Genomic DNA, 135665 nt, shown 5'->3' on the forward strand with positions numbered 1-135665 from the left:
TACACAGCGCTATGGAGACAAGCTTCAGCTTCACACAGCTGAATGTTTCTGTGTTGGCTCAAATGTTTCTCCTAAGCTATGTCATTGTTAAAGACACAGGGTTATTCATGTGGAGGCCAAGGACTTTTTTCCCACATAGCTAATGGCCAGAAAAGTGATGAATCAGGGCTTTGGGGTGATTTATCTGTTTCAGTCTCTTCTCAACTGTATTTTCTATTTCTAGCATCCACTGTCATTCAGGAAAATCTTGTAGGTATCATCAGCAACCATGACTCACTCTCTGGCTCTCCCAGCTGTCATGAACAATTTTCACTATGATACAGATTTTGGCATATTAGCTTGCAGCAAGTCGCTATCTGGGACCAGTACCACTACTGTGGAGAGGGAAAATGCTTGACTTCTTATGAGTCAGCCCAGACACTGTGGCCTTGTTTGTATTGTCATTATTAACACGTCTATTTAGTTGGAGGCATTTTAACAAACTTGATGATGACAGTAGTTTTAATAATGGTTTTAGCTGTTAATAGTCCTATTACCTGTCCATGCTTCCTGTCCTCCAAGGAGTCTCTTCCTTTTATTTGTGAAGGCTGAGTGAAACCCAGACCCCTAGAAGCCAAGAGTAAGATCTCTTTTGAGGAGGAGCCAATGTTTCACATCACACATGCTCTTTCTTTCCTGAGATGCTTATTCCTGCATCTTGCACATCTGTGTTAAGAAGGCTGATGGTCAGGTCTGGGAGAGTCACCAAATACACCAGAGAAACCCAGAACAGCAGAGTAACCCCAGATCCACACTGGAATGAAACTACATGGCTGGAAAGTGGAGCTGGACATTTGGTCTATTTTACCCTCTTCAAGGACACCTTCATCCTCATGCACTGCAAGGTGCTCCTGAATTCAGGGCTCTAGGTCAGATCCCTGCACGTGCCCCCACTGCCAAGTCCCTCACCTCTGCTCATGACTCCACGTCACCAGTCAGGTCCCTCCAGCCCCCATTCCTGGATGGAAGGAGATACCTCACAAAAAAAAGACCCAGACATCTCAGAGGTTGGTACCCAGAAATCCACTCCCAAATCATGGTCTTTAATTCACAAATCTTCCCCTCCATCCAAGCGTATGATAGCCTGCTGCTCCTGACTTCGTGGATTAAAAAGACCCACTTTCTCTCAGCCTTCATCGCACCCACAGGTTTATACTGGTGATAGATTTGCTGCAGAGGACAGATTCTGTCCCACAACCCTGAGACAGGTTTCTTGCTGTTTTGGGGAAGATTCAAGCACTGAGGAAAACAGTCATAAATATCTCTTTGTGTAGCTGATCTTCAATGGAGCACAGATTGCTTGAGCCAGGAAACTCATCATAAACAGATCCTGGGGAAAAAAAGTCAAATTCATCCTGGCACCAGCTCCCAGTTTGCAGAGTCGGGAAACTGCAACATGGCAGAGGTTGTCTCTTTCCATGCTGGACACCTTGACAGATTGTTTCTGATCCCATCTTCTCCATGTCCAGGCTCAGGCAGTCTTGCCCAGCACCTGCTCAGATTCATGTAGCTGAGGCCAGAAAGGGGCTGTGGCCTCCAAACTGCATCCTGGGAGCTGCTGGCTGGAGAATGAAGTCCATCTCTCAGTTCAGATGGTCTAGACCCAAGGGTCTGGGTCTGGCCAGGGATGATGCCTTGGCCCCATGGCTGGTCCTCCTCCCTACAGTCCTATCTGCACCCCACAGGAGCACTTGGGCAGATGTCATCATGCCTGCTAACATGGCATGAGGGAGGTAAAGGCTGCAATACCCACTTTGTGCAGTGTGAGACTGAGGAAACAGCTGCTTTCTACAGCCACCCTGCTCTGCTGCAGTCTTCCTTCAGCACTGGAAAAAAAACATTTATTCTTATTCTTATTCTTATTCTTATTCCTGCTTGAGCTGTACTAAATCCTTAATCTGCTGCTCTGCAGAGGTATGGCAGCACACCTGTGTAGCCATCATGGTAAACATCCAGCATGCACAAGGGGATGAGTCCACTGGGAATGGATGCACGACATGTTCCGCTGACCACTCACAGCCTGCAGCAGCTGTAAATAAACTGCACAGTGGTCAGAATCAAAATAACAGTTTCATGTCTGCAAGAAACCTTTCATGCCAGCTTTGGCACTTTCTTGTGTTTTCTTTACTGTAACTTGCAGCCAGATATGTCATCCTGAGCGTGGAAATATAACCAGAGGGGTGACCTTGAGAACACAGGCACAAATCTCCCAAGGTCTTTTCTCCCTTGGAGGCTCAGGTGGATGAAATTCCTCAGCAGGCATGCAACAACAAGCTCAACAAACACAGCAGAGTTCAGTGCAAGACTGCTTAGACAGACAGGGGGATTTTATTTTAAATCCGGCTGATCTCACTCATTCTCTCATCCCCACAAACTCACCAGCACCAGGACACAAGTGCCCCACTGGTCTGCCCAGGATCACTTGCAGTGACACAGAGGACAAGGGACATCAACAAAGCCTTGTCACATCTTCTGTTTCTTTTAGGCTGGCAGTCACATGCTGGTTTTGGATGTGCCTCTCATAGCCTTTAGGAGCTAACAGTGACTGTGATCATTTGGGTCTCCATCCTGTCCCACCTCACTGAGCCAGGAGGTGACATTGCTAGTTCACTCGCAGCCTTTTCCATCCTTATCTGGGTGTGTTATTGCTCTGGTGCTGTGAATAAGGTGGTTGAGCAAGTGGTAAAGAGAAGTCGACACATGGTCACCGTCATGATGGGTTCAAGGGCGCTACACAGCAGGGTTACCAATGTTATAATATTCAAACATTCAGTTAATGGCTAACGTCCTGGTATTCCCAGATTTCCTCTGATGCCTTCTGCACACAAACAGCATCACTCTCCCTCAGATGGAGTGAATCAGCACATGGAGAAGTCCAGCTTGGACAGGAGAACCAGCCATGGTGAGGGCTGGGCAAGCAGAGCTAAATGCCAGGAAGGAGCAGGGGGGACTCCTGCCAGCCCAGAGAAAGCCTCAATTAGAGGATCTGGTTTCCACATAAATAACCAGTTGGCACTGAGTGTGGAAGAGTCATGGACAGGGCCAGGGGAGAGCTGTGGGCACCAAAAATGTTTTCAGAGATGGGGAAAAAACAGATTTATGGCATTCAGAGCAGCCACTAGTATTCATGTGGTTGGGGAAAGCAGCTCTGGAAGCAGGACTTCCCTGGTCTCCCACGGCCTGCTCCACCCTGAGGGCTTGTCTTAGGGACACACACTAAGAGGAGCAGTCATGTCCAAGACCCTGAACAAGGGTGATGGGATGAACCGGGCCCACCCGGATGCAGCACTGGGGAAGAGGCCAAGACTCAGAGCTGGCTTCAGACTAGATGGTGAGACCTGGCTCCCATCAGCGCTGCCTGCTTCACTTTGACTCGACGAAGGTCATCCCAGGAGGCACTCACCAGCTCAAGAGCAGCCTTCCTCCTGCCCTGAGCAGAGGACTATGGGGCAGCCCATGGTTTCAAGACAGGACCGGAGACCACTGGAGTCCCTGTGGCTTAGCAAAGTCATGACAGTGGTGTTAGGTGTCTGTGGGTGCATCCTGGTAACCATGAAGTGAATCCCACCAGCCTCCCCTGCTGCAAGGTCAAACTTTGCCCTCTATGCCGATGCAAGAAGTTTTCCTGGGAACTGGTTGCCTGTGTCAGAGGGAATGGTTGTAGCCCTGTGTGTGCATGGAGAGCAGCAGGAAAGTTGGAGGTCTTCCTGTGTGGGGCAGTCAGAGGATGGCTTTGGAGGGCACAGCACTTTCTGGAGAGGCAGCCTGGGACTTCTACACATGGAAATGTCTCTTCCTGTTTGATTCAGTTTTTCCCAGGGACATGCAATTTTGTGCCCTCTGCCAATAGCTAATGAGACAGCACAAAACAAGCAGAACAAAACAGATAAAAATTCAAAACGGGGAAGCACTGCTGACTTGGGTGATTATTTATTCTTCTGATGGAAGCAATAGCAAGGTCCCACCAGCAGACAATCTGTTCAGGCTGAAAAGAAGCAACGTTCTCCCACTCAAATTAGGCTGACTTGTCATATTAACTCCAGATACTGTCTTGGCAGTGATATTGCTGTATGTAGTTTAAACATTTGCAGCACTGATGGGATTTTGTAGAAACTACTCTCCCAGATTGCACCAAGGCTTCATCCCACTCAGGACTTTGTGCCCATCCTTGATCCATAATGGGTGTCCAGGAGACTGTTCAGGACTGTGGGTCCAATCTTCAACAGTACCTCCAATCTCTCCACCACCTTGCTGCTTCTGGGGAGCTGCTTACAGATGGGCAGAAAAGGACTCAGCTGCAACTACGGGTCTCTCCCTACCCTTTGGCCATTCCTGCCTGTAGAGCTGGATGGTGCCTTCTCAGGTCTCTTAGGCCAGCCAGGCACGTTGGCACAGTGCAGGCCAGGAAGGGGCTGCCAGTGTGACCGTGGGTCTAAACCCCATGAAAGGGACTGGAACTGTTTCCTCTGCCTCACTGCAGAAATGGGCAAATTAAGGTAGAAACCAGTAGTGAACCAGGATTTAGTGCAAACAGTCTTTTTAAGAATAAAGAGTGGGCAAGAGCATGGCTCGGACCTACGGAGTCCCTTCTGAAAGGATGACCCAGAACAAAGATGGTCCACATGCAGTGAGGCCATTTCTTCCTTTATGAGCTGGGAAGAAGCTCAGTGCAGAATGATGGGTGTTCTTGGAGATACTCTACTGAAGCTCGTTGTCCTTCCACAGTGGGATTAAGCCGCTAGGTTGCCAGCAGCAAATCACCTCCAAGAGTCCACCATGGTGCCTCAAGGCCAATGCACAGCCTGCAAGCTCTTACATCCTTGGCCAGTTCTGCTTTTACATGTGGAAAGTTTCACTAACACAGGGAAATGGAAGAAGGCAAAGAGCTCTTTCCAGTTATCATTGGGGCAGGAAGAAAGGAGGTCACACCAGCCAGCTTGCCATCACAGTATCCCCTACAGCACTTACCTGCTCACAACACAGTTATAATTAGAACACTTGGTGGGAGCAGGAGGGATGGAGCAGGTCCCCAAGCAGATAGGGACATGACTGATGCATCACACTCCCTGTGATGCTGCAGTGGAGGGACAGCTGGAGGACGACGTGTAGGGGGAAGTGTTCTGGTGAAGAACTTGTAAGAAACTAGGTCACACCTTAATACTTTTCAAGGAGTTTTGGGAAGGAGTTTGACTTTCAACTTCCTTTTTAAAAATAAGAAGTGGCCTACATAGGACTGAGTAAAAATTATACAAGCATCCCATGGTAATGTATAGAGCAGCAGTAAACTCCAGAATAGCATCAGTGAGGGATTTGTGCCCTCAGCAGAGAGCCAGCAGAGCCCATCTGCAGACAAGAAACCACAGCTTCTTTGGAAAGTCAGTGTTGGGTCACTGTAAAAGGAGAGACTTTTGCCACCTTGTCAAGGCAGCTGGGATGACTGCACAAAGAACTGGGGTGTGTGCTTGAGTTAAGAGATCTCCTGTTGAGCAGGCCCTTGGCCACACTGAGGTACAGCTGAAGTCCCAAAGGAGAAGTACCTGCTGTCAGCCACTTACTCCTGCAGTAGGACCAAGTAGTCTTTGCTCAAACTCTGTAGCACCAGAGATGTGGAGCACACCCAAGGAAGTGTATAGTGTCCAACAACCCTGGTGCAAGGGGAGCTGGCTGAGTGTGGCTGGAAGGATGTCTCACCCCACCAGCCAAGTGGGGGGTTGAGTGGAGGAGCTGACCAGAGGCTAATGACTGTCCGGGCAGGATTAGGGAGAGAGCCCACCCAGCACCTGCAGCTGGAGGCAGCAGGGTCAAGAGCTGCCCACTGGCAGAGCATCCTGGAGGAGCATCCTTGGCCCAGCAGGAGCCTGTCTGAGCACCATCACCAAGCTGTGAGCTTGCCCTCTGTCCAGGCATCAAGGCAATGGGGCAGAAATTGCTGTGGGCTTGGAGTCTCTGGCCTCCCCTCCATTTTTACTGCCCTGGGACAGGGAGAGTCCCACCACTGGACAATCCAGGCACTGACTACAAGTTTCTCTCTACCCCTATAAGCACCTCTCTGCACTGCCCTGGGAAGGACTTGCTTCTGGGCACTGTTCCTACATTTCCCGGAGCTGTGTGGGAGGCAGCCAAAGTATATAGGTGACACAGGCCTGTGAAGATAAATGATATCCCTTATTTGGGATGTTTAGGAAAAAAACAAAGCAGCTCTCAGGCACACCTGCTCTTCCTTAAAACAAATTCTCCTGTTACTTCTGCCCCAAACACAAACCCTGATTCATTTACCTCATGGCACATAGAAACCAGAGCTCGGGTCTCCTTGGGCTGGTTACCATTTAGGAAGATAAATCTGTGCAGGGAAATTGAGTTGGCCACTGCAGAATCCATCTAGTGCTGTGTACTGCACTGTTGCAGTTACACAACATTCACCAGAACCATGGGGCTGTCCAAGCCAGTGTGTGACCAAAGGATGCTGAAGAAATTTTGGAGCCAGTGCTTTATCAAAAGTCAAAATGTTCTATCCACTGTATTTGTAACTTCCATGACTTTTGTCATTGTATATAAAAAAGTGTTTTATGTTTGTGTAGTAGGAAATATCACTTTTGTATTTGTCTCAGGCACTCATCATCCTTGAATTGCCTCCCTACCTCTCATTTGGAAAAAATCATGAACTCCTGCAGAAATGACCTGTTTTGTTTGAGCACAGTCCTGGACCCCAGTGACAAGGACAGGACAGGGTACCATAATTCTGGAGCCACAGATTTCAGTAATATTCCTGTCAGTTTGGCACAACTCCACCTTGGTCAGCAACTCTGCATGTCAGCCAGCCCGGCCAAGAGCTGGACAGGCACCAAGACCCTAGCAGGTGGCTGAATATGACGCTCAAGAGGCTAAATACAGATGTCCAGGCTTGAAAAGTCCAAGGAGGATTTTTTGCTCACTGCCTTTTTCCAGTGGAGGGAAGGGAGGGTGAGGATGAAGAGGAAGCCAAAGGAGGACCACAAGCATCATCAAAGACAAGCTCACAGCATTTCAGCCACTCTTTCAGACTCGGTCTGGATTAGTGCTCAGATCTGCCTGAATGCTGGTCAGCTGCTTAGGGCAGAGCTGGGTGGTCTGTGCTGCAAATTGGGAAACTTAACCAAGGTAGATGTGAGAGGTACCAGACCACGATGATAAGCTTTGCCCAGTGACACCCAGGAAGGGACACAGTTGTCCAGACATAAGCCTCTGCTGGTATCTGGAGATAACCTGGAGTATCCCAAAGGGGATCCTGTGGGTCTGTGCTGGATCTTCCAGCCCCGCGCTGATGCCTCAGGTACCCTGGAGCACAAGTCACCTGCATTTAGGCAACCAAATGCCCCAGTTTAGTGCCCCTTACCTGCCAGTTCAGAAACCAGCAGCTCCCAGCTCGGGTCTGCAGCAAGTCACTTGGATGGCCATGTGCCAGACCCTGGCTCATGGCCATGTCATACAGAGAGAGGCTGAAATTTTGGCTCTGCTGCAAGCCACAGCAACATTCCCGTCGGTTTTCATGGGACCGTGATTCCCCCCAGCTCACAAATGATGCTCCCGGCACTTTGGCCACAGCCACATTTGCCCACCCGCAGCGAGTTGCCCCAGGGAGCTTCCCCACAGCCTCGGGGCAGCACTGCTCCCCACAGAGGTACCAGGCACCATTTCCAAACCACTGCCCTCCTGGGAGACCTGGGGCATGTCCAAAAGGCATTGCAGTCCTGGCTATGCCGTGTCCAACTGTCATGAGAACCAGCAGAGACCAACTCCCAGAATCTCCTGCAGCCCCTTGGACCCTCTCTCCTCCAGAAAGGAAACCAAAGGTGCATTTTTTTAACCCAGTTGCTGCATTTGTGATGCTCTCAGGTTTGAGAAGATCGCATCTTAAGGACAGGCCAAGGATACACTCTGGGAGACTGACTCAGTTGCACAGTACCCCCTCCTGCCTTGTGGCTCTTATAAAATCCACCTGGAAAAATAATCCCAGAGGCTGTGCTGACAAATGACTAACTCTTCCTGGTGCAGCAGTTTGCCGCTTCACTTTCCACGTGTGTGCTTTGGAAACCAAACAGAGAGAGAGACCCTTGGGGTGGCCAAAGAAAACACAGCTCTTTCTGGGCAAGTGCTCTGCTTATAACATATAAATAAATATATAAACTGATGTATGGACAAATTATCAAGAAGCATAAATACAAACCCTGCCATGGGCCAGACGTTTCCAGTCTGCAGAGCCAACGAGGGGCTCTTTTGGTGCTGTCAAATATTATTGCTGCTGCCAGGTTGATTTACAGCTGTTCTTTGTGCAGCGTGGCCCCTACGCCAGGCTTGCACTGGGCTGGTTCTGGTGGGGCAGAGCCATACGCAAGAGACGGTCATGATCCTTCTTCCACTAGATGCGAACCCAGCAGAGGAAATCCCAAATCTCCTCTATAAATAAATAAATAAATGAATACATTTTTAAAATCACCATCTTGGTGTGATTCCTTTGCTTAACAGTTGATTCTAGAGACTTTCTGAGGCCATGGGGAGGAGCAGCCACTGTCTGCAAAACAGATCAGGAGCAGGGCTACCTTCTGTCTCTCTGATTAAGGAATGGAGGATATTTTGGGAACATTTAGCCTAGAAAGGCAGGAAGGGAGGAGTCAGGGTGGAAACAAAGGGCTAGATTCTTCACTGACATAAAACAGCACCGGAGGCAATGGAGTGGAGCTACCTCCTGCCAGCTCCTCTGCCCCAAAATCTGTGAGCAGAAGAGTAACCCCTGGGAGGCCAATGCTCTGCTGAGGGGCACCTCAGTCCAGCGCAAAGATCTGGGTCTGGATGAGGACCCATGGGACAGGGGTTCCACATTGATCTGTGTGCAGGAAGGATCTCTCTGGAAAGAGACTCGTTGTGACCTTCACGAGCTGGAATGTGGGAGATTTACTGAGCAAACTGTTTTCCAGCCATGCATGGAAGCCCCAGAGCAGCTTCTACACATTTCTGGGAGCAACAACAGGCAGGCACGCTGGTGAGAGCACAGCAGGCATTTCAAGGGTCCTTGGAGCCAGGGGGCAGAAAAAGCTCTCAGAACAGTTTTTTCCCCAGAAAAACTAATTTTTTTATTCGAACTTTAACATGGAAAGGATCTGCTTTCAAAAACCAAACACCCCCAGAATGAAAATATTCATGATTGACGATAAGATTATCTCAAGAGTAAAGCCTGCTGCAGCACAGCGGGGAGATGGAGTGTGCCCCCCATCTCACTGTCCTCTCTGGGCCAGCTGCTCCTGTTCAATATGTGCCCCCATAGGCTCTGAGCCAGGGGACTGCCCCAAGGACAGCACTTCTACATCAACACTTAGGTGGTTTTGGTACAAAAAAAAAAGTTTCTAAATGTTTTGTCAAAAACTTCTGTTTCTTATACTGAGCCAAAGGCACAGACTAGCCCAGAAAACTAGAAATATCCAGTAGATGCACCTTGACTACTCAGTGCCCCAGCAGATACCTGAGCTACAGGACAACCCACGCCTGACCAGAAGAATGGCAACTGAAGCTGTCACAGCATTAAACCACCCAGTGTATGCTTCGGGCAGAGTAGGGGAGTGAGTCAGCTCTTCATGCAGGGCATGATAAAGGCTGCATTAAATACTGTCTGGGCACCTGTAACTGGCCAAGTGATGGTCTTGCATATATCATGATTTAGACTGTGACTGGCTACAACAGCAATTTTCAATCTTCAAATTAAGATCTTGAAAGTGATGTTGCATTTTCCATGGCAATGGGTAAAGGATTGCACAAGGGTGAGTACAGACAGTGGTAACAGTCAAAAGGCTTTTTACAGTATGAGCAAAGGAAATTTCTCAAATGCTTGTGGTACGCTGTCAAGTGTAAAAGAGGATCATAAAAACAATTCTAGTACAATTTCTAAGAAGAAAAGCTCTTCAAACTTCCTTTTGTTGCTAAGAAATAACAAAACATAAAAATAAGCAAATGACCGCTGCAGAAGACACAGATGGGTACCATAGTGCTGTTCATAATCACTCATGGAGATACTCAACTGTGACAGTGAATTAAATACAGTTGTTTTCCATGCCTAAAATGATACTTTGTGGTAGGACAAAAGTTTCATATATTACCAATAATATATTAACTACTCTTTGGAGAAAAAAAATGAAGTCTTGGCTAAAATATTCATACTTTTCTTTGTGGTTAATGAAGTCTCAAACCATGAGTATTTCAAAGCATTTCACATAGGTCATTACAACTTAGCTAAGAGGGGAATAATCTATTGTCTAATTATTTTCAAGGATGAAACAGCACTAGGAATATTTGAAAATGTGAAAAGTACTTCAATCATATGGTTTGAGTTCTGATGATGATTCATCATTTGCCACCAAAATTTTAATTTTCAAAGTCACTATTTGGTCCAGAAATTAAAGGGGGGGAAAAAAGGTCTGAATATTTGCTTCTAAGTGCTCAACTCACATATGCAAAACATAGCAAAAATTGGTGTAAATTCATTGTGTGATCTTCAGTGTTGAGTAACAGAAGTTTATTAATTCTTTCCCCTAGCAAAGGCCTTAAGAACTGCAGAGGATTTGGGATCTTTTTCATATTAAATACAAAGAAATGTTGAGGCTGCCCGTCGTAAAATGGCCCTCTCTTCCTAAGAAAGTTATCCCAGTGTGTTCAGCAGGAATAGCACAGCTGAAGTCTTTATATTCTTTAATACAATACAGATGGCAAGAGATGGAAAATGCTTGGTATGCAAGTGCTGAAGGTTTTCAATGTTAATTTTAAAATGCATAATACTACTTTCAAAATGAGACTACATCAATCTTTCTGTGCCAAAATTTATAACACGCATTCACTGAAGTGTAAATTACAGCCAAGGACTGACAACAGATTTCTTGGCCATAAACGCTGGCCTTCTCTAAAAGAAAAGCAAAAACATTGCAGAGCAGAATAAGTAGAAAAAGATTTCATTTGGCTGTATGCATTATCTTTCAAACACCTGACTTCACAGTGATTTCAGCAAATGAAATTCACTTAACCTGATTCAATCATTTTCCCTGAAATACATGCTGACTTTTCTGGAAATCATAAACATCATAGAAGTGTTGAAGTTTTAGAGCACACTTGCTGGGGACTTCTGTGTGTCAAGAGTGAGTATGCACACATTTTAGGAGGCTTGAATTATGGAAGGGTCTAATTATGAAACAGCAAATGCCAGTTCTTTCTGTTACTCAAAACCTCAGGGATCTCCTGTAGCCTTTATGGCCTTTGTGTGTGCCATGTATAAGCAAATCTGGACAGACTGCAACAACCTACTAAATACTGATTCTGCTAGAGGACAAGTCTCAAATTAACATCAATTGTCCATATAAAGTGTTTTATGGATTGATAAAAAAGAAAACCAAGAAAAAGATGAATGGAAGCCTCATTGTTGTCCTGCCCATGAACTTTTAAATAAGGTATTGATGGACAAGAGGGCATCTTAAGATGCCTGCTGTCACCAGTGAACCCTTCCAGATACCTCCTCCCTGATGTGCCCATTGCAGTTGTTCATTAAACAAACCCACCACTTCCAAACTCCTTTTTCAACCCCCAGGTCATCTTGCAGAGGGAGCAGTAATTGAAATGGGGCGAGGGGGACCCCAATACCTTGTCCCTGGCCTGAGCAGCTGCCGCCAGCAGAGACAGCCGGGGCACCTTGGGCGCATGAGCTGGACAGCCCCTTGGCTGCACCACGGAAAATAAACCTGAATTTGAGACAACCGATATGCTCCACTCCAATTTGCACCAAATTGTCCCCTTTATGCACCTGGGGTCAAAGCTCTGGCAGTGCCATTGCCCACAGGAGCTTGCGGAGCCTTGGACACTGAGCCAAATTTGCAGCTGCCATCTGGTTTTGCATCATGCCATGGAGTGACGGCGGTGTCCCGCTGCCTGGCTCTTGTTTCAGGACTGATTGGCACAAATCAGAGACAAAGGCTGCTAGGAAAGCTGGCGTGCAGGGCTCTTTCCTCCTGTTTTCTGGGTAATTTAATAACAGCCTGGGCTGGAAGGGAGCCAGGCAGCACGGTGAAGCGAGACAGTCTCCGTTTGGCTTATTAACATCTTTCTTGATCCTAGTGAGCTCTTCCTGAGAAAAAAAAATCCTTCTCTCCCATGGGCCAGCGTGGGGCAAACAGATTGGACCTGCATGTCTCGTTTCTTTTTGCTTAGCCCGGTGCCTGGACTCCTTGGCCGAGTGCCGGCGACCACCAGCTGGCCCCAAGCTCACCAGCAGGACATGCAGCTCTGGCCCCTTTCCTGCCTGCCTTTGGGGAGGGAGAATCAAGAACTACCTAAACAAAGCAAATGCTAATGGGTTAAAAGGGCTTAAATGGGTTGTTTTGCTTTGCTTTCTATTTTGGCAGTGTTTTCTTGGAGAAAACAAGGATGCAGCAGCCTGGAGCAGTCTGCTCCAGTGTACTCAGACCTCACCTCATTACAAGAGACCTGGGGAAAAGAAATAATAACTCCAGCAACTAAGGGGGAGGATGTGTGGGATCAGCTAAAAATCACAGTGAAATAAGCTTCATTTTAATCATTTGCTCAAATTCCTGTAAGTTAAGTAGATACCAGGTATCCTGTACTCAAAGATATATTCCTGCAATGTCAAGCAAAACACTGATGTTCATGACATCAATCCATGGGCATTAGCTGTCTGGGGATCTCTGGTATGCCTTGTCCAGCACATAAGACCTTTATACAAGAGGTGATGTTTGGTAGTTGTATTCTCTAGCTATTTCTGGAAGTAAATGCAATAATCCTCAACTCGGATATGACTGTTTCCAGCATAAACAAATCCAGGCCAGCTTTCAACCATAGATCTAGTGTCTGGAAATATCATCATGGAGGATGTTTATTTGAGTGTTTCCAATTTTTTTTTTATTCTTTGGTTTGTTTGCAGTCTAACTCAATGGGGTTTTTTTATACTTTTCCCAACCTAAATGTCTTTCCCCTATCATTTCAGCATCTCTTGCTTCAGAAGTTGAGGAACAGCCAAGCTACTTCACTGTAACTAGTTTCTATTTAGGACATGACATTCTTCCAAGTTGTCATAAAGCCTAAGTATGTATTCTATATACAGCAACCAGCATTGGAAGCATGTGTTATCTTTGGCGTAGGTAGTCATGCATTATAACCACTGCAACAAAAATCCATGTCCATCCTCCGCTGGAAACATTTTCTTAAACCTGTTTACACACTCAGCATCAGACTTCAGAGTCTGGTTGACCTTTCATCGCTTAGGTGATATTTCTCAGAGCATGTAGGACAGTTGGATTCTGTGGACTTGATTTCACACTGTACTGGCAGCCTCCCAGTACTGACGTGAGATTCTTGGGAGTGACAGCATGTTGTCTTTTGACAGCATAGACTCCCTTGAGGACTTGCAGGGACAGACTCATCAGTCTGACTGTAAACATCACCCATGCAAATGTCTCCATCTGAGCTATGTATCCAGGCTCCTTTTAAAGACAGTGGGGAGGAAACCAGCACTAGGCTGTAAATTTGAGGTATAAGATGAAATAGAAGTGATTGCAGGAGAAATCTGCCTTCAGCTGGAGGCTGTCTGTGGACATTGGGTGAGATAATGTCCCCAGGGCCTGAGTGTGATGGCGCTTAAAAACCCACAAGTGCTTACAGCCATTGATGACTGAAGGTGCTCTTGCTCCAAGACTGGATGCTGCTGGACCTGGTTGAGTCTGGTCTGGGAAGGGAATTTAATATGACAGGAAAAGAAGAGTGTATTTTCCAGGTAGACTAATTTATTTCTGGCCGGTTTGGACCTGCAGAGAAATGTGGGACATTGGACTCCTTTCCTGGCCACACTGCATAGGGCAGCCTGGAGATCACCACAACTGCTTCTCTATGCAGACCCATCATCAGCTCCCAGACACACAAAGAAACTCATTGCAGGGTCCATGTACCAGCAAATGGGTAAAGCATCTGCAAGGCAGCTCATCACACACAACAGCTAGAGGCATGGCTGTGCATGCCCTTTCTGTCCCCTTGTTGCCAGTAGCCTCTCACTTAAAAATTTTTGGGTTGAAATCTTGCAGGCAGGAATGGTTCAGACAAACATACACACCTCCTGGAAGGCAGCTATGGTGGAGGTGAATCACAGCTGCCATTTCATAACATCCAGCCCTGAAAACGAAGGCAGACCATCAAGAGTACCACCAGCCACCAAGATGAGTCCTCAGAAGATACTCAGCTCCCCTTGCTTAGCAAGGCTCCACTCACCACTCTGAAGAAAGCCCTGTACTATAGACACCTGAGCCAGAAGACACTGGAAATCAGAGCCGCGGGCCACCTTTGAAATACACGTGTTTTTTCCACCACCTCTCTTCCCCTGAAAAGCAACTCTCCAGAAAGTCTCTGACAAACCTCTATGTTTGTTCAGATGTTCTTTCACTAACAAATAAACCTGCAGGGAACGAAACAGCAGAAAAGGGAACACGTTAGTTTTGTGCATGCCCTCCTAGCCTAGCATTACAGCAGCGGATATGTGTATTTTTGTCCTGCTTCCTCTGAGGTATTTTTAGCTGCTCAAGTGACTTGTGGCAGTTCCCCGAGGCCAGAGTGATTCATATGGTTTGGGAGAAGGGCTGCAGAGACTCTGCTGGAGTGCTCCTTGGGAAGGGACAGTCATCCCAATAAAATCAAGAGTTGGTTTCAAAGGCGAGAGGACTTTGAAAAATGGAGTGGTATTTCCAGAATGAGGGGTTTGGCTCTGGTTAAACTGGAGCTGTTGAATTTTCTGATTATTATATCATGGGGGGGAGGGATCTATTTTCTCTGAAGTTGGTGAAAGCGAGTGATTAATATCACAGGCTGGGTGCAGTACAAGACTGCACCATGGAAACCCTCTCTCCTCAGTCATCTTTTAACCCTGCCCTGGGCACCATCTGCCATTTTTGTCCTGCCTTCCTCCCCTGCAGCCTCTTCTCCATCAGTGCACATCAGCCTTCCTCCTCCAGACCCCCAATCCATGTATCTCTGACATGTCAGATCCTATGAAGGACTTCCAGAGGCTTTTTCAAGCTCTCCTTTGCAGACAGGTGGACTTTTCTAGCATTTGTGAAGTTCAGCAACCAAAGGGAGGTGGGGAACAGGACAGGTCTCCTGATCCTCCAAATCTGGTTCCCCCCACCACAGGGACCCCCTAAGATCCTGTTCAAGAACTGCTTCCCTCTAGACTGACAAAAAATAAAGCAAGGAACCTCACATTAATCTGTGGGGAGATGAGTTGAGGTTGATTCAGAAGGTCCTTCTCATTCCTTTACTTAGGAAAGTGGCTAACCCTAGATGACCTCCCTTGAGCCCCTATGAAGTGAGCTGAATGTGGGTTTGGAAGATTATTTTGATGTTTTTCTACTACCTGGAAGACAGTTAGGAGAGAAGGTTGCCTGCCCAGCATGTCTGAGTAAGGGCAGTTGTTGGCAAGCCTGTCCAGTAACTCAGTTCCAGAGAGCAACCTATGGGACAATGAAGAATGGAAATTATCAGGGAGGGCAGAAGCAGCACAAGCACCACCAGAGCAACCTTCCACTATCACCAGTCCTCGCAGAGCAGTGAGGAGTGCTGCTGACAACTGCTGTGAGGTGTAAGAGCACGATGGGAAGAGAGAAGGAATTAGGGGCCTCCTGGCAGGCAAGATCTACAGACAGTAGAAAAGATCCTGAGGCAGAGAGAGCAAGGGAAGACAGCTGTTGGCCAACACTCTGCCTGGCATGAGGCTCTGAAAGTCATGTCTTTGGGATGTTCCTTGGGACTGAAGCAGGATCCAGGCTTCCAGCTTCAGTTCTCAATTTCCCTGGTCGTGTGGATTCTGCTGGACTCCAAACAGCCCTCAGCAGCAGTGTTTTGTGGCCAGACAATGCCTGGCTGGTCTTGTATGTACATTGTTAGAGATTGTAAGTGACTCGAATATACAGGGCAGTTCTTGATCAATGGGTCCTTCATGAGGTATTTTTGCAATGGACAGGAGCCAGTGAGATCATGTGCTTAGAAGTCAATTACCACCTTTTGCCGTCACAGGCTTGGACACGACAGTCAGGCTCCAGAAGTTATTTACAGCAAACCAGCCAAGCCCTTTGGCAAAACAGCTGGTGAACGCTACTGCCAAAGGCAAGTGCTGAGTCCAGGCTCTTTCTCCCCATGACCAGAACTGCTACAAAAAGAGCTTCTTTAAGACCTGTCTTGCCTGGGACTCAACCTTAATCTACCCTTACAGAGCAGAGAAGAGGCAGGTCTACAGTGTCCACACTTGCTTGGTCTGCTCTGCACTGAACATAGCAATGACACCTGCTGCCAGCCCACACTGCTGAATTGCCACATCTCAGCCCCAAACTGGTAGGATGGATGGTGAAAGCGTGGGGAGATAGTCCTGACCTCTGCAGCCAGAAGAAAAGTCTGCTCCTTACAACAGGAACAGAAATAAAACACTTCAAGCTTGGTACCTGATAAACATGGTTGTCATTCAGGAGCAGCAGGCAACTGCTTTATATCTTCACTGCAAATGTTCCTCCACAGATCATGGCCACATGGAAAAACTTCATTTTTCAGGTGCTACCCTAGAAAAGACATAGATAGTGAAAGGTGACCACAATATTGATTAAACCCTGAGGACATGCCAAGCTCTGCAGAAGAGGTACATGATGTTTAGCCAAGTGTTAAAGAGATGCTCAAAGTCTTTCAAATGCAGCTAAGCCAACCTGGGCTGAGGAGTCTGACCACCACTAGTAGAAATAGCTGCAGGACTAGAGAGTGAATGAACCCCCTCCTGAGACCCTCCCCAAGGTTCAGGTGAGGCCACAAAGTGAGAAAGGGAGCATGTGGGAAAATGGGGTTTAGGATAAAACCTCACCGCAGAGCAGTCAAGTTGTTCTGGGAGAAAGTTTCCCACCGAAGAGTGTGGTCATGCTGGAACCAAAACTTTTCTTAAGAGCAGGCCAAAATGAAATGACTGATTTCTAATTTCTCATTTGTGGCAGGGCAGTTTCATTTTAAGTTTATAGGCTATGCATTTCAGTGTTTTAAATTAATGGTTTAATAATAATATCCTAATCCAACAGTAATACAGCATATTAAATTTGATGCTCTGGTTATATGCTAAATAGACTTGTGATTACATTAATGTTTATGTTCTGACGTTAACAGAAGGAAACAACTCAGTGTTACTGAGTGGAAATCTGCTATTGTATCTGTTCTGGAGTAAATGCCAACATTTTGGGTTTTCCTTCAGATTTAGAACTTCACTCAGTCATAGAACAGAATAGTCCAGTTGGAAGGGACCTAGAACAATCATCTAGCCCAACTGCCTGACCACCTCAGGGCTGACCAAAAGTTAAAGCATATTATTAGGAACATTGTCCAAAGGGCTCTTAAACACTGACAGGCTTGGGGCATCAACTACCTTTCTGGGGAGCCTGTTCCAGTGTTTGACCACCCTCTTGGTAAAGAAATGTTTCCTCATGTCAAGTCTGAACTTCCTTTGATGCAGCTTTTCTCCAAACTAGACAAACGCAGTGAGTCAGCCGCTCCTCACAGGACATGTCTTCTAGCCCTTTCACCAGCTTTGTTGCCCACCTCTAGACATTCTGGCAAGGTTTTGGTAGCGGGGGGGGGGGTTACAGGGGTGGCTTCTGTAAGAAGCTGCTGGAAGCTTCCCCTATGTTCAAGAGAGAGCGAGCCCATACCAGCCGGCTCTGAGACGGACCCACCGCCGGCCAAGGCCGAGCCAATCAGTGATAGTGGTAACACCTCTGTGATAACATTTTTAAGAAGGAAAAAAAGTTGGGACGGGGAGAAACTGCTGCCGGAGTGAGGAGTGAGAACATGTAAGAGAAACAAGCCTGCGGACACCAAGGTCAGTGAAGAAGGAGGGGGAGGAGATGCTCCAGGCGCCGGAGCGAAGATTCCCCTGCAGCCCGTGGGGAAGACCCTGGTGAGGCAGGCTGTCCCCCTGCAGTCCAGGGAGGTCCACGGTGGAGCAGATCTCCACCTGCAGCCCGTGGAGGACCCCACGCCGGAGCAGTTGGGCTCCCGAAGGAGGCTGTGACCCCGTGGGAACCCCACGCTGGAGCAGGTTCCTGGCAGGACCTGCGGATCTGTGGAGAGAGGAGCCCATGGAGCAGGTTTTCTGGCAGGACTTGTGACCCCGTGGGGGACCCGCGCTGGAGCAGTGTGCTCCTGAAGGACTGCACCCCATGGAAGGGACCCATGCTGGAGCAGTTCGTGAAGAACTGCAGCCCGTGGGAATGGCCCACGTTGGAGGAGTTCGTGGAGGACTGTCTCCCGTGGGTGGGCCCCCACGCTGGAGCAGGGGAAGAGCGTGATCAGCCCTCGTCCTGAGGAGGTGAAGCGGCAGAAAATAACGTGTGATGACCATAAACCCCATCCCTGTCCCCCTGTGCCGCTGGGGGGGGCTTGGTGGTGAAATCTGGGAGTGAAGTTGTGCCCGGGAAGAAGGGAGGGGTGGTGGGAAGGTGTTCTGAGATTTCGTTTTATTTCTCATTACCTTACTCTGGTGATTTGTAATAAATTGAGTTAATTTTCCCAAATTGAGTCTGTTTTGCCCGTGACGGTAATAGTGAATGATCTCTCCTGTCCTTATCTCGACCCGCAAGCCTTTTGTTATATTTTCTCTCCCCTGTCCAGCTGAGGATGGGGGAGTGATAGAATGGCTTTGGTGGGCACCTGGTGTTCAGCCAGGGTTAACCCATCACAATGTTTGAGGACCTCAACATCCTCTTTAAATGGTGCAGTCCAGCACTGCACACAGTACTCAAGGTGAGGCTGCACCAACACTAAATACAGAGAGATAATCACCTCTTTTGACTTAAAATCATATCTTGGCCTGACAAACATAGAGACTGGGGACTTGAGCATCTACTCCCCAGCTTGGAGAAGAGCAGCTTTTCTAAACTGCATGACTTGTGTAAGGCAACAAGAAACCCAAACCACAGACCAATCTCCTGGAATAATTTGCAAAAAGGATGAAGAGTAAGGGTCATTTGGAGGAAGAGCAGAGACAGGCTGCCAATGCTTGGAATAGGGGAAAGATACCACAAATGGACCCAGAAATGCCAGTGGGACCCCCTGACTCCCAGGCTTCCTACAAAGGATTAAGCACTCACATGTGAGATGACTTGTGGTGCTGAGATGCAGCCTCAGAGCTGAAGCTGCTGGGCAGAGTGGAGGGACCATCCCCACACCTGGAAGCCAGGCCAAGGCTGATCTCAAGGGCCGTTCAAGGGCATCGTGTAGACATTTGGAGTGAACACTGTTTGGCACAGTCCACAACAGATGCAATCACAGCTGTGAGGCCAGAGTTCTTGTAGCTAGGGCTGGCAGATTTTTTAATTTATTATTATTATTATTATTATTATTATTCCTTTATTTTCAGCTCCTGTTGTTTATCAACAGTTATAATTTCTGGTCGGGTTCAGCTTCTTCCTTCTTTTCCCAACTCCCAGACCTCAGAGCTGCCCCCGTGCCTCTGCTCTAGAGACGTAAGTTATAATTTCACACATTTGCCATCTTTCTTCCTTCCCCAACTCCCTTTTTCTCCTTCATCTCAGCCTCTGTCTGATCTCAGCAGAGGAAAGAGGCTGAAACTAAAACTGTGGAAAAAAGACAGAAATTACACCCAGGAAGCCCAGGGTGAGAGACGTGCTAGGGAGCAAAGCAGCATAAAAATCTGCATTTATTGATTGGAAGTAAATGCTACCAGCAGTGTGGGACATTATGTTTCTAAATATTATATAAAGTACTGATTAAATTCCCATGCAGTGCCCTACCTTAGCTCTTGAATCATGCTCTGAGTTCAGAAAGCACCAAGCAGAAAGCATCTAGCTCCCACCCTGCGCTTTCAGCCCATTAGCAGAAAAAGCCCAGCCAGCCCAGCAGCCTGCACGCCAGCATGAGAGATGCTCATCTTTGGGACAGTTGTCTTTTTCTCTACAACTTGCTGCCCAATATTTTTGAGGAAATAACCCCCCCAGAGGTCAGGGATTGAATTTGGAGTCCTGGTGTGTTACTGCTGCTCTTATGCAACCTTCCTTGGCTCTATAATGTAGTAACTAGTTTAGGTGTTTATTATTTCAGCTTTATCAGTAGCTGCTAGACAGTCACTGTGTAAGAAATAAGACAGAAGTGCCCATCTCTATGTAGAAAGTGGAGTCAGGGGCTGTATATGAGGAGAATCATGATTTGCAATGCTATAAAGTTTAGGAAATACAAAGTACTGCTGTTGAAATACATAAACATTTAAAATCTGTGTATCAAACCAACCATAGAATTATACTTATTCATTTTCTAAAGAAATACAAAAGATTCCCACATCAAAAGCAATAATAAGTCAGAGTCATGGTAGGAAATATGCTGTGGATCGTTAGTTAGCATCATGAAAAGCAGTGTAATTGTACAAAAATTACAAGTAGTTTCACTGAGAGAGATTGATTACTTACTTACATCAAGAGGAAATGATTTCATAATTCCTCTTCTGGATGTTTCCCAGATTTTATGGCATTATGGTTTTCATTCAGTTTTAATTGGCAGAGCAACAGCAAGAGAAGGGAGACATATGAAAGGGGCTTTCTCCACGCATTAAAAGTTACATGCTTGGAAACTCAGCTCTAACCATGGTTGAGAGAGCCACACATTTGGGGCTGAACAAACTTGGATCCAAAATAACCTGACAAGAAAGGCAGGTTTATATGAAGCCTTAAAGCCTGGGACTGTTGTATAAGCTAACAAACTACATGACAAATGGATGAGAAGTGGCATCCCTGAGCCGTACCAGCTGCTGTATGGTAAGAGACACACAGTTTTTAACTGCAGAGCCTTTACCAAACCTCTAACCCAGCACAGGGACTCAGCAAAATCCCTTCCTTTGAACTCAGCCCTTGCAGTAGCTGGCTCTGTAACCCTGCCGCAGCACTGCTGGGGTGTTATCTGCCATATTGCATCCAGAAAGCCAAGTGAAAAAGTGCTTGTCATTATGATGCTCACAATTGGTTATTATTGTTAAGATATACAACATTTGCGCGCTTTTCTGAGGGTAACAGTGTTAATGTTTTATGGATATTAAAGTATCTGGGGGAATCCTTGGCATTCATGCCTTTACCTGCATTATGCCTCTATTTTTAAGCGGAGAAGGCAACACCAGTGTGAGGACAAGTTGTTGCATGGCAGTCTCAGCTTGAGCTCTCATCAGAGGTGCCGTTTTTTGGGTTTTGATGGCAGAGAGAGACTTGCTCTCATAACACAGGGGATCCACAAGGAAAATGTGAACAGGCAGAAGCATATCATAGCTGAAATTGTCTCCTTGCTCACAAAAGAAAGGTGATGCATTGGTGAAAAGTATTGGAGAGTTTGCAGTTTATCTCTTTCCCTACGCCCGTGCTGGAGTGGCACAAAACACTTAAAACAAGGATCCTGTCAAGGCCTGGCTGCCTTTGCATTATGTGTATCCCATGCTCCTGGGAGTCGTCTCCACACTCACTGCTCCCAGTCCCAATGGGACAACACTTTAGAAAACAGGGCTGTGGGAATTTGGCTGGATATTTGTCATATCCTCCTCTCTGATGCTACTTCCACCCAGCCCTATGGCCGTGGCGCTGGGTGCTGCAGCTGAGACATCCCCAGGCTATGCAGAGCTGAGAAGGTCACCCGGCGTCACATGCCTCTGCATTGCATAAGATGCTCAGTTGGAAGCGGCAACGCGGGAGTGAGAAGCCCAGGCTGTGCCAGAGACATTGCCCCACTCCATCCACACCCTCCTTTGCATCTCCAGTCTCATAGCACTGCACCCCAACAGTCATTCACGGCTCAGCTCTGGTGTGACCAGCTCCCCCACAGCTGCCAAGACCTCCATGTCCTCTGGAAAGTGCTGGGCTTTACCTCTTCTCATTCCCCCACCTCTGGGCAGCCCCTGGAAATGTTCCCCAGGGCAGGCAGGGTGAGCAAAGCCAGCAATGCGCCCTGTGCACTGCAGCAGTGACTCACGGGGACGGCGGTGGCAGCCTCAGCCCAACCTGCCTTGTCCCTGGCACCCACCAGCTTATAACTGAGCTAAAATGCTTCCAAAAGGCTTTCACAGAGGGAATCAAAGGTCCTGAGCAACACCAAAACACCCTGCCCCTGCACTGCAGCTCAGCTGCTGCACGTCAAGGAGCTCTCCCATCCCAGCACCCTTTCTGCACAGCACTGGCATTTGGGCTTTCAAAGCAGAGGTTGGGCATAGTTTGTGCCTCGCCACAATAGACAGCATTGGCCTGCCCGGGCTGCAGGAGGGGCCCAGTCCCTGATTTTAGGGATTGCTGTGCCTGGAGGGATGGAATGACTCACAGTCTGGCAGCCAGCTGAGAAGTTACCATTAACATAAGCCAGGTTTATGGTGCAAGCAAATATCTATTCTCAAGAATCAAACAGGAGCTACATATTCACAAATGGAATAAAGAGAGAGAAATGAAAGGAAACCAGGCTTGGCTCTACCAAGATGAGCCAAAGGCTTCTCTCATTCTCCGCTATCTGCTGGCCATGCAGCGCCTAAGCATGTGGCCGAGTCTCCTGCACAGGCTTTCTGCTCACAAGCTCACAGTCACTGAGCAGGACCCAGGATTAAGATCACTCCCTTGCCTTTATACAAATTCCCTTCTCTGAGATAAGTCTGAATGAAGACCCAGGAACCCTCTACCCACTTTCCCAAGGGATACCTTGTTTCCTTGATTAATTAGGAGATGCTTCTAGCATTGCTCCTTACCTCCACACATCTGGCTATCGACTGCCCTTGTGCTTCACTTGACACATTAACAAGCCAATTGGAAATGTCCCTCCCCACCTGAATGACCACGTTCATGCTCCACCTCAGACCCTTCCCCACTTTGCCCCCCCACCTTTCATAAAAAACCTATAACTCAGCAACCGCACTTTGTGCACTCTTGCAAACGGGTCTAATCCAGATGGCTCCTACAACACTGTCCTGAGACCAGCCATGACAGCAATCACCCGCTCTCTGGAGACAGTGGGGTCAGAACCTATGACACTTAACCCGACCTTGCAGGGATGCTGTGACACCAGCTGACGCGTCACTCTGCGGAGAAATGATGCTTCATTCCCCATCCGGTCATCACATGCCGTGGGGTTCCCAGAGACACCCTCTTCCCCAGTCGTGACCAGGAGATGCATTAATCCTCTGGGAGTCTGTGGGACCAGAAATGCAGTGTTAAAGGCTCCAACCTCCTTTCTAATCCAAAGACAGCATCCATCACCGGCCCCTCTCTGCAATAAATTCCTCAGGCTGTGCATGTGCTGTGTGAAGAAATATTTCCTCTCCTTTAAGTTTATTGCCCATTCATTCCAGGAGAGCCCTTCCTCTCCTGTCTGAGGCAGGACAAACTAGAGGGACCGATAACCTACAGACTCTGACTTACCTTGATTACAACCTCTACAGCTTTCCCTGTTGTCAAACCACAGACTCTCTACATGGAGAACATGCAGTCCAGCAACCTGAGGTGGGAGTCAGGTGCTTGAACATGGGCACCCACTGCTGTTTCAGACACATTAGGGTAGCTAAAGCACGCATGATGCAGCCCAGGGCTCCTGCAGATCTGATCTGAAGATGGAAGTCAGGTAGGACAACCCAGGTCATCTCTGAAGGCACTAGATGCCAATGTTTATGTGCATGAACTCTGTGCTAAGGCCCAGCGTTAGGGCCACAAGCTAAGCTCTGGCCTGGATACAGCTCCCCAGACAATCACACCCAAGGACAGTACCTAAAGTGACCATACCAGATGTAGTGTGGTCATCTGGAGCTGTAGCACCAATGTCTTTGTAATAGGCATAACCTAGCTGCTGCAAGGCAGGAGTTAATAAAGCTTCACTGTACAAGAGCCCAGCCTGTGCAACCACTGGTCCCTCCTGGCCTAGAAATCCTCAAGCCTAGAAGCTGCAGGAAAAGCAGATGATGGGTCATTTGAATCCCAGGCAAGACCCTGTCCTGTAAGGGTGTTCACCTCACACATGGGAAGTGATGCCAGAGCTATTAGACCTAACTGCAAGATGTTTGATCTCCAGTGGCTGTATCATGACCCCAGGTCTCACCTTGGACATGGATGTACAGTACACTTTCCTCTCTGCAGAGGTGGCCTCTTGCCAGGGTCTCAGAGGAAAGAGTGTATTATTCTGCTCCCCGAAGGACAGAGCAGTGGTATTTTTCCTATCCCGGTCTAATTTCCCACCTGATATTTTGCATTACACTGCACAGCTTCCTCCTCAGCCAGGGGTGAAAGTCAGCCAGCACAGTGGGAGCTGAGAGAGAAAGAACAGAAATATCCACAGGGTGAAACAGTCTGGTACAAGGGCATGGTCAAGCACAGATATCCCCAGCTGAAGGCAAAACGCAGGAAATATAGGTTGTCCTTATCCTCATGGCCATGGGTCACATTACAAAAGCCAGGAGGCAGCTCTGGACAGCCTGGCCATCAGGACTGACCCAGGAACCTCTAGGCAGGGGATCAGCCAGTCAAACTCAGATGCCCAGAGTGGAGGACAAGTCAGGCTTTGCCCAGCTCCCACCCAGCAACCTGAGAGGCTTCAGAGAGGGGACACTGGAGCCAGAACCAGGAGAAAAGACTGTCCTGGAGAAGCACATGAGCACACAAGCCACCATCCCAACTCTCTGATGGGAAACATCTGCTCTTCCAGAGATAAGTGGCCACAAGACTTGTGCCATGGGGCTGCAGTCTCACAGCCCCTTGGGCTCAGCCCCCTCACACCACCAGCCATGTTTCTGAAAGCAAAATGTTTCCCCATTTGTTACCCCTTTGGTAGAAAAACAAGAAAAACCTCCCTTCCCTCTAGAGCTAACCTAGCAGCTTTGAGTCTGATGGGGTTATTTTGTGGATTGTACCGGGAGGCTTGCATTTGGGTTGAGCTGGAACTTGAACAACGGCACGACGGTGCTGGGACCTGCTGAGCCAGTACAGCACAAAGACAGGATCTCTTTGTCTGCTGGAGCATTGCTCGAACCAAAGGATGTTTACCCAGCTTGTGGGGAATCACTTGATTGGAAATTACATCCCCAGAGCTCCAGTCATACTTGTCTGCCTGCCAGCTCTCCCCACCTCCTCCAGAGCCTGAACCACATCTAAGACTCCCAGAATAGCGCAGGACTAAGCAGATGCAAACAGATAACAATTCGGGCCCTACTTGAATTCTTTGTCGCTCTCTCTTGTTCATCCAGCCACTGTGGCAGACCCCAGCTTTCACTAGAGATGTCACACAGATGTCACGTGGAAGGAGGTCACCGCTGGAAGAGCTGTCACTCACCCAAACAGCTCATGGCAGGAGCAGCTTTACCAGCACATGGAAAATGCCTGAAGAAGTTGGGTGACACAGCTGGGGACTCTCCCGCAAGGTGGTCCTGCAGTGGCATGGGTCCCATCTGTGAGTCTGGGGTCTACCTGTTCCTCCAGAAAAGATGCCAAGCCTATGTCAAGTCAGACAACTTGACCGTGACCTCCTGCAGCCCCAAAAGCCCACTGTCCCATTTTTTACATGTAAATACAAGTAAAACCTGTTTTTATCATCCTGCCTGGCTGCTTTTCTTATTCCAAGGTGCACTCTTTCCCAGGAAACACAGCCACCTCTGGACACTGCCACTGAACTGAGATCACAAGGAAGAGGATGGATGCTGCAGTGCATCATTACTGCTGCAGAAGATTGTACATCCTTCCGACTGCAATGATCAGCTGTCAGAGCAATCAAAATGAGTTGGAAAGCTCCATGTAGCAGGGTAAATTGAGCTGTATATCACAAAAAACAGTTAACGCATCTACAAGACTATGCTTTGGACTTTAACAGCCCCTTTCATCTGCAGAGCTTAGAGCACTTGAAAATATTTATAAATAAGCCTGTCACATCTCTCCAGAGGAGACCTTATTCCTCTTTTAACACGGGCCAACTGCACAGGACGGAGTCGAGCAATTCAGCAGAGATCCGAGTTTGATGCTGGGAGCAGAGACCCCATCTTCTGCTGCTCTGGCTCCTGGGGCAAAGAGCTGATGCCCTGTGACATCTTAACACCAGATTCAGGACTGGCAAAAAGGGCATCTCCTGAGGAATTTAACAAGGACCACGCAGCCTGGTCCCAGAATTGGTGTTCCTCACTATTAAACACATTTATCAGATGTCCTCATCTTGTGTTTGCTTCACAAGCCAACCTCCCAGTGGAGCACAGAAAAGAAAACCACGGGGTATCCTAAAATCTGTAGATAACCAAGGCAAGCAAGCACAGCAATAAAGTGATTTTTGCCTGCCCTGAGCATGACTGCACTCTTGCTTTCCAGATTCCAATCTGCTTTGACAGAAGTGCCAGAAAATAAATTTTAACTGCCCCAGTGTTTAAGGGCATGACAAATGTGGGAGCTGAACAGCCCCCCATGGGAGGCAGTGGCATAGGAGGTCCTGTCCTTGGTCAGCCCTTCCCAGGCCAATGTCCCTGTGCCATCCACAGCAGCCACCCAGCCTCCTTTGGCTCCTCTTACTGCAGAGCCTAAATCTCCCCAAGTCACATCCCAGGGGCACTTCTGCAGTGCTGCACAGGAGGCAGGTTTCTGCTGCCCTATGGGAAGTCTACAGCAGCCAGCATGAGACGGTGCAGTCCCGCCTGGCAGAAAGGCTCAGGGAAGCTAGGGGTCTGTCCTCTAAGCCCTTTGGGAGACATGGGAACTGCTTTTTTTTCCCCCCTGTGCCAGCCCACAGGGTTCAAACCAGTGCATGCATGTTGGTCTGAAATCACAGATCAAGTCCCAGGCAGCAGCAAGCTGCAGAGAGCCAACCTGACACTCCTCCAGTCACATTGTCACCACCAGCTGGCATTGCAGCCACAGCTCCCGCACCTTGCTCCAGATGCGGGTCCCCAACACAGTGTGTTGTCACCAGAGGGCTGCCCCAGCTCCCTTTGCCAGCACCTGTGTGTGCCACCATGCCCTCTGCACCACACTGCAGAGCTCTGCTCAGACAATCATCTGCAAGAAAGGGACAGCCCAAGGGGTTGCAAATTCCAGCCCTCCAGCACAGACATGGTGGGGCTCTTGGTTTGGAGGGACCAAGAAAGCCCTGCCAAGTCCCACCACTCAGGTCCAGGGTGCCTGCACCTCCTGCAGCACTTGTGGGACAGCAGAGGGACTGTTTGTGCTCAGCAGTCTCCAAAAAAGCACTGTTCCCTCACTTCTGGCGCAGCCTCAGGCTTGGGAGTTGAGCCCTTCCTGCATTTTGGGTCCTTTTGCCCCCCTCCTCCCCCCCCCCCCCCCCCCCCCCCCAGGTTGCTGCAAGACATCCCAAGGGGCAAGTGTCCAGACACAGGGGCAGGAGTGACGTCCAGCCAAGCCAGGGCAGAGCTGCAGATATCAGGGGCAAGCTCTGGTTGACTCCATGGGCAGGTCAGTTATTCCCAGTCTGTAGGGTGTACTGGGGGGCCTGGGTCTGTGGGCACAGGCAGGAGGCTCCAAGGGGCTCTCCATACCAACAGCCAGCCCTGAATGAAGTGTGGGATGGCTGAGACCCTCCAGTGCAGGGAGATCCCTGCAGACCTGTATGCCCATTGGCAGCAGTGCTGGTGACCCCAGCCTCCAGCCCATGCTGTGCCAGGGTGGGGAAGAGACCCAGAGGGGCTGTACACCCCAAAACCACTTAGAGCAACAAATCAGTTTGTGTAGAGTGTGGGGGCTCCAACACACAGGCATCCGTGCCTCTGCCCTCTCCCAGCTGGCCAGGGAGGCAGCACCAGTGGATAGGAACAGACCCTGGGATGGAGAGGAAACTCAGCCTCCCATCCCAGCAGCCTTTCCTGCCCTTCCTAGAATAGCTCTGTTGTTCTGCAGCCCCTTGTCTGCTTCATCAACTGAGCTCCCATTAGCTCCTTTTCTGCAGCCTCGTTAGTGCGGGGGATAAATGGACTGATTGTTTCCCCTTTGCCTTGAATGAAGGGGTATTTTGTTTATTAAAAAGTCATGCTGTTAATAAGGATCTTCTCATAGCCAAAAATAACTGAGGCCATGATTGTTTCCTCCCTGCTTCCTTATCTGCGCTGGAGGACTCACAAGGAGAGCCACAGCCGGACCAGATGCAGCTCCATGCTAAAAATATGCCTTGGAGCAAGAAGCAATGAGACATTGCAAGAGCAGCAAAGGGCATTAGCAAAGCACTTAGACATGCAGAAGCAACAGACCACACTTCAAGAGCATCTACAGATGTTTGCTAAGGAAGTCAGGCCCGGGGTGGCGTGTCTATGGAGAAAAGCCCCCTTGGCTCTAGGGGACAGACACCCCCCCTCAGCAGCACATTTCAGCTCCCCTGAGGGTGATCACCAAATGTTTCCCTTGCGAACGCCGCAGATGGCACAGAGCAGAGGGCAAGCACTGACAGGGACAGCAGGGCTCTCTACCAGGGACCCACAAAAAGGGGCTGGGATCAGCATGGGCTCTCCTCAGAGCCTGGTTTTTAGGAGTCTCTGGGGTGGGGTCTCATTGTTTTGGGCATTGTTCATTCAGAACTCCCTGCAGATGGGGAGGACAGCCCAAGGAAACCAAGCGACATGGTAGGAACAGCCTCCAGCCAAGCAGGCTGCATCAGCCACGCTGGTTTGGTTGGCTGTCCCAGAGCACTCAGACAAAATGCTTGTGCCTTCCAAATAACCCAGATGCTTTTTCTGCTGCTCAGATGCAGGATGGGCCCTTGGAGGCTGAAGTGACCCTGTAGGACATACACAGCCACCCTCCTCGTAACCACCTCCTCCATCCACTGTAGCACCCCAATCTTGGGACCTCTCTTCTCCCCAAAGAGCCTCCCAGCATGAGGTCCAGCATTCCCTCACCACTTGCCCAGCCTCACCAGCACCAGCCCTCCCAGCACCAATGGCAGCAGGGGGAGGTGATGCCAGCCCTGCTCCACAGCCACGCTCCATACATCCCAGGAGGGAGAACAAGGAACCAGATCAGCATCAGCCATGCCCAAGCAGGTCTCAGAGGTGCCCTTCACTCCCTCTCCAAGTCCAGGGAGAGTCCTACAAATGGTGCACACAACAGTCGTGGCCTCCCATCAACTAAAGCCCTGTGAACCACTTCCCCCCCGCCCCTTTTCCCAGCTGTTCCTTTACACTATTTAATTGTCTATAATTTAAGGCCATCACTTCGCATGGCCAAAAGCCTCTGAGCTGCTCTGAACCCTGACATTGGAGGGCAGATGTTTCCCAGGACACGGTGCTGGTGATGCTCTGTCCAGGTCCATCCCCCAGAAGGGCAAGACATGAACCCTTCACAGAAATCTGGGAAGCTGAGTGTGACTCCCCCTTCCCAGGGCAGTCTCTGATGGGGTCTCCTGACTCCTCCTCTGCAAGGGAAGGGTTTCACCAGGCCTCCATGCCCCATGGCAGCCCCCAGGGAAGCAGCACATCAGAGCCAGCCTTGGGCCCTCTGGGCAGCCCTGACTCCAGACATGGCTTCCATGGTCCTGCCCACCCACCTCCCAGCTGCGCAGCTGGGACTTTATTGCAGGAGTATTGCATAGGTTGGGGTGGGGGGAACTCTTTGTTAAAGTACATGGCACCTTTGGAAACATTTTGTGTTGCTTTTCCAAGAGCTTGATTTTTGCTTTCTGGCCCAAACACACCACTCATTTTTCTGCAGCAATGAAGATAAACGTCAATAAATCTTCTGCAGTCATTTCACGAGGCCAAGAGTGATCTCAGCCCTGAAGCATTTCAGTATCCTGCAGTTTGTGTTACACCCTAAGCCCCTGATCCAGCAAACTTACATGGATCTGTAGCCTCAAACACCCAAATACCCCTGTTAAGGAGGTGCACAGTCCCTCTGAACTCAATGATACCTCTGTGCTCAAGTGTTTTACTGAGTTAGCTCCTAAATAAGCAGCCTGTGTGTAGCAGAAAGCACTGCCAGTGCCAAAGCCCCTTTTGCAACCCTCACAGGATGATTCTTGGGGACGCAGGGGGTCTGCTGCATTTTGCTCCTTGCAGTTGCATCAGCCAGAACACCGCAGGGTGGGACCCACTCTTTGTAGCCTCTCATGTGGGTGCCTGTTTGTTTAGCAGGTCAAGGCACGTATGTTCTCCTCTTGCCCCTTTAACAAACACACCAAGGGCTCTGGAATGGGGGGGGGGGGTGTGTGTGTGTGTGTGAATCCCTGTCCTCTTTTGCATAAGTTCCCACCAAATGGCCAGTCCTCTGGAGATGCAAAGACCTTTTTCAGCTGGATGGGTAGGTACAAATGGGTGGAAACCACACTTTCCAGGATGCAACAGGCCTAGCTGCTGGACAGTTATCAGCCAGTGGTATTTTTCCAACACCTTTCAATGCTACCACAGCACAGGGGGCGATGCATGACCCCGGCATGTCCTGCTGTTCCTGCCTGCTCTGGCTTCTCCCTTGTGCATCTTACAGCAGGGAGGATTTTCTCCTGACATCCAGCCCAGGCATCTCTTGCCACTCAGCATACGCCTGGAGCACACAACTTGTCCTAATATCGGGGCCATTGCACTGCTCTACACGAGCCGTCTGCCCCAAGAAATCCAACAGAGAGAGCACAGAGCGGTCAGCTCGGCTCTGCAATAGAGCTGTGTGCACAAAGGACATCTTTGAAGATGCTGTTTTAAGGAATATGTAATCGAGTCAGTTTGCTGGACTGAGCTGAATCACGCTAGCACTGATGCAGCACGCATGGGAGGCTGGAGCTGGAAATTGGGTTATTGATCTGTGGCAGAAGACATGCAGCCAGCTCTGCTCGGCCAGATAATTGCCCGTTCTTCAGCCTGCTCAGGGGAGCAGGCTTGTTCCCATTGTGAAGATGCAAATGTTGGGTTTGTTCACAAATTTTGGGGAAATGGACTGTTATTCTGCAGTTTCCAGGTTCTAATCAAGCCTAAAGCCAGCAAATATTGCTCTACGCCAGACACATGGGAGCCAATTTCTGCTGGCCAGGGTGGGTGACACTGTTTCATCCAGCAGTTTTACATCTCTGAATGCCCTTCCTTCCCTTGCTTCTCCTGGATGAGCAGGATCTGCATAGTACTTAAACTGCAAGGAGGGAACCTATTCCCTGCCATGAGTTGTAGGGTCTGCAATGTCATACCCTTGTTTCCCATCATTATTTCGGTCTGTTCAGTATAAGTGTGGGGTGGTCCTTGCTAAATGACTTGACCTTGCATAGTACCTGCAAATATAGACTGTTTCAAACCATGCTGGGGAAGGCTTTGTCAGAGCTTTTATCAGAAAATGAGGTTAGAAATTCCTCAGCTCCCAGAGATGGTGCCAGATCACAGCTCTTATCTTCTGCAGTCTCTGCAGAAGAAGGGAACATCCAGTATGTTCAGGAGAAATGCACAATTAATTGTCCTGGCTGGTTCCAGTGAATCGTCATGAGCTGGGATGGAGCCCAAAGAAATTGAGGGTAATTTTTTTTTTCCGTCCCCTGAGTTTCTGATGTTAGAAATTTATAATTGTTCCTTTGCAGTGGTTCTCCTGCTCCAGTTCAAACACAGGCTCACATCATATACAAGCACCTCTTTGAAACATAGCTGTTGTTAGAAAATTTCTACCCCTCTGAAATATCTTAGGGAATCCTCCTCTGAAAGTGACTGTGAATAACATGTTGGTTCCTCCCCATGAGCCATTGTTAGAAGTCCTTTCCTCTGCACCCCTCACAGTAAATCCAGTTTGCAGTACAGGGCATGCTGGCATAGCTGAAGACCTCTTTGCCACCAGAAATGTTGCTCTTTCAAAACCCGCACAAAGGGTGACCATATTCCAGGGAACCAACCTGACCAAATAGCACATCTCTCTGGAGTAGCTCCAGAAAGGTGGGATAGGGCAGGTGATAGAACAGGCAGCTCAGCCCTCCTCCTCGTGCCTGCAGCTCTGCAGGGTTATGATACACAGAGAGATCCAGCCCAGAGCAATTTTCTCTCCTGCCCAACAGGGATTACACATCCCTATTTGCTCTGGCAAGCCAGGAACTAGCTCCATCTCCCAGGGTGGAGGTGTATCTCACCGTACAACCAGCCTGGCCGCTGCAGTCTTGAGAAGACAGCCCAGAGCAGTGGGACCACTGGAGAGGACTCTATGTGCACGAGACAGTTGAAGCTTGGCCAGGCCAGTCCCACCCTAGCACCCCACTTTCAGGCCCTGCCATGGTCCACCTTGCCCCATACGCTGAGACTCTGCCTACCAGCTTGCACGGGCACCCATTGAGGCACAGGCAGCCCTGCCTGGATGCAGGAGCAAGGCAAGCCCCAGCTCCCACAGCAGCCAGCCTCGGCAGATGGTGGCATGTGCTTTAAATCACTTCCATACTGTTGGGAACTGAAACAACAAGAGGAATGGGGCTGTTTCCTTCCCTGCAGACACAGGACCAGACTTTATTTGGTTCCTGCATGTGCACAATGGCATGTGCTGCTTGCAGGCTCTTTTGGAAAACTGCTGTGAGTCAAGCAACTACAGGGAACTTTCCCACAAGGTCCCAGCCACAAACAGACCCAAACTCCCAGTGCTATTTCCCAGACACCTCCCTCCCCTGCATGTGCAGGGTTAGCATCAGAGGATGCTCTGGAGCCTTGTGCTGGCCTTTTGCCCAAGCGTGACTTTCATTTTGTGCCTAGCTGGAACTTAGCTGCAAAGCTCAAGGTTATTTCTTTTGGAAAGTGCTGCAAAGGGAGCTCCAAAGTCCCAAGAAAGGATTGACAAGGAAACCCAAAAGTCTGGTAAAAGTCACTGAGCTGATTGCATGTAATTTCTGGGCAGCAGCAGCTCTGCTGTGGACATTGTTTGAACCTGGCCATATGAGGCCAGCACTGTCCCACTCTCTTTGCCTGTACCTAGGTTAGTTGCATTGAGTTCAGCCGCTTTCTGTAAATTCACTTTCCAGAGCCTGGTCCAACCCTTGAGGCAGATGGGAAATCAAATGCAAGGGCCATTTGCTGGCTTCCCAGCCAGGTACCGCCCCTCTGAAGGGGACCCTGCAGAGCAGAGCCCTGTGCTTCAGCAGACACCGAGCCTGCAGGTACAGATCGCCTGGAAACAGATGTCAGACAGATGTGGCCGCAGACAGGCAAGGCTCCTTAGCCTGCCGGGGGTTGCTTTGGTAACATTCAAACACAAACCTCACCTCCAAAGGCTTTGAGACTTGCCATCAGCAGAATATGAGAACATGATGTGACGAAGAAACCCCCTGGAAGTCACCAGCCTGGCTCGCATTTCCAGAAAAAGCCAAGAAGCTGAGCAGGTCAGGAGCAGGCTGCAGGAATAGCCCTGGGACAAGAAGTCCCTAGACTGCAATAGAAATATTAGAGAGGACAGAGGCAGAAGCACCCCCAGCAGCAAGTGGAAGGTGGAGGAGAGAGCAGATGGTGGGATGGGGGTAAGAGCAGGTTGTCACCAGAGATGGGCTCAGGTCTCACTTGGGCTAATGGGTCTGAGTGGAAATTTCTCTGGAGCCATGTCTGCACCACAGCACAGGTTACAGCATTGCCATGTCCTGCTGCTTCACTGGTGTTTGGAAAGGGTCCTCTGGGATTACACCACAGGTGGATCCTAGAGCAGCTGCATTTCTCGGCAGACTCATCAGATCAGTCCAGTGCAGGTCTAACATGAGGGGACATCTGCAGCTCACAGCACTGTCTCCTGCCCACACTGCTGGGTCAAATGGCTAAGAGTCACCCATGTTTGGAGTGGTCCCTTTCAGCTGCTCCTCCTGGAGCACAGGGCCATGGAGGAGGACATGCAGTGCATTCCATTGCACAGAGCTGCGCCAGCACACTGCTAAACACTTCCCAGTGAGGGCTGCACACAAGATGCTGGAAGACCCTGGAGCAGGGACCAGAATTCACCTCTCCCTGTTCTAAACCATGAGGCTGCCTCAGACTCTCAGTGGTTTCAGATGAGAAAGCCCCATCCCCTTTTCTTCCAATCTACCAGCCAAGGTGCTGTTCTGTGCATGGTCCACAAAGCCTTCTCAATCAGTTGAGGACCTGGTCTTCCAAATCCCACCAAGTGCCCCCATGTGCTGATCAGAAGAGGCTCTCCTCAGCCATGGCCTGGGAGGAGGTGCTGCCACCAGCGCAGCAAACCCTCTTTCAGGATGCACCCAGCAGGACACTGTGTCCTCAGGCAGGCTATCAGCAAGCTCAGGAGCTGAGAATCACTCAGGACCCCTGACCTTGGCCTCAGCCCCTGCACTACCTTGCTGCCAGGCATCACCCCAATTTATAGCCTGGTTTTTTTACGAAGCAGCACCCAGTCGGTGCTTTCCATTGAAGGGTGGCCAGGAGATGACCTCCAATAGCATTCACTTGGGAGTTATCAGTATCCTCACTGGGAGTCTGGTGCAAGTCCTTGCCCTTAGCCCTGGCCAGTGCCTAGCCTACAGGCACCACCAGGTTTGTCTGGCCATCATTTTGCTGCAGGTCTTCTGCAGGTCAAGGGACACTTCTGTGTCCTGTCCCAGTACCTGGGCATGTGGCAGGAGGCAGTGCAATAGAGGCTCCTGGAAGTGAATCACCAAATCCCTGTGAACCTGGGCATGCTGTGCCACTTGTGACTCATCCCACAGTGTCACCACATAGGACCTGATAAGACTGCCGCTCCCTTCCCCGCCTAGCCCTGGATGATAGCAGCTATGCCAATATTGACCTGTGCTTTTTTCCACCTTTGGAGGAATCCTGCTGCAGGCCAGCCACCCCAAGGGCACAGTCAAAGGATGGGAACTGTTTCCGTATTTAGAGTGTCGTCACTCTTGATCCTGTTCAGGAGGAGCCTCGTCACCCCGGGGATAGGAGCGTGGGAGGCGACCCAGCAGGTTCAGCCCTTTACCCTCGTGCATTTCCGTCTAATGCCTTGTCGCTGCTGTATTCCCCCACCCACACACCAGCCCATGGTGTAGCCATTGCAGGAGCAGAAGCAATCCCAGACTGGAGAAATGAGAGTGTGCAAAATGAACACAGCCCCGGCAGCAGATGAGCTGGAAGGCAGGAGCGATGCAGCTGGGGAAATGAATAAAACAGAAGCTGGGGCGATTTCTAAGAAACATGCTGCAATGGACTGGATCCAGTCCCAAACTAGAAACTGCTCCCGGGAGGACCACAACTGCTTCAGAAGGTTCGGGGCACGAATGGAGGGGTAGGGGAGCCACGTCCTCATGCCAGGTGGGTTTGCGTGGGCGACAGAGCCACACAGGTCTCCTCCTCCCTGAGGGCACCCTCAAAAGGGCAGCAGCTCTGCTGAAAACAGCCACCCCTGCTCTCTCCACAGCTGGTTTTTCTACCCCTTACATTGAGAAACACAAGTGTCAGAGAAATGAAATCATGAGAAGCTGCTCCTACAGGTCCACAGCGAGCCCTTGGCCACATGAGCCCCAGGAGCAGCTCCAGCCCTTGGCCACACGCCTTGTTCTCCCAAACGCCTTGGCTGGAGGACAAGAAAGGACATGGGTGGCCTGCACAAAACCTGCTCACAGAGGACGTGTTCAGGGCCTCAGCACTGGCTGCGATTAGACCTCTGGGTTTGACTGACACAGGGTTGAGAACTTCCAAACTCATCACATTGGCCCACCTGGAAAGGGCCAGCCCCACCACTCCAGGACAAGATGTGAAGACTCTGCTGGTGCCCGTGGAGCAGGATGGTGGCACGTGCCACAACACAGTCCGTGGGCAGCTCTGTCCTTGGCTTTCACCTCACTCAGGAGTCAAAACCCACCATGAGAATGCATCATATCCATACATACCTTGGTCAGCCTCGAGCAAAACAGCATCTCTCCATGCCACCTCCCAGCACTTTTGTGAGTTTCCCCAGCGTTTGGAGTAGGTATGTCCATTCCTGCCCACATGATGGGTCACCTAGTTTAGCAGAAAGTGGTGGAAAAGGTGACCCATTAACCCTCGAAATAAAATGGAAACAGCCCCTACAGAAAACCCAGTGATTTGATACTCTGGGCTGATGCACCTTGCCTTTTGAAGGCCTGGGGGGGGACAATGCTTGGCCCCAACCCCTCCACCTGTGGACCATGCTTCCCCCAAAGCTTGCACTGTGCTGAGCTGCCCTCCCATCTTATGGGGAAGGGAGGCTGCGAGTCAGAGGACAGGACGAGCTGAGACGGGACGAAGAGCGAACACCAATAAGGCTGAGAGACCAGGAGGCGGCAATATGGTGAAACGCACCAGCACTCTGTGATTGATGTCAGCCTGGACTGGCCCCAGCTCCCAGCGCTGCTGATAGCTGCTGGGTCTGGTTGCAAAAGCCCTGGCAGAGCTCACTCCTTTCCTGGGAAATCAGAGCCGTGCCCTGGAGCTGCTGCAGCCCAAAACCAGGGCATCCTCCCCAGGGAGTTTGGCAAAGGCTGGTCTTGACTCGGCATTTTTGGAGGATTTCTGTAGTTTCTTGAAAAAGGAGTCTAAAATAGTCCCCCATAAACATACCTGTGCCTGTGTAAGAGAAGGCAGGAGGGCCACCCCCAGAGGAGAGGGTCAGGGCTTGAGCCATCCCATGCTCAGTGCTTGGGGGTCCCACATGGACAGGTCAGGATCTGGGATGAGAGCAGAGCCCAGACATGCTTGCTGCCACTGTGGGATGAGGCCACGGCTCCATGGGGAAAGACCCTGAAAGCCCCTGAAATGCCACAGGCAGCTGCAGGCAGGGCTCCCCCAGCCCTTCATGGTGGATCCATGCAGTGAGCTGTGCTCGGAGCAGTGCTCAGATGGAGCAGCAAGCAGAAAAAAGCTCAGATGACTGGGCACATCTCCAGAAAACAGACCGCAGGCCTGTGCCACCATGAAAAGGGCATTTCCCAGGAGGGTCAGTGCAAGGCAGGAGGGTGCTTTCACCATCCAGGACGACCCTCCCTTTCCTCTTCCCTCCTCTCTTGGGGAGGTATCTCTGCACAAATCCTGGTACCTCCACTGCGGATGGGACCTCCAAAGCTACCAGCTTTGGCTCTGCCTGCTGGAGCTGCTCCCAGTCCAACACCTGGAGGTGGGTGCATGCCCCCTCCCAGCCTCACAGCCCCCAGGCTTGCAGGTCACCTCTTTGGGGAGACAGCAGGAGGTTAGGAAAAGATTTGTGAAAAGTGATTTTTAAAAAACAACCAACAACCATCTGAGGGATTTCAAACAGATGAATGTGTGCTGTGACTGTTCATTTTCCTGACCTGGAACATGCAGACCTTCAGCACTCCCATATCCAAACAAATTAGTCTAGGCTTAACCAAGGGCTGTATTTCCCTGTGCTGCACATGGTAGGATGGGTTGTAGCCCAGCAAATACCCCGTCCCTGAGTGCACCCCCTGGGTTGCATAACGCCCCAATCAAGGCTCGGGCACTGTCATGTCCCACTGCTGACCCTGCAGACGAAGAGGTTAAATGCTGCTGGGATACACTGACAAACCCAGCCACCATTTGCCATCCTTGTGCTGCATTTGATTTATACCAGCCTTTGAAGATAAACATCTCAGGATGTCCCCTCACAAAGCCATGCTGCAATTTGAAGCAGGAACTGCCATGGCAAAGATTTGTAACCCCGTGCAGGGGTCTGCAGTGCATCAGGAGGGCTGGATGGTGAGACGGGAACGAGTGATTCTTGCAGGGCTTTATTTCCATTAGCAACTGCAGTTATTTTAGGAGCTCGGCACAATGGGGAGTGCATTTGCAGGGGCCAGTCTGATCCAGGAAAAAAGTAGATATGTTTTTCTTAAAAAAAATACAACAACGCTGTAGCTTGATTGGAAAAAGCCTGCGTTTTGTTTTTCTGTTTTTTTGTTTTTCCTTAGCTGGCCGTTCTTCTGACACTCTGGACCATTTTAAGGTTTTTCCAGAAAATGAAGAGCAGCAGCCCTGCCAGGAGCGGTTACTGAGCCGCCAGAGCTAAAAGTGGCAAACGCACCAAAGGTTTCCAAAAGCCACAGCTGGAAATAACCAAGCACAGCACTGCAGGAGAGTGCACAGGGAAGCCGAGTGGGGCTCTGTGTGATGCCTTCTCCAACCCAGGGATTTACATCGCTGTCTCCTCATGTTGGAGGAGTCTGACATTTATTAATGATTCCGTGCAGCCATGGAAAGGTGGGGAACAGGAGGAGGATTGTCTCGGAGTAGAGCAAATGGGGTCCCTGACAGCAGACGGCTTCAAATTTGGGGTGCTTGGGGAAGAGCTGGTTATGGAGATTGGCCTCAGACCAGGACCCAGGCACTTGGTGTTTTTCCTGAGCCCCACCTGAAGTTTGGCCATGATGCTGTGAAGACAAACCTCTGCAGGAGCAAAGCTTGTGGCAATGCCCAGCAGTGTCCCTGGCCGGCCCAGATGTGTCTGCCAGATGCAAAGTCACGTTGGGATGGCCATGCAGCATTGCCAGCAGAAGTCCCCACATCTCACATGGTAAGACCTGGATTCACTAGCTCTTACTTCTATCATAGGCAGCTTGGAGGCTCGGAGCCCACGTGTGTGGGCAGAGATGGAGGAGGAGGAGGGCAGGGACAACAGGGTGTGCTGGGCAGGGTGAGGAAGAGGAGGAGAAATGCTGGGGATCACATGGCAGCCAGACCCTCTGTGCAGAGCAGATGCAGACAAGGATGAGGACACTGCAGAGATGGGCTGTGGGGAGAAGCCACCAAGATGAGGGGTGGATAGGAGGAACTGGGAGCAGACCAAAGGCAGCCAGAGAAAAGAGGGACAGGAAAGGAGGGCAAGAAGAGCAGCTAGGCAAGGAGACCAAGGCTGTCCCAAAGCCTCCAGGCCAAGTCTGCCCCATCGCGATGTGTTTTGGGCTCACCTCTACAAGTGGATAACCCGTCAGCAGGGCATCTCTTCTGCACATGCCACTAATGGAGGGGAAGCAGCTCCCTTGTGCCTCCCGACAGGCAAGGATATCACTGGAGGAAAGAAAAAAGTGCTTTAAAATGACTCCTCAGGGTTGTGACATCAGGCAGGGAGCAATTACAAAGCTGCAGAATAAAGATCACCCATCTGGCTCCAGTCCAGCTCTCAGGTGGGGACTGTCCCAGCTGGCTGCATGATGTGGGAAAGGGTTATTTTTCAATAGACCCCTTTTGTTCAGCTCCCTGGGGACTGAGTTTATTGGTGGACCCAGGGTGAGAAAGCCAACTCCTGGCATGGAGCACCTTCCATGGGGGCATAAGCTGGGGGACCTCCTGTTTGGTCCATGTACAGCCAAGCCCTGGACACCAAGCAGGAAAACCTTTGACCTTCAGCTCTCCGTGTCTCAGCTCCCTGCCTCTAAACCAGAGGGAGAAGCTCCTCAGTGCTTAGCCCTCTGTCCGTCATCCAACCACAGTCCAACAGTCTGACCCACAGGCTCAGCGCTCACCCACACATGGGCAATAGGTTTGAAGAAGGAGTTATGCAGATGGACGCTGCAGAACAGCATCAGTCAACCTCACCCAGAAAGGACCAGGAGCTGCTCCATGCAGTGGAGGGCCCCCATGTGGGATGAGTTTGACTGACTTGTGCCCTGATGCCAGGGGATGGAGCAATCCAACCAAGGACTGGGCATGCCCTAGGGAGGTCTGTGCCACCAGCATGTTTGCTTCGACCCCTTTCCACCTGGTCATGACCACATAAGCATCCACCAAAGCTCCTGTTTCCATCTCGTGTGTGCTCAAGCATGAAGCAGCGGGACTGGCCAAGTCACACCAAGAAGAAATGATGACCCAATGAATATTTTCCACGCTCCTCCACACCATAGCTGAGCACTCATATTTCTGTTTGTGCTGCTATGACAGCCATGGAAGGAGTCAGTCACAGGGCTTGCATTGCTTCTCAATCCATGGGGGAAAGAACATCCTCAGGGCCTAGCCTGCTCCAGGGTGGGTGCAGTGGTGTGATCACCAGTTCAATCAAACACCTCCCAGCAGATCTGCGGACAGTATTTCCTTCTCATTTTCACCTCTGTGGCTAAAAGCAAGCCACATCTTTGCCCCTTTCCCTCTGTCTGTGGTACCCAGCCCACATTTGCCTGCTGCAATCCAGGCTTGAACTCCCCTTAGTATTGTCCCCCCCACTGTGTCCCACTGCATCCTGCAGCATCACTTCCAGTGAGATGCTACAGCAAGGTTTGGTTCAGTGCGTCTCCTCACTGAAGTCTTGAAAATTATTTGCACAGGCAGGCTGAGCCCAATTTCACCTGAGCCTGGGTGTGAGGATGCCCATCCAGAGAACCTCAACCAGAGAAACACAGCACAGAGCAGAGAGGATTTCAACTCAAGCAGTAGGACCCATATTCAATGGTTTCAAAAATCCCACCCAAGAAATGAAAGTATGTGGGGGAGACAGGACTCTGAGGGTAAAAAGACAGCTGAATTTCCCAAGCCTGTCTTTACCCAGAAAGCGCAAGCTTCAGCCATCCCCAGAAAAAGACTAGATGAACAGAGCAAGAGGCCAGACCCAGAAAACAGACCAACCATAAGTGATCTTTAAAACTAGAGGTTGGATAATACCTACAGTGTCTGACCCCCTCCACAGTGCTTAGGCTGGCTAACAGGTAACACCATCACCTCCACAAACCTGTGTGGCCAGTAACAAGCAGAAAAGTATCTTCCCACCTTCCACAGGAGGCTTTGCCTCTCCACATCCAGGAGAACCCAAAGCTGTTGTCCTGGTCTGTGGGAACAAAGCAGTATGCCAAGACACTAGTCTCCTCTTCTTATATAGGTGCCTGCAGGGGAGCAAGTAAATAACTCTCTCATGGAGTCTGTGTCTCTTTGCAGATTGCAGAGGTCTCTGGTTGACCAGCTCAGATGGAGACCTGTATGCTCCGGACAACGTGAGTGTGTCTGAACGAGGAGCCAGCAAGGGCTGCTACATTTCCCAACAAACTTTCATCCCTCTAAAATGCTCCTCTGCAGAGGGGCCAGTGCCCTTGAAGCCTTTTCAGTTGCAGTGATGGACCAGCAGGTCCAAGCTGAGAACCCTCTGGATCTTCAAGTGGTGGCCCTGAATCTGCTCCTCAGGCTTCTCGCTGCATAGGATAGAAAGAAGACAGCAAGACGGATTGCCTCCTGTGAGATCAGTCTGCAACTGCACTCAAAGTCCCCATGCTGGGTCTGCATGGCCATACCTCCCGAAACCATGCACAGAGAAACCGAACATTGTCCAGTCAGCTGTGAGCAGCCTGGCTGGACCCTCAGCCAGTGGGAAGTACACGCGAAGCAGTGGTGAGCACTCCTGGGAAATAACTTTCCCAACATGAGGACACCTGGCAGCAAATGAGTGCAGGCACAGCAGAACCCTCTATGCTCATTGCTGGAGCCAATTCCTGGGCTGTAATGAAGCTGCAGTAATGTGTGTGTCCATAATTCTCATCTAATTAATGCTGTGCCAGTGCTTCAGGAACTACAATTTTATGGCTTAGCCATAAAAGTTGACACTATGTTAAAACGTGATTTGGGAGGACGCCCATCCTACTTCCTTCCTCTCTATTTATTTTAGAAAAGGAAAGATTGGCTGTATTAACTTATCAGACTTTCTACCTGTAACAACGCTTTGGTTCCCTGAAAGATCATCTAGTTAATGAAGTCAATTGTTTGCATTGAAATGGCAAATTAAATTAAATATGTTGGGCAATAGCTGCAAGAGCCATCCAGTATCCCCGTCCCATGTATGATCCCTGCACGGTTATCAGGGTGCTGCTCAGGCCTTGGGTGGTTGGCATGTTTGTGGGGCCAAAAAAAGATTTTAAAAATTAGTTCTGGAAAACACAGTAATCTGGAGATCAAAATTTTTTAGTTATATCATTTAGGGAGATGAGCTTGCCCAATCAGGGAACAGGGCAACTGGAAACAGCAGAGACATCGTCCTGAGCAACATGTCACCATCCCACAGCCCAACCCAGACCAATTTTTGGCACTAAGCTCTCATCTTTTACCCAGAACAAAACAGCTTCAGAGCTGGTCAGAGGGCAAAAGGAAGGAGCTCTTCCCTCAGCTCAGACATTAATGCGATGGGCCCATCCCCAAGCCACAAAAATTAATTTTATTCTTGTAGAAAAACATAGGACTCATCTATCTTCATGGCTCCCATGAGGATTTTGGCCTGCTGCACCTCTGTCCCACATCTCCTGTGGGCTCAGTGCCCTTGTCCTGAAAGATGTTGCCCATGTCCACCAGCAAAGCGAGGGGCAGACTCCTCAGCATGCCATGGGTGCATCCCCTGGGGTCTCTGGTCCAACCGTCCCTCAGACCAGGAATATTGCCAGCACCCAACCAGGTCAACCATGACTTTGCCTGGCCAAGTCTTGACAAATTCCAACAATGGAGACCCTGTACTTCTCTGGGGGCCTGTTTTTCTACTGTATCAGCCTTACAATGAAAATATTTTTCCTGTTGTCCAAGCTGAAGGTCTGAAAGTTGTCACTCATTGTGGCTGTTGACCCTTATTTTGTCACCTGTTGCTACCAAGAAGAGTTTGACTCCATCACCTTTGTAGCTGTCCTTCCCGAAGTTGTAGGATGCTGTTAGACCCCATCCCTCTCCATCCCTCTAAAGAGGTCCTGTGCCCGAGGTCCATGACCACCTCAGTAGCTTCTGCAGGACCCCTTCCAATTTCTCCACATCCCTCTTGAGCTGGTTGGAGGGAACAGGGTACAAAATCAGACGCACACATCCAAACATCTAGTGTCAAGCGTGGGAGCTACATCAAAGAGCATAGTGGTGTTTGTTTGGCTTTGCAGATCAACTTTCAACACATGAGCCCATTTGCTGCAGAGCTGTTGATTTGCCCTGGACCAGGAGGTTTGTCTGGCGCTCTGTGACCGGTCACTGCTGTCCCTGGTCCCAGGAGCAGGAGGTTTCACCCACTTGTCTTTGTCTAGAAACACTGTGATTGCGTTAGGGAGAATATGGCTGCTAAACCAATGAATTGACACGCAGGCTGAGTGGAACTTTCCATGAGAAACACGTGTGTCCTTTGAAATAATTGCCCCATTAGTTCAGGAAGCGACAAGAAATTACTTGTAAATGGCTCCCATGCAAACACCCCGTCCCCAGTCCCCACCTGCTCCTGCTTGGCTCTTCTCCCTCTCCTAACCTCCCTCTTCCTCACCCTCTGCCAAGGGATGAAGGCAGGGAAGGGGGGGGAGTGTCCTGGATCTTTTCAAGATGAGAATCCAGTTCATCACCTCCATCTCTGCCTGCACCCCGTGCAAAGCTCAGCGGTACCCAAAGCAGGGTGGGGGATGCTAGCAGTGGGTCACTCTGGGGAGAGGGTCCTCCCCCTGTGTCACTGCCCCGCAGGTCTGCTCAGCAGCAAAGGAAAGTATTTTTCTCCATCCTTCTCTGCAGCCTTCCCCAGCGCCTCAAGGCTGGCAGAGAGTCGGCATTATTTGCCTTCCTTCCCCAGCACTGGGGAATGTGTGAGCTGGATGAGCGGAGTAAAAATGACCTAATGCAGAGAAGAATCAGAAAATGAGCAATGAGAGGGTCATAACAATGCTTCCCGAATGAGTTTGCGGCACCCGGGGGACTCTTACCACTGCTGGATTTCCTGTCCTGGCAGCAGCCCAGCTGAGCTTATTTTATTTCCTTGACAGACAGCATCTGAGTCTGTTTTTATTTTTACTTCAGAAGCATTTTATTTTTTCCTGCTTTGCTCCCTTGGATTGTTTAGAAGTGACATTGCTAATGCCCGCTACAGAGGTTGGTGGCACTTTTCCTTACAGCCTCAACTCAAGGATGCATCTGAAGGGCATCACTGTTTGTAGCTCCCCTGGGCAGGATGACACCCCTCACAGGGCAGTGCTGAGCTGGGTACCCCCCCATCACACTGCAGGGGTGCCCCTCAGCTGCCCCATATGGCTTTTCTGAGCCCAGCTCCAGCCCTGGGGGGTCACTGTCTGGAAGGACAAGAGCCCTCAAATACTTCCCTGCACCCCCTGGCCCTTATCAAACCCTGTGGAAGCAAAAGTCCCCAAACAAACCCAGACCAACCCCGACTTCCATCCCCACCATGCAGATGTCCAAAGACTGAGTGTTCCTGTGGCAGGTCTCCGGCTGGCGTCTGGGCATCTCAGCTACCCAAATAAGAGTTTAGTGTGCTCCTGATAAGCCTCAATAACTCTCTAAGCGGGGTTAAGTGACTTGCACAGCAAGTCAGCTGTTTCACCAGGGCAAGGGAATTTTTGTGTCTGCAGTTTCAGTATCTAGCTGTTGAGCTATGTTTAGTCTATGGCTATAAAGTAGGCTTGTTTCTATTCTGAGAATATTTGTCTAATCAGGGGTCCAAGGAATTATTTTGCTCAGTAGAAAGTTATTTGGATAAGTTTATACTCCAGGATGGGTGCCTTGGAAAAGACCAATAAAGGCTGCGCATTGCTGGAGCCTTTATTGGTTTGCCCTCTCGGGGCATGGTGCACACCTGTAAAATAGGCACACTTTTTATTTTTGCAGAAATAAGAGAAAGGCTTTACACTCACGGCTTCTAGCCAGCTCTGAAATGAGGCCCTCTTGCAACCTGAGTGCTGCTTGCTGCAAAGAGTTACACTTCCCTGGACACTGCAGATGCTCATCTGCATGCGGGTGAGGACCAGTGCTGGCCAAGGCTGGCCTCACGGGCACAGCCCTGGCATGGGATGCCCACACTGCTCATTAGCTTCCCCCAGTAAGTCTTCATCCAAGAGATACTCAGCGACTTGAACTGCATTTTCCGGTAACTTCTATTTTCAGAACTCCATTTGCTTTTGTAAATCACAGATGACCCCACTACCCATCTCTGGCTGCTGTGTTAGGAAGCTGATGAAATACTGAGCTGAGGGACACCTGAAGGGTCAAGGCCCATAACCTGGGACAGGTAAGACTGATTTACCAGCCTCCCAGAGTCCTTTTGGTTCATCCCAACCTCCTTATCCCTGAGGGTGTGATGAAACAATGATGTTAATCCCAGGAATTTAGGATGTTTTTCCCAGCAGTCTTAACCTTTTTCACCTATGGGGTCATGGCATTTTTTTGAACCTAACAAAGCATTCAGCGCTTTCTGGTGATAATTCCCTTTTTCCTATTTATAACCTCTCCCTGGGGTGCTTTGCCTCTTGGCTGCCTTCAGCTTGGTGAGCTTCCTCTCATGAATGAACCGAGAGCACCCAGGCCTTGGTGGACTTCACCCTGTTTGCACATGACAAACACAGCTAAGTTGTGACTACTTGCAACTGAGCAACCACTAAATTTTGGCCCCGAGATAAATCCTTGTTATCTGCTGAGATAAGGTCCGTTACCGCATCCTCCCCATTTTGGAAGGCATTGGTTTCCACATTGGGAAATTGCCTTCAGCCGCTGCATGAAATAGCAGCCCGGCAGCAGCGATGTCCGCAGGCAGCTGCCTGCACACACACCTGAGACAAGCAGTGACTCCGCTGTCACCACCACGTGCCACCCACCACCTTCACGGCTCCAGTGGCGGTGGCTTGGGTGCAGGTAATGGCATTTTCTCTGCAAAAGGCCACTTCTTCCTCCCCACGGCCATCCTCAACCAGGCAACCCCCTGTGATTTCAGCATTGCTCCCGTGGGAGCATCCCTCCAGCTGTCAGCAAATCTGGTTGGTTTGAGGTTGTGCATCAAATTAGGAATTAGGAAAACCTAATTCCCATTTTCATTGCTTAGGCTCGCTGCATTGGTATCAACAACTCAATAATTTCTTCTCTTCAGATCCCTTGCAGCCTGATTGGATTTTGTCCTGGACATCTTACTTTGTGCTAAACAAGGACATTTCTGTCCCCCTTCTGCTTGTGTGTAAGCTCAGTGCCCCCATAACAGCTTTAGCAGCTCCCTGTCCCCTAATCCCCCCTGCAAAAGGAGCTGCTCAGGGCAGTGGGGCTCTATCTCCATCCCAACCAATGTCCCCTCAGAACAAGCCCCCTCCATGAGCTGACGTCCCCCCATCCAGTTCCCATCCAGATGTTCCAAGTTTTTCATACCCTTCACCCTGAGGCACAAAGTCTTGGAGAAGATGGCACAGCTCCTCTTCTGCAGCACAGAGGGAACAAAGCTGTGGCTTTGGTGTCACCACAGGGTCCATAATGAGACTTGTCCTGCTGGAGAGGGCACTGGCCATCCTGGGAAAACATGGGACAAGCACCTGGCATTTCCACCTCGCACCCCAGCCCTGCCTCTCCTAGAAATCAAGCGCCTCCCAAGCACACGAGGATGGTGTTTGCAGAGTGAGTCACACTAACCTGGCAGGTCAGCAATAAATTCTGTTACAGCAATAACCAAATTTCTGTCACTCACACAGGGCTACTTCCATTTTCTCCAGGGAGACATCCCAGGTTCCCATTTCTCTGCCTTTTGCACACATAGGTGCCTCTGTCCCTTGCAGGAACTGTCTGCATCCCACACCACATGTCCCACAGCAGCTCCAGCCCTTGCTGCCCTCCCTGGCAGATCAACTCAGACAATTCACATATGTCAGGCAGGTTATAGGCTCGAAACCAGGCGTGGTTATGCAGGTTGGATGCTCCTGGGCATCACCAACAGCCACAGGAGGGGTCACTGGACCTAGCGTTCAGGGCAGAGAGAAGGTAACGGCAGGTACCGAGCTGCCCAGTACCCACAAAGCCCCCTGAGCCGAGTCCACCTGCATGCTGCCCTTGGGAGCCCAGGGACACAGAGAAGTTGGGGGGCCAACAAAGTGACCTTGTAATTACAGTTTGCTAACACTGATGGCTTGGGACTGAGTGTGGGGAGGTCAAGAGTATGTGGGTGATGGAGAGAGGGCAGGAAGGGCAAGGAAATCTGTGTCAAGGCCAGATATAAAGGGAAACCCTCCCAGCTGGGAAGGAGAGGAGATAAAGGCTCTCAGCAACACTAGAAGAAAGAGGAGGGTCTGGCTTGGAGGAAGCAGATGGGGTGACCGTGGCAGCGCTCACAGGGAGGCTGCACCAACCCGCCGGGTCCCAGCAGTTCTGGGGTTGTTCAGTGGGTCGCAGCTGGGACACCAGCCCACGGGCCTCAACCCCGGGGTGCTGGAAGCATCCCCAGGAGGGCCATGCAGGCGTCCCACCAACCCTGCTGCCTCCAGCCAACCCCTGAGGGGTCCCCTCAGCTCTGCCTCAGTTTCCCCACCTGGCCATCACCTGCTGGTTGTTCAAGGAGGGAAACACAGACAGTTGCCCAGAAGAGATCATATTGCCAGGGACAGCTGTGCCCAGGTGAGATTGCTGGGGCAGCCACACCACCTCCATCCTTGGGCATCACCAGCAGCACCCCCGTGCCGTGCCACCCCACACCCCAGCACGGCCCTGTGACACCATAAGCCTATCTCTGAGCCATCCAAGGCTGGCCACAAGCAGGTGACTGGCACAAGATATTTCAGCTACTGAATGCACCATGAACAGCCTTTACAAAACATTTTCATCACACACCAGAGCTGTCAAAGCGCTGCCTTTGCTGGGGCAGAGGCAGCCCTGCCAAGCTGTGCAGCCAGGACCTGAAATAGCACTGTTGGGCTTTTTGTTGTTTCTTTTGGTGTGTCCCCAGAGGGACCCAGAGCTACACTAGGTCACTTATGTTTCTGGGCATTTCCATGTTCAGAGGCTCATGCCCTGCTGTGTTTAAATAGTGAATGCTATCCCTGGGAACAGTCTTGTTTTGGGCAAAACTTTCTGTGTTCCTGCAGGGCTACACCCAGGCCTTGCCTCAGGAGCATCTAGCAGCTGCTCTGTCATAAAAAACTGCTCAGAAATTCATGGGACCACATTTTCCCATCTTTAGTCATGCAGTAACAGGATTTTACGCTCCTCAGTGAGGCAGGGGACACACGGCTCCGCCAGTGCTGAGAAACATGCCACGAAGAAAAGGCAGCTACAAGAAATTATATTCTCCTTTTATTTACCTATGACCATGACAATGTATTTTTGCTAGCTGCAGAGATGCTTCGCACTGTAAACTGGGTGCCTGGAGGCAGGCAGTCTATCCAGCTCTGCCAGGTTCAGCAATAACCCCCGCTTCTCAAAACACAGTATTGTTATCCAGAGTAAGGAGAGTGTCTGATTCACAGAGCTGCTTTTCTCCATCACCAAACCCTCCGTCATCAGGGCATGATATATACACTCAGGCTCCCCCAGCGGCCCGCTGCTAGGGAATGCGTTTTGTCAGATAAAACCTGCTAACTTAGAAAATGCTGTACGCACTCGGAAAAAAAGGCATCCACTCCACCGGAGAACTCCGCCGCAACACACACAAATATTGCACTTGTAATTTCAGAAAGGAAAGGACACGAGGATTTCCTATTACACAGCAACGCGTCCAGCTATAAGAGGTCAATAAATAAACCAGGGGTGGGAGCAGGAGGCGGTTAGCTTGCACACCTCCAGCGCAGGGGAAGGACACGGCTTTTGATGCTCCCGGGGGGACCCACCACGAGCGAAGGAAGCGCCGGGCTCCTGTGGGATAGCTGCTTCAGGGGAGCCAGGAGGCATCGCCAGCACAGGGAAGCACAGCAGCATCGTGGGGTTGGTCCAGTTCAGAAGTCTTTTATCCAGGGAAGATGCTCATGTTGGTGCTGTTGTCCCCTTGCTGGAGCCCTGCACAGAAGTCCTCCTCCTCCTCCTCCTCGCCGAGTCGGGATCACTCGTCGCCTTCCAGCAACACTCGCACCTTGGGCGCATGCTTCACAGTAGTCTTGTGGGAGCTTCCCTCCTGGCTAAAATCCATGCCGGAGTCACCCCGAAGGCATCGTACCAGCGATGGTGAGATGGGGCAATGGAGCAGTACCAGACTGCTTGGCTTGTTGGTCCCCTCGGCCTCATGCTCGGTGTCTTCAGCTGCCCCACACCCGTCGACTGCAGGAATATGGCTTGGGGGCACAAACAGCAGCGGGAAGGCACGCTCCTGCCATCCCCTGGGAAGGCCTCCACCACCCGATTTCATGTAAACACACAGCTCCCAGCCTGCCCCGAGAGAGTCCTTGGGTCTACAGTGGGGAGCTGGCTTTCTTCTGGTTAATTATGTCTAAGTACAAGTCAGAGCGGAGGAAGCGGGGGTACGAGTCCTTCTCCATGAGCCCGTAAATCCTCTTCTGCGCGAGGTCAAAGCAGCTGCGGGTGATATTCTGCAGGTTCTCCTTGGTGTGCTCCCGCGTGTAGGAGTCCAGGTTGACCTGCAGTCAGAGAGACCAGCACTGGTGAGCAGCTCCCCAGGCAGCTGCCGTGCCGTGGAGCCACGCGCCAGCGCGGGAGCCAGCCCTCACCTCCTTGCAGGACTGGATGGCGATGTACTCAGCAAAGATCTTCTTGGCCTTGGAGACCATCTTGGACTGGGATTTGATCTTCTTGAACTCCTCACAGGCCAGCCAGAACTCCAGGTTCTCCTCACTGAACTCGGTGCGCAGGAAGGCCCTGAAGGCAGCGAGCCCATCTGTGGGGACAGAGACACATGTCTACTCCCGGCTCACAGGCGGGGAATGGCCCTGTGAGACTCTCAGCCCAGCAACCTTGCAAAGGTGCAACCTAAACTACATCCCCTTAAAACCCTTCGTGAAGCCTTGTGAAAAGCAGGCAGCGATGGCATTGCCAGGCCAAGCATGGCAACGCGAGCCATCCATGTGCTGAATATGCAGTCCTCAGCCCAGCTGCACGCACGGAGAGCCAAGAGGGAGGCTGGGCTTGGGCCGGGAACAGCAACAGGGAGAGGACCCCCTGGCCATCCCCATGGGGGCTCTGTGTAGGACGTGACCATGATGCAGGGTGCCCCTGTGATACGTGAGAAGGATAATGATCTAAAGCAGCTCCTGCTTCACAGACCTACTGCACAGTGCCAAATTGGGCACAGACACGAATCGCTGCCTTTTCCTCCCCAAGCTGGAGGGTGGCTGCAGCCCCAAGCCATGGCTCTCCCCAGCCCCTATCACAAAATGCTCCCCCTGGGCCAGGCAGGAGCAGAAGGGGTGCAGGCAAGGGGTGGCCTCATTTCTCTTTCTCTACCCCCAAAACACCAGGAGGGATTAACAGAGGAAATCCCAGCTTTACTTATGCACGTGTCTAGATATTCCCCTGGCAGCAAACAGAGGTGGAAGAGATGGGCAAACACTTACATTTGTGCAGCAGCAGCTTCTCCAGGGAGTCCCCCCACTTGAGAGCTTCCTCAGGAGTGGGCCTGCAGGAGAAGGACAGCACGTTGGCAAAGTGAAGCTGCGAAAGCCGCATTTACTGCCTGCCGCAACGCAGCACAAGCAAAACATTTCCAGCTGATAAAGCAATGCTGTGTGTCCCAGCAGGGCTGGCCCCGGCTCCCACATGAGCGCCAGCATTGCCGGAGCATCTGCAGGCAGAGCCAGGCTCTGCACTGGGCAGTGCTGCAGTGGCTCTGCTGGAAAGAAACCTCTGCCTTTAGACTGGCAGGAAGAAAATCCGATAAAAGGAGGTCTGTGCAGGCAGCTGTGCCACTTGGGGTATCTGAGGAAGAACTCGAAAAGCTCTGGGCAATGCTCAGGAGGCTGCGGGATGGTGGGGACTTGAGCTGCCCCGTTCAAGCAGCTAGATAAGCCACCAGGCGCAAGAGTAGGGAGGGCTCGTCTCTGGCTGCTGGAGCATCTCCAGAGCAAAGTGGTTTTTCAAACCATCCTCCAGCCAGTTAAAGTTTCACGTACAGGCACTGGGAGAAAGCAGCCGTCAGGGAAATTTCCAGCCCAAGCTGCCACTATGCCGCCTCCCAGGCACAGACCTCCCACCCGCCTGGGGCGGATTTTCAGCCAACAAATGTTTTTAATGCTCCTCCGGATACAAAAACTGTTTGTCCAAAGCTTCCCCAAACAGGGTGAACCCAGCCTCCCTGGAGGTGATGCTCAGCCCGACTGCAGCTCATCCCCAAGCCCCCACGGCCCCCGATCCCCACGCCACCCGCTCACGGCACCTACTTGAGTGATTTGAGCACTTTGTCCAGCTTGCCAGAGGGGTTGGCCCCTGGGGACTCGTTTCGTCGCCGAAAAATTCCCAGCCGGTTCTTCATGTCCTTGGCTCTAGAGGGAAAAGCAAGTTTTAGCAGGTGGGTGAGGGGTAGGGGGGGACACCCAGCACCCAGGGGACCCACCAGTAGCCTCATCCCACGCATCGCCCACCACCCCGCACCGACCACCTACTCCTTCATGGTGTGCCGGCGCTGCAGGCTGCCGTTGTGTGGTCTCTGCACGCCCAGCAGCATCTCCGCGTGGAACTCCAGCGGCTGGGGCTTGGAAAGGTCGCGGAAAAAGGGCATGGCTGCTGGGAGGGCCTGTGCAGTAGCTCCCGGCGCGACCGGCGCGGCCAGACGCTCGGGCTTTCTGACGCCAGCTCTGTGCCGCGCTCCCGCCCGGTGCAGCCAGCGCGGAAGTGGGAGGGCTTAGTCCAGAGGAGCTTTAAATGCAGCGTGGGGTGAACGAGGCGCGTGTGAGTAAGGGCTGTGTCAGCCCTGCTGCTATTTCGGACGGCTCCACCGTTGCTGGGGAGACTCGAGGAAAGGTGGAAAAATCAGCGGCAAGGGTGGATAGTGGCGCCTTTCAAGAGACGGCAGGGAAAATAATCACGGCGGAGATTTACGAGGGCTATTTATAGAGCGCAGGCGTCCTGTGGAAGGCAGCGGGGCCAGCAGCGGTGCTGAGAGGGGCTAGGAGCAGAGCAGGGAGAGCAGCGCTTCACCAGGTCCCCTGTCCCCCCACATGTGACCTGCTGGTGCTCACACTTCTCTGTTACCAGCCTGGGACGGGCATGGCTGTGGGGGCATCTCCATAAGAGGGGTGGTTGGGACTGGCAGCACATAGCACCAAGGGGCACTGGGGCACAGACCCCACACACTGCCACCCCACACAGGTCCCTGCTCTGCCGTCCCTGGACAGACAGACTGAAGTACACTCAGACACAGGGCTCTCGGTTCCCCCAGAAAACTACCACCAGGACAAAGTGGAACAAAGATTTTTGGCAAGTGCCATGGGAAAATGGGACCCCAAGCCCAGCCCCAGCCTGGCCCTGCTAGGGCTTCCCAGGGGCCAAGGCAGGGGAGCAGGAGGTGGAAGAGGTGACAGGCAAGGACGGGCACGGACGATGCTGTCCCCTCGTGGCACAGCCCCTGCATGACACCACAGCACAAAGGGGCACAGGGGGACATGCAGGGTGGCATGGGATGCTCATCCTGCACCAAGACTGACAGTGCCACCAGGGTGGATGGGGCCCCAGGGTGGCATGGCCAGGCCACCCCCTGCAACCTCCCACAGGTCCCACACCAGTGGGTCTATGCAAGGATGCTCAGAGGAGCCACCTCTGCCTGGTCAAGCCATGCCCAGGTCTGGCTAGGGACACGAGGGGCATAGGAGGGGTTCAAGGCAAGGGTGTACCCCACTCTGAGTGATGCTATCTAGACCCACAGCTCTCTCCAGTCCCAGGAGGGTAAAATACAACAATACACAGGGAAAAGTAGCTGCAACAACCCCAGGGCTGAGTCCTGCAAGGTGCTTAGCACCCTGAGCCATGGAAGGATTTTAGAGGGCAATTGCCCCCCATAGTCCCCGGTGCTGTCCATGTCCTCCTGGGAGGCACGGATGGTGTTGCTGCTTTTGCATCATCTGGATTGTGGTCTCAGCAGGACATACGTCCCGCTGCTGCCAGCTGCCAGGCACCGGCTCAATGCTAACATGAGAAAAGGAGATCCAAACACAGAGCCTCACACTCCAAACACCATCTGCCTCCCATTACCACACTGCCAGCAACACCGGCAGCCGAGGACCAGCCGCCACACAGGACGGGCCATCCCACACAGCCCTGAGCAACAATTTTAGCAGTGTTCTCAGTTTAGCAAGGCACCCACTGCAGCTCAGCGCCCGGCGGGGCTTTCAAAGCACTGAAAAACCCTTGTGTGTGTCTCCAACACACGTGGGCTGCCTCCACCCACACAGCCCCCTGCACAACTCCAGCCAGCTGCAGCGCGTAGCCCTGCCGCACACCAGGCTCTGGGGCTTGCAGGTGACTGCGGCTCATGGGCAGATTTTCCAGCTGTAATACGCCAGCAAGCACCACCTAAGGAAGTTCCCCAACTTAAAACCCACTGGTCCTCTTGCACATGCTTACAAATAAATAGCAAGTGGCATGAAATCAGGCTGCGGCAGCCACGGCCACGCACAGCCCCCAGCTGCAGCCAATCTGCAGTATAAAATGCCACAGCAAAAATAATGTTTCATAAAAAATTGCTGTTTTCTGTCTGGAGTTGCCCCTATAAAGTGATCTGCCCCCGGTGCCCTGGCATGGCCATGAGGCCACGTCCAGCACAATCACCCCGCTTCCAAACCATCCCCTGCAAAGCACGTCACCCTTCCTCGCAGGATGCTGGAGTCCTACCTTTCCAGGTATTTTTCGGAAAAGTCCACCATCGCGTGGTACATTGGGGAGTGCCGGCAGGTAAGCGGGGCCGGCAGAGCGTGCCGGTGCCGGGAGGGGAGGCAAGTGCCAAACCCCAGCCACTTGCACCATAAATACTCCCCACAGACGGCTGGCAACTGGGCTGCGCAGCCAATAGCCAGCCGGTGCGATGCCAAGAGGCTCCCCAGAGCATCCGCTGCTGTCTCAAGGCGAGGAGAAAACCCTCTCTGCAACCACCCCTGACCCCACTAAGCTGGGGGTGGCTGAGCCTCCCCCTGCCAGCCCAATTCCCCCAGCTCAGCACCGCAGCAGGGACACGCGGATGGGGGGACGTCCCTGCTGCAGACTGCAAGGAATTAATTTTAATTTCAAGTGTTGGGGAGCGGGGGGGGGGGGGGGGGGGAGGGGGGGGAGGCGGTGGGAAATAATAAAAAGAGCTAAAAATAGCTAGCTGCAGCTAGGAAGCGCATGGGACAACAGTGCCGCTCGCTGGCAGGCAGCACATGCGGCGAAGCCGTCGAGCCTGCGCGCGCAGGCGGCATGCTGGGACCCCTCACGCCCCCTGAGCCGCTCAAACCATGTGCAACTTTTCCAACTGCCCTGAGCCATGTGGAGCTGGGAAAGACCCAGCCACCGGCATCCCTGCAGCCCTGACACCCGGCCGGATCCTGCCTTGCAGAACCGGAGGCAGCTCGTTCCAAAACATCCTTGCTCGACCCCGCCAGTGTGCCTGCCCCCACCCAGCTGCAGCTGTGTTCGTGGGAAGCAAAGGCCACAGCTGCCTCGTCCTTGCCCAGATCCACTTTTTGGCACCCCCAAAGCCTTACCAGGAGGGGCTGCGAGCATCCCTCGGCAGCCCCCACACTCAGAGCTCCTGCCACGCTGCCCACACGCTGCGATGTGTGCAAGGGCTGGAGCCGGCCTGGTGGTGGGAAACCTCCCCATTCCTCCTCTCCGCATGGGGCCAGCGGGAAGGAGGCCCCCCAGCTCATGTTTCACTGCTTGCATGTCCTCTCCCTGAACCCAGCACCGCAGGAGCGGAGCCCTGCCGGCACTGGGGAAGCTGTTTTCCTTGTGCCATCAGCACGAGCCAGCTCCTTCACCCCATCTGTCAAAGCAAGGTGAACAGGGGGCTGCTCCCAGCTAGGCTGTGTGATGCCCCCAGCACACGTCCCACCCTCATCCCTGAAAATCAGGACTCCCTGTCTGAAGTGAGACCTTAGTTCATGCGTGTCTTTGCTACTTTCTTCCTGGAAAAGCTTGGGGGAACAAGACAGGGATCCTAAGGGCTGCCTAGACCAGCAGGGCTCGGGGGAGGTGTTTGACCACAGCAAACAGCCCTGGTACATTCTGATGCCACCATGATGTGACACTTACAGGTTCCTACTCCGTTTCTTGCGGGAGATCTCATCCCCTTCATCACAGCTGCATTCGGGGTCGGCTCCACTCAGCTGGGGGGGGAAGAAAAAAACAGCATCTGCATCATCATGCCAGTGCATGCCCACAGTGGCACTCCAAGTGTCACCAACCAGACCAGACCTGCCAGCATCCCCCATGGTCCCCGCACCCACACAGCCCAGAGCCACGGCATCCACAGGGCTCCTTCCCCACAACCACGGCTGCCTGCCACAATGTAATGGGACAAGCTCCTTGCTGCTCTGGCATGTGAACCTGCCTCCCCCCACCCATCCTATGCCACCTTCAGTCCATGGTGTTCCTGGAGCATCCGAGGAGATGCCACAGCTGGTAGCCCAGGTACCCCTCCAGGTTCAAAATGCTGACAGTGGTACCTCCTATGGGGAGGACACCAGCATCCCCATTCCTGATGCCCCTATTCCTGCTATCTTGAGTGGACACAGGGACCCCTCCCCAGCCCCCAGAACCAGGCTGGGCACCCAAAATCAATCAGGGGTCCCTCAGCAGTCCCCAGGCAGAAAAAATCAGAGCAGTTCAGCCATAATTGAATCCTATCATGGCAGCTTAAGTCCAACGAGCACCAAGAAAGCTCCACTCCCTGACCACTGCCCCGGGGTGGCCTGGGCAAACCAAGGGGACCTTGGATGCACCTTGAGCTCAGGATAGCACCAGCACAGCCTCCGAGACATGAAGCCTGGGGCCAGGTGTGGGGACCCCCGGGACCACCATAGCTCAGGGGTTTTAGTAATTCATCCGTTACTGAATGAGACTGGAAGATGCTTGCAGCTGGCCCCACATCCACCTCAACTCCGCAACAAGCTCGGCCCCACGCTGCCAGGGACTGCAGGGCTCTTTCCAGGATCGCCGCCCTGCGGCCATGCCGTGGGAACCCGCTGCGCAGCTCCGCAGCCCCGGGCTCAAGGCTTTTGACACTTCCTTCCATTCTGCACCCGGGCTTCCGGAGTTTATCAGCCCCAAACAATGCAGCCCTTGCAAAGCACCTTCCCCAGCCAGATAGGGCCCCGGCAGGCAGGCTGGCCGGGGCGACACACAGCCGGAACACGTTTCCTGCCATTGTCTGGAGAGGCTCCACCATGCTCAGGGACAAAAGGCAGCAGCAGAGCTTGCCCCAGGAGTCCCAGTGCTCCCAGCCACAATATGCTCTTAGAACAACCACCTCCCAGCCCCGACTGCGGGAAAGAGGGGAGTGGGGAAGCACGCTGGGCATGATGGCGTTAAAAGGGCCAACAAAATGAGCCCCTCTGAAATGTTCCTTGAGGAAAAAAAACCCCAACACCTTGATGGATGCTGTGGACCTGCCGCCGAGGCCACCGGGTGCAGGTATCACCAGTGCTTGGCAGCTTCGTGCTGCCACTGGAGGGGATCCATAGGCAAGCTGTACATCAGCATCCTGCTCCAGAAACCTCAAAGGGTTTCATCAAACTAGTCAAAAGGCACAGCCCAACAAAAGTCCCTCCAAAGTGTGGGCAGGCAGATGGCAGTAGTCCAAAACCCCACGCACACAGTGGCCCAGCACCGTGCCCAGCTCCTCTGCCCACTGCAGCCCCCAGGCAACCTCAGTCCCTCCTCAGGCAGCCAGAGGGGCAGGGCACTGGGAGGAGGCAGGGGTACCCCAGGAGGGTATATGGACAGGTCGTTAAGGCACCGGCCATACAGATCTAGACAGAGCTGCTGTAGAGCTGGAAGTGGGAGCTCCAGGAGGTCCAGCAGCCACACTGCCTTCACCACTGACATGGGCTGCCCTCATCCCTGCTCCAAAAAAACCTGGTCTCATCTGCACCAGAGCAGTTTAAGCCAGGAGGAGCTCAGTTTCCCTCCACTGAAAAACATCCACCCAGATCAGCCCAGAAAGCACAGCTGGGGGCTCTCCAGGACAGGAGTGGGGGATGCTCTCCAGGTCTCTCCCCTGGCAGCAAGCATGCAGCCCGCCCAGACTCAGCCGGCACTGCAGCAGCCTCTGGCTGCAGAGCTGTGTGCTCCCAGGCTGCACGCACAGCGGCACTGTGAAACCTCTTTCCAGGAGACTCGTCACTGGCAGCCCTAGTGAGACACTCTTACCAGGCACTGACACTGCCACCACTTCCCTTGCATCTGCATGGGCAGCGCAGGTGTCCCTGCCACAAAGCTGTCCTTTCTTGATAGTGTCTGGGAAGGGGTCTGAACCCCCCAGCCCACAACTGCTGACATCAGCCTCCACTTTTGCACAGCAGCCCCATCTGACCAGCCTGTCAGACTTGTAAGGGCTCTCACCAGCTGGCCAGGGACTCTGAGCCCAAAAAGCGCTCCAGGAAACAGCATCAGAGGTGGCTTTTCAAGCAGCATGAGCCTAGCAAGAAGAGGGTTAACCCCATGACAGGTTTAACCCCATCATGCTGCCATGCTTGGTGGCATGCAGGGCTCCATACCAGCCACTCCTGCCAAGGAGCCAGCTGCTATGGAGCAGCATGCAATGTGGTCCTGCACTCTGCAAGGTGGTCCCCAAGCAGCATGACATAGTCCTGAGCTGTGCAACATGACCCAGAGCAATGCAGCATGGTCCTTAGCTAAGAAATACAGCCCCGAGTCGAGCAGTATCCACAGCCAGTGGCAGAGATCAAGCTGGCATGAGCTTGGTTGGGCAGAGCAGGGTGCTGGGCCAGCGCTGCGGGAAGGCAGGCAGCTGCTTTCCAGCACCCAGAGAGGCTTTGCCCGGGGAGAAAAGGGCAAGCAGCACTTCTCATGCACAACCTTTGCAATGGCACATTGTTTCCTGCAAAAGTACAACCAAGGCCAGCTCTGCTCTGGGGAGCACGGGGAGCACTCCAGACAGCTGGGCTTGTGAGAACAGGCCAGCCCCGTACAGAGCTCCTGCTGCACAGCCCTCTGCTGCTCCTCCTTTCTGCATGTCAGGGGCAGAAATCACTGCTGACCTCAACATTTTTCTCAGACAGGCCCTCCACGACAGTCAAAACCCTGGAAGAGGCTGGCCAGGGCAGAAAGCCACACTGCTCCTGGCATCCCTGAACACACCAGGGACTCTTTGTTATCAGAGGCTCTCTGGAGCCTGGCGTTTTCCTGTCCCCACCACTGCGAGCCACTCTTTGCAAGTGCAGACACCTGGGTGCACTTCATCCTCCACTGGTCTCAGCAGACAGCAGCTCTCCAAGACATGGGACTTTGCAGGATCTCGATGCAGTGGTGGGAGATGCCCACCCACAGCACCAGCACACTGGCTCTGGGTGACATCCCCTGGGTGCTAAGCATCTCCCAGAGCTGACTGCCAGTGGCAGGGACCTTCCTAGCCCCTCAGGTGCCAGCTTTGCCATGGCCATAGAGAGAGGGGCCACATGCTGGCACACCCCCACCCCAGGAACTCCCCCATTGCCACAGACAAGCAAGATCCAGCTGCCCCACAGAGCCAGCATTGGCTCACATACCTTCCTGTGGCCTGAAAACAGCAGGGTGAGCTGGTGGATGGAGCCACCATTTTTGGCAAGCTCTTTCTTGAGGGTCCTGGGGGAGGGCAGGGCCCAGTGGCCCTTGGTGCCCTGGCTGTCCGAGCAGTTGAGGGTAGTGTCAGAGGTGAAGCAGTGGCTCTTGGCCTCCTGCAGCAGGCTGCCCTCGCTGTGGGTCCGGCGCCGCAGGGAGCTCTGCACACTCAGCGTGTAGACAGGCTGACATCCCGACGTCTCGATCATGCTGCTGCGCTTCACTTCATTCCTCTCCAAGTAGTGCTCGTCGCTGTCCTCATCTTCATCCTCCTCATCCTCATCCTCCTCATCATCATCCTCCTCATCCTCGCCATCCGTGTTGCTGCCCACTATGCCCACCGCACTCTGGCTGAAGGTGCTGTCGAGCCGCAGCTCGGGGATGACAAAGGCTGGCAGGGAGCTGGGCTGCTCCTCTCCCTTCTCGGTGGCCCCTGGCTGCTTTTCCACCAGGAAAGGACGCTGGGTGGCTCCCAGAGCATCCCAGGACTCAGCCGGAGCTGGTGCCTCTGCAGCTGGAGGAGCATCACCCGCTGCCACCTTCCCGTCCTCTGAGTGCATCTGCCCTGGCCTCTCAGCATCCGTCTCCAGCATCTGCCCAGGAGAGAAGATAAAGAAGGATGAAGGCAGAATCACCCCACATCTCTTGCTGACCACCTTCCTGGGGAGCCTTTCCGCTCCTGACACCCCGAGCACAAGGCTGGCACCAACTTGTACAGCCCTAAAGGTGCTCTGGTGGGGTGGGACAGCATCATCCCCATGTCGTGACAGGTCGCCCACCACTCTCACAGCACCCAGTCCTGGTGCTGTTCTGGTGGCTATGGGGCAGGAGTGGGATGGGGCCACCCAGCTCCCACATCTAGCACCCGGCAGCACCTGCAGGTTTGGAGGAAACCGGAGGGCCGGTGGCAGGTGGCTCAGGCTGGCAGCGCAGCTGGCGCAGACAGGCTCGGCTTCAGCCGCAGAGGCAGAGCTAGTAACATCATCCTTACCCTGATGGCTCCACCGTCCCCCTGGGAGCTGCTGGGGGGGCTCAGCCCTGCAGAGATCTCCCTGAGGTTGGCAGGGCAGCAAAGAAAACCAGCAGCTCTCGTCTGGCAGCTCCGGCCCCTCCTGCACCGCATTATTACATGCACAAGGGAAGCACCGGGCTCTGCTCATCTGCAGATGGCCCAAGCTCTGCCCAGCCACGGCCAAGAGTGGCTCAGCCTCCCTGACAGAGTGCCCTGGCTGTGGGGCTTCCCACGGCTGCCCCACAGTGCCCTGCACAGACGTGGCCCTGCAAAACCACAACCGCTCCTACCAGTCCCTTTCATTTTCCTAAGGCTTCAGGGCTGTTTTTTGCCAGCTTTCCTCTGCAGCTGGGAAAGGCCTGCACAAGCTCTGCCCTTTCAAAGGGAAAAGCCAGGAGTAGCCTAAGGGAAAAAACCTCCAAGGTTTTTTCATGAGCAGGGGGTGCCTGCAAGGAGCTCCCCCCACCAGAGCTGGGTCCTCTCTTCCATGTGATTTTCCCTTTGCACAGAGCCCAGCTAAGCCAAAGGGGCAAAACCAGCTTAGGAGGGAAGAAAGACCAAAGCAGAGAAAAATCCTCCCTCCGGGAAGCAATTCCCACCTACACAGACCCTGTCAGGCTGGGGCAGGGGTTATTATACAGGACCAGCCCCAGGTAACAAATCACCCAGAAAAAATGTCACTGTATCCCCAGTTAAGATCCAAGCATTTTCACAAGCCCAACGGCAACCAGAAAGCTGGAGTTAACAAAGCCACCACCCCTGTATAAATTAGGTTGACTTCAGCTTCAAAAAGAGCAGCAGCCCTGAGAATCAGCCCATCCAGCCACATATCCTATTGGGAAGAGGCACCCAGGAAACAGAATGAGGCTGTATCCCCATGGTGGTCCCAGCTTGTGATAGCAGACCCCTGCAAGCCATCCCCTGAGACAGCCAACCTGCTGCTAAACACCTCCTCACCCTGCAGAGCCGGTGCACATGGATTATAACCTGCCACTGGATATCACCAGGGAGCTGTATGCAGATGTTGGGCTGCAAAAGCTGCTGTCATCCCCAGGAAATACCCTGGAGGTGTTTAAGCCCCAGCTTCAGCACCATCTGCTCTGCACAGCAGGGATGGCGCAGAGACCGCGCAGCACTCAGCAGCATCCTCAGGCATCCGTCAGAGCTAATGGGTCCAAAAAGCAGGCCAGATTTCCAAAAAGGTGCTTGAGTTCAGTGCCACAGCCAGCCTCCTCCTGAGCAGCACACAGAGGAGCTCACCCCTGTCCACCTGTGCCTTGTCCTTTTTTGTCATGCCAAAAGGGCCCCCTCTACAGCAATGAGCATGGAGAGGACCCACTCTGTCCCCTTTCAGCCTGACTCACCACAGGCAGCAATTTAGCATCACCTGAACTGCCCCAGTGAGTCTGAACTAAAATTCAGAGACCATCATGTCCTCGGTCCCATCTGTGGCATCTGCCCTGTCCCTGAAACAGCTGGATTTGGTGGGAGGCTGTCCTGGTTTCAGCTGGGATAGAATTAACTGTCTTCCTAGTACCTGGTACAGTGCTATATTTTGAGTTCAGTATGCAAAGAATGTTGGTAACACTGATGTTTTCAGTTGTTGCTAAGTAGCGTTTAGACTAAAGTCAAGGATTTTTCAGCTTCTCAAGCCCAGCCAGCAAGAAAGCTGGAGGGGCACAAGAAGTTGGCACAGGACAGAGCCAGGGCAGCTGACCCAAACTGGCCAACGGCATATTCCATACTGTGTGACGTCCCATTTAGTATAGGAATGGGGAAGTGGGTGCGGGGAATCGCCAGTGTCGGTCGGCAGGTGGTGAGCAATTGCACTGCACATCATTTGTACATTCCAATCCTTTTATTACTACTGTTGTCATTTTATTAGTGTTATCATTATCATTATTAGTTTCTTCTTTTCTGTTCTATTAAACTGTTCTTATCTCAACCCACTGGTTTTGCTTCTTTTCCCAATTTTCTCCCCCATCCCACTGGAGGTGGGGAGTGAGTGAGCGGCTGCATGGTGCTTAGTTGCTGGCTGGGGTTAAACCACGACAGAGGCACAAAGTGAATGCTCAGTTTACCCCATCCTTGTGGCTTTTTCACTCCCCCCATGGTAATTTCTTGTAAAAAGGGAGTGCTTCCAAACTTGCTGTGCAAGGATGCTATTTGCACCAGCATGTGTTTTAATTATGCTGCTTATGTCTTATTTGTATTGCAATCACTGTCATCATTATTTCGTGAAATAATTAGAGGAAAAACCCACACAGCCGTCAATTTGCTCCCTGCAAAACCCTCCCCCTCCCCAACAGCTTCCTGTCTGTCCAGTCCTTCTGCTTAATATTGCTGGTTGCCCGCATTAGATAAGGCCCTAGAAGGAAATGAACAGGGTCCTTTAAAATGAGAAATATTTGGGGATTAAATTAAATCCCTGTGCTAATTCAATCAGAGACTCTTCTGCTCTTCAGTGGCATGGAGGGTATAAGCAGGAGCCTCACTACCGAGCGAGGTTTCCATCTCGAGGGGAAAGCATCACCGGGTCTGTGAAATCCCATCCTCACAGAAAGGGCCGTGGCTGAGCTCTGCTCAACATCACTTGATAGTGGGGGAAAGAGAGGGAAGAAAAGCGGCAGTAATGCCATCACAGCCAGCCAACAAGCCTGAGCGTGGCTGGAGATACCAGGGGCTTCATCAGCACAAAGCCAAGGACCACCCTGCTGCGCAAAGCTGATTTGGGCCAGCAATGACAGGGATGTGACCAGGTTTCCTCCTCACCATTGTCATGGCCAAGAGGCTGCTGGAGGAGGCAGAAGATGGAGGCAGTGCTGATGCTGTCTGAGCAGGGAGGTGACGTCCTTCCACCTCAATGACTAATCCAAAACATCCCATCGTCTTGCTGCAGCATGGGTCCCTCTTCCTGGCCAGCAGCAGTCACTCAGGAGCCAGCAGCCAACATCTGGATCTCTCCAGCCTCAACATCTTGGTCTCACTGCTCTCAACATCTGGGTGTCCCTATCCTCAGTATGTCGGTTTCCCTGTTCTCAGCAACTACATCTTCCCATCCTCAACTTCTGGGTCCATCTGCCCTCAACATGTTGGTCTTCCCATTCTCAACATCTAGATTTCCCTGTCCCGAGCTGGGAAGGCCTAGAGGCTTTACTATATCCTCCCTGGAGGACCTCACACTTCACTGTTTTGGTTTCTATCTCAGACTAAGTGGCCAAGGCAGCATGTCCCAAGAAGGGGAAGAGAAAGTAGAAGAAAGAGCTGTCTCCAAGCCCCAAGATGACTATGAGGGGTAGTTTTAGGGAAGGAGGATGATAGGTCTGAGATCAGAGCAACAGCAGTAAAATCCCTAATATTGATTTCCCCATTGAACAAGCCTCAACACAACCCAAAAAAAAGCCAAAAAACATTGCCCCACCTGCCCCAGCATCCTCAATCTCTGCACCTGTAACCTGCTGCCTGGACTCCCTCTGCCTTTGGGCATCACTCGCTGATTCAAAAGTTTTCTCGAAACCAAGACAGGGGAGAAGTACTGCAAACCCTCTGCTCTTCAGTCTGTAATTTGATCCGGTTTTTTCTAGTAGCTGCTAGAAACTAAAACTGTTCTAGTTTGCCAGTAGAGCAAATTTTGATGAACAGATGTGGGTTTGTCAGCGCAGCCTTGACTTCTCCAGCATTTCTTTAAATAACATGCCCTTTCTGGTGGCCCACAGCCGGGACTTCCAGCCAGGAAAACACCAGCCACAGAGGTGGCACAGCTGTGAGCTGAAGCCTGCACTGGCCTTCCCCTGGTGCTGCCAGCTCTCACACTGCCAGAAGTGCTGCAATATGTGGCATTCCCTTAAATCCCCAGCTCTAGGAGGTCAGGGATTTTTTTGACACTTTGTTTCTTATTTCAAAACCTCTGCTCCTCACAGTCAAAGAGCAACTGTGCCTCAAATAACACCTGGACACAAGAAAATTGAATTCAGCCTTTCCTACCTCCTGATATGGATGCTTAGGTTTTGCAATGCACATCTTTCTGTTGTGGTAATACTGGGAAAGAGAAGGCTAAACATGCCTAGGAGAACAGCCCTGCACCCAGGCAGTTCCTCAGCCAAAAGCAGGGACTGGGAAAAGCAGGGAAGTCCCTGCAGATAACAGACTATTGGACATCGAGATGAGCAGGAGAGTGAAAGACGCTCTTCTCTGACTGTGCTCTCACCCCAGGAGGAGCTAATGGACCTCCTAAAATACTGCTAGAAGAGTTGCTTTTATGAGCTGTCCCCAGACTATGGCAGCCCCATCCTCTATGCATCCCATAGAGGAACCTCTCTGGCTCCTGCTGCTCTTAAATCTACCTTTGCTCAAAGGTGCCTCACCTGTCCCCAGAAGCATTTAACTCCATGAGAATGAGACCAAGTCCCTCTCCAGGGGGATTCTGGGGAGGACACAGCCAGCTTCGCTACTGGTAGTGCACTCCCTGTGCAGAGGTAACATCCCTCCCCAGGGCAGATGGGATGCAGGGAAAACAGCATCGACATCACCCAGGAAACATCAACATTTCTGAAGTAGGTTTTTCCTAAAGTGGAAAAAAAAGTTACAATTTCAGTTCTTAGCATGGGACAAACTGTGCCCAGATCCATCAGATCAGAAACTTCTAACTGGCCCTGTGAAGCGCTACCAAAACCATTGATGAAGAGCACCTTGAGACTTAAAAAGTGACCACTAAGAACCAGGTAAGTACACAGCTAACAGAAGTGGTATCTATTACACACCACAAGGCTGAAAAGAAGAAACCAAAGCCAGAAATGCAAAACAGAACTACCGAAACTTGAAAAAATTTTCATGGGAGTCATTTTGAAAGTGCTCACAAGGAGCATCCCCTGAGCAGCTCCACTCCTTGCCCTCCTTGAGCCACAGCAGCTCTGTGGGGCCAGCCAGAGCCCAGGGCTCATTGCACAGCAGGGTTTTCTACCCATTCCTTGCTTCATTACTGAATCAATGAATAATTGATACAGAGCAATTAGTGTAACAGCAAAAGCAAGCACAGATGGATAAACCCAAGCAGCAGGATCCAACAGCACACTGGGGCAAGGCAGTGAGGGTGAATATATGCATCTGACAAGACACCTGTGAGGGTGTAAATGTTCATACCACCCAAAAAATCCTGGGCTTGAAATGACTCAGAGCCCTGGAAGAAGTCCTCCTCCATGGGAGGAAATGATCCCGTGCCAGCAGCCTGCGCTAATCCCATTACTCCATTACTGTCATCCCCAATTTATTGATCTGCAAACGGGGCCTGACCAGGGTATCGCCCAGCCCTGATGCTGCAGTGGCCACACTCTGTGCCTCTCCCCAGAGACACTCTGCTCCCTGCAACACAGCGGTAAACAGGAGCCAATGCTTAATCGAGGTCAACAGCCTTGCCCATAGCAGAGGGCACGCAGGAGGGAGCCTGGTCTGCAGGCGCAGCTTGGACCCTGCGTTTCAGTGCAACCACCCACTGAAGCTGTCAGCAAACAACCTGAGACAAAATCTCCCCATGCCGCGTACTTCAGCCAAGCAGCTGGAGTTAACATAGACTTGCTACTGCCATAGCACCGAGCTGCCAGCCCTGAACCACAGCTGCCCTGGCAGTCCCAGCTCTGGACCCCAACCTGTCCCCTGCCCAGTGCCCTCCATCCCTGCCAAGGGTATGAGCATGCAGACTGATCTGATTTCAGTGGCAAGGGCTGAATTTGCTGTTTGGTCCCCAGTGCCAGTAAACGGAGGGTATCCAAAAGGCTGTAAAAGTCCTGGAGCAGAAAGCCCACATTGTCAGCACACTGTAACGCCGCTCCCGCAGCGAGAGCCAGCAAATCCAGATGGCACAGCCATACACAGCCCAAATTTGCAAAGGGAACCTCAAGAATTCCCCATCACTACAAACACCTCTTTGCTATTCCCCGATGCTGCTCATTACAAACCCTTCAAGCCCAGCCTAGTGGCAAATGAAGTCGGGCAGGACCCACAGGTTCCCCAAGAGACAGCAGGGACCAGCCCAGTGCAGGAGTGCAGGGGGACCAACTCGGGGAGCAGAGTATATGTCTTTGATCTAAATAAAAGGACATCAGCACTTTCCGATGGTGCTGTGATGCTTCCTCGACCTGTGGCCGGATCCTGCCCAGCAAAGGGTACAGCCCCCAGGTTGCAATCTTTGAAAGTAAAACCTACCAAATCTGGACTCTCAGTTGCATCCCAGCTGCACAGGTCGAGCGAGCAGCATCTCCCTCCGGCGGCGCCAGCCCCGACATGTGCCCGCAGCCGCGGCTCAGCAGATGCTAGTGCAGTGCTTGGCTCTGCCTCTGCAGTTATTAATGTCCATGTCAAGCGGCAGCTGAAGCCGCCCCAGCCTCTCCCAGACACGGCTCCCTCATGCCTCTGGTGCTATTTACAGCTCTGCTAGCAATCCCTGGAGGTACTATTACCTGCTGATAAAAGTGGACAACTGCTCTGCCTTGAGGAAGGTATCACCCTGAAACCCACCACATTCACTTTCGCAGCTCCCCTTCTCCTGCCCCGTCCTGCCCCCGAGAGACACCAAGAAGCAGACTGATTCCAGTGCTTCCTGCTAAATGAAACTCTGCTGCAGGTTCGCAGTTGGTTTTTTTCCTAAACTGCTTTCTATGGAAAAGGGACAGTTCTGAAGTGGGAGATGCTCTGTAGTGCGGTGCTTTGCCCTCTGCACTGCAATCCCCTAGGAGCAGCTCTACCCAAATGGGCAGGGACAGGGAGAAAAAGCATGTAGGAGGGTGTACAGTCTCCATCCAGGGGACAGCCGATGCATGACCATCTGTCCCTTCTCTTGTCTTACAAGGGCCAGTGCCCTCTCATGACGCACTCCCATACACGCCAGCCTGGGGATCCGACTGCCTTGGCTGGACGTTTCTCCTCCTGGTATTACACTTTATTGACTGAGACAGGCAAGTTGCCCTGATGGCTACAGAGAGAGAGCACAGTAGTGTGTGTGTGCATAGCTGCTGTCACAGCCATTTGCCGGTGGTTATCTGCATCATGGCCACCATTTGCTGATGGGTCCTCACTGCCACAGTGACAAGCTGTGCTTGGCTTTCCTCCAGCATGGACTTTGGGCACACACATGTCCCCCTGCTCCCAGCCAGCTGCAGGTTCATGGATGCTCCCGGAATGGAGCACGGGAAATGTACTGCCTCCTATTCCTTGCAGGTAGCCACAGCTTTGTAGTGGTACAGGAAATGTAAAAGCTCCCTCACCCGGTCTCACTGGACACAGAGCTGAGCTCAGCCTCATGATGCTGTCACCGACAGCAACAACATGGCATGGCCACCCTGGCAGATGTGGTCAGCACCTATCCTGCCTGCGCTGGCGAAGGGAGCTGGACCCAGTGGATTTTGTGCCTGATCGTTCCATGAGGCCACCTGGCTGGCTGCAGGTCTGTGGGACATAGGCACACAGCCAAGAGATGTCACCACATTGGCGGTGCCCAGCTGCCCCTGAGACTCAGAGCACCCCCAGCCCGGGGTCCCTGGCCCCTCTCAGCCAGGAACGAACCCAGCCACCATGCAAACCTGCACACACCCACTGCACTGTGTCCATCATTTCGGCAATACAGCTCTAGTTTGCTCAAGCTGGGCACCAGCTACTGCCTGCAGCCTCATCGACCCAGGTAACCTGCCTCCACAGGGTGAGCACGGTGGGACCTACTGCTGGAGGCTAGTGAAATGACATCGGGGTCATAAATATCCCTGGCAGTAGAAAAGCAGAGTGGTGGGAAAGGGGGAGGAAGGAATGGATCCTGTCATTGGCATTCAGCCCACAACCCTCAGCATCCTTTCCCTGCCTGGGGTGACACAGTGCTGATCAGCAGGGGAATCTCTCTGCAGCATTATCTGCAGGGGCAGAGCATTGTCCCCTGTGCAGGATGAGGGAAGTGACAGCAGGAGCCGGAGCTGATGCATTCAGCCACTGCAGAGCCATTGTGAAGGACTCATCCCAACATCACTTACAACAGGACAACGAGATCAGCGCTGGAAGCCGTTGCTGCTGCCAGCGCAGATCATGGTACGGAAACAGCCACTGAGAGAAGAGGACCCGGCAGAGCAGCTCTGCCTCCGACTGGCACCAACAGGGCCATGGCCAGAGCCACACACAGAACAGAGGAATCCCAAATGGTACCAAAACCAACACTGGTGCCTCCAAAGCCAAACGCATCCTTCCTACAATCGTGCTGTCAAGCCTTGCCCTGCCACTCCATCAGGAAGGCTACAGGGCAGGATGACAAACCTCACGGAAGACCAGGGGACCCCACGGGGGCAGGATGAAGCCATGCCTCCCAATCCCACACCACTCTGGGCATCACCACCCACACCCCCCCGGCACTTCGGACACGTCCTTTGGCTTTCCAGATGTATCAGGGTTCAAGTAACTTTTGCAAGGAGTTACTTGAACTTGGCTTTGGAGTCTGCCCAGCCACACGCTCACAGCCCCCCGCTATGCTCCAAGGGAAAAGCATCAGCAACTACCCAAAGCAGGAGTCATTTGGGCAGAGGAAAGGACCACTCCAGCTGAGTGGATACTGCCAGCCCTGCCTGGCACAGGCAGCACTGTGCCAAAGAACTTCCAGTGCCTTCATTAAAGCACAGCAGCGCTGGCTTAAACCACTTACTCTGTGCCTTTGACCACCCTGTGCAAAAATGATCTCAACACTGCTCACTGCACCCCCCCTGCTGCTGGCACCACTCCTGCCAGCACACTCGCTTTTACCAGCCGTTCTGGGGATTCACAAGAAACAGACCTTCAAGGGCTTAAAAATGCTTCTGGCTGTGATGAAAGTGTCGGCAGCTGCTCACACTCCTGCTACACCACTGTGCCTTCCTGCTTGGGGGCGGGGGGACACGGGAAGGATCATTGGTGCCACTGGACATGGTCGGGAGAACATCGCACAGCACCACAGAAACAGGAGCTGGTGTTTGCCGGAGGGAAGAGGTCTGCTTTCCTAATGGCTTTGGAGTCCAGCTAAGCAAACGAACAAATAAAGCTGGAGCTGCGGCTCTCAGCTGGCCCATCTGCTCCATCATCCCTCTGCTCTCACTCCCAGTGCACATGTGCCTTGGGAGCCCATAAGCCAGCAGCACTGGGGCCAAGACAGCGGCTGTCCTGGGCTGGCAGCCCCCAGCACCTCCATGACACCTGGGCCAGCACCAAGAGCCAGCAGGGCTGGAAACTGAGCTCAATGGAGCCAGGGCTTGGTACTGGGGGAGATGCTAAAAAGCCCAGTACCCCAACCAGGCATCCCATCCAGCCCCATGCGAATCCTAGCCTCCCCAGGCTTTGTGCTGTGTCCCTGTGCTTAGGACTGCAAGCCAGCTGCTGTGCAAGAAGGGAATGATGAGGTGAAAGATCAGCCCCAGGACCCGTCAGCACTCATCCAAACCCACCTGCACTGCAGGGAATAAACAGTCAGGCTACTGTTTGAGCTGGACACTTGAGACGTGCTTTGAAGCCTCACAGGGAGCTGTAAAATCCCCCCATATAGCCTTTGATGCCCTGATTGCATTTGGGTCTTGTTCCCATGAAAGAGGGCTACAAACCCAACAAGAATATGGCTCAGGATGGATCAATCCACAGTAGCTCAAACTGCATCTACTTCTTTTATGTTTGCAGCCTGCTTCACACCCGCTGCTATCTCTTCAGCTCCTGTCCCAGCTGAATTAAAGTCAACACATTGTCCTCCTCTTGGCCTGTCAGGTGCTGAGCATGAGATCCATGTGCCACCATGCATCAAGGTCATGATTGCGGATTCAAGGGTCCCATTCTGACGGCATGGAGACCCCTGGCAGCGACAGTTTCATCCAGATATTTAAGTGGACGGAGCTGAACTGAAGCCTGACTCACAGAGGGACAGTGCCTCCAGTCCCACAGCCTCCCAGATTCATGGCGTTGCTGAAGCAGCCTTTAGCTGACCTCAGTAACAAGTTTTTCCAGCCCAGGGTGAGAGCCAGGCTGTGCTCACTGTCATGGAACAACTCTTATTTGCTTTACTTTTGTAACCTGGCTCATAAGTACTGCCAGCTGATGCTTTAACCCTTATTGGGGCTGAATAAACCTCAAGGTTTTCTCCTCTGTTTGAGCACCATGACACAAGCGAGGTCAGGCTGGCCCTTTGGGTGCTGTTGTGATGTGCTTAGCCCTTCCCAGCCTCTCACATTGGCATCATGGAAGAAAAGCAGGCTCTAATGAAGCTCCAGGTTTCCTGCACCCTTGGCCATGCCCCTCCTGCTGTGGCCCACAGCAGCAGGTGAGCAGGACCCTCTGGAGCAGAGCTGGTACAGATGGGGCTGCAGGTTCCCAGCCCAAAATGGAAGGACTTTGGACCAAAAACAAAGTGAGAAGGTGCAAATTCCCTCCTTCCCCATCAAACAGCCAATTGCACTCTGACTATACTCCTGCTGAGTAAAGCACCCCGTGAATGCTGGATCAGAGAGAGAGAGGTTCACCCCACTTGTCCCCAACCGAAGTGCTTATCATGGCCACCCCAACACCAGTGACCCCTTGGCTGTGCCAGCTCAAGGGTGTACATGGCCACCATCCAAATGGGAAATTACCCACTGTAAAAAGAAAGGGTGTTGCTGAAAGCAGCGAGGTGTTGGGGAACAGGGATTGCAGAGGGACATGGGTGCACAACAGGGTGGGTGCCTGGGGCACACCAGGGTGCCCAGGGTGAGGAAGAGGAGGCAGGGCATAGGACAGAAGAGGTGTCACCCATGCTCACCCTTCCCCATGCTCCAGGCACTGGGGCCAGTGCACGGGGGAGCATGGCCACCCCTCCGCCTGCAGCTCCGCCGCGGCAGCCCTCCGCAGAGCCCTCCCCGCACCACCGCTCCGGCCCTGGTTTCCATCATCCCTCGATTACATGCTGTTTGCTCTTGTTGACAGCACATTTACTTGCACTTGTCAAGCACACTGTAAATAGTGAGAGAAAGAGCCCTGCCCTTCCTGACCTGAGGAACAGCCAGGAAGGGGCCGGACAGTCCCTCCCGGCCGTGTACCCCAGCACCAGAGCCAGTGCTGCCAGGAAGGGCCAGGGTGCAGGATCGGTCCATGCCTGCTGGCACCATCAGCAGCCACAGGAGAGAGACTGGTGGCCAGGCTTTGAAAAATGCTGAGGAACCACCACCTCCCTTGGGAAACAAGGGGAGCACCCATCCTGGACTCCCAGGCCCAAAGTCCACACTACCAAGTGTCCATAATTATTTAGCTTAAGGAAAATCTACATCTTTCAGATACAGCCAGCCATCATCTCCAAGGTAATCTCAGGTCATGGAGTCAGAAGGAAGAGTAATCAGCTGTTCTGAGTGTGGAAGACATAAAGAAACAAGCAGTGAGAATCAGATGGTCATAGCAGGTTCGTTATAAGCAGGGTGTTGTGCCATTAATCTTCTCCCTGGTAGCCAAACCAGCTGGAGCAGCTCCAGCCCCTGGCGCCTCGTCCTTGCCCCTGCTCTGCAGTTTGCCATCTCTTCAATCGTGCTAATGCAATTTGTCGCATTATGGACAAATGGGCTGGAAACAGGACCAGTGCAGCGATGCAAGATTATAAAAAGCACCATGCTCTGCACAGATGGTCATTATTCGGCCCAAGGAGGCAGCCTCGCTAACTCAATTAATTCATAAAGCTGCTTTCGCTATAATCACATTGCTGCCGCTGTGGTTCCTCACCAGCCTCAGCCCACCTCCAGGCTCCATGCTTCCCTGTTTGAGGATGTTTGTTGCCAAGCTGGGTCACCCTGGTGATGTGTTTTACAGATCCTCACTCAGCACAGCCAAGGGGCAGGGCGCAGCCTCCCAGGGCAGATCCGGACCCCAGGACAAGAGTAGGGAAGGTTCTGCAGATGGAGAAATTATCCACAGAACAACTCCTGTGACCTGCTGCAGCTGGCAGGACAGGTTCATCACTCAGTGAAAGCCAGCCAAGTCATATAGTGGCAGCAGAGAAGCCACTGGAGCCCCACTTCCACCATGTCTCCTGGACACCAGGGCTAGAGAGCTGGAACACACCGACAGCCATGGTTATCCCTGGAGCTCCTCCTGCACTGACTCTGGCAGGAAAAGCCCCCTGGGAGCATGGCTGGATCATCACAGCTATATCGCTCATGGCTTTCTCTTCCTACATCTCCAGAAGTGGATGCTACATGCACCATATGCTTGTGTTTCCCAGAAACTAGCAGCTTTGTTCTAAAGCCAGCTGCTCTGAAAGTAGCAGCCATAACAACACGGGCCCATATAGGGTGCATCCTCCAGGCTTGACACTGTCCTCCCAGGAGACATTGCCAGAGGCCATGACAGCTCTGCAGAGCCATCTCCCTGAGCCAGAAGGACCTTCCCGCCCTTAGTGCAGCCCCACCTGGGCATGGCTCAGGGGGCCTTGAAAAACAAGAGGTGCCATCCCAAAGCCCAACATTTTTCTGATTTCCCACAGCTCCAAGAAGTTGGCACCATGCAACTTGCCTCCACCAGTTCAGCCAGTCCAGCCCCTCCTCTCCAGATGTGCCCGTTCTGCTGGGAATCCTCTGCCCCATTGCAACTGTTTGTTCTGGGAAGGACTGAGGGACAGCATTAACAGTAGCATTAACGTATTGAAGGGAGAGCCGTCCCCAGCTCGCGCACTGGTGCAGCAGCCGCAGAGGCTGCTGAGGAGCTGCTCTCTGCTCAGACAGTGTCCCTTTCTCTGGCTCCAGTGCACAGCTGGCACATGGCACATCTCTGCCTGGCACCGAGGCTGCCCCGGCCCTTCGCTCCCATCGCATGGCAAAGCCCACATACCCTCAGCTGGGCTCTGGCCACAGTGAGATTAGCTGCCTCTTGCCAAGTCGGAGCAGTTTTGAAGGCTTTGCAAATCAGATTCCTGTTTGGAGCAGAAATCAGCCATGCCAAGGCTGATACTTCCAGCTTAATTTGTCTGTTCACAGAGCACAGACACTGTTCCGTTTCCTTAAATAGCCCTAGTATCAAATGACTTGTAAGCAACAAGCAAAGCTAATGGATCACTTCTCCCTTGCAAGAAGTGACTGATTTTCCCAGCTCCTGCCTCCTGCTGCACTGGCATCCCTGGAGACGTCTGCCCCAACAAACCAGCTGCGGTGCAGACTGGTAACAGAAGCCCCAACTGCAGCTCGCCCATGTCAGGCTTCTGCCCACAGCCCTGTCCTGTGTGCAGCCACCCACCCTGCTCCAAGCTTGCACACCCACCAAGCATCCTCGCCTGTCCACTCGGGAGCTGCAGCCTGACACAGGGCTGTTCTTCCTTCCCCACACTGTTCCTTCTTGCATTTCAGGATCAGGTTTGCTTTAAAATTGCATCCTGAGCAGTTTATACCTTGCTGGGATGGGAAATGGTGTTATGAACTTGATTATCAAGTGCCTGGTGGTTGCTCTCAAGCTCCTTTTCTCCCTCCTGGCCTCGTATCCCACCAGTGGGATTTCCATCAGCTTTGGCAAGCTGAGACAAAACCCCCTTGTCACAAACTTGGAGGGCCCACGCTGGCTCTTCACTGCAACTAAGGAGCACCCTCTTGGCTACTGAGGCACAGAAAAGCCTTAGAAAGCTTTGTGTTGTCTTCTAGAGTATTTTTTTACCTGTTCAGTAGCCAGGCTCTTTCCATAACATGAGGAGCAGACACTCTCCAGGGCTTTGCTCTGAGCCACAGGGCTTGTAAGTCTAGCAGAGAGCCAAATTCCCACACCCTGCCCTGAATACAGAGTCTGGGGTGCAGAGGGCAAACAGCAATATCACCCCAAAACCAAAACAGTCCCACAGCACGTCGTGATGGACAGCTGCCAAGATCCCCCCTTTTAGGACCTATTTGACGTGCTCAGATTTGAACATGTCCCTGCACAGCTTCATCCCGGATGATCCCCCAGCCCATGGCTGGATTGCACCCAGCCGAGAGCGGAGTCATGCCAAGCCCCTGACAGCAGCCCCATCACATGCATCCCCCCCATGCCAAGCCACCTAGGACCCCCTGCACGGGCACTGTGTCATACCAGCAAGACACATTGCAGGAAAACAAGAGACATGGCAGAGTCTGTCACCTCATTGAATTAGCTGCCCCAGGCTATTTGCATTTCTAGACCTTTGGTTGGTAACTAGGTTCTCAGGCTTTGTATGTTGTTGCTATTTTAGTATGTCTGAAACGTGCAGGAAAAGGAATCCAGAGGCTCTGTCTCCTGTGGAGATGTTTGTGCTGACCCAGTTTGGGACACTGCAAAGCAAAAGCCACATCGCTCTGCCTTCAGATCCGGGCAGTAGCGCAGCCACCTGCTCCTGCTTTTGCCTGCACATATGCCTGCCTTTGAGCCATGCACCAAGGCTGTGTACACACGTCGACGTGGGGCAGGAGCTGCTTCACCACCACGCACCAGCCAAGGGGAGGTATCCAGGTGGTTTTACCCCCAAGATGCCCATCTGCCTCACTTAAAGCTCTTTAAACTCTCAGTACAGTGTTCGTCTTCTTCCAGAGCAATGGGTCACCCACCAACAGTCTGAACCCAATCCCTGAAGATAACTCCAGCAGAGATTGCCACTATCCCAGACAACTCCGTGGTGGCAGCCCCAGCCCCAAAGCCAGGCAGATGGGTGGTGTTAACTATGTCCATGCAGGGCAGGCATGCCCTACAGTGCTTTAAACCCACTCCATGCACACATTTATCTTGCCAGTGCTGCTGAGACAATGTTCTTGGGCCAGGCTGAAGCTCTCCAGTGTGGGAAAAGTGCTGGTGCTGCCTTGCTAGGTATGAAAAACAGCACTCATCAAATGACCTTTCTGTGCTTTGAGGCCATCTGTGGGGTCCAGATCAAACGCTTGAGCCCATCTGAGTGCACACAAGGGGCAAAGCTCTGCACCACTACTCCCATGACCTCGGCCTTTTAATCAGGACCCAGAGATCACGGCCTGAACCTCTCCCTCTGCATTCAGTCCTGCCCTACAGCCGAGCTCCCGGGGAAGGCCATACACCGGGTTGCATGGCCTCAGCTGTCCAAATACAGATGCTGGGAGGCGTCAGAAGCAGCCTGCTTGCTGGAGTCTGCCTCAACTCGGGTGAGCGGATGCAAATGCAATAACTGCTTCCCCAAGCAGGGCAGGAAGCTGCAGATGCAGCAGTGCCTGAATACAAACTCACACCTCACCTGGCAAAAAAACAGCCTCCAGGGCAGCTCACCCAGCAGGAGCGTCACTGGAGCAAAGCCCGCACCACAGGCAGAGCCCCGCAATGCTCTGAGTGGGGTTTTCAAGCTCCCGCATGGGTCTCTTACCTTGTTCTCTGTAGGAGCTGATGCCGGATGTTGCTGCTTGGTGATGTTCTCAGCCAGACACCAGCAGATCCTCTTCTTCTGCTCCTGGGAGTAAGCCTCCAAACTTAATAAGCACTCCGATTTCTGACGTAAAGGAAACACAGGCAGAGAGAAGGTCATTAGCTGTGTGTCGCAGGCCCTGGCTTTGTTTGCAAACTACTTGCTTCCAACACACTGTATCAGATGAGTGTAAGTATAATGGGAGAGCTCGCACCAGTGTCCTGTGCTCTGGGCACGAGAAAGCAAAATAGATGGGCTTCACAGTGACATCTCCTCCAGAGAGAGGGTGAAAGGCTGCTGTGGTGCAGAGCAGCAGACCTCTACTTCAGTAAGTGGGAGCAGAGTGGTAAGGCACGGGCAGAGCACCAGCAATTCTGCACCCTGTGCCACCACAGTGGAAACGTGTCTATTAAGCTAATTTAGAGGGTGGAAATTGCTCTTTGCTGTATGCAAACATTAATGAGGCGCTGTAGCATGAACTGATGAAAAACAAGCGCCTTTGGGCTGGGTGGGGCTAGGAGGAAGGCAGACCTCAGGAGAAGCTCCAGACCTGCCTCTCCTGTTCTGTTCCTTACTTAAAGCACACGTCGGGGGTTGTTTTGAGGATGATGCTCCACCTCTGGTCATGCACTGTCTGTGAGCAATGTGCAGTGAGGAAGGAATTAAGAGAAACAATAGGAATTCATCCCAGCTAAGCCCACCTCCCCTCATGCTCTATCCCCTTCCCTGCACACATCCTTTTTGATACGGACCTATTCCTCTTGGACAGGTGTTCTTTGGACCAAATCCCACTCATTTAAGAAACCTTCTGACCAAGTTCTCTCAGCAAGTGTGTCCCAGCCCTTAAACCGCTCATCTCTTGTGCTAAAAATTAAGCATTAGTAACATTTGCCGCCCACTGGGATTTTGCAGGTTTCACTTTTAAAAGGGTTCAGAAATGCCCATGGCTGGATCATCTCCTTCTGTGGCCAGATAGGAAAAGAAAAAAAAAGCAGAACTTTAGGACAGAACAGCAAAGAAACAAAAAAGAGTCTTTCACTAAAGGGCATGAAAAAGGCCTGTCATTTCCCTGTAGGATTTCCTTCCAGCAGGGCAGGTCTCTGATAGCCTGTTTTTCCCAGAAAGGTCAGAGAGAACTAAGGAACTTGCAGCTTTGTGACTCCAGAGACACAACACAACCAAAAGGGGAAATGCTTTTTAGTCACACCATTTAAAACACTGTTTTCATTGGATGCCAATTCATTCACATTTAATCCAAAATCCCTACTAAAGCAGTAAATAAACCAACTTCCCACATCACCTCTAGAAAAAGAGATGTCTAGTTCAGTCCTCTGCCCCTCTAAGGCAACTAGATTTGATCTTTCATATGTCTGGACATCACTACATCTATTCCTACAGCAGAAACAGGCTTAAATATTGAAAATGCATGCTCAGGCTTACTGAGCACTATCAAAATGGGATAGAGGTTTGTGACTCAGGGACACAAGGTGGTGGGGTTCCCCCCTGCCCCCCAGATTCTGAGTTGCAGAGATGCTCTGAGCATTCCTCGGAGCATCACAGTGTTCTTCTCCATCCCAGATACCTCATTTTCTCCCAGTCCCATGTCACCAGATCACCAGGCTGTACCACTGTGATATCCACTTGTCCCTAGGAAGGTACCTAATTGTTCCTACTCTCAGAGAAGCAGACGGGTAGCAATCTGCCAGGCTGGAAATCCGGGCTGGCATTTCCTTGCCCCACACTTGGGGCCAGAAGTGAATGACAGCAAGGACTCAGCAGAGCCTAAAAGACATCAGCATAGCTGCAAGGAGTCCAGTGCCCACACTGATGCGGTAACCAATGCACACTCCCATCCCTACCAAGCTTCTACAATTCCCCTGGTGTGAGGCTTAAAGCAATTCCAAGAACGTCTCATATCCCCTTGCTCATGACGGATGCACAGCTCACCTACCCCTGCTCTGCAGCCCCTTGCTGATTCAATTACAATCTCCATCTCTTTGATTGAATTTAGTATAAAGCGGTGTTCAGCCCGTGCTGGCTGTTGAAAGCAAAGTACCCTTCTCCCTCCTGCTCAGCCTCAGCGAGCCGGAGAGACTCCCCAACCCCAGCTGCCTCGGAATATTAAAGCCAAGAGAGGAGACTGCCCTCTGGTCCAAAAGTCGGAAGATAAACTCAACCACCCTGATGTGTGTCCTGGATATTGTGGGCAAGACTGAGGGGGGACATGAACAGCCAAAATTGCATTTATCAAATCTGTACACATTTTACTACCATTTTTGTGCTACAGCATTGAGATCTCAGCACTCTTTTCCTTCATAGTGATATTTAACCTCTCCAACACATATTTTCCAAGGGAAGAGTTCTGTTTCTCCCTCTTTCATCAACCTGCTCCCCCCAGTAATGTTCAATAGTGTTGGGGAAAGAGGCAGCCCAACCCTCAGGGCCTGAGCACCAGCTGCCTCTAAAGCACAGGCTCTTGCTTACAAAGTCCTTTGGGATCCTGCCAGATGGAGGGCAGACATGTGAAGGGCTGCTGGTTCTATGGGATAAAGCTCTACCGGTGGCACGTGTCCCTGGAGCTCAGCCCCTGCTAAGGGACCGGACTGCCCAGCTCAGCACTCCTGCGCACTGGGGAGACTGGAGCAGGGAGGTCAACTAACACCGGGACTGCACTGTGCCCTGTGTATGCTGCCTTGCTCAGGGCTCGCTCTGGGAACCGGCCTCCCCGCTATTGTTTTCCTTCAGGGAGGCTGCCGCTTTGCCTGCCAATATTTACAAAGAGAAAACAGGGTTTAATCTCACAGTGCTGGGAAAGGAGGATGCAGATGGCGTGAAGGGGGCGTTTGCGACCAGATAAAGTGAACGACTGAAGTGGCTGCCAGTTGCTTTCTGACTGCCTTCACCCCAGCATTTTGAAAAACATGTTATTGCAGGTGTTGCGTGCCGACTGCCACAGGAGCCTCTGGGAGCCCACAGCTCTGAGGCAGCACCAGACCCTGCACCAGCACGAGCCCCCACACCAGTGCTGCCCGTGGAAGAGCAGAAGGAAAACACAGGGCATGTATCACAGAGGAGGACCCAGACTAGCCAACACAAGCCCCACACAGGCCCTGTTACAGCCAGGCATTATCTGCAGGAAAAGGTTCCTTTTGCTCCATGGGAAAAGCTCACCCCTGCAGATGCTCTCCCAGGCTGAGACCCAGCCCCGCTGCATCCAGGAGCTTGGGGAGATGACAGGCGAGGGGCCTGGCCAAGCAGAGCTCCTAGTTACCCCAGCAGACACCAACCAAAGAGGGATTGTTGGTTCTGTAGCCCATAGATCAGCCAAGGACAGCCCAGAGAATGGCACCACATTGCAGGAGGGGCCCCCAGACCCTACACGCCAATACCTCATGCTGCAGCCATGCCCCTCTGTACAGGACCCGGCACAACAGCATCTGGTACACAAGTGTGGCTCTACATGACACTGCAAAGCTAAGATATAGTAACAACGAGGCAGATTCAGCTTGACACCTCCAATGCCTTGAACTCCGTGACCAGCCTAGCCGGGGGGCTGTTCTGATCTCACCACTGCCTCCCCCAGCTGTGCTAGCAGACATGGTCCCGGGGGTGGTCAGGTCCGGCAGATGTTCCCCCCACAGATCAGGGGGATGCACTTCTGCTCCTTTCCCCAGGTTCCTCTGCAGGGTTTATGGCAAAGTGGTTCAGGGACAGGGCTTGCAACCCAGCTCAGCTCTGCCCAGCCCCTGGCCTCAAACATTCAGAGCATTGGTCCAGAGCCAAACCCACCAGAGATCCCAGAGGGGAAGTACCTCGGAAACGGGCTCCAGACTACAATAGCTTTTAAATCTCAGAGCAAACCTTTCACTGGTGAAACAGCAAGCCCTGGGAATATCCTGTGCACAAAACACGGGCAACTGCTGGCTAGTTATTTCATGACCCACAGAACTAGGTCTGATGAGAAAGTTCAGTTTGCTCCTGTGCTAAGCTGTGCTGGGGGGGTGTGTGGGACCATGTCTCTTCCTGTGGTTTTTGGACTGCTGGGCACACTGGTGGTGCCCAAAAAACAAACACTGGCAGTAACAGCAGGGGCCCTGCTGAAAGCTGGGATGACCAAAAGGTAACAGGATCTCACAGGTGCTTGAGCAGACTGATGTCCATGGAGCTGCTAGTTGCAGGGAACAGCAATCTCTGCAGAGACGTCTGGTTTGTTGCTGTGTGGCTTGTTTTCAGGCCAGGGAGGCTCTATAGGTGAAGGTGAACAATAGACGTGCCGATCCTTCCCTGTGACACCAAGGGCTGGCTCTTAGGAAATGGGTTTTTGTTGTCCTAATGACACCCAAGGATGAGTAGAGGCACCAAGACAGCACAGTTGGACTTCATGGTGCAGAACCACCCGTGGCTCCAGCTCACCCCAGGCCAGTTGGACCCTGTTGCATTTCGATGCTGCTGCTAAGGCGGGCAAAGATGGAGGAGCGATGCCACAGGAGCACTGCATCATGGCACAGCCTGGAGGATGCTACGCCTCCAGGAGGAAAAGCCAGCCGGAACAACCTTTTCCACCCACTTTGGAGCAGCCGGTGAGGACACAGGGCTTGGTCTGTTTTCGCAGGGCAGCAGGTTGTCCTCAAGTGGCTCATCAGGTAACAGCCTTCACAGGAATCCCCAGCCCTGAGACTAGCCAGGCATGGAGCTCCCAGTGCGAACACCACTCTGGCAAACAGAGAGCAGATCCACTGCCTTCCCATTCTGCAAACACCCTTTCCTCTCAGGCAAGAGGGCTCAGAGCTGAGGGACCCCAGTGACAGTAACACTAAGCTTACCTACCTGCTGCAAACACAGCCCCAGAGCTATCCGTTCCTCTTCCCCCAGCAAAGCCCCAAAGAGAGCAAGTTCCAGCCTGTGCAGCCAGCCCCAGGGAACAGCAGTTTCCCTCCAAAATCACCCGCTGGTGCCTAGGCCTTTTTAAAATTTCTCCAGTACTGTAACCACATCATACCAGCTCTTCTTTTTTGCCAACATCTGGGAAATGTGACCACAGAAATAAAGCTGGGGAAAAAAATTAAGAACTCCTGCTCCAAAAAGAACATTTTGTGGTCATCTCAACACTCAGATTCGGGTTGAAGTGTGTAAAGATTCACAAAACCAGGGAAGCGGAGTGCCTCTGTTTATCTGTTTCTCCAGCTGGGACACAAGCACTCCCTGCTCTGCCTGAAGAGACCTGAACTGGGAGCTGTCACTGCCCAGCCAACCCAGGGCTTCTGCTACTGGTGTCATTCCACATCATCTAACCTGGGTAAATGCACGCTGGCAGAGGAGATGGAGCCCAGGGGTCTATCTGCACAGAGGAGCAGCCTGGCCACCAGCTCCAGAGCCATCACTTTGGGTGCTCTGGCTCCAGGTATACACCAGGAGACCACTGGATTGAACCAGATGAACATTTCAGTTGCAGCTAAAATTTGGGGCATGTCATAGGGATACTGGGTAGGGCTGCATTTCAGGAACGTCTCAGCATTTGGGGTAGTCTGCACGTGGTTCACGTCACAACATCCTTCAGAAGCACTTTTGAAAATGTTGGCAGTCTCAGTCTAACGTTATCTCACTGCATCTATGGTTCAGGCTGGAGCTTGGACTTCTCGCCTTCACACAAAGAAATCCAGTGGCTGGGACCTGCCATCCTTTGGATGGAGGAAAATGGAATCCTCTATTCAGGAAAGAGTTAAGCTGTTGCTGTAGGCATGACATGGCAGAGGGATTCAGCATGTGTAGACAGAGCATCCAGCTTTCACGTGAACTGGGTGACTCAAGGCAATGCGTGCCTGCGCGCTGCAGTGCAGGATACAGCTCCACTTGGTGAACCTCTCCAGCATCCCAGAAACAAGCCACAGCTTGCAAGACACGGAGGAAGCAAAGGAAATGTCAGAGAGCAGGAAAGGATTTTTTCATCTGGTAACATCTCCTGACCACCACCATCAGAGTGGCTGGAAGAGAAGGAGTCCTCCCTTACGCTAAATAGGACTGGGAACGGGAAGAGGAAGGCAGAGGAATACACTTCATGCTCTCTCAGTGTGCTTCAAATTCATGTAGTAAAAGTGGCAAGAGCAGGCAGCAAGGAGGACATCTAGATTTTCTCTACTTGAAGTCCTTACATATGACCAATCCCAACACTTCTAGCCTTATCTGCAGTGCCCACTCCACCACAGCCCAGAGGATCTTTCAACTTACTGCAGTACAACAAGCCCTCTGACAAATAACAGCCCACAAATCTGACAAACACCATCTATTTTCTTATTACAAGTTAGAGGTAATTGAGATACAGTTTCAACAGAGCACATAGTCCACAGACAAATGCTCATCCCTTCTACCTTCTCCCATCCTGCACACAGCACTCAATGCTAGCTGACACTTGATTTTCTCTTACCAGGAATTTAAGCTCCAGCTATACTTCCACCCTGCAGTGCTCTGGCATCTGCTGGGTGATCGTCACAGCACAAAATTCAGGATTTTGGGTTCCGGCAAGGCTGAGGGACTCCTAAATCAGTGCTCTTTTTTGTAAAGCATCTGTGGTTAAACCCTTCCTGTGGTGAGTTGTGTTGGGGGCTCACAGACCATTCCTTTTGGCCAGTGCTGTGCTGCTTTGGGGTCAGAGCTGGGCACACCTCTTGGCTCCATGTCTCATATACAGCCTTGAAGTTTTCTGAGCTCGTGTCTCTAGACTGGTCTTTTTGTCATTGCATTTTGTGGGTTATTAGCATTTGAAAAGGAGGGATCAAGACACCTTGCAAACTGCTCAAGCCCTGCCAAGGAGCAGAGTAACCAGGATGGGGGAGAAACGACAACAGCAGAGCCCAACCCAGGGCACCAGATCCTCCTTAATGCTGGGAAAAAGGAAAGGGGGAACAACTTCCTTTGCTTTGGCCCCTTGCCAAAACCATCCCATTTCAGTTGGAAGCAAATTCAATCCAAAATGCAAGTCTTCTCCCTATCACTTTGGGGTCAGAGAACAGAGGAATGGGAAAGTTGACTGAATCCCAAACTTTTATCATTACTGATGCCATCTTTCTGCTGCAGGAGCTCATGGCTGCTGATTATCCTTCCCCCAACGAGCCTTTCTCAATAATTTCTGACCCTCACAGACCTGTGTGTACAATTTTCTTTTCCCCACAATCACATGAAAACACATCATCAGCTTTCCCCACCTTAACAACTAACTCCCACTGCTTTATCACTGAACTATCTTCCTTATCATCTCCTACTTCCCCAAATTTCAAGTCATATGCACACTTTATCAGGCATGATTTGCTGATTTTTCATGTCAGTGATGACTGTCTGCAATTAAGCAAGAGCCAGGCTTCCAAGGCCTCCCTGGCAGAGCAATGCTCACAGAAGATGATATTGAGGTTTCAGACCAGATTTTTAACTGTTTATTAAGCACCACGGCAATTTCCTGTCTTTCCAGGTTTTCAGGCCAAGTGTTGTGTCATATCAAGCCAAGTGCCTGTGAGGACGTCTGCTCTAGTTGTGCTCCATCTGTACTCTTTATCTCTCTTTCATTAATAATTACTTTTTAAGTTCTTTACTGAACAAATTCACCTTAGCTGTTCACTTGGTTGCGTAGGTTTGATGTCACCCCCGGCCAGCCCTTTTGCCCTTTTCCTTATCACCAAACCATCTGCCTAAGTGCCCTCTAGATCTGCCAGGACAGTGCCCAAAAAAGCTCCTTGCAAACTCTTTTGATAACATGTCCAGAACAGCTGACTTAAAAATTATCCAGGTGTATAATATCTGCCATGTCACAGCCTGTCCCTGAGCCTTAAGGTCCTCTGCACCATCAGTAAATTGCTTTTCCAGCATTCAGATTTGCTGTATGGAGACAGGAACCTCGGTTCTCCCTGCTCTTTCCTTGCAGGACAGAAATGGGTAATGCCACATCCCTAAGGGCATTAAATTAGCAATGCTCACTCCTGGCAGGAACAGAGAACACTTTGGGTAATTAACTCTCTATGGAGCAAGCTGGGACATCTCCAGTGAAGACTATGGAGTTAAGTACATGACACAAGCTGCAACATTGCCCCTCACTACAGTTGTGGTCCAGTTTAAAAAGCACGTGTTCAAAGCATACCCTTGCCAGCAGCTGGGACACAGCTCAAGGATGCAAACAGGAACAGGGCCCAGAGGGGCCCCTATGGGTGCAAGGATGTGTCCATATAGAGCCAGGGCATGGGGTGGGGCGGGCAAGAGGGGGGACGGTGTCATTTCTCTGACACTTGTCTAGAGGATCTCCCATGCAGAGTTAGGATGCACATCTCGAAGGCAAAACAAGATCAAGCATAGATTCACAGCAGTAATTTGTTCAAGTCTATAAGCGTGCTTATCGCTGCAGGTCAACAAGTTGCTACTAGAAAGATTTTCTTTTGGAGCAGTTTCCCAAGAGAAACTCCTGTGTCTGCAGATGAAAACTTCCAGAGAAAAAGATAAATTTTGCTAGTGCTTTCCAAATGAAAAATGTACCAAGGTATTTGATTTTTAGTCAATTTAGTCTGAATATGTTGGGTTTGAATCAAAAACTTCTAACAATGCAATAAAACACTGATCTGCAGTTTCCTAACAGTAGGATATTTCCGGAGCAGGGAAGGGTGTGAATACAGCCCTGGACCACATTCACATCTCTGGACTGGCTCCCTGTGAGGCTACTGATTCCCACCACACAGTAAATGTTTTCTTCTGACACGTTTTACACACGTCATCACAGAAGGTGTATGTGCCCTGCAGGCAATGGCATGCGGGGAGGGGTAAACTGGGCCAAACTCCCACACTCCAAATTCTCTAGGGTGCAGAAACAAGGGTCCACAGTGAATCAGCCCAAAGCTTTTGCAGGCAGGGTCTGTTCAACTCACTTTAAACTGTTCCATTTGGATTTAAAATACTGAAAAAGAAACATATGCTAGACTAAGTTTGTATGCCTCGGTAGTACTTTTTCACATAGCAGTTTGCAAATAGAAAAATTAGACAAGCTTCCAGGTATACACAGTATTCCTCAGATCAAAAGGTACCACCTTCACTTCCAAAATCCTGGCTTGCTTATGTGCTGGGACTATCTCAGCTATCCCATGATCACCACGAGGAACAAAAACACCAAGAATGGACAGCTCAGTGGAGAACCTTCCTCTATTTCTGCATTCTTTCCAACACCAAGCTATATTTAGCCTTTCCCTTCCAGGAGGCCACATGCCCCACCAGGATGGGGGCCACCTGCACTCAGGACCTCCAAGCACTGCAGTTCACACGCTGAAGAGCCTGTAAAATAAACACCGTTTCTGCTGTAATCTACACCAGCCTATAAAGATTACCATTTGCTATCTGACTGTAAATAGCCAGAATGCACAGGACTTAAGCTCTGTGGAGTGATGTATTTACACATGGTTAGACAGGATAACTAGCAGTAGCTTTTTGATGACACTCCAGTTTCCCTGAAGGTTGGAATTTTCCTTCTTGTTTAAAATAAATTAAGCAACTCACAGACATTGAAACATACTTTTATTTTGGATCACACAGACCCGAAGGCAAAAATGTGACCTTATGGGTCAGAACATAACTCACAAACCTTCCAGATGAGAAGGAGCAGGAGACGGCAGCTTGAGGCCTCAGCAAAGAGCTATTCCCGTGGCAAATGCAAAGTCAGCCCGGCCCTGTGGGCTCCTTTTCAACCCAGCAGCACTAAATACATTACTGCTCATTGCAGTTGATTTGCAGGTAAGAAACAGCAATATGAGAGCTTCCACCAACCTCCCAGGCCCTGTCATGGCAGTGCAATGGATGTATCTGCCCAGATCACGGTAACAGAAGAGGTCAGATAATGATGACCACCAAATCCCCCAGACCCATCACCTCCACCCTGGAGAGGACCAGCCATCAGAGCTGAGCCAGCAAAAGGCTCCCAGCAGGGTAAAGCGCTGCTGGCAAGCTCAGGGATGGAGCACTTGCTGCAAAGAGCAGGACAGGAGCAGATCAAGAAGGGGAGAGACCCCTCAGGGTGACATGGGACAAAAAAGCCATGTCCACACAAGCATCCTTCCCTTATGCATCCTTATACAAAGCTTTCTCGCTGCCACAAGCGGTTGCCGGAGTGGGCAGCAGGACAGCTGCCCATTAGTGCATCTGCCAGCAGGACCCAGCCACAGGGCACTGCTGCACCACATTGATGGGACCCCAAGGGTGCCAGGAGTGGGCCAGCACTAGCACCCTGCCAGGGATGCCCTCCCGAGCTTCCCTCCACCCTGACTCCTGCAGCCTGAGTGCAGCCTCAAAGCAGAGCCAGGCTCTCTCCATGAGAAGCCATGTTTGCAGAGGGAAACCGTCTTGTTCCCACAGTCGGGAGGGAGGCTGTGCCTCGCACCAGACCACAAGGAGGTCACACAGCTGGCAGTGTGGCACCCAGTGGACACCACATCCATCAGGCAATGGGGAGAGCCATGCTGGGCTGGCTCAGCGACCCTCCCCACAGCCCCACGTCCTGCTGCAGCACGAGACTGCCACTTCACTGGGCCTAAATCCCAGCTTTCATTTGACTGCAAGCCATGCCTTGAATCCATCCCGCTGCAAAAATAACCTTAACACCACAAACTGATGCTCCCACCAGCCCACTGAGGCATCCAAACCCCCAACAATGCTTCTGTGTGCAGCCAGCCTGCAGGAATGCCTTTGAGGAGGACCGTCCCCTCCCTCCCATGGGCTGCCAAGACTTAAAACCTCCTGGTGACACCCCCATAGCCCTGTAACTAAAGCTTTGTACCTGAAAACTGAATGCAAAGAAGAAAAGACACATGACCTGAAAGTGACCCTCTTCTTAGCTTCCCTGCAGGAAGAAGATGCTTAAGTACTCCCAGGCTGGCTCCCACAACAGCATCCCATTATTTAAGAAGAGCTTGTCTCTGTTTGCCTGAGGTCTACGTCCACTGAGGACAGTTCATTGAGCCACACAACTCCCGCACTGCAAAAGTGAGAGGTTTCTCCTCTCATGCTTTAACCACCAGCCTGTGTCCTTGCAGTCTGGTCACCCAATCCATGTGGCTCTTGGGGTTGTGACTTGCAGATCACCGTTTCCCAGAAGAGCAGCCATGGGGAAGTTGGGAGAGCACCATCCTGCCTTGGCTAGCTGCTGACTCACAGGCATGTCCTCCTCTCTGTGCCCCAGCTTCCCCTTTTGAACCAAAATTGCCCATTGCTGGAGAGCCAGAGTCTGATGAGACAGTTGGAAGTGCACTGTCCCCTTAAACTTGAAACCAGCTGTTTCCATCTGTGCTATGTACTCACGGTGCACACAAAAAAGCCGCCTTCTCCCTTCCTTGCAGCAAAGACCCAGCCAAACCACGCAGCTGGAGAATCACCTCCCCACCTCCCCACAGGCAGGATCTCACATCAGCCTGATCTCCCTTAGTGCACACTACCAGCCTCAAAGCAACCCTGTGGGGCCTGGGAGGGAAGGGGTGGCACGGGGCATGTCCTGCTCAGCAGGGTGCTGTCTTTGAGCCAGGGGCTGCCCTGATGTCACCTGAAAGCTGTGGGCTTGGGTTGAGAAGCTCCCACTCCACTTACAACCTGCTCCAAAATACCCTAGGCAGACAGGAGGAACAAGAAGGGGTTTTCAGAATCCCGTAATAGTGGCAGGTCCAGACCTACTATCCTCTGTGGGGGAGCATGAATGTAGGAAAGCAAATATTTCACATTTTCTATCAAACCACTGTACTCCAACTGCAATGGATGTCACAGATCTTAATCAACAGAGCTGTTAGAGCCATTTAAGCCCCTCAGAAGAAAGCTAAGCACTTCATTACATCTTGACAAAGACGAGTCTTCACTTCTCAAGACCTCATGAAATGCAGCCAGCCCTCTTTCAGTCACTTCTACTTAGGGGCCCAAAGCTTCTAAATTAAATGTCAGGCTCTGAATGCATTTTTCCAAATGCATGAGAAAATGCAGGAGTGCCTCACCCCACTGTCAGGATGTCACTGACGAACACCCATCACAGCCTTTCTGAGTCACGGCATAGGATTAACCGGGTAGGGAGACAGCACGCAAGTCTGACGTTACACTGGGACGCGCGCTGAGCAAACTTCTGAGGAGGCACCTCCTGCCCAACCTCCCCAGGGAGAAATAGAGGAGACAAGGAAGGAACAAGAGGGAAATGTGCAAGAGAACTTGTCAGCCAATGGTTATGCAGCAAGTCGTGCTTTGGCCCAAATCCCAGCCACTCAAGGTGAACAACTTTCATTCTGAACATTTTCATCCAACTTTCACAATAGCTTATTATTCCGCGGTGCTGCTGAGCAATGTTTGCCTTTCTCCTCTGTGCCCTGGGGATCTTTCCCAGATCCAGATTTCCACCTCTGAAAATACAAGGCCTTGAAACCGGGAATACAGTAAATTCACTTGAAAAGGAAAAAAGCCACAGCCTTCAATGATTAGGTAGGTCCAGTCATTGTGAACCAATTTTGCAGTCTCCTTGGCTGCTTCATGACACAAACATAACTGTGCCAATGTCTGAGTGATTCCAAATCTGTTTAGAGCATTTAGCCATGTACCAGCCACACATGTTTTTAGAGCCATGATTATATGTCTTTTAGATTGAGCTTCCTTATTTTATTTGAGGGCTTCAAACCTGGGTGCTTGCAGACAAGAAAAGCAAGATGCCTAAAAAATAAAGACAAAACAGTTGGCAAGGAAATCAGCCCACAAGCAAAAGAATCCCAGGATAAAATGAAAGTGAGATGCTGCAAGGAAGATCCACCTACTGTGCACAGGGGGAAGGGGAAAAGCAAACCTGTCTCAGGGCTGCCCAGCCTCCCCAGTCACAGATTCCTTCTAGCAGCCTCTTACTAATATATTCTGGCTACAGCCATTACATTTCCTTTCCAGACCTCTGACAAATTAATTAAAAAGGAAGTTAAAATCAGCCCATTCAGTGCTCCTTGCCCCAGCAGAAAGTATCAGTTGTTAGCATGTGTTCAGCTCCCACTAGAAAGTTAATTTGGAAAACAGCAACACTCACCTCTGCAAGGTAAAGGATGCAGAATTTCCGATCTTCTGAACCTATAAAGAAGAAAAAAACAGGATCAAAATTAAGCTACAACTGCATTTCTGCAAGTGGAGCCACTGGCAGAGGAATTGGCTAAGAGACAGCATTTAATGAATATTTATTGTTGTCATCCTACAGTACCAGGCTGTGATCTGGGAGTGATGTATGCTGCATCTGCAGGGGCCATGTGCTGGGCAGGCTGCATTGCATGATATCTTGCATGGACTCACTGTGCTGTCATAGATTCCCCTTTGGGTTTGTCCCTTTGGAAAAAGGTTTGTTTCATTCAGAGGCCACTGGCAGGATCTTCTGCCCAACCTGCCATCACATGTGCAGCCCAATCCCTTCCTGGGGTCTGTGGAGGCCCTGCAGTGCCCACGCAGCCATCCTGCGCACCGGGGTCAGGTCTCTTCCATATTACCTCTCTGGACACTCTGCTCCCAGGAGGACTAACAAGAGCAGCTCCTGTTCCTATGTCCTTGCTCATTCCCAGCTTCTTGCCTGAAGCCCTTGGTAAGGCTGGGGGCAGCTCTATCTAGTGCTGTCTGTCCCAGCCTCCATCAATGCCAGTGGTTGGGGTCGGTGGCTCTCCAAGAAGGTGGAGCTGAATCCCAGGGCAATGGGAAGCAGCTGACATGGGGCAGGGAGGAGAGCTCATCCATCGGCCTAAGGGCAAACTCCCCAAGCTCCTGCCAGCATGGCACCACTCAGGAGACCTGGCCAAGGGACTTGCACTTCCACAGCTTCAGGAAAAGAGATGGTGCTAGAGGCAATGTAATGACCAATGTTGCGATCCACATCCTGCTAAATCATGAAGCAGTCCAGTACAGCTCCTCATCTTGCTGCCAGCTATCCCAGTGGATGTGTTACGCTCCAGCTGCTCCACCAGGCTGGTTCCTGCAGGCTTAGCCTTCCATGTACCCAACAAAAAGGCATTCCTGAAGATTTGCCCTGTCTTTGATCCCTGCTGGTGAGACACAAGTGTCCGCAGCCCCAAGGGAAGCCAGCTCCTGCCACACATCAGCCTCACAGGGACATGAAGCTGCCACAGGACAGGGTCACCTCAACTCTGAAGCAGGACATCCCATCTCCTGGAGCCGGCTCGTTCTGTCACACCAGTGTGTCCTGCACCAGCTTTGCCCTTGGTAGCACGCAGCACTTCTGGCTGCAGCTTTTGTAATCTTTTTAATAACATTATCTCTGTCATGAGATCAGATCTGCAGCCTGGGCATGGCTGTGGATCCTATTCAAAGCAGTGTCAGCACAAGCCCTGCTTCATTTCAACAGCCTGAGCTGCGCTAACAATGGGAACAGGCTCTGTACAGTGGTGGAGACACCCTGTTCCCCAGAGAAAAGCAATAATTCTGCCACAGGCAGCAGCCCAAATGTCAGGATAAGAGCTGTGACCCACTGAGGGACTTGGATGCCTCTTGAGTCACTCCATGGGCAATGCAAAACCCAAGAAGTGCAATGGCCTGGAGCCATTTGCTGGATATCTCTTCCAGCTGCCCTTTGGGGGATTGCAGGTCTGCCTCTGCTGCCAGCTTCACTTTTAATGCGCATTGCAGGATATGGGCTGGAACATCACTATGGGGACACCAGGGTGCTGGAGCCCAGCACAACCACTGTGGACCTCTCAGATGAGGAGCCCTTGTTTGTTTTCATAAGCTTCACTCTGCTCCACCCTGGGCAATGCGAGGGTCAGGGAAGCAGCCTGGCCCCAGGGCTGCCAGACAAAGAGCTCCAGCACTGCCCCTCCAAATCTTCACTTCCAGAAGGGGAGCAATGCTGGACCCTGAACACACATGCTGAACAGGCCTGGCTGGGAGTCAGCATCTCACCTCTGCACCACAGAAAAACCATTCACTGCTCTCCATGGCAATGCCTGAGCTATCCTGGCACCCTCTTCCATAAAGCTCAGCAGGACCATCGGGGAACATTTTCCTCGCAAAGCCAAAGCCTCTGATGGGAGCCCCTCAGCCAGTGCTTTTTCCCTCAAGGGAGGGCTTGGAGGCAGGATCCGAGCCTGCTGCTACCACACCACAAGTCCACCATGCCCTTCTGCTGCTTCTGCATCCCAAGCGGTCATCAGTACAAAAATCACCCCATCTTCTCAACCAGGCTCTCGGCTCCTCCTTGTACCATGACCAAAGCTCTCCAGGCTGCCTTGCAAAGCAGATTGCAGAAGACCAACACATCACAGCTACTTTCCCTCAGGAGCTTTAACCAGGCTTTCCTGGCTGATGTGAGATACAAGTCACCCTCTAGAGACATGCACCCTCAGCAAAGAAAGGTGACATTGGAGTGTAACGGCCCTGGTAATGACCCCACCTTGGGCCTCTGTTTATTCCTTCTGCAATACCAAGTGATCCCGACAAATCCCAAAACTATCAAAATTAAGTTCCCTTCCAAATTCCTCTTCATTGAGCTATGAATTTCGGCATTAGCAATGTCCACCACCAGCAGCTCCTGTCCCCTGTCCCTCTGAGGCTCAAAGCCACACATGGCCAAGCAGCCCAGTGCCTACGGGACACAGAAAACAGGGAGCCAGCCTAGGCTAAGGAACTGCTTAAATCCCATTTTCTACCAGTAATTGCCTTTATGGAGAAAACAAATGGGAGGTAAGAGATTGGCTGCCCAGTCCAGCAGCTGGGCTGGAGCCAGTGCCAACCCCCAGCAAGGTGCAAGGGGAGGTAGGAGAGCAATGGCAGAGCCTGGAAGGGCAGACCTGAGCACAGATTTCGGCACAAACCGAGTGTGCCAGGATTTCTTACACTGGAGCTTTTTCTAGTCTCTGGAGGGTCAGGCTGGAGTGCTGGAGCCTGCTGTGCCCCAGAGCCATGCAACATGCTCTGCTCATCTCCTGCACTGCAGATCACAGAGGCCGTGAAAGACAAGGGGAGAGGCACAACCTCATGCCAGAGAAGCGGCAGCCAGACACCTGGACTAATGTGGGGCTCTGTTCCCCACATGGCCGTATATTCACACCTTTTTTGACAGCTGAACAGCAAATACTCTCAGCCAAATTCAGTGAAATGCTAAAAGGAAATAAGCAGGAGGAAAAAAAACTTGCTTGAAGATATTTCAGTTTCTTTCTGATGTGTTGTGACAGGGACTGCCTTGTCTTTCAGAGTAACTTGAACCATCCCTGCCCCAGGGCTGGGCTGCTGTGTGCCCTCAGCACAGACAAGAGGAGAGTGCAGGTTTTGTGGGGACACATCCCCCTCTCTGGCTAACTGAGGTGCGGGGCAGGCTTCCAGCGCCGCCCAGGCTCTGCCCACCTCCCTGTGCAACCCAAGGAAAACACCGGCTGCTTGCAGGATTTGGGTGGTGCATGCCAGGCATTGGGTCAAAAAGATGGGGAAAGAGGGAAGATGGTTCTGCTCCTTTCCACAGCCTCCTTGCATGGCCCAAGGGACTGGTAATGGCCATGGTGAGGGCAGGTGCTGTGCTCCCCAGCCCCTCACATCTGCTCAGCGAGGACGGGACTGCATCCAGCACCCAAAGAGGAGCTCACAGGGAAGGAGCTCACAGGGAAGGAGCTTACAGGGCAGGGTGCTGTGGGGCCCTGGGTGTGTGGGGAGAGAGGAAGGCTGTTGTGCGCATCCAAACCTGGCTGCCAAGAGGCGACAAGTTTGTCACCCTCTGTGGCACATATCCGTGGGGAGATGTAGCAGGGTCCAAGCCCTGGGTGCTTCCCAGCATCCCTGGGGCAGCAGGGAGAAGCCACGGCTGGGCAGAAGACCCATAAATCACACTCTTGGCCTTTGACTATCTTGGAGCTGTTTGCTGTAAGACACGGCGGGTTGGGATGTCGGGGACAGCAAAGCAGCACATGAAAAGTCCTTGTTAGCAGGATCCCAGCTGGGGATGGGGCTCACAGCCTGGGGGTCCTCATTCTGGCTGCAAAACAGGAGCACTCTTCTCTGTCCCAAAGCCAAGCGCACCCACCCAGGGGGCCAGGATCCCAGAGAGGCGGTGACCTTCATGTGGAAATTCCCACAGTATCTAGTGAGGAAGCCAGCCCTGTCACACTGGAAACATTGGCTGGTGTGGTGCTCATCAGCCATGCTCAGCTTCTAAAGCAGGAAGACAGAGCATTGTAAAGCAGATTATACTGATTTGCTTTCGCACAGTGCAGCAAGCAGCAGAAACAGGAAACATCACAATGGTCTTCAGTGTACCGGAGATGTCTCAATTGTTATACTCAGCAATACGCCTGTTCCTATTAATGTGCCATTCAGTTATTTAGGAGACCAACAGAAAATCCCTGCCAAAAGGGACAGACATCTTTTTGCTCATTCCACCTGCCTTTGAAGCAGCTCTGCCGAAACCAGGAGGGTGAACTGCCTGAAAACCAACTGTGCTGGATTCCTGGTGTATGGGGGGTGGTTCAGTGCTGCAGAGACAAACATCCCCTTCAGAAAGGATTGTCAAGCTATTCCAGATGTGACCCAGCCAAGTTATTACGGCAACAAGGAAATAAGTGGCAGAAAACCACTCATGAAATTCAACCGCTCTGCCTGAGGTTAGGAGGCGTGATCCTATGCCGAGCTGCAAACAGACCTTCATGCACGGAGCCGGGACCAGCACTAGGGAAGCTGATTTCTTCAAGGAGGTGAACAAGAGCAGGGTTATTCAACAGCCTTTGAGAGCAGCCAGAGGCAGCACACGCACGCACTCCAGAAGCAGACGCTGACCAACAAGCACTTCAACGAGGAACAATTTCTTTTGTCTGTTTCTTAGAAATAAGCATCGCTAAGAACAAACTCAAACAAACCCCAGGGAAGCTTCAATGGCTTCTCTAAATGGCTTGTGCCGCGGTGCCCCACCTCCCTCACTGTGGTTCTGCCCCCTCCAAACAGGTCAGTGAATTAAACTGGGAGCAGAAACATTGGAAATGGGAAATAACAACCGACAGGCAGTCTGTGGTGTCTGGCACAGCATTGCAGATCCCCAGCACTGAGGCTCACAACAATGTGGAGCACGTGGAAAGATGCAGCTCATCCACAGAGCTCACAATTCAGCTGGGGAAAGTCATGGGAAGTGGCAAAATTCATCCAGAAAATGATCCCTTTGGAGAAGTAGCCTGGATCTGGATTAATCCCTTTTGGTCAGGGCCACGGGACTGCATAAAGAGATCAGCTCATACAGTTACAGAGTAATCTAGGTTGGAAGGGGCCCCTCTGGTGGTCTCTAGCCCAAGCCCCTGCCCAAAGCACCCAGATCAGGGCACTCAGGGCCGTGCCCAGTTGAGTCCTGAACACCTCCAGGTATGGAGATCCCACACCTCTGCAGGCAACTTAATATTTGACCAACCTCACCATAGAAAAGTTTTTCCTTGTATCCAATCACAATTTCTCATGTAGAGTCCCCGTCGAGTGACACCCACTGCCTGGGCTTCAGGAGGAGTCAGGGCACCAGCCCCACGCTGATGCAGTCAGGCGACTGTTCACAAAACAAGCCCATACCCAAAAAGCGACTGCACCAAAGAAGGAACAAGGTGAGACTGGGCCCGGGGCCAAGAAGTGGCTCCACCATAGCAAATAGGATGTGGTAGAGCAATTTGTTTGTTCCTCTTTTGACCCTGAGTAGCTAAAGGTCATCTTTCAAACAGCCTCAGCATTTCAACTTGAAATATCTAATTTCAAGTCATCCTCCTGCCCTAGAAAACCTCCCTGAGCCCTCAGCTGGATGTGAAAGCCCAGTCAAGGTGAAGAGAGTAAGGGCATGGCCCAAGGCCTTCCACTAAGTCCAGGGTTTGCTCTTTCCTCACCAATGGGGTGTGCATGGGGGAGGGATGCTAGCATGGGAGGAAAACCATGGTGGCTGAAGGGAGAAGTAGCAAAGTAAAGGTTAGTAGGGCTTAGCCAGACTCCCTTGGAGACAACCTCTGAACTCTCTCAAGGCACCATGGGGGAAACCTCAAGACTTCACTTCCCTTTTTCAGCCTCGGCAAGCCCCCGCTGTCAGCAGTGTAACACCAGCAAGGGCAACAGCACAGCACAGCAAGATCCTGGGGAATGCCAGCCCAAAATCCCTGAGAGATGCACCCAAAAAGCTCTGGAAAGCAGTGCTACCTGAGTGCCCCTGAGGTGTCCCAGGAGATGGAGCTCCCAGGGACTGGGTTAATGCAGGGATGGGAAAGGGGGATGCTGCCCCTGCAACCCAAGGAAGGATGATCTGGCAGCACCAGTCGGATGGTACTGTTAAATACTGGAAGCAATGGGATAGTGGGGTGTCATCCTGCTGCTGGCCAGAAACTTTATAGCTAGCAGCCCTGAAAATGCCCCAAATGTCTCCAACTGCTGCTGCAGACACTCACCCTCCTGGAGCTTGACACTCTGCAGGTAGAGAGGGTTCCTCAGCACGTTGCAGCGCCCAGGCTCGTCCTCCTTGGTGAAGAGCAGCAGGTCGGAGTAAACAAAGAGGGTGACCTGGAAGCACAAGAGCAGCAAAGAAGAAGCTATAAGGAATTAATCTCTTGGCACTGAGACACTGTCCTGGAAAGGTCGTCTACCCTGGGGAGACGCACCAGCCATGACAGGCAGCCCAGGCACTCTTTCCCTAAGGGGCTGATTGCTGCTACACCCCTCAGGGTGCTCCCAGCAAACTTCAAACAAGGCTCCCCCTGCTTTGGCAGTCACCTACCAAGGGTTGTGGAGTCCCGTGACAAGAGGGATAAACTTGCCCGACAGTTTAACGCCACGCAAACACACCCTCTCTGCTCTCTCTAATGTCACTTCCCATTTACATAAGTTATAAATCAGAGGAGCAGGAGGAGGGAATAAGTTGCCGACTAATCCCAGCACACTGTAGAAGTTGCAACCTAAAAGCAAACATGATCTCCCTGAACACACTCACGAATGAGCTTTGCACTGTTCTCTGTCTTCACATGGCTCATTTCACCCCCTTTGAGAAAATAACAGTTTGGCTTTTACAACAGCAGAACCTACGAGAGCAGCTGCAGGGAACAAACTTGACACCTTTAAACCACACTAATGGGTGGAAAGCAAACACTGAGCCAAGTGTCTGCCCAGCTCTGTGCTTCAGCAGTGACTCAAGTGTCCTAGAAGCTGTGAGCTACTCCAGAGCAGTGGGTGCTCACAACCCAGAAGGCAGATTTTGTTCTGCTTCTGGCTCTTGCCTGAGGTCCCTAGTTCAATCAGTACAGATTAGTGTGATCTTTAAAATAAGAAGAATGAGCTTCTCCACTTTACTGGAGATCCTTGACCCAGAAGTCTACTGGGAGTGAGTAGCTTGGTGCAATCACTATGCCAGTAGATGAGATTTGAGCCTGTCCTGCTCTCCAGCAGAAGTTGGGGGCATGCAGCAAAACTTAGAAGATGCCAGGAAGCGGCTGCAATATGCCAGTGGGCATACTGGATGCTGGACCTTCTGCATACTGCCAAACCACACACTGCTCTCAGCGCAGGATGCAGCATGTGAGCACATAGCTGCTTTTAACCGCTCCTTGGGATGTTCCCCAAAACCTCCCACAGCAAAGAGAAAGCTGCTTTGCAACACTGAGCAACAGCAATGAAGGTTTTGTGGCCTTTTAGCAACCCTTTCACAAGAGCAGCAAACAACCCAGCATCCCAGGGGCTTACTGGGAGCTGGCATCACTGCCACCAAGTCACCCTTTGACGGGTGACTTTGCTCTGGACAGGGACTGAGTTACTGTTTACAGGAGGACACACTGCCAGTACAGTTTGTCTCCATGCCCAGTGGCTGACGGACACACATCAGGAGGAGGACAAGCTGGGTAACAGTTTATCACATGGTGGCGAGTCTCACATCAGGGCAGCAGCATCTGGCTTTGAAACCAAAATCAAGCCCTTGCCACAAGATTTCTCCTTGCTGTGCAAATTTTTTTTTTTGTGGGATTCTTAATAAGCACAAACCTACTGATGTAGCTTTAATTGACAATGAAAACAGGGAGTGTCTGTTTTTCTCTGTATCATTTGGAAAATCCCTTCCTCTGCTCTCAACACACTGTTGGCCTAGTGCCCATGTTCACTGTCTTCATTACTTCTGACCTTATTATTAATACAAGGAATAACATAGTACAAACTGCAGTATAAACTTTCTCCCATACCCATCTTGTTCTAAAAGATAACTTTTCCAGGACATGTCTGGTGCCATCCCAGGTCCCTCAGCCTCAAAGAAGAGATGTTCAGGGATTTTGAGAACAGCAACTCAGCAAAGCGAAGGAGATAAAAGCATAATCCACAAGTGGTCATGCTGGAAAAGGAGGAAAGAAATTGAAGACCTAATACACACAGAAGTTTAAAAGATAGAAAAATGATTAGAAGGATCAGCAGGAAAAAAAAAATCACTTCAAAACTAAGCAGATTTAAATAGAGAATCATGAAAACAGAAATACACAAAAAGCATTTACAGGTAACATTATGCTTTTATGGGAAGATGGGACTGACTGAATTCAGGATGTAGAGAAGACAAAAGCGCAGCCAGCATGGGTTATGCAAGAGCATCTCTATCAGATGATGCTTCTAGGAAGACGTTTGATTTTAGAGCAGCTCCACACAAAATGGTTTACAGACGTCCCTCTGCTCCTTCAAGTTGCTGGGGGAAGAACATGGGGGTGTCCCTTCCACCCACACAGTCAGAGCTCAGAGCCTGCCACGAGCACCCCAGTGCTGCAAGGTCCAGTGAACCCTGCTCACACAGGTGGGAGCAGGACCAGCCCTGTGGGGCAGAGCACTTACCCCACCTGCAGAGCTGAGAACGGGAAACTCAAATCATGTTCAGAGAAGGGCAACCAAGTTGGTGAAGGGCCTGGAGCACAAGTCTTATAAGGAGCTGCTGAGGGAGCTGGGGCTGTTTAGTCTAGAAAAGAGGAGGCTGAGGGGAGACCTTATGTCTCTCTGCAACTACCTGAAGGGGGGTTGTAGTGAGGTGGGTGCTGGTCTTTTCTGTCAGGTGGCTGGAGATAGGATGAGAGGAAATGGCCTCAAGTTGCAGCAAGGGAGATTTAGGTTAGACAATAGGACAATTTTTTTTTACTGAGAGGGTTGTCAGACACTGGAATACGCTGCCCAGGGAAGTGGTTGGGTCACCATCCCTGGAGGTATTCAAAAAGTGAGTAGACAGGGTGCTTCAGGACATAGTTTAGTGGGCATGGATGATGGTTGGACTCAGTGATCTTGAAGGTCTTTTCCAACCTAAATGTTTCTATGATTCTATGGATGACCCTAAGGCAGCAGCCAGCAGATATAAGAGGGGAGGGCTGGAGTAAGTAATCTGGAGCTCTGCCTAGGATTGCCATCACACCGCTGATGAGCTCTAACATGTCTGTAACAGCCCTTTGCAAACAGATCTGGTAGCTACCATGAAAAATCACAGGGCTCATAAAGGCAAAAGACCAAACAAAAAGGAAACATAGTGCCTGAATTCATCCAGGCAAGACACAGAATCCAGAGCTGCCCCGTGGAGAGTCAGAGTATCTTTGTGTATGTCCCAGAACTAATTTTCTACACCAAAATCAGAAATAAAACAACTGACATGATGAAAGGACTCTGAAAACAGAGATAGGTACACCTGTGTTATTACTAGCATGATCAAGGCCACATGGCAGTTGTCACACAGATCTTTTGGGGGATGTGAATAGAATTTACAGGGGGAAAAAAAAGTGTTTGTAGAGGTTGACACTGATGTCTCGGACACTGTTCATCTGGGTGTGCTCTGCACCACAGCAAACAGCAAAGCCTCTTCTGCTGATAGATCTGACTAACTACAGAATATAACTGTCAAAGCGTTTTTACAGAAGGAAGGGTCATGTTTAAAATGTTTCTTAGAAGAAAACAGGAGAAAATGAAAGCCAGGAGGGAAAGTGGAAAGTAGTGGGCTAGTGTGCTTCCCCCAGATGAGAACAGGAGATCAATGCTGGAACTGCTACAGAGCCCCACTGCAGGAAGGAGGAAGCAATAACCACGCCTTGTAAAGCAAAATATGGTAACAAAAACAATATGAAAAGGTGCCCAGAAATTAAGCCTTGCAGCTGACATACCTTCACATTCCAGTTTAAGAATACTTAACTATCTTCCTAACCCCTTCCTCTTCTGCTCATCTATGCACAGAGAGCCACAACCACTTGGGTTACAGCAGGGAGGAGTCTGCATGCTGCAACTGCAGCAGTACATCAGCAGAAACACTGGCAAAATGGACCAGTGCAAACCCTGCCTGGTTGTCCCAGTGCTCGGCAGGAAAAGCCTGAGCCAGCTGATGCTTCCTGAGACATCGTCCTCTCTCTCTCTAGCAATAGTCTCGTAGCTGTGCCCAGCAAAACAGAGGGAGCTGAGGAAGCAGAGGCAGGACTTTCATGATAAAGCTTTCAGATGCCAAAGGAAAACATGGTGAAAATCACCTGCATTGCTGGCCAGAGAATGGTGCCTGCAGCTGGCTAGAGAAATCCTATAATTCGTGGTGGGGAGCTCTTAAGACAGGTATCCACCCCTAGGACTGAGCCACACACATTTTCTGTTTACCAGTACTGGATTCTTCTCCAGAAGAATTGGTTGCAACCCCAAAGAGAAACTCCAGTGACACCAGTATGCGGGTTGTATCTGCAGAGTTCATGTGCCCTCATTCATTCAGTTGAGCTAAATGGATGAAGCTTTCTTAATCTTTCTCAATTTTTTCAGATCTTGATTTATCCTTGTAGCCCTCTTGTGAGACCATCCAAATTCTGAGCATCCTCTATGAAGTAGACATCACTGTTGGACTCATCAGACCAAGAATAACACAGGTCCCCACATACAGGGTGATATCACGCAGTCACTTCTGTTCAGTGCTCCCCTGATCATATGCTTCAAAGTCATAGCTTTCTTGGCTACAGCTTTGCCCTGGCAGTTACTCACTTAGTTTTCACAGAGGCCACAGCAATAGGAGAACATGATTAAAAGTAATCCAGTTATAACAGCTTTGTACATTTGTACATTGCACCTCAATCAGCTGAGTGCCAGTCTAAAAAGAGAAGCAGTCTAGGCTTTTCAGGTGGGGTAGGTGTACATACATGGTCACGGCACTTCGGAGGTGAGCGTGAACTTCCCAGGTGAGGGGAAACTTTACCATCCTTCAGCAACACACTAAAGCCTTTGAGACATTGCTTTCCATGCTACAGCCCTAGCTCTAGCTCTCTAAGCATGACCTGCTCCTTTGCTCCTGGATTTTTACTTCTGCATGTATCCATATTAAATGCATGTTCTCTGAGATGTCTCGGCAGTCTTTTAGCCCACAGTGCATTTACCCTCTTTTACCGCCTTGCACATTTTTTTCTGCCAAGATTATTGGCAAGAAATTTATACACTCAGGAAGGAGTTTATATGCTCAGCTAGACTTTGATGAAGATACACCACCACACTTGCCAAAAGGAGATCCATGGTGAAGGCTTTAGCTGTCAAACCTTGAACTTTGGCTTATCTGAATCAAATATTATTCTACCTTGAACATCAGGGGAGAGCAGGCACTGAAGACCTCAATGGGTCATGCACTCACTCTCAAACACTAGCATAAGCAGTGGCTGTGCAGATGACGAAATGGTGAAAGGCAGTGAAGGAAAAGGCAGTGAAGAAGAAGGGACAGAGTAAGTGGGACTAGTGTGGTGGAGGGAAGAGGTAAGTGCAGGTTTCTGGTATTCTCACCCAAATGAAAATGTCTAAAAAAGGCTGAAAACAAGATCTTGAAACACCTGTGCCTGGGAGTAGGGTTTTTGTCTACCCACTGTGTTGGCCAGATTCAGCCACCTGCTGAGACAGGGAGCTGGCAACCCCATCCCAGGCCAGGAGTGCCGGTAACTTGCTGTGCAACACTGGGGATGACAGAGAAAAACCTCTTGCTCTGCAGAGAAGAGCACAAAACCTGGGCATGCTGGCCCATGTCCTCCAGACTCCTGGCAGAGCGGGGGGCTTTCAGAGTTCCGGGGAGGACCATCCTGATCTGCAGACCCTGCCAGGATGGCAGAAAAGAGAGCTGAGAAGGGGGTGAGCATGGCCTACGCTGTGAAGCAATCACAGGACTTTGGAAAGTTGCCTCCAGGTACATTAGAGACAGACCAACAAGGGCAAAGCCCATGTTTGACACCTTGTGCACAATCACCTGCATCATGGTGGTTCCTCTGGCACTCCGCAGGCTGGAGGGATTTCAGAAGACCATAAAAGCAGGAATTGCAACAAAGTCTAGACAGGATGTGACTAAGGCCTGAATAAGGATTGCCCCAGAGGTAAGGTCAGGGAAAGGACAGATCCTGGCAAGCCTCCAGGGAGATAGGTTGACTCCTTCAGGAGATGGGAGAGACTTTGCTCAGTGACAAGGATGCAGTGCCTGACATGGAAACTGCCAAGAGAAAAAGATCCTGGGGGCGGGGGAAGAGAGAAACAGGACCTCCATCTCCAGCCCCCGCACCTGGGCCCTCCTCTCTCGAGCCACTTGGCCAAAGAAGAATAACATACAGAAAAGAGTCCTGCAAACCACAGGAGCAGTGGTCCAGTTTGAGAGAGGCTAGGTGGGAAGAGCAGTGGAAAAATAGAAAACCACATGCAACAAGGAAGAAAGAACCAATCAGAAACCAGACAGCCTCTGTTTGGACAGCAGAGAAGGCTGGAGAGGGAGTGAGCTCAAGTCCAGCAAAAAGAGAAGTCAGAGCCCTTCTGTACCAGGGGAAGCTCCATTGTGTCCATGCAATTTTAGGTCTTGCTGGCTTCAGACGTTTAGGTTCTTTTATCTCACAGACCACTAGAACCAAAGCAGACACCCTTGCTCTGCTGGAGAAGGGGCGTCTCTGGCTTTCCAGACACCTGATCTGATTCCTTGAAGCTCTGCAAAGCCTGCCATAACCCTGTGACACACTGCAGACGTGAGAAAGCCCTTCTCCAGGGACATGCCTAATGTCCCAGTGTTGCTACCTACAACTGTCACAGGGCTCAGCACCCCAGCTGGGTTCACACCGAAGGAAAGACTCTTGCCTTCCAAAGCAGATGCTGCCACATGCTTGTTCCCATTCACTGCTTCTATTTTTTCATGATGCTTAGTCACAGTCTCTTGCCTTGCCCCTCTGCCAGGCTTACACAGACATCATGGCCTCAAGGCACCATCATTCTCAAACACCGTCTCACGTTCTTGGCCAGTGTACAGCATCCTGCCCTTTCCTGGCAGCAGCTCCAACTGGGAAATCCTCTTCCAGCCTCACGCTCATCTTTAGGGCATCATAAGCAGAGTCCTTTCCCTGAGACAGCCTCCTTCTGATCCTGCCCACAGCTGGGTCTCTGAAATGGCTAATATGGCCATTTGGAGACAGAGCAGCACACCTCCTCCAAACATGCTTGTCCTGACACTCTCCATCATCTAAATACAAACACCCCCATACACACACATACTCCACCCAGGCTGCAAATGGCAGTAGTTATTCATAATTATTCCACATTTGGCTGCTACTACAGACATCTGAGTCTGACCTGAAAGCAAGCAACTCCAAACCACCCAGAAGAAGCATCCTGACTTCAGGCTGGCCACCATATTTCCAAGCCATCGTAGCACATGTGTTTACTTGATTTTCATTCATGCAGGTGCCCAGAAGACCCTGAGCAGCAAAGAACAGCAGGACAGACAGGGGAAGAGTTTTATTTACAAATCAGTGCCAAGTTTCCTAACTGATCATGCAATTTTTCATGTACTTTGGCAAAAAAAGAAATAGTGATTCAAGCCAAAGCAAGGGATGAATTACACATTGAAAACCAGAAAGAGAGAGAAGTCAGTTAACACAGTCTTGTACTCTTTTGTACAGGCCAGTGATATGAGCCATCTCTGGGATTCTGCTGTTGGCCACCCAGAAGGTGTTACCCAGAAACTAAGATTAGTCAAGTAAAAATTCCTTTACGCTCTGTGAAGATGAGACGTTCTTCACTCCAACTAAATTCAAAACAAAATTATTCTGTACAGTGGTGAGGTTCTCTGAAAATGCCCCCAGAGAAACAGCAGTTTCCTCCAGCACTAGTGAGCAATGCATGAGTGGGTTCTCCCAGCTGCCGCTTCCTCTGTCCCAAATTCCAGGGCTTTGCAGACTTGACAGTTGCGTGCAAGTGAAGCCAGCAGCAAACGTAATCAACACATCCAAACTCTGCCAGTTTGCATGTTGAAAGTTGTCACATAAACAGGTTCAGCATGTAGCCAAAGCTTAGTTGTTTCCCCAGATTTTTAACAGCCCTCTGATAACATTGCAGAAAAGAAGCTGAAGTAAGAAAAAAAGAGAGGAATTTGGACATGTAACCTGTTTCAGGAACTAAATTTCTGAAAACCGCTGTAACAAGTTCTCTGTCTAGTTCTCTAACCTGGCACAAAATATTCTTAAACTCCCTCTTTCTGAGTCTGCCAGTGGCCTCAACTGCTGGGCTGTGACTGCCATGCATTTGCCACGTGCAGTTTCTTCCTAGTGAGCATGAAGGAAGACAAGAAAAAAAAGTTGATTTCTAGCAAAGAAGAGTTTTGATATTTAGTTTATCCCATGATAAACTGACTACAAGTTTTTCCAAATATCATATATTAATATAAGTACTGCACAGTAAAACATTGCCCTTCTCAATCTACTATATAAGACTGCAGAAGAGCATGCTTAGAAAGCTCAGACAGCATGGAAAGAGTCTTACCTGTATAGTCCTGCTTCTGCTCTCATGAAGAAGCAGCTCCTCTGACAGAAGCAGAGTCCGGGCTGGGTTGCAAAGATCTAGAGGCTACATTTGAAAGGGGGGGGGGGGAAGAAAAAAAAAAGAAGAAAAAAAAAAAAGAAAGAAACAGTCAAACCTTCCACTGGAAGTGTGGTTTGCCAGAAAAATTTTCCGCCCACCAGACCCGCTTTGTCTTCACTTTAAGCTGTAACTCATTCAGGAAGAAGCCACCCCACACTGTGCTCAAAAGGACAGAAAGTCTGCAGTCCAGCTACACGACAAAAAGAAAGCCTTACACTTTACACCTACGTCAGACCCATCTATAAAAAGACAATCAGCCGCTTGCCTCTGTACGTTAACTGTTCTGCACAGTGCAGGCTTGGTTATGGGCGCTTTTTAGCAGGAAACACAACCACAACGGTGGTACATTAGGTTCTCACATCTCTCAGAATAGAGTATTTGCTACATGATTTTATGGATCACTCTCACAGTTGCTTCTTAAAGCAACTTTAAGAAGGCTGCCTTTCCTCGTGCCACGCTGCTGCACGCTCAGCTCCCCAGTCAGCACCTTCTCTGTTTAATGCTGGAGAAGAACAGGACAGGTTCAGTTGTCCTGACTGCAGAACAAACCCTGCAAAACCAGCCCAGGATGATCCTCCTGAGCAGCATGCCCAGCAGGCACATGAGGGTACCTGGAAAGGGGCCTTCCAGTATGAGGCAGTGTGAAGCATAAAAACCCGTTCCTGAAGTGGCAGAAACACCCCAGACTCAATCCAAGACACAAGTTTCAGGAGTAAAGAGGCAAAAGTGCCAGTTGTGTTCTTACCAAAAGGCAAATTGTGCACACAGCCAGGACTGGTGAATGCACTGGTGCTAACATGAATGGCCACCTGGGTGCCGCTGAGGAGGATGAGGTGAGTGTAAGCCTGCCCCCCAGTACCAGCCTAGCCCTACATTTGCCCCCAAGCAGTCCACTGGCTCGGGCCGAAGTGATAGACAACACAGGTCATGGGTTTCGGCCCAAAGGAAATCACCAGTCTGAGCTGACATGACAGTGTCATTGCTGCTAGCAGGGGAGGATGGATGGTTCCCCACAGTCTCAGAGATGAAGGTATTCATGAGTAACAGACTTAAACATACAGGCTCAGATGAGGTTTTCTGGGGTCCTGGCCATATGAAGGACAAGATGGAAGACACAGAGGTAGTTAGAGCTACTACCACCAAACTGAGGGCTAAGTTTTAAGAAAATAATTTAAGGAACTGGGGAGTGAGAACATCCTCTGTCAAGCCATTACTGCACTGGATCCTTTTCCATTATTTTAGTGCTGGCCACCAGCTAAACTAAAAAACCTTTGTTTGCACACCATAATTAACAGCACAAAGAACCCACGTGAAGAAACCACATTAATCTTCAATTACACTAAGTTGGTTGCTGAAGCCCAGAAGCTGGGATACCTTCTCCTGACTCAAGCAAGCATCTGAGGACCAGATTTGAAAGCCGAAAGGGAAAAATCTCCAACTGAGAATTGCCTGGGCAGGACACAATTCGCTTTGAGAAAGTACCCAGCACTGGTGCTGGGTACAGCCAGCTCCAGAGGACAGAGCTGTGGATGACAGAGGATCCATGCATTCATGGTATATATTGCTGGGAAATATATCCACCTTGTGTGACAGCCTGGACTCAACCTACAGCAGCAAGCTTTAATACAACCTGCTGTGCTGGGCACTGATTGCATTAGATCCATAACATCTCACTTCCAGCTGTGCTTACCTGCACAAAGACAGGGAACACCAGCACTTTGGGAGCCAGTGTCACATATGTGCCATAGCTGGAGTGCGGGATGTGTGGCCTCACTATGGTACAGTTCTGGTAGTTCCCGTAGCTCTTCATCGTCTGCACAGTCTTCATCAGCCTGGATTTTCTCCCAGACCCTGTGTGCGATTTCCCTTTACATGCATTTCCTGGACCGACAGAGGAAGCAGAAAGAAACACAGAATCAGAAGAGAGCTCCCACAGAGCTGCTACATGCTGCCAGTTTAGCTCCTGCTCTCACAGGCTGGAGGAGGGCACATAAAAGCGTAAGGAGAACAGCTGGAGCCAAGAGCTGCAGGGACGTTCGTCACTCTGCTATCAAAGTTTCCCAGTGATTCATGAAATAACAGCATTGACTTCATTCAATACAAAATGAGATGTCCCTTGACATTTCTGCTCAATCAAAAGCTACTCACTTGCTGGACTAAGGACTTAACTGGAACACACCAGCAGCACAAACATATCTATGCATGTACAAACCCAAACCCAAGGAAGTCACAGCAAGCTCAGCTGCAGGCCAGTGTATCTGCCTCTGTTTGGGTGTACGCTGCCTTCTGCACAATTTATGAATACGGTACTTTGGAGGAAGAGATGTGGTGCTATTATACAAACCTCCCTATGCAGTACTGAAAGTATGAAATAAGAAATACAGAACAATCCCAAACATGACTTTAAATGGTCATTCTTGAATCACAGGAGCACCAAGGATGTTCCCACCATCAGGGAACACCTGCCTCCACCACTGAACTATCACCCTTCCCTTTCCAGGGAGAGGAAAACCATCTGTGACTAACTCAGGTGGGGGGAAAAAACCCCAAAACACTGGAAATTTAAACCTCAGGACATTTTTATCCACACAAGCCCTGCCTGCCCTGGATTCTGGGCATGGGAGTTAGCAAAGTGCAGGAATTTCACATCATGCGGTGGTGGGTAGTGGGTTAATAACAGTTTTCAGAAGATACTAAGACTGGAGGTGTCAGAGAAAGGGACAGAAATGATAAACACATTCATGCACATGGGATCAATCCATTTCTTTCCAAATCACTCCCAGGGATGTGAAGGTTACTTAGACATGGGGGTGTATTTATAAAGGATGACCTCATTTTGCATGAGGCTGGCACAATATTATCCACTGTTTTTCAGCATTAAATTTCAGTGCTAGAAAAAGTCCAAGCAGCCTGACTGTTTTTTCACTCTGTCCCTCTTCATGGCAGAAAGCCGTTATCCTCATTCAAAGGAGTGATTACACATAGGCTTTCCTTTGCAGACTCCCACCTCAACTGGTTGAGCAGAGCTATGACTTTTCCGAACAAGCCAACACCAGCTACTGTGGCCACTCCACATCTGCCAGTCTGTGTTGCTAGAGGCCAGGAGATATTAGGTGCAATGTCAAACCTGTCCCAGAATCTCTAATGTAATTCATAATCCTGTGATTAAAAGCATTATTGATAATTAACAACAATTATCACTGTTCCCCATTAGCTGCTGCATGGATGAGTCCTTCCTTCCCCTATTGCCAGGCAATTGCTGCTATATAGGATTTCTAAGCCCTTTCCTCCCAGCCCAGAGGAAAGCCTTTGAATACACCCAGCAAGCTCCCACCAGCATTTTGTCTCACAAGTGCAGGCATGGGTTGTGGGGTGCCCTGAGGATGCTTTGCCTGGACAGAAACTACCATTTTCTCAGCACCAGCACAATGAGGTGAGAGCATCCCAGACTGCTGGGAGCCAGTGCTGTATGCACAACTGGCTGTGAGCAGCTAGATGGTTTCATGGGTTATCTGTTGGAGGCAGCAGTGCTAAGGATGGCTTTATGCATCCTCCTCCCCAGATCCATCACATGGAGCTGGGATGAGACCAACACACAGGACCAGAACCAGAAAGGAGCTGCCAAGCTGCTGCCCACTGGGCTACTCTGCTGTCAGGTGTGCTGGGACAGCACAGCTGCCAAGCGGGGAGCAGCTGTGAAATATTTCTCATTAATGACATTATTCCATTAGGCCCAAGGGCCTCAGCATTCTTTGGTGATCGCAGCATAGAGTTTTGGCCATCCCTGATGTCCCCAGTCACACAAGGCACACCTCTCCTGCCATACACAAACTCCCACCATAGCAGCAGCAGGACCTACCACGCTGGGGAGAGAAGGTGGGACAGGACTGTGTTCTCCAAGAGCCCTTAACCCCAGACCATGTCCTGCTGGGCACCAGCAACCTGTGCTCTGTCCTAAAACTCACAGGCAACAATTCCAACAGGAACTGAATGTCTCTCTAACCAAAAATTCATGCCTTCTTCAAAAGAAGACCCACTGAAAAATCAAAGTATTTCCTTCCTCTCTCCCTCCTGAGGCTGACGAACCAAGCCAGCCTGGGTCCAGCAAGCAGGCCTCCCCACTCGGATTTTAACATATCCAGGTGAGAAGCTGGAGCATTAGCCCATTCTCCCCCCCAGCAATGTCTCAGGAACATGTATGAGCAAACCCTCCTGCAACTCACTGCGAGAGGGGCGTCCCAGCAGAGACCCCCCAGCATCCCTCCCTCCAGCCACCCAGCCCTGGGGGTTTCTGCTCCCACCACAGCAGCCTTCTGCACAGTGGCTTCTGCCTTTGCACTGTAACAGATACCCATAACCTTCCTAAGCAGAAATGAGCCAAAACACTCCTAAACATGGCTCAGAGCAGATAAGGTCTCATCCAAAGCAAATATACAAACCTACCCAACATTACATATTCCATTAAGTATTAGGAAATAGCGCATTTATGTTCAGATAAACGCCAGCAGAGCCAGACCATGCTCTGTTGGCAATCCAGACCTGCTGTTTGCTGCTTGCTTTAACAACCTGCCTTTGCAGGGGGGTGGCCCTTGTGACCTAAAAGGTTGTTTCCACCTCTAAGTGCAATAAACCTGACATTTTCTCTTTTCCCTTTTTCATGGTTGCACTGCCAGATAAAATCAAAGCACAAGAGAGCTCAACACAGAACAATCTGTCTGGACTGTTCAGGATCTGCTTTTCCTCTTATCCCTAAATCACCTCATTTTATCAGAGGAACTCATCATCTGCACAAGTCCTGTTTTCTGCACGCTGGCTCAAAACACATCCAGCCTGCCTGAAGCGTCAGCTCCTCTCCTGGTGTGACTGGTGGCCAGCTTCACACTGCCACGCTTAATCACTGCTCAGGTTAACTAATACATTTTTCCCTCTGAAGACTTAACATTAAATAAACTGAAAACAATCAATAAAATCTATTATGGGAAGAAGCCCAAGCCTTTCAAATTCCACCCTACTATAAGAACAAGTCCCCGTGGTCCAGCTCATCTTTTCACAGGATCCACAAACAGTGGGGAAGCGTTGCAATTATCCACAGTATTATCCCTGCAGTTGATCTGTGGAAAATTCTTCTGGCTGCAGATCTCCAGGGCTGGGAGCATCCAAGGCACAGGGGCCTCAGACCCATGCTGCTCCCTCCTGCTCCCCAGCATGCCCACCATGGCTTTGCCAGCCCCACACTTTGCCTTCTGTGGACACTGACCCACCTTTATAGGCAACACAAAATTTTCTAGCTGGAAATTGTGCTGATAGCTGTGCCTGCAGGAGGGAGGGACTGCTGAGTTAAAGACACTCCAGCAAGATCATGCCTAGGAGGTCAGCTCTGCTATGAACACACAGCTCATCCTAAGGGCATCCTAATAGACCAGGGTGCAAGTGTGGCCTCTCAAAGCTCCCAAATCAAAGAGCAGGCAACAGGTGTTTCTGCATGGACCAGGATTCATACAGTTCCCAGCCCTGCCACACACCTCATCCCACTCTTCCTGCAAGCCCAACCATACCTGGTTCTCCAGGAATACTCCAGCATACCTGTTGCAGAAAATGAGTTTATGCTTCAAAAGGGTTTTGAGAAGAGCTGGTCCAGAGACTGCCAGAGACCTTGTAGCAGCCCTGGAAATGAGTATTCCTCAATTCTGGCACATCAACCTGCACTACTGTTTGTACAAATTCAAGTCACAGCCATCCTCACTCCCTTAGTAATAAAATGAACCTCAAAGCAGGGGCCACAGTATTAGCACTCCCCTAGCATGCCATCATGCTTGAGAAGGGAAACACGTCACAGACAGGCCCACAGACACATCTGGGGAACCACCACAAGTACAACGCTTAGCACTTTCACACTTCATGCTTTCATCGTGCCCCTGATGGAAAGTCCCTGCCACCAGCCTCCCTTCAGCTGCTCTGTCAGCTCCCACAGAGACCTTCTCACCCTGAAGCTCATCCAGTGACACTAGGAGCTGTGTTCTCCTCTGGGCTTGAAAGTAGGGATCTTGCTTTTATGTTTCATGCAGAGAGTAGGAAGATTATACTACCCAAAAGCTCCAGGCTTCTGCCACTGTTCTCAAAACATGAGGGACTCCATTGCAGCATTGCAGAGCTAAAGGCAAGGATTCGATAGTGCTAGAAGGACCATGTCTAGCTCTGCTAGGTGTTCTGAGCAGTTTTTTCAGCACATCGGCAACTTACCCACAGTAGAGTTGTTCTCTTGATAGACAGGCCTCAGCAGCTATAAGACACAATCCAGAAAGGACACAGTCACCTGAAGTAGGCTTGAGGTAGACTTTACAACAACCAACTGCAAATTTTAGCATGCAAAACCTATCAAAACCAAAGCACTCAAGAGAGGTGAAAATAATTCTTGCCCTATTACCAGTAGAAAATGAGAGTAATGACTTGCACTGGGGTCTATGCAGTGGAAACAGTTCCCATATCCTTACCCCTTGAGTGAGCCCTGGGAGGAGGCAGCAGGTCATTCACCCCAGCTCTACAATCCTAGTGGTAAATGTTTTAGGAAATTAGTGAAAGCTTTACCAAGGGACACAGGTCTGGCTTGTAAAAATGGCATGTGCTCTCGCAAAAGTTTAGAGAAGATGCTTGATAAGGCTGAAGCACCGGCCAAGAGAGGATCCAGCAAGCACAGCCAACAGCCACGTGCAGTAACTTGAGTGTGGGGCTGGAAAGCAGCCCTACCTGGCTTCCCGGGTTCAAAGGTGCCAAGATGATGTAGTTCTGGTCTGCAGTGGAGGGGACCCGGGAAAGGGGTGGCATGGTGTTTTGGCTCCGCTTGCCAATCTCCGTGTACCTCTCCCAGCTGTTCAGCACCAGCCCATCACTCCCATCATACAGTATGTGGCAGCTCCGGCGCTGCTCGGGCCGTGGGGGCATGGTGCTGTTCTTTTCCCGCTTGTTGGGTGGTGACTGGAGGTCGTAGGCAGACTTGCAGGATGATCTGCGGATCATACCTTCATGTCCTGACTTGACCTGCGGGACAAGTCTCCAGACCAGCAGTATGATCTCGGTGGGACAGTTCCTGAAAGAGATGGCATGGGCCAAATCAGAGATGTAGCAGTAGGGAGTGAGGCACCTCACATCATTCAGCCAGCCACGAGCCCTGCAGTCCTTCATCCCTGTAATGCCTCTGCCCCTGTCCTGCCCTCCCCAGCCCCTGCATACTTTCTTCTTCCACTCCAGAGAGTCCTTTCCCAGTCTCCTGCACCCCTCAAAGGTTTCCCATTCCTGTAGCTACCCAAAGCTCCCGCTCCCCTGCCCTGGTCTCCTTCAAACCGTCTCTCCCAGAGCCCTGCACTCATGCTTTGGGTGAATACTCACCGGATTTCATGTGCCAGCTCCACACATTTCCAGTGCTCCACAGGCTGCTCATTCAGCTGCAGCACCGTGTCAAGCTGCTGCAGACCAGCCTTTTCTGCTGGGCCACCTACAGAGAGAAGAAACAAATGCCTGTCACCTGCTAGACAGAGACCTGAGAGTATAAGGGGGAGGAGAAGCCCTGGGGCTAGTGGACACCCAAATAGCACAGCTTCCAGGCTTGCACCACTCACTCCTCCAAACCCAGTCTGTTTCCCCTAACATCCACACCTGAAAATGAAGTGGGGCTAGCTGAGCCTGGAGCTTCACCTTCCAACATGCACGTGCACACACACACACACAGAGCACCTGGGACAGTCATAAACACTCTCTCAGAGCTACTGCATGAACTTCCTGAGTTTCCTGGTGTGCAGTGGGGAGCACCAGGGTACAACAGAGACACCAAGTCCATCCTGCAGGTCCACACCAAGACGATCTAGTCAGGCAACTGAGGGCTCCCGAGATCCTGCTCCCCTATCTGATACCCCTCCCCAGGATGCTTTCCATAGGTCTCCCAACTAGCCGGACAGCTCTCAGGTTGAAGAGGGAAGGGAACAAAATCTCTGCAAATTACTGCAACACACTGCCAAAATAGTGACATCCAGAGGCTAACCCTGTGGCCTCTGACCTCATTAGAGGCAACAGAGAACTCATTAAGTGAAGTTTCTTGGAGGTAATCAGGGAGGTACAAGGCATGGGAGCTTCTGAATCACAACATGCTCTGGGAAGCAAAAAAGGAGCAGAGTCATTCATTCAAATCAAGAGGGATGAAAAATATCTAATCTCTTACCAGAGTCCACTGCCTGCACACGGACTGGGGAGTCACAGCAGATTGTGAAGCCAAACCCATCACTTCCTCGAGGGATTGTAATCTGAAGAGAGACACCGGAGTCACCCTGTTAAGTGGGAAAACAGCCACTGTGTGTGATCAGTGAGCATCCCCCCTTTCACCCACACACTGCCCCACAGCCTTTAGAAATGCAGACACGTGGCATTTCTAGAAGCAGTCACACAGCCCAAAGGAACTGTCATGGTGAACACTGTCACTTTGTGAACCCCACGGACAACAGGTCTCTCTGCAGCAAAAGGGGACTGGGAAGGGTGCTAAAAAGCAATGCAAAAATCGAGCAACAGAGAGGAATGCCACAAAACGAGTGTTTATTGAGCATACACAAGTCTCCACTCACAACTCTTGCAAGTGTAAGGAAAGGTCTGATAAGCCATTAGAAAGGAAAAGCTGGCAGTCTGTCTCTGACGCTGATTTCTAACACGGCTTCTCTAAGCAATTCATTTAAATATTTAATTTCCAAATGGGTAATACAGAAATAGCAGCACTCCTCTACTCCAGAGGAAGCTGCGAGGATCAGCACAATCCTGTCTGCAAGGCATCTGTGCTGGAGCGGGCTCTGTATGCATCACCCCATTAGCTGGGGTGAGTATGTTTTCTCTCGCTGAGTTTGGAGAGGATGGATGCTGTGTTGATTTAGGCTCATTTCTCCTCCTGATTCAAGAAGCATTGAGCTTATTAATAAAATGATACTTATTTTTTGATGTTGGCTTCCAGCAGCAGCTCAGCATGTCAGTTCCTGTAAATACCTGATTATCCCCCAAGACATTTGTCAAGATCCTTGTTTTACTGACAAGGAAAAGAAAAGAAAAAATCCAACATCTGACCTGTATTATTTTGAGAACAAACAGAAGACAAGAAATTCAGCAGAAGCTGCCAAGGAGGGGAACTGGTTCCTCGCTCCTTTACCATGGGAGGGCAAACGCGGTGAGATTTCATTGCTCTGCACCTCATCCCTGCTTGATTGCTCAGCATAAAATCAGGCTTCTAAAGAGAAACTGTCTTTCCCTGGCAGGACCAAAAGGTAGGTCCAGTCTCACTACACTGAGTATTTTACTCTCTGGAGTTTGTTGGATCCTCAAACAGGGGAGGAGGCTGCTTGTGGCTCTGCACCTTCAAACCAACTCACATTTCAAATATAAAGCACATGGGATTCAAGTCCTGCAGAAGTGTTACCACTGGCACCTCAGGACCCAGCCTAGCATCTCTCCCACCATGGAGACTCCACAATCACTTCCATCCCAAAGCTTCCCCTGTGCCAAGAGGTCTCCCACTCCTTCTCCCTGAGCTGGCTGGCTCTTGTCCACTGCCAAGGGAGACACCTTCCCTGTGCCACTGAATAGCGGCTTCTCACAGCTCATGGTTCACTTTCCTTGGCTCCCACCACCAGGGCTATTACAGGGAGCTGAACATCCATTTTTGCCACTGTGCACAGAACTAAGAAATATGAACATCTGACATAAGCTGGAAGGTGGGTGGCAATATGGTGAGAGACTCCAGCACCACAGAGGCTCACTGCGCCCATAACTTTGTCAAAAAATGCAGAAGAAATTGTCAAAATAGGGAACTGAGGAGGTCTAAGACACAAATCACAGTCAGTTGTCACAAAGCAGAGCAGCATTCCTGCATGAGACAGTCACTATAGCCCTGACAAGAAATGGACATTTTTAGTTAAGCTGGCTCTTTGTGCAATTCCCAATATACACTGTCCCTCACCACAGCTTTAGCATGACACAAAAGATTAGCACAGGAGTGCAGAGAAAAGCTGACAATGAGCTGGGAGCCCCAATCCAGACCATAGGGGGGAAATTATGTTCGAAAGTGCAGGAGACTGGGACCTGCGCAAGCAAAACCAGCACCCGCCATCGTGCACTGAGCGGGTCCAAGAGAACTTCCACCGGCTTTTACAGAGCACAGCAATCTACTTCTCATAAAGCAAGTCACCATTGATTGTAACAAGCTTCAAGCAACACTTTATTCCCAAATATTTTCACATTAAAACAATTTTGAAAAGAGATAGCAGCAGCCTGGCAGAGACTTAGCTGCCTGCTGTGCCTGCCTCTCCTCTAATGAGTGGTAAATTGAGACACCACCTCACAGCTTAGTGCTTTCATCGTCAGCATGCTACCCTCAAGTTACACAGTAAATGCTCCCCCTCCATTCCAATTTACACACTGCAGCAACAGGCAGAGACCAGCTAGAGACACCTATCTAAGGATGCTTTCCTTACATTCACAATATTATCATTTACTAATGATAGCAAATCAACACCCTAGAAACAGCACACACAGAGCCCAGAAATGGTAAGAAAGCCCACAAACACTCATAAACTTAACTGAGATTTGCAGCAACGTGCACATACATGCTGGCACACAGATTTTTTTTCCATGGGAGATACAGACCTGTCTGTATCTCCGCTCAGAGCACACCTTGCAGAGTCCATTGAAGCGGTTCATGGCTGGAAAACCCTAAACTCGCCGTTAGCCCATGAAAATCCAGTCCCCCGAAGCAGCCGTAATCCTGATCTCCTTGTATCACACAAGTGTGGAACAATCCACAGCCAAACTGGCATGACCGCCCATGGGAACCCAGCTCCAGAGAAGAATGGCAGGAAGCCACCTTTCACCTCCCCAGCCCCTGTCTGTGCTGTATGCCGCTTTATGATAAGCCAGAGGGCTTCCTGAAAACCCTAACTGACAAGGAAGAGAGAGAGTTTTATATTAAAATTCCTGTCAACTATTTAGTATTCCCTAGTCCCTGCTCTGTTGATGTGGCTTTTGTTCCCGCGGCATTCTTCAGCCGCACGGAGCACTTTGTTATTGCAATGTTCTCACAAACACTTTGAGGATGTTTAAGCAGCGTTTCACAGGCACCGGCTGTGCAAGCCTTATTTCATGAAAAAGACAGCTTGCACTCGTTACCCTCATAAAGGATAAGAGAGACTTATAAAAAAAAAAAAAGGAAAGAAAAAAAGAAAAAGCAGAGTTTGTTTTTGAAAGCACAGACCCAGAGGATATGCATGTCCCGATGCTTTGTGCTCACAGAGTCATGGAGGGGGAAGCAGAGAGGTCAATTGAATTGCACCCATGGTGTAATTTTGGAATTAAAGACAAAGAGAAACTCTTAACCCAGCCAGCAGCAGAGCACAAAGCAGGACTTGGTGAATCTCCACTGTGCAGACTCGACTGCCAGCATTGCAGCACAACCCCTTGGAGGTGGGGTTGCAACAGAGAAGAAAGCACTTTCCATACCCCTACATAGGGATGGAATGAGAGGAAATGGCTCAAGGGAACCCAAATCCCAGGCTCCCTTGCATGGCAGCTGGGGTGACAGGGCCAGGAGAGGCTGGGGAAGCAGCACGAGGAGTCCCAGCGGTCCCAGGGGACCCAGCAGCATAGTGGGGCTGCTCCCAGCGCATTGTCCCAGCCTGCCGCACCGCCAGGCTGGAGCTGGAAGGAGGATCGGTCTTCCTTCCCAGCCACCATCTTTCAAGTCAGTGGCGACTGCCGGAGAGGAAGGGAGGAGAGGGGCGCTGGCTTTGTTTGTCTTGCTCAATCCTATGCTTTAAAACAAATAACTGAAAATGCAGCTGAGGGAAGCAGCAAAGCGGAATTCGGCACAGATAAATCACAGGGCCGGCTAAGCCCAATTTCCGATGCAAGCCATGTGTTTGTGTTCCCATTTCCCATCCTTGCCTTTCCAATAAATCACCGAGGCTCAACCATGGGCCTTTCACTTCCCAGACGAAACGGTCCTGAAAGGAGGAAGGGAGCAGATGCACCCATCCACGGAGACACAGAGCCAGCCAAGGACTGATGCTGTGTGGCAGGCAGCTGGCCAGCCCTGTCCCCATCGCTCCCAGTCCCCACCCAGCCAATGGCTGGTGGTTTGTCTCTGTGGCAATATACTGGAAAAACAGGAGGTCCCTGTATGGCAATGGGGAGCGAGTGTGGGGTTACTATCCACATCACCCACCTCCACCAATTGGTGCTCAGTCAGGATAACTAATCACATATAAAACCCATGGTGTCGACAGGGAGACTGTCACAGCTCCCACCTCAGCATCACCCTCACTGATAGTTTGTCCCTTGGCTTGTTTGAAACCCTTCCATGCAGGCTCTGCTGCCAGCCAGCTCCCGACCCCACATCTTTGCACCCCTGGTGGGTCATAGCCCTGTCATACCTACCTTCAGCTGCTTCATGGTCGCAGCATCCTGGCTTTCCTGCACTGCACTCTGACTTCCCAGCAACAACTCTAAAAAATAAAAAAAGGGAAAGGCCGTATCAGCCCAACAGCACATGTCTCCTGACAATCCCTTTCTTTCCACATGGCATCTACAGACTATATATAAGATCTTTACGTGTCATTGGCACATCTCCTCCAGGCTGGGGCAGCCCTGCATGGCAGCAGCTGTGGGGTGGTTGCACATCTGGGACAGCCACTGCTGTCTCCCCCTACTCTGTGCCAGCCTGTCCTCCTCCACACAACCTGGCAGCACAGCAAGACCAAGGCAGGAGAAAAAGCTCCCCACCATCCTGCACAGACCCCAGAAGCCAGAGTCCGGCCATGGAATTCAGCCCCAAGTCTGAGAGGCAGGAATCAGCATGATGAAAGGCCGAGCAAGAGGGAGAGATGTGGCTGCAATGTTGGGGTACCCACAGAGCCCCAGACAGCCACAGGTAAGAAGGAGCAAGAGTTGAAGGGGAGAGCTTGGTGCCTGTGCAGAGCCTGCTGAACCAGCCAGGATCTACCCCACACTGGTCTTTAGGGATCCTGGTGGTCACTGAGCATCACAGGGCTGAGAAGTGCTCACAGGGACATAGGGTGCCATGGGGCTGGGGGCTGCTCCATGCCAGCACAGGGACAGACACAAGGCTGACTCCTCTTCCAAACCTTGCCAACACTCCCTTGGACATCCCAGTGGGGAGACGTACCTCTGCTCTGCTTCAGCCACTGTGTGGCCACCTTCAGGTGCTTGGTCCTGCCCAGGTCCTCCCCGAGGAGGTAGTACCAGCCACTGATCTCCTGGGTGGGAGGAAAGAAGCTATCAATGCAGGGGCAGATACTCACCCCCATTTAACTCAGTCTGGTTGCCCATAGCCCTAGAGGGGTCCCATTGCAGGAGCTGCCCCACGCCAGTAGACAGAGGCCACCCAGACTAGCTTGCACACAGGGGCGCAGCCTAGAGTCCTTTTCTTAGGATACAGAAAGTTAAAATTCCATCCCACCTGCAAGGAGGGACCAAGCATCACTGAAGTAACAAGCTTCTAGTTTTTTAGAGGGAGACAAGGTGCAGAAAAACAGCCAGTCTCCAGTAAAACTGTCAATATCATGTTTGCAGCAGCTGGCAGTCTTGCAGGGAGAACACAGCTCCAGCCTTATCACCAGAGGAGGATGCCCAAACCAGCCCTCAGGAGTGCTGAGTGCTCCACAGTTGGGCTCCCTTTGCCCCTGTCCCATACCCATGTGGCCAGGGCAGCCAAGAGGACAGAGCTGACTTTGGCAATCCCTTGCCTCTCTTCCAGGCAGCTGCTGCTGGCTCCCATTGCTCCCTGGGCAGCTGGCAGAAGCCAGAGGGACCAACCATCCTGGACCAAGCCCAGGAGTCAGATGGGTTTGCAGGAACCATGCACAGGCCAGAGAAAGGGGCCCATTTTAAAATGAATGTTTTAAATCCATAATGAGGCAACTGGGGGGGGGGGGGGTATACAGCAGCATCATGCGGCACCCAGGAGACAAGGGCCAGCTCATCTCAGGCCCTGCTGAGGTCCCAGGAGGACCACACGTCCCCAGCATCCTCCTCCCATCCCTGCAAGAGTAGGATGCTGTGTGTGGGTGCTATACACATGAATGCTCCATCCTCTGTGCATGCAATGACACTTTGTGAAATTCACTACCAAAATCTGAGAAGGAAGGGACATCTCTGGGGAGGTCAGAGCAGAGGTCCCTCCAGGGGAGAGCTGCAGTTTAGAGCTGCTCTGCCTAATTATCTTCACTGCTATAAAAAAGCTGCATCTCACTTGTCCAAATTTCAGAGGAGACCATGCTCAAGCTACCTCTTACCCTCTTTCTCAGGCCATTGCCACAAATAGCTCCTTTTTAACCTCTTGTTGGGAAGTAAATTTCCACACCTCAGGTGATGTATTAACACTTTCATGAAACGCTTCCAGCTTGCTGAGATACTCTGATGTACCGAGGGCATGACTAGGGCTGTCCAAGGGTGAAATCCCTAACCGCTGGCAGCTAGGATGAAACATTTCCGTGTTTTAGTGGGTCAGCAGGAGTCATTTGCAGCAGTAGCCTTGCAGGCTTCTTTAGGAAGGCAAACCCAGCTGAAGTGAAAGCTGTATTACCAAGCAGCAGCCAGGCTGGGGCAGCAGTACTGTGACTAAATCCGCAGCAGTGGGTTCATGGATTCTGGCACAGAGACAGCCTGGCAGCACCGCTGCCCCCAGGAACAGCCGGAGACCTCTGCATTTGCCCTCTGCCCACCACCACCTCAGCTGGTGAAGCCCTGGCTGCCCAGCGCAGGGAATCAGGCAGACTCCTCCTCGAAGGAGCGGGTCCCCACCATCGCACCCACTCAGCCACCATGTCAGATGTGACACATGCCAGGCTAAGTGAGGCTGGCCCCATCTCCTGTCCCCCAGGCAGCCTTGCTTCGAGCAGGGCAGGCAGCACTCACTGGGGCCACCTCTCTGCACCCCCAATTGCTGCTACTCTCTGTGTCCCTGCAGAAGAGAGTGACAGTCCCCTGTCCTAGGATCCCTCCTCCAACAGCCTCCACATCCCTGCCTCCAGCAATCACACCAACATCAGTTTCACAGTGGCCATCCATACTGGGAATGGGACCAGGGAACTCCCTGGGCACCTTCAGAGCATCTTTGTCGCACAGTGGGAGAAGCCTGCTCCTGCCCCAAGGGCACACTACATCCACCCACCGACCTGAGAGAGTCAGGCCCCAGTCCCACGCGTTGCGCTCCAGTATGGAGGTACCTTGTCCAGGGTCAGGAGGGACTTCACACCAAAGCTCATGCAGCCAATCAGTTTGCTCTGTCTGCAGGAGAGCCAGAGACTGTCAGGATACGCTTATTGAAAATTCTGCAGGGACAAGTTCCCACATGCACCCCTTTGCAGGGACCCCACAAACAACCCTGCCCATGCCAGGAGCCAGGCAGTGCCCAAGACCATGCCTCCCTCTCCATGCTTTGAGCAAGCATGGTGTAACCACACAGCTCAGCTGCAGCAGGGGCAAAGAGAAGCTGTGCTGAAGCATCCTGGTCACCTCCAGCCTACCTGATGCTGACAGGAGCTTGGCCAAGGAGTCAAATGCCACTTGCCTGAGCTGGCAGCACAGCCTGTGAGGTGCCAGACCCCTTGCTGCTGGGCTTTTCTCCTCACTGCATTGCCCCCAGAGGTAGGGAAGGTCCCCAGCCCAGAGCCAGGCTCCACCCCCACTTGGCTTTAGCCAGCAGTGCAGGCGTGAGTAGCTGCAGGAGTTTTAAACGCTGGTCCAGCTGATTGCTACCACGCAGCAGCAATGCCAACAAGAGAGCAGCAAGGGCAGGATTTCTTCTCTGCCAGCCTGCACGCAGCATGGTGCTCATCAGCACGGGCTGCCTATGAGAATGACCCTGGCCAGGGCACCCAGCCAGCAGGTTCCAGCCTCGCTGCTCAGCTCCCCCCACTTCACCAACCCGCAGCCTTCATGCAGGGCAGTCTTGATGTCAGGGCCAGCCCTTGGGTCCCAGGGCACTGGAGAAGCTCACATGAGGTGGCCAGAGCAGATGACAGGTTCTCTGTCACGCCAGCCGCATTTGAAAGAAATTGTATGGCAGGCGGGCAGCCCCTTACCTGGAATTTCTCTCTCGGTTCCAGACTGTGACCAGGAGACGTTTCTGCTCATGCTCCTCTTGCACCAGGCTGTAACAAGAAGAGGGACAGCCTGTGAGCACCAACCTTCCCCAGGAGTGCTCGGCAAGGGCTGCCCTCGCAGCCGAGGACCCCTCACCCTCCTCAGAGCCAGGTCGTCTTCTCCATTCTCTGCACAGAGCACTGCAGCATCACCCCAAACAGTAACCTCCTCAAACGAGCCACTGTTGCACTAATTCATTTGTCCCTGACAGACAATTGCAAAAGGATGTGACCTCTCCTGGGCAGGCACTAGGGACACCACTCAAGTTGTTTAAGGGGAAAAATAATCTTCCAGAAAGACACACATCCAACAACAAAGGGTAAATGCAAGGAACAAGCCACATTTCATGCTCTGAAACAACCATCCTGTGCCAGATTAAATGCTGCATGGGGACAGAGGTCTGACACAGACTGGTTAGCTAGCAATGGCAAGCTCTACCGAAACACAAGCCATACAGAACCTTTCCCATGCAGAGACATGCTGTAGCTATAGGAAATCCGTTTACCTTCCTCATTCATACCGATGCCCATACTACTGCAGGCATAAGGTCTAGGAAATGGAGTGTGTTTGCCCAATTCCTGCCCAGCAAGAAAGTCCAACCGTGCGGGAGTGCCACTGCTATGCTGTGTGCTGACAGCTTTGTGAGCCTCCGCAGAGCTCTGCCCAAAAGTTCAAGGCATTTCAGCTATAAAAAACAGCAGAATAATGTCTGTCACTCCTCATCTCAGCAGCAGACCTGCTCATGCATGACATGTGTTTATTATAGATCATAATGCAAAAGCAAACATGGGGTCTTGGCTTGGAGGGGGTACCCTGGGACAGCAGCCACATGGGTCCCCCACTGCTCAGTGTGAAGACGGTGCTGATGGATGGGTCAGAACTACCTCTGCCCTGTCATACTCACAAAAGAAAGCGCTCATGGAAGACAGGATTTTTGCTGTCTGGCACAGTCTTCGTCTTTTGCCTGCATTTCCAGTCAGCATCTGGCACGATCGACATCTTTACAGAGGAAAACAAGCAGAGTGTTAGCACCCTCAAAGCAAGCACTGGCACACAGCTGCCAGCTCTGCTGTTGCAGTGGCAGGTGACCAGCACAGCCACTTTTATGGATGGCTAAGCCTCAAAGATCCAGCTGAGCCTGTGCTAATGGGTGGTTTAGATCACTTTACCCTATGCATGTCAAATTGTGTTACAGAATTCCTTGGGGCAGGGGAGGGAAGGAAAAAGCAGAAGAATCGAGGACAGATGTACACAAATATTGCTGGCTGGTCTCTGACTTGCAGCCCCCTTGCAGGGGAGATGCTTCCTGCACTGTGCACACCACAGTGGGAGCAGCCTGCCAAGGTGCCTTCCAGGAGAGCCTGGAGCCACACTGTGCTGGCCAAACACGTATCCCCACCAGTCCTTGGGCACCCAGTGGGATGTTCTTGCAATGAATGGTTGACACAGCCCTTAGCAGGGTCCTGTCCTCTGCTTTTCTGGGTCCAAGCAGACACCATGCCAACAAAACCCATGAGCCCTCCAGTGCCGGGCAAGAGACCAGCCACCTCCCTGCATGCTGTGGATGCTCGGCCAGAGCAGGACAGAGGAGGAAAGGGAAGGGACAGGCATCCCAGAGCATGCTTGGAAAGCCAACCACCAAATCCCAAGAAACCATGAAGCTCCCCCAAGCAAAGCCCCGGGAGAACCCACCTTCACATAGGAGTCGCATGTCCGGTACTCCTTTCCCATCAGACCTTTTGCTTCCATGACTGGAAAAGAAATGAAATGGTCATGCCCCAAAGCAGCAGGGAAGGTATTTTCCTATGCTGCAGTGCTCTACTCCACGCGGTACTCCCTCCTTGTGGGCCTGAACCCACCTCCTACCTCAGTAGGATCCTATGCACACCTCCCCAGCAGCCAGGTCTCACCGGGCACCCAAAAAGAGGGTTTTATTGTATTTTTTCTTTAATATACCCATGCTATAAATACAAGTGTCTGTGGGTGAGGTTGGCAGCGGATGCAGTTCAGCATCCGGATAGCAAATTGCATTTCATTTGCCTGACTTCACACAGCTCTGGGCTCCCTGACCCGAAGCCAAATGTATCATCAAGTTAAATATCAATGGCCGCATCCTGATGGCAGCCCTGCCAGCAGGGACTCAGCATTGCACTGCTGCCGACAGTTGGGAATCCTGTGCTCCCCAGTCGTGTGGCTGGAGGCAATAGTTATGCAGCAGAATCTGGATAGCCCAGGACAGGCTGTCGGAACAAGGCTAAGCTCCCTCCTAACAAGCCCAGCAAGGCAGCAATGACTTTGCCTTTGTCAGAGACAGATACATGCTCCTAATAAACATGGTCAGCCCAACAGAAACCCCAGTGCACAAGGGGAAATGGGTTCTGCAAGACCCTCTGGTGTTTCACAAAGCAGTTTGCAAGGTTACTCCAGGACAGGCTGCACCAAGAGCTTCCTCCTCCAGCCATACCTGTGTTGGGTTTAAAGACTTTGGGGTGGAGATTGAAAAAGTAAGAGGGATCACCCCAATTCACCCAGCCTTCTCCGGTCCACATTGAGTACCCTGAGCATCCAGCATGTGCAGAGGGATGACCTTGAGCTTCCTTTGCCACTTTTCTGGACCATTTCCCTCTTCCCAGACCTTCTTTTGGCTGCATCAGAATGAGACAGTGACTTGCACCCAGCTCACACTGGGGCTGTTCCAGATGGAGGGATTTGGAGTAAAGCCTGTGCCAGATCCTCAGAACCACACAGAGCTTTAAGGGAGAGGGGAAAAAAAAAACAACCCACACCACCACCACATTTTCCTGCTGTTGTTTCTTTACAAAGCTTGCCTGCACAGCCAGAAAAGGGCAGCAAGCTCTTGTGGCTGCCGAGTGGAAAAGAACAGGGGTGGGACATGGCTCAACTGGTCCCCACAGCCTCACCAGGTTCAGGCCATCCTCTGCCCCCATTTCATTACAATCAGGCAGGGGTGGGGCTGGGCTGTAAGGTGGGATGTTGCTCAAGAGGAAGTCTTTTCTATCCCTCTTGCCCTACTACACAGGTCTGTGGGATGGGGGTGCTTTCTCCCCCAAAGGTTAGCCACCCCCAAGAGCTCTGGCAGTCCAGGGCCTTGTTTTCCTTTCACCCTACAGAGCCCAAATCCTGCTCTTTTCACAGGGAAGGAATTTTTACTCTGACCATTTCAAACTCCTGACTTTTTTCCTTGATCCTTTAACCTTTTACTTACCATGAAGCCCTGATGAGCCCCTGGTAGAAAGAGTTCTGTACCAGGAGACTGGGACACACACATCCTTCACTGCAGAAGCAATCCTAAGGAGCCCCCCAGGTGCCTCCAGACAGGTTTTTCATAAAGAACAGAGTTAGTTCTGACACCCTCATTGGCCTTTCTAATGAACACCATTAAAGCTGCAGTGGCACAGTTCCCTGTGACCTGCCTCGTGGCTGCGATGGAGACAGTTTCCCAGATGATGCATTGCTCTCCTGCATTGGTACCCAGCAGCGGTGGCCAAGTCTGAGTCCCCAGAGAAAGAAAAGCACCTCTCGTCCCCAGTGGGACATGCCATGGCTTAAGGGACAGCAACCCCAGCCTGGAACAGGTGAAATACTTTTGTTGAAGAAATATTGCTGGTATTAAAAAAAGGCAGCATTTGGAGGTAATGGAACCATTTGGAAATTGTGGCAAATCTGGCAAACAGTTTTGACCAATGTAAAAGAAATTTCAGAGGAAATAAAGCATTTCAGATTTTCTTTTTCAAATTATATTTGCCTTTTTTCTCTTCACAGGGAGTTAAAGAAAAAAAATCTATACAAGTGGACACAAAACACACCGTGGTCACCCGGAAGTTCTGGTTTGACCTTTAAATCAAAGAGCTCCCAGTCATATTGCTGTACCAGAGTTGTTCCCGACAGTTGCCACAAATCTCCAAAGGGCTTGAAGAAAGGGCATAGAAGTGCTGTCCCCAACACTAGCCCACAATAGCTCTGGGGCCACCTCACCATACACTCCAGGGAGATACTCACTGTGCAGCAGCAGGATCCGGCCCTGCACCTCGATGGACAGCTTCAGCTGGCCTAGAGGAAAGGAAAGGAGAGAGTGAAGAAGGTAGGGCTCGCCCAGCACCCCTGGCACTTGGCAGCACAGGGAACCTGTGGCTCTGAGGCTTGCACGGGGCCAAACCATCCTGTTTCCCCATCCCTGGGCATGGCGGCATCACTCAGGGACCCAGGGAAAAGAGGTGGGAGGAAACTATCTGCTACCAAGAAAGTCACAGAATCATAGAATCGTTTAGGTTGGAAAAGACCTTTAAGATCATCAAGTCCAACCATTAACCCAACACTGCCAAGTCCACCACTAAAGCATGTCCCTAAGCACCACATCTACACATCTTTTAAACACCTCCAGGGATGGTGACTCAACCACTTCCCTGGGCAGCCTGTTCCAATGTTCAGCAGCCCTTTCAGTGAAGGAATTTTTCCTCATATCCAATCTAAACCTCCCCTGGCGCAACTTGAGGACGTTTCCTCTTCTCCCAAGTAACAAGCAATAGGACAAGAGACTGACCCCCACCTTGCTACAACCTCCTTTCAGGTAGTTGTAGAGAGCAATAAGGTCTCCCCTCAGCCTCCTTTTCTCTAGACTAAACAACCCCAGTTCCCTCAGCAGCTCCTCATAAGACTTGTTCTCTAGACCCTTCACCAGCTTCATTGCCCTTCTTTGGACATGCTCCAGCACCTCAATGCCTTCGTTGTAGTCTTTCAGTATTTGAGATGCAGCCTCACCAGTGCCAAGTATGGGGGGCAATCACTGCCCTAGTCCTGCTGGCCATGCAATTTCTGATATAAGCTAGGATGCTATTAGCCTTCTTGGCCACCTAGGCACACTGCCGACTCATCTTCAGCTGGCTGTTGACCAACACCCCCAGGTCCTTTTTCGCCGGGCAGCTTTGCAGCCACTCCTCCCCAAGCCTGTAGCGTTGCATGGAGTTGTCATGACCCAAGTGCAGGACCCGGCACTGGGCATTTTTGAACCTCATACAGTTGGCCTTGGCCCATCGATCCAGCCTGTCCAGATCCCTCTGTAGAGCCTTCTTACCCTCCAGCAGATCAACATTCCCACCCAACTTGGTGTCATCTGCAAACTTACTGAGGGTGCACTTGATCCCCTGGTCCAGACTATTAATAAAGATATTAAACAGAACTGGCCCCAATACAGAGCCCTGGGGAACACCACTTGTGACTGGCTGCCAACTGGATTTAATTTCATTCACCACCACTCTGGGCTTGACCATCCAGCCAGTGTTTCACCCAGCAAAGGGTACAACCATCCAAGCCATGAGCAGCCAGTTTCTCCAGGTGAATGCTGCGGGAAACAGTGTCAAAGTCTTTATTAAAGTCTAGGTAGACAACATCCACAGCCTATCCCTCATGGGGAAAGATGGGTGTTGAAATATGGGGGCTTCATTCTGCTCTCCGTCCCTGTCTTCCAGCTCAGGGGGCTGGGTAACCTGAGAACAACGGGTCTTACTATTAAAGACTGAGGCAAAGAAGGCATTAAGTACCTCAGCCTTTTCCTCATCCTTTGTCACTATGTTGCCCCCACACCCAAGAAAGGATGGAGGTTCTCCTTAGTCCCCCTTTTATTGCTGATGTATTTATAGAAACAGTTTTTATTGTCTTTTACGGCAGTAGCCAGATTAAGTCCTAGCTGGGCTTTGGCCCTTCTAATTTTCTCCCTGCATAACCTCACAATGTCCTTGTAGTCCTCCTGAGTTGCCTGCCCCTTCTTCCAAAAGTCATAAACTGTCCTTTTTTTCCTGAGTTCCAGCCAAAGCTCTCTGTTCATCCAGGCCGGTCTTCTGCCCCGCCGGCTCATCTTTCAACACATGGAGACAGCCTGCTCCTGCACCTTTGAGATTTCCTTCTTGAAGAATGTCCAGCCTTCCTGGACTCCTTTACCCTTCAGAACTGCCTCCCCAAGGACGCTGTCAACCAGTCTCCTAAACAGTCTAAAGTCCACCCTCTGGAAGTCCCAGGTGGCAGTTCTGCTGAACCCCCTCCTTACTTCTCTGAGAATCAAATACTCTATCATTTCATGATTGCTGTGCCCCAGAGAGCCTACAACCATCTCATCACCCACAAGTCCTGCTCTGTTCACAAACAGGTCCAGTTGGGCACCATCCCTAGTTGGTTCCCTCACCAGCTGTGTCAGGAAGTTCTCTTCCACACACTCCAGGAACCTCCTAGACTGTTTCCTCTTCACTGTATTGTATTTCCAACAGACTTCTGGGAAGCTGAAGTCCTCCACGAGAAAAAGGGCTAGCGATTGTGAGACTTCTCCCAGCTGCTTATAAAATATTTCATCTGCCTCTTCATCCTGGTTGGGTGGTCTATAACAGGGCCCCACCATGATACCTGCCTTGTTGGCATTCCCCTGATTCTTACCCATAAACACTCAACCCTACCGTCACCATCATTAAGCTCTAGACAACCAAAACACTCCCTAACATACAGGGCTACCCCACCACCTCTCCTTCCTTGCCTATCCCTTCTGAAGAGATTATAGCCATCCATGGCAGCACACTCCAGTTGTGTGAGTCATCCCATCATGTTTCCATGAAGGCAACTATGCCATAGTTGTCCTGCTGCACAATGGCTTCCACCTCCTCTTGTTTGTTGCCCATGCATGCATGCCCCATGTCTTACAGCTCCAGGTGCAAAAACATTCCAGGAAAACCTGAATACTGCTTTCTTGGCACACAGTAGATTGATGGCAGGAGGCATGAGCCCATGCAGAGGGGAAGTGGGAGAAGTGGGAGCACGAGGATGAAGCAGTTGCTGTGGGATGAATTAGCCCCTGTTTAACAGAGGGATGCAGCGTACTCAAATCCTCCCCCCGGCCCAGAATCAACTTCCCCTTTGCCTCTCCCCCGAGTTTCTGTGTGGACAAGGGGCTGTCACCCCTGCGGAAGGTGACAGCGGGACAAGCTGCAGACATCCTGGATGAACACCAAGGACAACCAGTACTTTCGGTGGCAGGAACATGCCAGCACAGGGTCAGCCAAGGCTGGCCCCACTGCTGGAGCCTGGGTGTATTGGGTTGGTGTGGCAAGGTTTTGGCAGCAGGGGGGGTTACAGGGGTGGCTTCTGTGAGAAGCTGCTGGAAGCTTCCCCTATGTCCAACAGAGCCAATGCCAGCCAGCTCTAAGACGGACCCACCACTGGCCAAGGCCCAGCCAATCAGCAACAGTGGTAGTGCCTCTGTGATAACATATTTAAGAAGAAAAAAATGTTGCAGGGCACACACAAGCGGCAGCCGGAGAGAGGTATGAGAACATCTAAGAGAAACAACCCTGCAGACACCAAGGTCAGTGAAGAAGGAGGGGGAGGAGATGCTCCAGGTACCAGAGGAGAGATTCCCCTGCAGCCCGTGGGGAAGACCATGGTGAGGCAGGTTGTCTCCCTGCTGCCCATGGAGGTCCACAGTGCAGCAGATAACCACCTGCAGCCCATGGAGGACCCCACGCTGGAGCAGTGTGCTCCTGAAGGACTGTACACCGTGGAAGGGACCCATGCTGGAGCAGTTTGTGGAAAACTGCAGCCCATGGGAAGGACCCATGTTGGAGAAGTTCATGGAGGACTGTCTCCCATGGGAGGGACCCCATGCTGGAGCAGGGGAAGAGTGTGATGAGTCCTGCCCCTGAGGAGGATGAAGTGGCATTCCCTGTCCCCCTGCGCCTCTGTGGGGAGTAGGTAGAGAATCCAGGAGTGAAGTTGTGCCTGGGAAGAGGGAGGGGTGGAGGGAAGGTGTTTTGAGATTTGGTTTTATTTCTCATTACCCTACTCTGGTTGATTGGTAATAAATTGAGTTAATTTTCCCCAAGTTGAGTCTGTTTTGCCTGAAACAGTAATTGGTGAGTGATCTCTCCTGTCCTTATTTAAGCCCATGAGCCCTTTGTTATATTCTCTCTCCCCTGTCCAGCTGATGGGTGGGGTGGGGTGTTAGTGATAGAACAGCTTTAGTGGGCACCTGTCGTCCACCCAGGGTCAACCCAGCACTAACGTGCTTTCATCCATCCACTGCTGCAGGACCTTGCTCCATGCACACCTCCTCCCTGCTTGCTCTACTCCATGCCTCATCTGTCCAGGGTAGCTTTGGGAAAAACATGAAAGCCTTAAAAACACGTTGTTGACTGTCACGTCCAGCAACAGTTATCACCGGCACTATCGAGCAGAGAAGATGCAGCAACAAGGACTAATGCAGCACTGCTTGCAGTACAAACCCAGCCCCCAGGAACTGAAGCAGGTCAAGAGCACCCACACTGCAGCCTTCTGCATTTCCTGGGGATCCCAGACAGTATGGGCTGGTGAGCAGACAGGTAATCTCCTAAAACCAGGAGTCAATACTTGCTTTAATCTAGGATTAAACAAGAATGGTTTCAGTCATGTGTTTTGTCACTGAACAATTGTCAGGTGGCCAATGACGCCAGGAACAGCCAACCCCCAGGGAAGAGCAATGCACCACCACCCTGTAATCTCTCTGCTGCAGAGCCCAGGGGGGGCTCAGACCAAGTGGGACCCCTGGCTCCCAGTAACGCAGAACCTCCAGGGAAGTGCCTGGCTCCCTGCACGACAGCACTGAGGGCTTTTGATTGAGGAGGTGGTGGTAGGGGAGAGCCTTGAGGAGCTACATGAAAGAAATATGACTTTGGAGCAGGTCTGGATGGAAATCCCCCTTGCTCCCAATGCACTGGCTTACCCACAGCCATCCACCAAGGTGGGAAGGAGGGCCTGCCTCTGCCTGGGGTGCCCAGCTGCCAGCTGCCAGCCCTGCCAAGCCTTGCAGGGGACCTGCTGCCCACCATCATCATGAGAAGAGCAAGGAGCACAGTCAAGAGATCAAAGGCAGGATGGTTCCAACAGTCATTAACAGGCCAAAAGAGCAGATCTTAATGGGAGCACAAGGGCATCCATTTCTGCCCCTCAACAGGGCAGAGAATAACATAGAAGAGAAAGAGAGCTCAAAGTGCCAAGATCTGGTGTCTGGGGCAAATGACAGGATCTTTCTTGGAGCAGGAGATTGTTCTGACTTTTTCAGGAGGACCCAGGACCTAACCCACTCCACAGGCTGCCCTTAAGGAGACGACTTCCCACATGGATTAGCACAGCACAGCAGCAAGAGCTCACCGTGGGACTCAGCAGTCCCTCATGGGTGCTGCAGAGCCTGTCTTTACAAGATGGCTGCCCAGTGGGCAACATTTCTATCCATCAGTGCCTTTTAAGCTACCTAAGGTGAGAGAGGAAGGGAGGACTCAGAGCAGAGAGAGAAGGTGGGAGGGATGGAGCCAGGGAAGTGTCAGACCAGGGTTCCACATGGAGCAACTCAGCTCAGCCTGCACATCCTCCCAAGGAATTGCTCTCAGCATGGACTACGCAGGCAGATCAAACCTCTGTGCTCATGAGCTTGTCTACTTGGGACAGGATCAGCTGAAACCCAAGTACAAAGGCCAGGGGCACTCAGGCAAGCCTCTGAATCCAGAGACCCCTCTGTTGAGGCGCAAAGACAAGATGGGACGGTTATTTCTAAAGAATGAACGAAGGAAGGAGCATCCCAAACATACCTTTGGCTGGCAACAGGCAAAGCCACCACTTGTAAACAGTGTCCACAACTGCAGAAGAATACACTGCTCACAGCCCACACAGCATCCACAACTGTAGAAGCCACACTGCTCACAACACAGCCACAACACTGTCCACAACACCCCACATGGCATCTACAACTGCAGAAGAATACACTGCTCACAGCCTGCTCTGAAGCAGAGCTGAGAATAAAATCCAGCTCTTGCACAGCTCCAAATCCAACCTGCAGTTCTCACTGCCTTTTGAATTGCGTGTGCCAGATGCCTGAGCTGCCACCTCTTATGTGCAGCAGTAATTTGTGATTTTCAAGCACTGCCTGGACCTGTCTGCCAGCAACTGATTCCCAGCATTGAAAACCCAGCCAGTCATAGACCCTGCACAGGAGGCCAGCACCTGGGAGAGCCACACGTGTAAACCCCTGCTGAGCAGGGGCACAGGTCCCAGGGTGGCAGCTCTGCTCTCCCAGCTTACTTACAGTTGTACACTTGCTTTCCCATGCACTAGCAACGCTGTATCAGCCCTAAAATCCATCCACAATACTCAGGCTGGCATGAAGACTCAGCCGATGGCATTTGTCAGGGTCTGGGTGAAATGCTGCTGGGATGCAGAGCAGGCTGCCAGTCCCCGGCTTGCTGACCCCGCTTGGGCACAGAGGGCTCTGCCTCTCTGAACACCTTCCCAAGAGGCTTCCCTGGAAGCTGCTGCCTGCCAGCCTGGATAGGATGTGCAGATTTTAAGGGTGATGCAGAGTCTGAAACCTGTGTAATTGTTCTGGACCAACCCAAAAGTAAACATTACCCAATGCTCCTGAAGAATCAAAAGATTGCAAGCATCATTAGGTCAATGCTTCATTTAGTCCAAAGCAAAATACCCCATTTTCACTTGTTTTCCAGCTTAGAAAACACAATAAACAAAATAAATTTGTAAGCATCATTTACAGACATCTAAACATCTTTCAGATTAAAACCCAACATTTCATTTTGCAAAAGATGCACCCAAGGGCTTAGGCTTGCTGGGGTGGGGATATTTTATGGGATTGTTTAACCTGAAACAATTCAGAGAACTCATTCTTCAATCAAAAAAACCAGAAAATTTTCAAGTCTCTCTCCAGCTCACGTGTCTCCATGTGTGCATCTGCATGTTTGAGAGCACATGCGGAAACGCATGTCTTTATGTGCATTTATACATGTGCAAGTGAGAGCAAGGTGAGAAAGTAAAGACAGGAGGCAGGTAGGGTAAATCAGGACAACTCTATTGAAGCTAATACTGATTTACAGCAGTGAGAATATTGTCCCCCAGTTTCATCGTGCCACCCCAGTCTTTTGGACCAAGACTTTAACCCTGCTGCTATCTCCAGTTCTCTGACACTGTGGGAACCCTCTCGCTGTTCCAGTATTAGCATGTAACAACCGTTACAACACTAAAGCAAAATGCCCCTGTCTAACTAAGCATGACGAGGAGTCAGCCAGTAATGAATGGGCCCTGGGGAGGAGAAAGGAAGCTTTTGTGCTGGGTAATTCGGTGGGGGGGAAGGAAGGTCTACACCCAGCCCTGACCTGGGGAAGGCTGGGGCTGCTCAGCTCCTGGGATAGCACATGGGGCCAAGGTTTCTGCACAATGAAGGTTTCTGCACAATGAGGGACCACACCAGCACCAGAGAGAGGAGAGCAAAGAGAATATGAGCAATTTTGCCTTTTTCAGAAGTACCACAAATTGGCCCCTAGTAGAAAGGATTTGGGAGTATTTTGTGGGAAAGGTCCTCTCCCTCCTGTGAGGAACAGATGACATTTCTCTCTTAATACACTTGCCCCCAAGCATCTCCAAAGCACATCAAGGGACAAATTGCACACCCCAGCATGCCCCAGCCAGCCTGTCTGACCCCAAAGGGGTCCCAGCCTGCTCATGCGGGGGAAGCACTCATTGGCTTTGTAGCAATTCCAGTGTTTGTACGGGGCCGGGATCAGAGAGGGAAGCTGCTATCGGAAAGAGCAGATCCAGCCTGAGCTGGTGGAAGGGATGTGCAGTACCAAGGTCTGCACTTGGACTGACCAGCTCAGTGGCAACAGTTGCATTTTCTCAGATGCATGGAGCAGTAACCTTCCTCCAGACCAGGGTGGGCAGAAACACAGCCCCTATGAAGGCAAGTTCCTGGCCTGCATTTCCACCTCTCTCCATGAGCAGAGGGTCAGAGAAACATTATCATCTGGGTTTCTCTCTTTTGATACATTCCTAACAAGAACTAAGGGAAACAGATTCAGCAGAGAGGCCCTGACACAGCTTGTCCAGGTCACCTGAGTTCAATAAAAGTTAATAAAAAGGAAAATAGGTGCAGAGAAAGGCTAGAGGGAGACAAAAGAACAGACAGCTCATCTCAACAGGACCCACACGCAGCTCGTGGGTGCACACCCCATCACAGAGAGAAGGGCTTAGCTGGGCTAGCAGGGCTGCAGCAGAGAGGGTGCCCAGGCCCTGTCCATCTGGACCCCAAAGGGCCAGGAGAGGCAATTCAAGCTGATGAACAAAGCTGGCACAGGGAGAACAGGGAAAAAAATGGGCATGAACAAGCACAAGATGGTAATCAAACAGGTTCCCACCCATGAGAGTAGTTTGCCAGGCTAAGGGAGGGGACACGTGAATGTTGTCCTTTGGGAGCAGACCTAGCAGGCAGGAAAATCTGTTCCTTACTGATGATATCTGACAAATGGAAAATTTGGGTTTCTGCTCCTTAAATGTTCTTCTATTTTATTGTAGGAAAAATTGCAGGTTTTGCCCTGGCTGGGACAGTCACAAACCATCGGTGCACACAGCAGGGGGGATTCTTACCAGAGGAAAGCAGTGTCAGATAACTGTGTGGGTGGGAGGTCCCCATGGCCACAAGGCAGAGCACTCCGAGATCACCATCTACAACCTCAGGCCCTGGCATCAGCCTTTTTGAAGACCCTCTCCTTGGTCACCCACATGGAGAGGGTAGTGCTTGCCCTGTCCTGCCACTGCTCTCTTGCTGAGAGCATGCAACGCCACATCTTACCAGCAATGGTCAGCCCATGAAGGGAACTGCGGCTGCAGAGTTGATGCTTGGCCTGGACTTGGTTACAGAGCCAAGAGGCACCACAAAACTCACATTATTTGGCATGTATAAGTCCTACCCACAAAGACAGGAGGATTTCAGCTTCCAGGCCATCCTCATCCTCAGCAGTTTGATGCTTACAAGCCAAAAGGGAGAAGCAGCAGCATCCCTGGCTGCCCTGGGAGGGAAGGGATGCCCTGCTCCACTCACGTAACCCTCTTTGCTTCCCTGCAGCCTCTTTAGCAGCACATTGCATGATTGCCTGCCCTGATCACTAAAGCAAGTAGAAGCTTTGAAAGAAAACTGCTGCTTAAAAAGTAGCACCCAGGAAGGGCACCCAGCTTCCCTCTGTGTAAGACGGCTGCTGACAAGCCATCATACACCACAACACAACATTTGCTGCCAAATTCACCTGCTCACAGGGTGGGTATACAAGGCTCATAGCCCAGCTATTGCTGGGCCAGCTTCAGCCTGCAGAGCCGAGTCACCACTGCCCATGGGCTTCTTCAAGCCCACACAGAAAAACTGAGGCAGCCACAGAAAGATCCACGAGGAACAAAGAAGGAATTTGGGGCTCTGCCCTAACAGGGGCCACAGCTCCCACCAGCCCTGCACAGCAATTCCAGCGCATGCCCATCCAGGGGCAAAATGACCTGGGTATTCAGCATCTGGCTGACTGCTGCAGCATACCTCAGTGGCTGCAGCTTGGTTTCAGGGCGCATGCCGGTTCGCCAGCTCGATGGAGCCACATATTATTCCAGCTCAGCAAGGCAGAAGCGAGCAGGCTGCTGCTTAGCATTAATGCCTTCAGGGAGCAGCTCTCCAGCCTGTTCCTACTGCACCAGGCTTTGGACATGATCTGCTGCGGCTCCCTGTGCCGCACCAGCCAGGGCCACGGCCACATCCCCCAGGCACTGCATGCACCCTCTGCTCCCTGAAGCTGCAGGCTCAATGCTTACCAAACGTGGTGAGGTAGAAAGAAGCTCCCAGGGGGTGAGTCTGGCGGGTGCAGAGCGAGACTCTGTGGACATTGCCGGGCTCCATGGCAGGACACCTCTAATTAGCCAGTAATTGGAACCCTCCCTGCCTACCCTGGGAAAACCAAGCAGCCGTTTAAGCAGGGAGTGACAGGCAGCCGTGCAGCCGGGTTTCCATGGTACACGCGTCCAACTGCTGCATGTTTGAACGGCGCGGCTCCCATTGGCCCCGCAGATTTGAACAGGGACCGCACCTGTCTGAGCAAACAGGCCCGAGCCCCGTGCCGCAGCCACATGCCAGGATGCGGGCAGTGCTCTGCCCTCCCCTGCGGACCCAAGACCCACGCCAGCACCATTCCATGGCCACCCTGCTCATGCACCAGGAATGAGTTCCTGGGAAAAGGGGAAAACCTTGCAACGTTTCCTCCCCTCTGCAGTGGGCCAGCCTGCAAGTAATCCCTGTGACCGTTAGTGCCATCGGGTTTGCTAGCACATGCTCAGCTGTTCCAGGAGCTGTCCCACCAGAGCAACACGGGACAGCAGCATTCACAGCGCTTTGGGGAAATTATTGCAGGCAAGGAAAGGGTGTGGGAGAATTGATCTGTGGGGGTGAGCCAAGAAAGGGAGGGATGGCAGGGCATGGGTTACCTGCTTGGCTCTCCTATGACAAGCAAAGAGGCACACAGCCCTCCAGGCTCACAGGGCCACTCTGCAAGACTCCAGAGCAGCCCTTTCCATCACCTGGGAGTTGGCAATGCACCCATCAGCTCTGGATGCTGTGCCACAGCTTACTGGGAGGCACCCAGGGCTGAGCACAAGCTCTGGAGAGTGTGGAGGAATGATAGAGATGGTTCCTCTGAAAAAAAAAAACCCTCCCCAAAGGCTGGGCTGTTCCAGAACTCTCTGCTTCCCACTGACGAGTTGTATTGTTTTTGTGTGGCAAGGTTTTGGTAGCAGGGGGGGTGGGGGTGGGTTACAGGGGTGGCTTCTGTAAGAAGCTGCTGGAAGCATCCCCTGTGTTTGAGAGCGAGCAAGCCCATACCAGCCAGCTCTAAGACAGACCCGCCGCCGGCCAAGGCCAAGCCAATCAGTGATAGTGGTAACGCCTCTGTGATAACATTTTTAAGAAGGAAAAAAAAGTTGGGACAGGGAGAAACAGCCGCCGGAGAGAGGAGTGAGAACATGTAAGAGAAACAAGTCTGCGGACACCAAGGTCAGTGAAGAAGGAGGGGGAGGAGATGCTCCAGTCGCCGGAGCGAAGATTCCCCTGCAGACCATGGTGAAGACCCTGGTGAGGCAGGCTGTCCCCCTGCAGTCCAGGGAGGTGGAGCAGATAACCACCTGCAGCCCGTGGAGGACCCCACGCCGGAGCAGGTGGGTTCCCGAAGGAGGCTGTGACCCCGTGGCAACCCCGCGCTGGAGCAGGTTCCTGGCAGGACCTGCGGATCTGTGGAGAGAGGAGCCTATGGAGCAGGTTTTCTAGCAGGACTTGTGACCCCGTGGGGGACCCACGCTGGAGCAGTGTGCTCCTGAAGGACTGCACACCGTGGAAAGGACCCATGCTGGAGCAGTTCGTGAAGAACTGCAGCCCGTGGGAATGGCCCATGTTGGAGGAGTTCGTGGAGGACTGTCTCCCGTGGGTGGGACCCCACGCTGAAGCAGGGGAAGAGTGTGATGAGCCCTCGCCCTGAGGAGGTGAAGCAGCAGAAAATAACGTGTGATGACCATAAACCCCATCCCTGTCCCCCTGTGCTGCTGGGGGGGCTTGGTGGTGAAATCTGGGAGTGAAGTTGTGCCCGGGAAGAAGGGAGGGGTGGTGGGAAGGTGTTCTGAGATTTCATTTTACTTCTCATTACCTTGCTCTGGTTGATTTGTAATAAATTGAGTTAATTTTCCCAAACTGAGTCTGTTTTGCCTGTGACGGTAATTAGTGAATGATCTCTCCTGTCCTTATCTCGACCCACAAGCTTTTTGTTATATTTTCTCTCCCCTGTCCAGCTGAGGATGGGGGAGTGATAGAACGGCTTTGGTGGGCACCTGGTGTTCAGCGAGGGTTAATCCATCTCATGAGTCCATGCAGCCCCGCTCCCCACAGTGCAGGGCCCCATGGAGGGCTGATCTCCAGCGGAGTCCCCAGCAGAGTGGACCTGCTCCCACACCACCCCATGCTGCAGGAAATGCCACACTCAGTGAGTTCAGTTCCTTGTGGCACTGCTGTGAGGCTACAGGGTCCACGACAGCGTGGGAGGCCTGTGGTGAGCCTGGATCAGCCCCATAGTGGCTTTCTGAGTGAATGCAGCACATTCACAGGTCCCACTGCCCTGGGCCCAGGCAGAGGTGGGCAATGAGAGAGCTCAGGCCTCACAAGGTCAGGAGAGACAAGGGTGCAGCCCAGCACAGGCTCTGAGCAGACATGCTGCCAGTGTGGATGGCTTCTGTCAGTACTGTGCAGGCACCTCCATTTCCCAGCTGTGATGGGTTGACCCTGGCTGAACACCAGCTGCCCACCAAAGCCATTCGATCACTCCCCCATCCTCAGCTGGATAGGGGAGAGAAAATATAACAAAAGGCTCGCGGGTCGAGATAAGGACAGGAGAGATCATTCCCTATTACCGTCACGGGCAAAACAGACTCAATTTGCAAAACATACTCAATTTATTACAAATCAACCAGAGCAAGGTAATGAGAAGTAAAATGAAATCTCAGAACACCTTCCCACCACCCCTCCCTTCTTCCCGGGCACAACTACCCTCCCGGATTTCACCACCAAGCCCCCCCAGCGGCACAAGGGGACAGGGATGGGGTTTATGGTCATCACACGTTATTTTCTGCCGCTTCACCTCCTCAGGACGAGGGCTGATCACGCTCTTCCCCTGCTCCAGCGTGGGGTCCCACCCACGGGAGACAGTCCTCCACGAACTCCTCCAACGTGGGCCATTCCCACGGGCTGCAGTTCTTCACGAACTGCTCCAGCATGGGTCCATTCCACGGTGTGCAGTCCTTCAGGAGCACACTGCTCCAGCGCGGGTCCCCCACGGGGTCACAAGCCCTGCCAGAAAGCCTGCTCCGTGGGCTCCTCTCTCCACAGATCCGCAGGTCCTGCCAGGAACCTGCTCCAGCGCGGGGTTCCCATGGGGTCACAGCCTCCTTCGGGAACCCACCTGCTCCGGCGTGGGGTCCTCCACGGGCTACAGGTGGAGATCTGCTCCACCGTGGACCTCCCTGGACTGCAG

General features: G+C 51.4%; 1 protein-coding gene across 6 annotated transcripts; it reads right to left on the reverse strand.

Annotated features, from left to right (window-relative positions):
* Nucleotides 1-47966: 47966 nt before the first annotated feature.
* Nucleotides 47967-118756, reverse strand: RGS3 (regulator of G protein signaling 3). 6 transcript variants are annotated; one of them, XM_049832863.1, is made up of 19 exons: nt 118692-118756; nt 117834-117894; nt 115772-115862; nt 115024-115091; nt 110780-110861; nt 109954-110059; nt 109315-109654; nt 108811-108850; nt 104261-104451; nt 102472-102555; nt 94137-94248; nt 87785-87825; nt 74698-74820; nt 58318-58962; nt 54842-54915; nt 50998-51099; nt 50176-50237; nt 49333-49499; nt 47967-49242 (listed from the first exon to the last, which is right to left on the reverse strand). In XM_049832863.1, exons 2-19 carry the CDS (start codon nt 117870-117872, stop codon nt 49057-49059), a joined length of 2553 nt encoding a protein of 850 aa, XP_049688820.1. In that variant the 5' UTR covers nt 117873-117894; nt 118692-118756; the 3' UTR covers nt 47967-49056. The 6 variants fall into 6 exon arrangements, with proteins under 6 accessions (XP_049688820.1, XP_049688822.1, XP_049688821.1 ...); XM_049832865.1 differs by lacking the exons at nt 115024-115091; nt 115772-115862; nt 117834-117894; nt 118692-118756 and adding an exon at nt 113239-113447; XM_049832864.1 differs by lacking the exons at nt 115024-115091; nt 115772-115862; nt 117834-117894; nt 118692-118756 and adding an exon at nt 113239-113447 and having other exon boundaries at nt 110780-110885.
* Between the last annotated feature and the right edge of the window lie 16909 nt (nt 118757-135665).

This window comes from Accipiter gentilis, chromosome 29, assembly GCF_929443795.1.
Source record: "Accipiter gentilis chromosome 29, bAccGen1.1, whole genome shotgun sequence".
Classification (NCBI taxonomy): domain Eukaryota; kingdom Metazoa; phylum Chordata; class Aves; order Accipitriformes; family Accipitridae; genus Astur; species Astur gentilis.

Coding starts and splice junctions, on each gene's coding strand:
- RGS3 (XM_049832863.1), bottom strand. CDS start 117,872: ATGAGCTTTGGTGTGAAGTCCCTCCTGACCCTGGACAAG. Junction 108,851..109,314: donor CTTTGAACCCGGGAAGCCAG/GTAGGGCTGCTT, acceptor TGTGTCTTATAG/CTGCTGAGGCCTGTCTATCA. Junction 51,100..54,841: donor AAGAAACGGAGTAGGAACCT/GTAAGTGTCACA, acceptor TTTTCCCTCTAG/AGCCAAGGACATGAAGAACC.